Below are 144,179 nucleotides of genomic sequence, written 5' to 3'. Positions count from 1 at the left end.
ATTATGACAAATAGTGAAGTCATGCTTTTCAGCAGAGCAAAGTCAATAAAATATGTTAGGTGGTGCTCAAATTACTGTATTATTCCGATATTTAGGATCGGTTAGCTAATTAATAAAAAAATAAAAATAACTAAGACATCACTATAAAAAAAAGCTAAGATTTACTTTGCGCATGCAAACAATCTGAATGCCTAGTCTTTTTAAGTCGCTGTTACAAACATACACTGTTACAAACTGTGTATGTATAAGCCAATGCCTAACAAACAAATCATGTTTGTTCTTTTTCTGAGGCTGCAGAAACTTGTTTTTCTTGTTTGAATGTTGTAGTTACTACTGTACACATATTCCTATCAGTTAAGAAGAAGCTCTCATCTAAAGAATCTTATACTTTTACTACAAACAACTGAAAAATACAACCTGCAATTTCCACTCCCAATCTCTGCACTTCCTTGGCACAGGGGTCCAGGGGTGGACTGACTGGGAACAAAATCACAGATTATACTTTTTAGATGGGGAGAATGGCAATGTTTATTTGTTTCTTGTGGAGGCACTCTTTGTTTCAGATCAAAGTCACTCCATCCCAACATAACGTGTATGACCACTTATATAAGTGTTGCATAACAAGTCAACATCTAAGCATGATATTGTTTATTGACAAGGGGGACAGCAGTAGTCTTTGATCTGATGCAAAAACAATTCAAGGAAGTTTATATATATGTACATAAAAGGAGTGTCCTTGAAGCTACAAGGTGAAATGAAAGCATCAGCTAACACTGAAACAGATGTTCTAGATTAACATAGAAGTAGGCACAAAATCATCAGTATTAGGCTACCTGAGGCATCTCGTATACATATTCACCCATTTACCAGGAATGCTTTGACTATTCAGTCATGCCATTCCCTATTCATTATGAAATGGTCTAGATTAACATAGAAGCAGGCACAAAATGATCAACCCTAACTCTATTACCTGGAAATAATTTTGTTATAGCAATCCTGATCTATGCATTTCTGATGCATTATTAATCCGATTACAAAATATTAAAATCAGTCAAACATTGATCTTACAGTTATTTTCCAATTCAAGTAATCTTGCGTTACTGTCAAAGCTAACTAGCTGAGGTTAGTATTGGCTTTCAATAACTTTCTGGAGAGTTACCAGTAAATGGAAGATGGCGTGCATCCTTGCAGAGATACTCACGTTGGGTATAGTTTGCAGAGAAGCCAAAGTCCCGTGCAGTAAATGTTCTGTGAGAGGCTAAGAGCCGGGCATTATAGTCTCAGTAACTGGTGGGTGTGTGTGTGTGTCGACCAACCATGACAAATGCTTGTTTAACAGATTGTTTTATCTTTGAATATGCGCATTGTGTATCACAGAGAGCCATACGGTGATTTGCAGTTGTGATCTTTAGGGCTACTGTAAATCACTATGTGAAGACTCTAATTAACAATTCACAATGACTTAATTGTTTATTCTCTGCATTTTAGTGGGCCAACAACACATTCTTGAATCTAAAGACTTTTGGAATTCGTTCTAATGAGATTATTGGGACTAAGCCTGAAGGTCGAAATGTTCTCAAATTTTACAGTTGAGTAGCCTACTCCCTGCATTGCCACAGGGCAACATCTACTGGGGTATTGACCAAATTACACTTTGAACTTCCCCCTACCTGATAACCTTAATCCCTGATATAATCTATACTTCATAATTTGATTTTCTATGGTAAAATAATTACTTAAGATTCCATAATAGCTTAACAAGTAAGCCTATGCATGTACATAATGAAGGTCAACAACAGGGCGAGCAGCCGGATACCTGTTCTTTGCATGGTTCCCTGTTCAAACACATCTATAACAATGCAATGCAACTCTTCAGAAATGTCTTCCTGTCTATCTGTGAACATAATGCACATTATCTTGCGTGGGAACAATGAAAACAAGTGGCAGGGGAATGCTTATGTCCAAGCCATGCCAAACATGTAAAAATATTTGTAATGCGATCCATTTCATGGAACAGCATACTCAGACTGGTAAAATTACACCCTGTGCTTCCCGTCTTGGAAAAGCACATTTATCATAGTTTTTCTAATGCATTTACGGGTTCCCCATTGACTTCCATTGTAGCCCAATGAGAGCCTGAAGAAAAACTGCAGCTAGCTCAATAGCTGCAGTTTTGAGTATTAGTCTGTTTTAGGTTAATGGTAGACAGACCAAGATTCAAGATTATTTTATTTGTCACATGTAATGTACGGTGTACAATCACAGTGAAATGTTGCTGCCGCCTCCAAGATTATGCTACAGATAAACTATAATAGAGCCTCCTCAATTCCAAATTCCAAATTTACAATTTACAGTTTACAATTTACAAAATGTCAATTTTACAAATGAACACAAATTACACAATAGGTAAACAATCTAGAGCTCATTAGCTGGGATGGTATAGATAAGGGTCTGGATGGATTATGTACATGCTATATGGATTTGAATAAATAAATAACCCGGAGGGTGGGGTTATATAGCTATAATAAATTAAAAAAGGGATGAATGTCCAAAATAGCACACCACTCCTTAAAGGCAGACAGTTGTGTTAAATGTGTATTTTCACATTCTTCCAAAATGTGAATGTTTTACAGTGTACTGCACATCTAAGGCCTGGTGGCTGCACTTGGATATGTGGTTAATGCAGTTCATAAAAATTAAATCAGACTAATCACATGATTTTGGGTCACAGAGAAACGCAACAGCAGCTCTTTAAGCCATTGTAAACTAAACTGAATTTATAAAAATGCAATTGTAGTTGAGTTGATGAAAAGCACTTGCAGAACCAAATAACAGGCATCTCACAGTAGTACACACATTCACTGAGGGAGCCAGCCTGAATGAAGACTCCACAGGCACCACAGCAGGGCAGCATGGCCTGCCTCGTGGAGCAGAGTCCCCACCACTACCTTCAGGTAGGAGAACAAGCCGGTGAATATGATCCAGGACACCACCTATGAATTAAACCCAAGATCATTTTGCTACGATCATGTGTTATCTTCATTAATTTCTACAGTATTATTATAGAAGTAATGCACTTCATAATACAAAAGACGATAAATGCATGGGAAAGTGACTGCCTCCTCACCACCAAGGCCACACCAGAGGGGCTCCCTAGGAGAGGAGGGCAGGGGCTGAGGGCTGCGAGAGCCAAGAGGTACGCTGCAAAGACCCCACCTCCCACAGACATGAACCCCAGACCTGCAGGAGACCTGCACCAGAAAGGAGAAAAATACATTTTTATGATCTCCTGATGAAAAGAAAAACACAACAGCCATCAGTAACTTAACGTAAAAAAGAAATGTCCACTTGATTTTAATATTATGCATGTTAAATTGCACCAACAGGTAGATGTTGCATGGCGTCCAAAAGGTCTGCACAGGTGCCTGTTTCTCCACCATAACCTGGTCCTCTGACACTTGCCCACCTCCGTTCTGCAATGTGGTCAATCTCCTCTCCATCATTGGGGGTCGTCGTCAACAGTGACTCGGGTTCAGGGGTGTCCTGCTGCCCCGCGGGCTCCGCTGTGTCTCTAAGGAAGCACAGTGGTGTGTTATGGTCACCATAATCGGACCAAGATTCCCAAAAGCTATCAGCACAGATAGATATGTAGGTAAGTTCCAACCTATAGATTCGAAGCAATAGAATGAAATGTCAATGTTCAATAATAGCTACCATAACTAGCTAGCGAAATAATATAGTGTGCTCCAAATGATACCAGCTGATCGTTGTATCACTGTATAAAAACAAACAGTTTGGGAACAGAGAAAAATTTGAGCTTGAAGATGACGATAAAGAGGCCAAAGAAAAACAAGTGAATAACTTAACTGACCTTCAAGCAGAAGGCTGACAACCACGGGAAGCTCAACCCCGTGAATCAGCAAGGCACCAGGCCCAGACAACATCAACCCCAGAGTGCTTAAAGGAGTAGTAAAGGGAAAATGCATGTTTAGCCCTGTTTTAAGGTTACTTATGATCATATACAATGGTTCAGATCAAAACGTTGACAAAACGAGCACTATTGAGAAAGTCTGATAATTGCTCTTCCACCGTTTTGGTCATACAATGGATGTGGGTGGGCACCTTGAAAAATCATTCAAAAAACATGTTAAACTCTCAATTTCAAAGACATTTCTTGGACGACCCTCTGGAACTCCCTCCCCTCCGAGATAGTCAATCAGCCTTGGGCCCATAGTTAGCCAGTTAACTCCTCAGTTAGCCTACCCTGTGTTGTTAGTCCTGTCTGTTGTTTTGTCTGATTTGTCTTCTCTGTTCTTATAAAGCGTCCTTGGGTTTCTAGAAAGGCGCTATATAAATCTCATTTATTATTATTATTATTATTATTAACTGTCCTGTCACCTTTCTTGTTCATCTCTACACCACCGACTTCAGCCACAACTCTGGAGCATACCACCTCCAGAAGGTCTTGGACGACTCCTCTACCGTGGGCTGCATCAGGGCAGATGATGAGGAGAAGTACAGGGATGTGGTCAAGAGATTTGTCAAATTATCACACTACATCTACCATGTCGTGAACATTTTCTCAGTTCTCAGAACTTGGAGATTTATTGAGTGAGCATTTGCAGTAGCTGCATACAGTACTGTTTACAGTAAAATATATTTATGTGCTGTGGGCTCAATTTTTGCTATTTAAAAAATCTGTGAGGATTGTTTGTGGAGGACCGTCAGACGGTGTAGTCTAACAATTGGGGCGTCAGTTGAAAAAAATGTGGGAGGAGTAGGGTTTGATAGGTTTTACTGTTTTTGAGAAAAACTGAGTGATGGACTTCAGAATTCGTGCCAGCTCGAAGTATATGGACATTTTCTACTCACTTGGGCCTACGTTTTGTCATGTACAGTACTACATTTTTATTATGACTTCGATCCAAACAGTGCATAACATGTTTACCAGTCATCAACAATAATGACTGATTTAGATCACAAAAACAGAATTGCATACCAATTGCATCTTGTGTATTACAAAAGGAGAAGTTGAGTAAATGTCTGCTCTCACTTTTAGCAGTGTGGAATGATATAAACAAGGGGAACAATTGGCAGGCAATTTTTAAATGAAATGAATTAGGAGGGATTGGAAAAATGTTTAAGGAAGACAGTTGTGTTAAAATGTGTAATTTCACATTCTTCCAAAATGTGAATGTTTTACAGTGTACCTCTAGGGCCTGGTGGCTGCACTTGGATATGTGGTTGATGCAGTTCATGAAAAGAAAATCAGATTCATCACATGATTTTGGTCACAGAGAAACGCAACAGAAGCTCTTTAAGCCATTGTAGACTAAACTGAATTTATAAAAATGCAATTGTAGGAGTTCATGAAAAACACTTGCAGAACCAAATCACAGGCATCTCACAGTAGTACACACATTCACTTTGTGCTTCCATTTACCAGGAATGCTTTGTCTGTTCCTGGATATTCAGTCATGCCTTTACCGGGCATAGGACTGGTCAGGATGCTGGACTCATCCCTGGCTTCATCCCATAGCAGTTCATTCATCTAGGGTTTTAACTGCAGTTGTCCTCACAGTCCTGTGATCTGGAAAACACGTGGTAGACGTGGAGACATGGACATGGAGAGGGCTCCGATGAGGGAGCCAACCTGGATGAAGACTCTGCACCACAGCAGGGCAGCATGGTCTGCCTCGTGGAGCAGAGTCCTAACCATTACCTTCAGGTAGGAGAACAGGCCGGTGAATATGACCCAGGACACCACCTATGAATTAAACCTCTTTCTGAGACTGAAGAAGGTGCTGCCTACTGCATTGTGCCAGTACCCCAAAAAGAACGCCCCAGTGTTCTCAATGACTACAGGCCAGTGGCAATTACATCACTTGTTATGAAGGTCTTTGAGAGACTGGTTCTGCAGCGCCTCGGGCCCATGGTGAGTGACTTTCTGGACCCACTGCAGTTCACGTACCAGGCCCAAATCAACGTGAATGATGCCATCATCTGCCTGCTTCACAGAACTTACTCACACCTGAGAGGCCAGGAAGGAAGTACAGTGAAAGTCATGTTCTTTTGACTTTTTGACTTTTCCACTGCAGGTAGGCCACAACATGGTGCCCTGGATCATGGACTACCTCACCGGCAGGCCGCAGTATGTCCGACTGCAGGGCTGCCTGTCTGAGGGGATGATGAGCAACACCAGTGCCTCCAAAGGAACTGTCCTGTCCCCTTTCCTGTTCACCCTCTACACCATCAACTTCAGCCACAACTCTAGAGCATGCCACCTCAAGAGGTTCTTGGTCGACTCCTCTATAGTGGGCTGCAACAGGGCAGATGATGAGGAGAAGTACAGGGATGTGGTCAGGAGATTCATCAGATGGTCTGAGGAGAACCAGCTTAACATCAGCAAGGGCAAGGAGCTGGTGGTGGACTTCAGAAGGAACAAGAGACCCCCAACCCCTATTACCATCCAGGAGGAGGGAATTGAGATGGTGGACTCATACAAGTTCCTGGGAGTGCACTTGAGTAACAAACTGGACTAGACGGACAACACTGAGGCCATCTATAGGAAAGAACAGAGCAGACTGTTCTTCCTTAGGAGGCTCAGGTCCTTTTATGTATGTGGCAGGCTTCTGCGGATGTTCTGCCAATCTGTTGTAGCCAGCACACTGTTCTTTGCCATGGCCTGCTGGGGAGGCAACACTCGTTCTGAGGAGGCAAACAAGCTGAACAAGCTGGTGAGGAAGGCCAGCTCTGTTGTGGGGCAACAACTGGACAGCCTGGAGGCTGTGGTGGAGAGGGGTGAGGAACAAACTGAAGTCCATTCTCACCAACCCCTCTCATGATGAGCTGGTGCAGATGATGAGCACCCTCAGCCACAGGCTCATCCCACCTAGGTGCAATACAGAGCGGTTCAGGCTGTTCTGTGCCAGCAGCCATCAGACTCTATAGCAGTACTAGTGCCTGAGAGTTTGTATGTATGTATGTATGTATGTATGTATGTATGTATGTATGTATGTATGTATGTATGTATGTATGTATGTATGTATGTATGTATGTATGTATGTATGTATGTATGTATGTATCTCTCTCTCACCTATTATGATGCTATTTATACTTAGCCTCTCGTATTATTCTATTTCTATTATTTTGGTATATTACTGTATTTTATTATTGTTGTTGTAAATGATGTTTCCATAACATGTTTATTTTCAGCATCCAATTTCTTCCTTCCTCAGGTTGCTTTTGTATATAATAATTTGTTCTTAATTTGCTTGCCTGGGTAAATAAAGGTTAAAGTAGCACTGAAACGGACGTTTGACATCATCTAACTTCCGTAGTTTGACCGTATTTCTGACGCAAACAAGCTATGAGGGTGGGACATATGTTTAGAGGAATTTGATTGGAACATTGACAAGTGGACGGGTTTTAAGAATTTTAGACAGATTCGATAGAAGGATAGCGTTGATTGACGGTGGATGTTGTGAGATTATTGGCCTAAAATCTAAGGTACCTGTTGTCATCATTGCACGTGACCTACCGTTTTCCAGGAAGTAAGAAATTATATACTTTGATATAAAATTACGACAAAAGTAGAATTTTGAAATTTTTTGGCATACATCGTTGAAAAGGTGAACACTATGACCAATTATGTGAACCAAAATGGGACAGAATGCTTTTTTCATTTCAGTGCAACTTAAATAAAATAAAAAAAATGTATGTATGTATATATTTCCTATATCTAGGCATACATATTTTTTCTTGTAATTGTCCTTGTAATTTAATTGTATCTATTATGTATATTATCTATGTATAATCTCTATCTATTTCACTGTACTTTTTCTACTGCTACTGTACTACCACTGCTGAAACCCCAAATGTCCCCCCCACAGGGATTATTAAAGTATTTTATCAATCTTATCTAACCCATAGACAGTTCATGCAAATCCAGGACCCCATGCCAAACAGAGCCACAAGGATGTGAGATATTGCAGCACTACTCCACCAGGTACTCCCCATCTCCTCCACTAGGTTAAAATTCACTTTATGGTTTCAAAACTGTTAAAATGAGCCTGTTGCCATAGGCAACCAAGCGTGGTTTCGAAGAAGGCTTACAAGTGACTTGTATTATACTATATAGCCTATGTTATACTTTGAAGAAAGAAAAATAAATTCATCACACCTTTATTTGCAGTGCTTTACATTCCAAAATGTAATAATAATAATAATAATAATAATAATAATAATAATAATATAAATTACATTCCAAAATATAATAATAATAATCATCATCATCATCATAAGAAAAATATACATTATTTGTATAGCACCTTTCATACAAATAAATGCAGCTCAAGGTACTTTACAACAGAGAATGTGCATGCATAAAATAGACATAAAATAAACAAAAAACAGGAAAATAAGATGGAAGATAAAACACAATAAAATATAAAGATAATAAATCAAATAAAATACAGTGTAAAAATGTCAATTTAATAAAATGTTGTACGGGAGAATTTCTAATGTAATAGCTCCTTCAAATCAATTAGTTAATTTAATTAATTTTCACTCTTTCACTTTGTCCTGTCAACGACAGGTCTGAATGTTCCCAGGTCATGTAAATACTACAGCCGGTTCACTTTGTCCTGTCAATGAGAGTCTGCATTTTCCCAGGTCACGTAATACTACAGCAGGTCCTCAACCCATTACACTGTTTATTCACTGCGGTCAAGCCAGCCGTCAATTCGGAAATACAAGTCATGTGGGCCACAGCCAATTCCCCTTTGCGCAAACATTAGTGTCATTACGGTAAATCGTTTTTTCTCTTATAAGGACTTGCCACCGTCGCGTTCACCGTCAAATAACTATGGTTTGATTAAAGAAGTGAAAGGAGGTTGTGGTGTGGCATTTCAAAATAAAGGACCTCTAAATTGTCATAACTATATTTCCTTAATATTCAGATTAGAAATGAAAGGAAATCACCCATAATGCCACACCTACTCCAATCCAGAGAGCTAGCAGATCACATCTGGCTCTGGGTATATAGCAGTGATTTTCTGGACATTCTGATGTGGCATTTCAAAATAAAGGCCTTCTAAACTGTCCTATACGACCTACTGTTTCCTGCACTCTCAGATTAGGATTAAAAGGAGAACGCCCATAATGCCTTAACACTTCCACTACTAGTAGACCACCTCAGGGTGTCACCTAGTGATTTTCAGGACATTCTGATATGGTATTTCAAAATAAAAGCCTAAACTCTACAATACTCCATCACTGTAAGAGGTGTTCATCAGAAAAATAAATCATGTTATTCCTTCAAACACCTTTGTATTCTTTCAAATACCAAACATCCTAATCTTAACCCTCTTCCCTTGAAAATTTATAAATACCACCATAAGCATCACAGAACTGCTGCAGCGAAGGGACCCCTTCCATTAAATAAAATAAGTTTGCCTTTAAATGTGGAAAGGCTAATAAGAATGAAATTGTCAACAGGATTCATATTTGAATTACTTTAATTAAATTAATTTTGCAGACAGTTGTGTTTAAATTAGTAATTTCATCTCACACATTTGAATATTTCATTCTTCCAAAATGTGAATGATTTACAGTATACCTCTAAGGCCTGCTGGCTGCACTTGGATATGTAGTTGATGCAGTTCATAAAAAGTAAATCAGACTCATCACATGATTTTGGGTCACCGAGAAATGCAACAACAGCTCTTTAAGCCATTGTAAACTAAACTGAATTAATAAAAATGCAATTGTAGGAGTTCATGAAAAGCACTTGCAGAACCGAATCACAGGCATCTCACAGTAGTACACATATTCACTTTGTGCTCCCATTTACAAGGAATGCTTTGTCTGTTCCTGGATATTCAGTCATGCCTTTACCGGGCATAGGACTGGTCAGGATGCTGGCCTCATCCTTGGGTTCATCCCATAGCAGTTCATTCATCTAGGGTTTTAACTGCAGTTGTCCTCACAGTCCTGTGATCTGGAAAACACATGGTAGATGCTGACCAGGGGGAACATGGAGAGGGCTCCGATGAGGGAGCCAGCCTGGATGACGACTCCGCACCACAGCAGGGCAGCATGGCCTGCCTCGTGGAGCAGAGTCCCGACTACTACCTTCAGGTAGGAGAACAGGCCGGTGAATATGATCCAGGACACCACCTGTGAATTAAACACAAGATAATTTGTTATCTTCAGTAACTTCATTAACAAGTAATGCACTTCATAAAACAAAACACTATAAATGCATGGTATAGTGACTGTCTCCTCACCACCAAGGCCACACCAGAGGGGCTCCCTAGGAGAGGAGGGCAGGGGCTGAGGGCTGCGAGAGCCAAGAGGTACGCTGCAAAGACCCCACCTCCCACAAATATTAACCCCAGACCTGGAGGAGACCTGCACCAGAAAGGAGAAAAAATACATTTTGATGATCTCCTAATAAATAAATAAAAAAAACAACAGCCCTAATTAACATGAAGTTAAAAAAAAGTAATGTCTGCTTGATTTTAATAATATGCATGTTAAATTGTTCGATATTTAAATTGCTTGCCCTAAAAACAGTTAGTCAGACAACCTCTCACCTGAGGAGAACGAACATAGCCACAAAGCAAGCCAGGGGGTTGGCGATGTTTCCCAGGACCACTGAGAGGTGAAAGGTCATGGTGCCATAGGGCAAACATACGAAGCTCTGAATAGACGGCAGAACTCCATTGGTTAAGGCTTTGGAGATCCCCAGCAGCACCAACAGGTAGACGTTGCACGGCGTCCAAAAGGTCTGCACAGGTGCCTGTTTCTCCACCATCACCTGGTCCTCTGACACTTGCCCACATCCGTTCTGCAATGGGTCAGTCTCCTCTCCTTCATCATTGGGGGTCTCCTGCTGCCCCGCGGGCTCTGCTGTGTCTCTACGTGTCAGAGCCAGGAAGGAAAGGGCTGAGATGGAGAGCATCACAAACAGGAACCAAAAGAAATTCTGGGCAGGGAAGTTTTCATCCAGGTACTGTGGCTGCAATGTCCCATTTCTCATTGTGCACTCCACTTTCCCAACACCCTGGCCCAAAGCCACCACACAAGGGAACAACGCACTGAGACCCTGGCCAACGAAGAATGTGCGGATGTACTGAGGGGGGTATCGGAACATGAAAGGCAGGTAGGTGACACTGGACGTGCAGCAAACCAGAGACAAAACAAATGTCAGCAATAGAAATGGTAGTGATCTCAGTTCTCCTGCTACGGTGACAGTTTCATGCCAGAAGACGGCCAGGAAGACCGATCCCACCACTGCTAGAACCTGAATAAAGTGAATGACCAGGCGCTCGTTCAATCGTCCAGGTGCACAGTGGTGTGTTATGGTCACCACGATCGGACCAAGATTCCCAAATGCTATGAGCACCGAGAGATATGCAGGCAGGTTCCAACCTATAGATAAGAAGCAATATAATTAAATGTCATTGTTCAATAATAGCTAGGCTACCGTAAGCGAAAGACTGTGCACTCTGAAAGATGCCAACTGATTGTTGTATCATTGTATAACAACAAACAAGTCGGGAACAGAGGGAAATAATAGCGTGAATAGGACGATAAAGATGTCAAAGAAAAACAACTGAATACTTTAACTTAACTGACCTTCAGGCAGAACGCGGACAACCACGGGGAGCTCAACCCATAGACAGTTCATGGAAATCCAGGACCCCATGCCAAACAGAGCCACAAGGATGTGAGATGCGGCAGCACTACTCCACCAGGTACTCGCCATCTCCTCCACTATAGGTTAAAATTAACTTTATGGTTTCAAAACTGTTTGTATGAACCTGGCGCCATTGTTAACACCACGCGTCGTTTTGAAGAAGGCTTGCATGTGACTTGCGTTGTAGTCTAGTGTAATGGGGTTGTGTTTCACCGGTCAATTGATTGATGGACTGCCTGTTCTCCCATCCATGTCCGACGAGTGACGGTGCCGAGACGCAGCTGTGAGGAATCGGTCTTATTGCAAGACTCATTTTGGACTCCTTAAAAAAAAGAAAGTAAGTTCTGCATTCAAACGAGAGATATTTCCAAAGCGAGCGAGCAAGCGGGACACGGAAAAGCCTCTGTACTGTGTGGCGGTATGGTATAAGAAACCTGTGAATTCAGTGATATAAGTGTAACGTTAGTGGGCGGGCATAGCGTTAAGCGTTCGCAGTAGTTTGCCTCAGCTCTGGCCACTTGGCTGTTACATCCTACTGCCGCTCTGTAAAGATATGGAAGTCACATGGAATTTTTTTTATGGGGATGTTATTGTCAATGCAGCCTATTGTGAACTGTGTAGCTATCTTTTACTCTTAAATATATGCTTTTGCATCTGTATTTTATACCAATGCCTTTGTTAATTGCATTGTTTTTGGAGGCTCTGCTGTGGCCGCATATGACCGATTTGTAGCTGGCCTGCAGTGGAGTGGTAAACATGGTATCTGAAGTGTGGAACTATAGTGTGGGTTTCTGTAGTGTTTCTAGTCAACTCTTTGAGTGCTGCGAATTGCTGTGAATTGTATTGTGTTATTCCTACCCTAGAAGTTGTTTGTAGTGTGTACCTGCCCTAGAGTGGTGCGAATTTCAGTTGTACATACTCAGAAATGTCTGCCCTTCTCTGCACGGTAAACCAACTGTCCGGTGTGCTCAGCCGTGCTTTCATTAGCCCACGGATGATCCACAAAGTAGTCTCCCCACCTTGTTACACTGTAGTGTGTAGCCTACTAGTCTATAAATATTGTTAAACTACTACCCAGTTGTCTTGTGTACATTGGTCCCCAAATTGAAGGTCTCTCACCTGATTGAGTGGGGTTGTCTAGACATCATACTAAAGACTTAACTTTTTATAGTAGTAGTACCTAAACTCCTAAACTATTCTACATACATTATACTTTGAAGAAAGAAAAATAATTCATCACACCTTTATTTGCAATGTTTTACATTAAAAAACATGACATAAAACATTAAGTATCAAAAATAAGAAATTATTAACATAAATTATAAATGGTCAAATATGACCAGAATGTTACAAATCATTTAATTAGTGAATAGAAGTTAATCTTTCATTAGACATTGAAAATAGTTTTTCCAATTACATAGTATTAATATTTCAAGGTCAAGGCATGCAACTGCACATTTCAATGCCAGCAACAAGAACTGTATAAACTCTACTTGGAATCAAGTTCTCCTATACTCCATCACTGTAAGAGGTAGCCTAGAATCAAGTTCTCCTATACTCCATCACTGTAAGAGGTAGCCTAGAATCAAGTTCTCCTATACTCCATCACTGTAAGAGGTAGCCTAGTGTTCATCAGATAAAGAAATCCTGTTATTCCTTCAAACACCTTTGTTCTCCTTCAAACACAAAACATCCTAATCTTAACCATTTTCCCTTGAAAAATTATACCACCACAAGAAAATGTATTGAACATCACAGAACTGCTACTATACAGTACTTAGTTTTCTGTATGGCTTCCTTCCAAACAGTACATAGCATCTTTAACATTCAAATCAATGACTGATTTAGATCACAGAAACAGAATTGTATACCAATTGTATCTTGTGTAATACTAAAGGGGAGGTTGACCATTATGTCTGATCTCACTATCAGCATTATGGAATGATATAAACAAGGGGAACATTTGCCAAGCTATTTTAAATGAAATGAATTAGGAGGGATTGGTACAATGTTTAAGGCAGACAGTTGTGTTAAAATGTGTAATTTCATCTTACACATTTGAATATTTCACATTCTTCCAAAATGTGAATGATTTACAGTGTACTGTACCTCTAAGGCCTGGTGGCTGCACTTGGATATGTGGTTGATGCAGTTCATAAAAAGAAAATCAGACTCATCACATGATTTTGGGTCACAGAGAAACGCAACAACAGCTCTTAAAGCCATTGTAAACTAAACTGAATTTATAAAAATGCAATTTTAGGAGTTCATGAAAAGCACTTGCAGAACCGAATCACAGGCATCTCACAGTAGTACACACATTCACTTTGTGCTCCCATTTACCAGGAATGCTTTGTCTGTTCCTGGATATTCAGTCATGCCTTTACCGGGCATAGGCCTGGTCAGGATGCTGGCCTCATCCCCTGGCTTCATCCCATAGCAGTTCATTCATCTAGGGTTTTAACTGCAGTTGTCCTCACAGTCCTGTGATCTGGAAAACACGTGGTAGATGCTGACCAGGGGGAACATGGAGAGGGCTCCGATGAGGGAGCCAGCCTGGATGAAGCCTCCGCACCACCGCAGGGCAGCATGGCCTGCCTCGTGGAGCAGAGTCCCGACCACGACCTTCAGGTAGGAGAACAGGCCGGTGAATATGATCCAGGACACAATGTGACTTAATTTTGAATAAAACACAAGACCATTTCACTAAAATAATTTCTCTTCATTAACTTCTATTACTATAGAAGTAATGCACTTCATAAGACAAAACACTATATATGCTTGGTATAGTGACTGCCTCCTCACCACCAAGGCCACACCAAAGGGGCTCCCTAGGAGAGGATGGCAGGGACTGAGGGCTGCGAGAGCCAAGAGGTACGCTGCAAAGACCCCACCTCCCACAGACATGAACCCCAGACCTGCAGGAGACCTGCACCAGAAAGGAGAAAAACACATTTTTATGATCTCTTGTTAAAAAAACACAAGGAACACAACAGCCCATAACATAACTTTAAAAAATAATGTCCACTTGATTTGAATACTTTGCATGTTAAATTATCACTTTAAATTGATTGCCCAAAAATGGTTAGTCTGACATCCTCTCACCCGAGGAGAACAAACATAGCTATGAAGCAAGCCAGGGGGTTGGCAATGTTTCCCAGGACTACTGAGAAGTGAAAGGTCATGGTATATCATCCAGGCTTGACTACTGTAATTCATTGTTCACATGTCTCAATCTGTCATCCATTGACCGGCTTCAACTTTCAGATTCACTTGACCTTCAAAGCCATCCACGGACTAGCCTCCAGTTACATCTGTGACCTCATCCACCACCACACCTCCAGCCGGACCTTGAGATCATCTGACCAGGTTCTCCTCACAGTGCCTCGGACGCGACTAAAGACAAAGGGGGATCGGACTTTTGGGTTTGTGGCTCCTAGACTGTGGAACGCGCTCCCACAGGATCTGAGAGCTGTGGTTTCTGTGGACAGTTTTAAAGGGCAGCTAAAGACTCACGTATACAGACAAGCCTTTGAGTGCTAGGCCGTCTCTATCTGCCACACAATCTCCTTTTGGCTTGCCTGTTTTCCCCTGACACTTGACCTCTTTTATGTCACTATGTTATGTGCACTCTTTCTCTTGAATGTATTCAGTGCACTTGTATGTATCTGATTGGACTAGGTCTGCACAGGTGCCCGTTTCTCCACCATCACCTGGTCCTCTGACACTTGCCCACCTCCGTTCTGCAATGGGTCAGACTCCTCTCCATCATTGGGGGTCGTCAGTGACTCGGGTTCAGGGGTGTCCTGCTGCCCCGCGGGCTCCGCTGTGTCTCTACGTGTCAGAGCCAGGAAGGAAAGGGCTGAGATGGAGAGCATCACAAACAGGAACCAAAAGAAATTCTGGGCAGGGAAGTTTTCATCCAGGTACTGTGGCTGCAATGTCCCATTTCTCATTGTGCACTCCACTTTCCCAACACCCTGGCCCAAAGCCACCACACAAGGGAACAACGCACTGAGACCCTGGCCAACGAAGAATGTGCGGATGTACTGAGGGGGGTATCGGAACATGAAAGGCAGGTAGGTGACATTGGACGTGCAGCAAACCAGAGACAAAACAAATGTCAGCAATAGAAATGGTAGTGATCTCAGTTCTCCTGCTACGGTGACAGTTTCATGCCAGAAGACGGCCAGGAAGACCGATCCCACCACTGCTAGAACCTGAATAAAGTGAATGACCAGGTGCTCGTTCAATCGTCCAGGTGCACAGTGGTGTGTTATGGTCACCACGATCGGACCAAGATTCCCAAATGCTATGAGCATTGAAAGATATGCAGTCAGGTTCCAACCTATAGCTAAAAAGCAACAATGAAATGGCAATGTTCAATAATAGCTACCATAACTAGCTAGCGATAGAAGACTGTGTGCTTCAAATGATACCAGCTGATTGTTGTATCACTGTATAAAAAGAGGTCAGGAACAGAGGGAAATTAGAGCGTGAAGATGACGATGAAGAGGCCAAAGAAAAACAAATGAATACTTTCACTTAACTGACCTTCAGGCAGAACGCTGACAACCACGAGGAGCTTAACCCTGTGAATCAGCAAGGCACAAGGCCCAGACAACATTAGCCCCAGGGTGCTTGTATCTATCATGTACTGTGTATTATCTCTGTATATTCCCTATCTATTCTGCTGTACTTTTCCCACTTCTGCTGTACATTTTCCACTGCTGGAACCCCAAATTCTTCTCCATGGGCATTATTAAAGTATATTATCTATCTTATCTACCCCATAGACAGTTCATGGAAATTCAGGAGCCCATGCCAAACAGAGCCACAATGACGTGAGATATGGCAGCACTATTCCTCCAGGTATTCGCCATCTCCTCCACTAGGGTAAAATTCACTTCATGGTTTCAAAACTGTTTGTATGAGCCTAGTGCCATTGGTAACCACACATCGTTTGTAAAGCTTGCAAGTGACTTGCATTGTAGTAGTACAATACGCTACCTATACTATATACATTATACTTTGAAGGAAGACAAAAAAATTAATCACACCTTTATTTGCAGTGCTTTACATACCAAAATTACACCAAACATTCAGTATCAAAAATAATAAATTAACATAAATCATAAATGGTCAAATATGACCAGAATGTTACAAAACATCTAATTAGTAAATACATGAGTTCATCTTTCATTAGAAATGGAAAATATTTTTTACAATTACATAGTATTAATATGTCAAGGTCAAGGCATGCAACTGCACACTTCAATGTCAGCAGCAAGAACTATAAACTCTACTTAGAATCAAGTTTTCCAATGTGATCATCACTGTAAGAGGTAGCTTAGTGTTCGTTAGAAAAATAAATCCTGTTATTCCTTCAAACACCTTTGTGTTCCTCAAACGCCAATCATCCCAATCTTGTTTGCCTTTAAATGTGGAAAGGCTAATTAGAATGGAATTGTCAACATAGGATTCATGTTTGAATTACTTGAAGTAAATTAATTTTGATGATATAAGTAGGGACATCCACAAGATATACAGTACTACATTTTCATTATGGCTTCCCTCCAAACAGTGCATGACATCTTCAACAGTCATCAGCAGTAATGACTGATTTATATCACAAAAACAGAATTGTATACCAATTGCATCTTGTGTAATACAAAAATGAGAAGTTGACCAAATGTCTGCTTTCACTTTTAGCATTGTGGAATGATATAAACAAGGGGAACATTTGCCAAGCTATTTTACATGAAATGAATTAGGAGGGATTGGTACAATGTTTAAGGCAGACAGTTGTGTTAAAATGTATAATTTCATTTTACACATTTGAATATTTCACATTCTTCCAAAATGTGAAAGTCAATGAATGACACCTACAGTGTACCTCTAGGGCCTGGTGGCTGCACTTGGATATACAGTTCATAAAAAGTAAATCAGACTCATCACATCATTTTGGGTCACCGAGAAACGCAACAGAAGCTCTTTAAGCCACTGTAAACTAAACTGAATTTATAAAAATGCAATTTTAGGAGTTCATGAAAAGCACTTGCATAACCGAATCACAGGAATCTCACAGTAGTACACACATTCACTTTGTGCTCCCATTTACCAGGAATGCTTTGTCTGTTCCTGGATATTCACAGTCATACCATTACTGGGCATAGGCCTGGTCAGGATGCTGGCCTCATCCTTGGGTTCATCCCATAGCAGTTCATTCATAGGGTTTTAAGGGGAGACACTACAGTCATAGTAGGGGTAAGGGTTTTAACTGCAGTTGTCCACACAGTCCTGTGATCTGGAAAACACATGGTAGATGCTGACCAGGGGGAACATGGAGAGGGCTCCGATGAGGGAGCCAGCCTGGATGAAGACTCCGCACCACAGCAGGGCAGCATGGCCTGCCTCGTGGAGCAGAGTCCCGACCACGACCTTCAGGTAGGAGAACAGGCCGGTGAATATGATCCAGGACACCACCTGTGAATGAAACACAAGATAATTTGTTATCTTCATTAACTTCTATTATTATAGAAGTACTGCACTTCATAAGACAAAACACTATAAATGCATGGTCCTGTATAGTGACTGCCTCCTCACCACTAAGGCCACACCAGAGGGGCTCCCTAGGAGAGGAGGGCAGGGGCTGAGGGCTGCGAGAGCAAAGAGGTACGCTGCAAAGACCCCACCTCCCACAGACATGAACCCCAGACCTGCAGGAGACCTGCACCAGAAAGGAAAAAAACACATTTTTATGATCTCTTGTTAAAAAACACAAGGAACACAACAGCCCAAAACATAACATAAGTTTAAAAAAAAAAAAGTCCACTTCATTTTAATACTATGCATGTTAAATTGTTATCAATTTAAATTGATTGCCCCAAAAAATGGTTAGTCTGACATCCTCTCACCTGAGGAGAACAAACATAGCTATGAAGCAAGCCAGGGGGTTGGCAATGTTTCCCAGGACCACTGAGAGGTGAAAGGTCATGGTGCCATAGGGCAAACAGGCAAAGCTCTGAACAGATGGCAGGGCTCCATTGGTTAAGGCGTTGGAGACCCCCAGCAGCACCAACAGGTAGATGTTGCGTGGCGTCCAAAAGGTCTGCACAGGTGCCTGTTTCTCCACCATCACCTGGTCCTCTGACACTTGCCCACCTCCGTTCTGCAATGGGTCAGACTCCTCTCCATCATTGGGGGTCGTCGTCGTCAGTGACTTGGGTTCAGGGGTGTCCTGCTGCCCCGCGGGCTCCGCTGTGTCTCTACGTGTCAGAGCCAGGAAGGAAAGGGCTGAGATGGAGAGCATCACAAACAGGAACCAAAAGAAATTCTGGGCAGGGAAGTTTTCATCCAGGTACTGTGGCTGCAATGTCCCATTTCTCATTGTGCACTCCATTTTCCCAACACCCTGGCCCAAAGCCACCACACAAGGGAACAACGCACTGAGACCCTGGCCAACGAAGAATGTGCGGATGTACTGAGGGGGGTATCGGAACATGAAAGGCAGGTAGGTGACATTGGACGTGCAGCAAACCAGAGACAAAACAAATGTCAGCAATAGAAATGGTAGTGATCTCAGTTCTCCTGCTACGGTGACAGTTTCACGCCAGAAGACGGCCAGGAAGACCGATCCCACCACTGCTAGAACCTGAATAAAGTGAATGACCAGGCGCTCGTTCAATCGTCCAGGTGCACAGTGGTGTGTTATGGTCACCACGATCGGACCAAGATTCCCAAATGCTATGAGCACCGAGAGATATGCAGGCAGGTTCCAACCTATAGATAAGAAACAATAGAATGAAATATCAGTGTTCAATAATAGCTACCATAACTAGCTAGCGAAAGAAGAATGTGCGCTCCGAATGATACCAACTGATTGTGTTATCACTGTATAAAAACAAACCGGTCGGGAACAGAGGGAATATATAGCGTGAAGATTACGATAAAGGGACCAAAGAACAACGTAACTGACCTTCAGGCAGAACGCTGACAACCACGGGGAGCTCAACCCATAGACAGTTCACGGAAATCCAGGACCCCATGCCAAACAGAGCCACAAGGACGTGAGATACGGCAGCACTACTCCACCAGGTACTCGCCATCTCCTCCACTTGGTTAAAATTCACGTTAGCTTTTCAAAACTGTTAGTATGAGCCTGGTGCCACTGCTGACCACGCGTCGTTTCACTAAAGAATAACAGCCCAGCCGGTAACATTGTAGGAAAACAGACGAATGTTGGAGGGAGGGTCACGCAAGGATTTACTCCGCCCCTATCACGTAACCACTCAGATCTCTTCAAGAGGCGTCAAAGCGGGCAGTCGGTGGACTTAAGACAAAAGGGGTAGAATGCAGAGGCAGGCTCCATACAAAAACACGTCTACTTCCAAGAATAGCCTACTCATAGCAAGCCAATTGCCTTATTTTTGGGACACAGCCATTGGCTAGTGTAGATTTATGTTTTAGCGCAGGCCTCGTTACGTTGTCGACAGAAGTTGTACAGAAGTGACAGAATGTGGAGTCTTGGTGCACAAAACGAAATGAAGCACCTGCTCTTTCAAAAGAACGGTCACTGTCACCAGTTCCTCCCATTATTCACTGTCGTAGACCTATGGTAAACTCACCAACTCTAAATATGTGGTATCACGGACTAGTTACACATTTTTTTAACAAGATGAGAAGACAGCTGGAGTGTGCCATACACTAGTAGCCTAAATATAGAGAAATTTGTAGTTTTTCTGATCGGATGGACAAAACAAAAGATAAAGACATTGCACAATGGTTATCATTTCTGAAAGCTTCACGTTGCCTATAATCAAAGTGTAGGAGCCAATTCTTTATGTTATCCTTTTTGTGATGTTAATTGTTCATTGGTGTGACGTTAATTTCTGTTTAGTGTGTGTGCTCCCTCTGCAGGCGAGGATGCCCCTTAAAGGAAGTGCCAAGGCCTAGTAGTGTGGCTTTTGGTTGGGAAAGCACACAGTCTTTAGACCTTGCAGCTCGTTAATTCAATACTTGCTTGCCAGTGTTATATATGCTTATTATTTTCATAACGTGAACAGTATGCTTTCATTTTGAACATCAACCTGGAACAATAAATCAAGAAATAAAACATTTTTATTGCAACCCTCATCTGGACATTCCGTTTTTCAGCAAGTGTCTACTATAGCCTACCCAGCCAGACCCAGGGTGATCTACGCACGATAAGAACTAAAATGTTGTAGTCACTACACAAAGTTTGAATGGTCAATACTAGGTCAATAGGTTACAGCACTCAAAACCCTACTCCCACGAGCTAGTATTTAAAGAAATATCACAGTGTTTTCGATTTGGACATTTGATGGACATTTCTGAAATCTACACCATGAATGTAATGTGGTCCATCATCGTGTGACCTTATGTTTCACTCAGTACACGTCATACGAGGCCATATGCTTATTGGTATGAATACACTTACATCAATCAAATAAAACTTTGAAAGATATACTGTTCAATAGTTTGTGTTCTGTAAGGTACTGCATCGGTGCCACAGTAAAATGAAGGATGAAACAGAGTTAAGAAAATGTCTTTAATTTCTGATAATCATGATAAACATCCTATTTCCCATACAGGTCTATCAAAAACATACTGGCTAAATCAAGTGAAAATATACAGAATGTAGAATATAAGTAACTTGATTATACAACTATTATAGGGTGATCATGTGTGACTAACAGATTTCACTTAATTTTATCTTGGCCTGAGCCCCAAAACAAAACCTACACCATTGTACAAAGTTGGTCACTGCCTGTCAGTTATCTTACTATGATGTCTCAGGAAACTCAAACCTCTCTCTGTAATTCTGATAGCTTACAATCGACTTATTTCCCAAATCGATCGAACTATTTCCCAAATCAATCTTACTTTTACTATTGTCAAGACCTTGATCAGTGGGCTCTGTGGTTGTTGGGTCGGCGGGTTCATTCACACTTTGCTCATCATTCTCCTCTTGTCCAGTAGCTGAGTCACTGGTCCTTTTCTTCTCATCGGGCAGCACCATTTTCAGTTTTAAGATCATGTCCTTGAGGGAAGAACTAATTTGACTTAAGGCAGAGTTTTTGCAGCCAAGGATACATTTTTGATAACCTATCTGACAGCGGATTGCCTCCCGTTTCTGATAAAGTCTTGCTGTTCGCAAATCTGCCATTAGTCTGTCCACATCTTGTTTGCTTCTGCAAGGTCCTCCATGCTTCTCAACAGCTGCACTGATTGCTCTTCTACTGCCTACCGCTTCCTGCTGATGCACAATTCCCCCTGTTCCCAGATTATTCCCTGTGGCTCCCACCTTCCACGGAGTGATGCCACCATAAGACCGTTTTGCAGGAGTTTTTTTTTCTGCTGAGTGTGGAGACACTTTTGTAGCCCCATCAGCATGTCTACGGGGAGATTCATCTTCAGAAGAAATGGGGATATCCTTATCTTCTTCATAGCAGCTACTTGATGACAGATTGGTGATCTTGTCTGGTCTATTCCTTTTGTAAGGGTATGCATGACCAAAGGGGTATTCACCCATCAAGGTGAAGAACGTGCAGTTGCTCAGCTTTGCGGAGAGCTCATGTGAGGCGATTTGACAATGTTCACCTCCAGGCAAAAAATCCTTCAAATTAGCCTCTGTGACAGCTGCAATAACTTTAACCATCTTCTGCAGACAACTCCTGATCAGGTCACCGTGTACATTCTCTGAGTTTGGGCTGCAGAATTGAAACACTCCATCAAATGTCTTCTCTTGCAATGGAAACTGGAGGAACACATTCGCAATGCTTTCTGGCTCAAGGAGAGGTGAAGCATCCTTGGACCACTCAAGAAGCTTTTGGTAGAGGCAGAGTATGTACTGGCTAAACAGTGAGTACTCTCCTCTACTCTTCAGCAGCTGCCAGTAAGGGCCCAGGATTTTACAGTAGATGATGGCTAGGACACACACAAGGGCCTGTATGACACCTTCATTGGCATCATCAGTAACACTCTCCAGGATGATGTTGGGGCAGTCGTCGTCGTTCAGTAACAGCAGATCAGAGAAGAAAAGGGCTATCTCACCATGATGGTGAATGAGACCCGCTGCCGCTTCAAAGTAGTTATTGAACCGATTTGATCGATTGACAGCAAGCTGGGAGGGGTTGTTCTTCTCTTCGCAAAAGGCTATCCAATGTCTTCTATAGTTTTGCTTAGCTGGAGCGCGAGGGCTCAAGACATCACATGCCATGTGGATGTAGCGTGAAGTGGCACTCTCTGAGAAGTTCAAAAATCTCTTGAATTTGGGGTTCTTATCACGGCCCAGTTTTTCTCCAGTAGACTGTATGATCGTGTTTTCTAAGCTCATCAGCTCATGTTCAATTGTGTCATGTATGTCAACAAGAAAATGGGCATTGTAGTGTAGAAAATGCAAGGGAGATACCAGTGAATGGTTATCTTCAAGAGACATGATTTTATCTTCAAATTGTCTCATGGGTAGGTTATCTTTGCATGTTAGGTTATACTGGTTCTTGAGGAGATCCAGAGAAACTTGCTTGGAAGCGTCTGTTTTCCCACCATAAACACTTGTTAGCTTTTGGACAGAGAGCATGGCGATATCCAGCAGTGTTAAGGCCTCTCCCTTGTTTGCATCTGGGTTTTCAACCTGATCAGCAGAGTTTTGAGCCACATGTGGATCTTCATCACTTGAAAGATTGCGTTCTTCCTTCACTCGAATCACAGGCTTTATGTCAATGTCCTCACTTTCTTCTTTGATGACGACTTTTGTCTCTGGCTCCTCCCCCTTGTGTTTTGACAAAAGGCCTCTCTTCATGCGCTTCCTCATACCTAATCTCGGCCCTTCAGTACCTATATCATTTGGGACAAGTTCAAATGGACTTTGCAGGAATTTGTGCATCATTGCACTCCTCCTGTGCCTGCCTGTTTGATAGCTTCGATAATGAAGCCTGCACTTTTTCAGCTTGGCCTGAAGGACTTTGCTGGCTTTCAGAATATTACCGTTCCTACAGAACCGAGGGTTAAAATTCCGAAGCCAAGACACCAAAACAATGGGGTCCATTTTCTCCCTGTTGACAAAATTACTTAACTCAAGAATCAAACCATTTGTAACTTCCACAGAGGCTGCTCGCTCAGAAAAGTCTCTAATCTCTAACAGATCTGCTCTCTCTACACCAATACTGTCACATATTGGGCCAACAAATTCAAAGTTAACATCTGATTCAAGGAAGTTTAACCTGGCATCACTCCCTAAACTCAAAGTTGTTGCTATGCTTCTTTCAATCAGACAACGGAAATCAGCAGACTGATGCACTGTGAAAATCTTCTGAAGCCATTCTACCACAGCCCCCCAGGACAGCTGATCGTCTTCTCTCATTAGTCCAACTTGAACCAAAAGTCTGTTCTTGCAAGATTGCTTATCCAAGCCTTCCCCTGTCTGAGGTCCCAAGAAGTCTGCAACAAGCTTCATGAAGGTGTCATCCCCTGAAAGAGACATTGAAGTTAACGGTAAGATTTTAATAAAAATCTATGTGCATAGGGGGGACAGACAATTTATCAACCCATTTTCAATCTCATGACATGTAATCCAACACCTAGTTAGTTTAAATGGGCACAATCAAGCTTGTTTTTCTCTTTTTTTTTTTCTTTTCAGAATTTAATCCAAATAATACCAACTGAAACAAGTGTGACTCTGCCCTTTTAATAATCAGAAGTCAAAATTCAATATTTTTTTGTTCCATTGCTGTAGGGTATGAGGCACCACGGCACTGCAAATGTGGTCTGAGTTCTATGCGAACGCTATTGTAATAAATGTCCATCTACAGCCATTGGGACAAGGGTAAACGATAGAAAGATAAGATTTGATAAAATAGATATAATAAACATAATAGATTAAATTAACATACAGTCTGTATAGATATTTATAATAGTACTAAAATATACATACATACATACATGCACACTAGTCTCTAGCAACAAAGAAAGTATATTGTGAAGATCAGCATATAGTGATTTAGGCTGTGGTCAGAGAGTTTATGACAAATTACATATTATTCAACTTGAAAATTCATTTAAACTTTCATTGAAAATGTCATCTTAGACATTTGATTGACTTTGCATTGACTGGGTGGCAAAACACTGATTAATTACAATGGGAGCAGTATCCAACTCTGATTCTTGATATCTAACGTTAGCCATCTAATTTAGTCTCCACATCTCAAGATTTGGATGCGTCTTCCCTCCTAGCTAGTCAGCTAACATTAGCCAGCTACTGTAATAACACATTTACGTTTAGAATTAAACATCAACTAAAAGTGAAGGTTGGTCATCTTGTAGTTCCTAATTCAGCTCTGATGTTTTGTTTACACCCTCCAATAGACTAGTTATAGATGCTGAGGTATCACCCTTCACTATATCCGGCTGGATGAGGATAACCACAAAGTATGCAGAGAGAATGCCACAGGGCTGTAATAACCTATTTGATTATAAGGATTACAGACATTCTCACCTGTGGAAGCCACATGGTGAAATTATTCCTGCTGTGTACCATTTGCTATTTTATCCATAATTAAAGGCCCTACGAGGAGTTTCGGGAAGCGGAAGTGTTTTCCGCCCCAAAAGACCACATTTCCCATGAGCCTCCCCGCGCACTGTCATAAACCTTAGCTACCTGAACCGGGTGTTTTGAAGACGGAACAATGGCCACCGACGAAGTAATTACATAGGTCTTACTAGTAATGTTACTTTTGACAATGTATAACAGTATATATATGCTTGTGCCGTCTCGTCGGCGGCGTAGGCTACTGCAGTAAATCGTTTCATCATTCCAAGGAAGTTCTGGATGACCCGACCACGAAATAATAATCTAAAAATAAACTACATACAAGAAACGACATTTGTCGAAAATGGAATCATAAACAAGTGTGGGTAATGTAGATTCATCCACATTAAAATGAGACTGTTTTGTAACCAAAAATAAACTCCTTTAATGAGATTTTGAATTTAAAGAGAATTAAAAAGTACATTTTTTTGTATTACAATAGTTTCACCCTGATTGGGCAGCCAGCTTCATAACATAGTACATTGTCCTTCTAGTTCATACTACATTAATGAGAAGGGAAAACCATAAATGTATCTTTTTGTGAATTTTGTAACTCCCATTGTGAGTGTGGGGGGCGGAGCGTTCAACCTCCACAGGCCAATAAACTGAATTTACCTCAGGTCTTTCTGAGCAGTAACTTTTACTTAATCTTTCAAAAGTGTATGTTGAAGAAATACTTATATGATCTGTTTTATTACAGAAACACCACTGGAAATATCTGGTGAGTGTCATGCCATGGCCAGTTGATTTGACATGGAATGATACCTAGTGTGTGTTCCATTGTCCACCCTAGCAAAGTCCATAAACAGCAGCTAGCTACTTACTCAAGTTAGCATCAGTAACAACTGAATTGCCACTTAAAGAGTGTCCTTGTTCGTCCTCCATTTCTGTCAAAACATCTGTGTGGATACCTGCTAAAAAATATTAGAAAAATATTTAGTACCAAGTAATAAATAACTAGCTAGCGTGTTACAATTAGCTCTTTGCAAAATTCCACTACTTCCTGAAACTCTACAGGCATATTTATTTCCTGTCCTATACTATACCTCACTTTTCACTAATTTATTCTCACTTGGAATGACAGAAGACATAAAACAAGTAACGTTAGTCTTATCAAGACTTGGTGTCTGCTACTGTTTAGTTCTATCGGTGTGTTACGTTAAGTTGAAAAATACATTAGATCTGTCTCTAACGTTAAGTTGCAAAATACAATATTTTCAATAAGACTGATAATGAATACAAAGACACCGAGAGCTAGCCATACAGAACGTGGAGTAGCCCTACATGGAAATGTTCGCTAGCGAACTTGATAGCTAACCCTAGTTAGCAGCTTACACGTGGGTTCACAAACACATTTAGTGCTACACATCTCACAAAAGTGGATCAAACTGCACAGACATTATCAATTCGTACCGTAATTTATACACACAATCACACTATATACGGCTAAATTTAAGCACGTCCGTCCACCGAAACGGAGTAGCCAAGCAGCTAGCCAACACTTAGCTAGCTAGCGGATCAGCCAGGTACACTGTTTTAACCAACATATATATTCTGGATAAAACGGTTGAAGGTGAACACGGTGGTGTAAACTGGTGTAAATATAAATCAAGTGGTATAACGTTACTTCCATAGAGTTGCACAGCTCTGCTCGTCTTGAAGGGCGAGTAGCTACGCTAGCTAACAGTTGTCAAGATGCTATGCTAGCCATTGGTCTATTATAAATCTGAATATGAACAGATATCGCTGCTTACCGCTTTATTCGTAGTATTCTAACGATTGCTGTGATATTCAGCTCCTTCTCCAAAGACTTAGCTAGGCCGAATTCCTCCAGCTAACTAGCTTTGTCTCTTGTTTTCTCCTTCCAAACAAGTGGGTTTGGTTTTCCATCCAGGCACCACACACAGGCTATAGGGGGAGGCTGCAGCCGTGGAGCACTAGCCTCGCGTCACCAGTCTCTCCACGGGAGAAGAGCCTGGTATCTATTTACTTCACTGCCTTAAGCCCGCCCCTTCTTCCTGTTCGAGCCTGCAGAGCCCATAGACATTACTGTAGCCTACACACCAGCACAGTGTTTCTGATGATGTTTCTATTGCACATACCAGCCTACGGGATGCTAGGGATACAACCCTTTGGAATCCGCCTGTGGAGGGCAGCAATACGCCGTTGACGCGTCTACGGTGCCGGAAAAGCACAAGAAGAAGAAGAAGACGAGCATCCTTTGTTGTCAGCTAGTTCACGAACGTTTCACACGAAGGATGTCTGATAACATTGCTAGAGATAATATCTAATTAGGAATATATCGGGTATGTGTATGGAATCTCAATCTTCCTTTGCATGCCTGGGTACGCTGCAAGCTAGATAACTGCGAGGCCGGCTAGGCTATGACTATCCTTACGGTGGCCGGAAGTGGAACTTAGCTACCGTTTTCAAGCATTTTAGCTACAAATGTCTTATATTTGGGGTTTGCTTTTTCTGTTTTGTCCGAGTGAATTTATTTTTCCGAGGTAGTCTTCTTCTGTGGTGGTGGCGGGCTCTTTGAAGCTTCAACCACCACAGAAGAAGAAAAATAAATTCACTCGGACAAAACGCGTCTAAATAAGTTATTTCATTGTAGCGCCGAGGCTTCAAAACCCAGCATTTGTTTAAATAGACCCTTTTGCTTAGGTAAGGGAAGTTTCATGTTTATCTGACACTTGTAATATGAGCGCCTCTCCTAAATAGGCCAACACCGATTTATTTTGACGGCGAAGTGAACGGAGGGTGAAAGGACTGTAGTCTGGCATGAGCGAGCACGCGACTACAGGACTGAAAAGGGCTAGGGTTTGCTTGTGGTTGTGGTTAGGGTTGGTTAAGTTTTGAAAGCAGAAATTCCTAAAACAAGATCCTCACAATCTTACGGCTGCCGTGATTGTGAGGCAGTAGACAGGGCGCCGTAGAATGTGCCCAACCTTAATCCCACACTATTAGACTGGCTTGCTAGTTAGCTAACTAGCTATAAACCTACTTTCATAAATGGAAAGATTTACATTGATTGAATCCGTCATTTTCCATTTACAGACTGCTCTGTAATCGCCCTTTCTCATCAGCACCAGCAGGACCGGTTACCTTTCAGGATGGAGCCAGAGCCCCCTTCGTCTTTGGGAAATGCAGACGATGCTCCTTCTAGCACATCAGGAGCATCAACCGGAAAGAAAAGTGAAGCCACCTCAATGAAGGCCCCTTTGAAGAGACAGTCCCAAGAAAGCCTAAGAAGAGAAAAAAAAACAAAGAGAAAAAAGCCCAAACTCAGCCGACCTCCCAGGCTTAACTACACGGTCCAGGAGGGGGAGGACATGCTTTTGATTATATCCAACACTGATACGTTTACTGGCTTTTCGAGTACAAAGAGAAAAGGGAGGGGGAAAAAGTTGGCAAAAGGGAGAGCTAAAGTCAGTAAAGCGAAGATTAAACCTTTACGCTCCAAACGTAATCCCAAAAAGACACCAGTCAAGGAAGTTGAACGGGAGGAGAGCTTTGGCAGATGGGGTCAGAGTATACCTGTAGAGGTACTGGCCAACATTTTCCAAATGGTGGTTAGCCAAGAAGGTGCCATACCATTTCTATGCAGGTAATACTTTGGGTAATCTTCACTAATCCGATTCATATAAGGATATTTGAAATATATATGTTCCAATTGTATATTTAGAAAAGTGTTAGTATTGAACCTTTCCTTTTTGCTGATGTGTAGAGTGGGCAGGGTTTGCCACCTATGGAATGCTGCTGCAGCTAGTCCTGCTCTCTGGCGCAGTGTGTCTGTGGGCTATTGCTGGATTGCACCAGGCCAGACCCAGCTACCCGAAAAGGAATTGAGGATCAGGAGCACCATGAGCTGGCTTGCACATAACAGGTCGGTATTTTCTATGATGCTGAGACATCCTATTCTCTAACAACAATCAATATTACAGTATAACCTTGAAACACCAATCTGAGTTTCAAATGTTTAATACCAGATGCATCAGCTGAATGCATTACAGTATATGCAACACACAGTGTTGTGCTATCCAAACCTCACCCAGATGGCTTCTGTCTAGGTGCCTCCTGTTGTTGTCGAACCTTTTGCAGATATCACTGACCTCTCTGGGTTGTGGTTTTATGGTTACATTTACATTACAGTACTGTCATTTAGCTGACACTTTTATCCAAAGTGACTTACAATAGTAGCATTTAACGTAGGAAAAGCCAATGTCCTACTACTTGCCAGAACTCGCAAGTACATCCTCTTTCTAAAACAAGTGACTAAAAGCATAATCTAGTGTTGAAGACAAAGTGTAAGAAAAGCAATTTCAAAAATACAATAGGTGCTTAAGAGGGAGGATTGTGGTAGTACTTCTCGAAGAGATGAGTTTTGAGCCTGCGGCAAAAGATGGGCAGCGACTCTGCTGTCCTGACATCAGTGGGCAGTTCATTCCACCACTGCAGGGCCAGGACAGAGAAGAGCCGTGACTGTGTCGATCGACCGCAGGGGCCTTGGGTGATGGGGCAACCTGTTGCCCCGAGGTAGCAGAGAGAGTGTAGTGGTCGGGAGGGGGTGTAGGGTTTGACCGTGGCCTGGAGGTAGGAGAGAGCTGTTCCTTTCATTGCCCTGTAGGCTAGTACCAGAGTTTCAAACTGGAAGCAAGCTACTACAGGGAGCTAGTATAGGGAACGGAGAAGGGAAGTTGTGTGGTAGAACTTGGGGTGGTTGAACACCAGGCAGGCAGCAGCTTTCTTGACAAGATCCAGGGGTTTAATGGGTGACGCCAGGGCCCCAGCAAGGAGGGAGTTGCAGTAGTCCAGGCAGGAGATGACAAGGGCCTGGATGAGCACCTGTGCCATTTTGTCATTGAGGAAAGGGCGAATCCTCCGGATGTTGTAGAGCAGGAATCTGCAAGAGCATGTGACGGTTGTGATGTGTGGGGAGAACGACAGTTGGTTGTCCAGGGTCACCCAGATTCCTCACAGTCCGAGTTGGTGTCACCACTGTGTCTTCAGTGGTGATAACCAGGTCCCGGTGTGGGCAGCCCTTCCCCGGGAGGAACAGCAGCTCAGTCTTGTCCAGGTTGAGCTTGAAGTGGTGTGTCACCATCCACTCCGAGACGTCAGCCAAACACACAGCTATGCTCTAGAGCTGTGTACCCTGTATGCGTTTTATTGTCGATTTGCGCTTCAACGAATGCCTGACCTTTTCACCTCAAGCACTCTGTACTTTTGCAAAAACATGAGCATGACCTTTCATCTCTAAACACAAGCTTACTTAATCTTAAATGCTGGCATAATTAATAAACCTATTGAAATGTTCAAAAATGCCTTCATAATGCCTCTGTTCTTTGTGTTCAAGGTTCTCTCTACTGAAACACTTTTCACTTTCTCACTGGAAAAAGCAAGTTGACTATGTTGTAGAGGTAAGTCTTGTCATACTGGACACAAATGTACATTATTCCATATTTAATTTATTTTTATTTAACCGTTATTTAAACCACATAATAAGTTGAGAAGGAAATGTGATTAAGCTCCTCTGTGAAAACGGTATCTTTGTAGACTGCTGTTTAGCTCTGTTAATATAATTCGGTGTTGGGGCGATACCAGAGCATTTAAAAAAAACAAACAAACTTGAAGGTGAGGGTACCTTTTCCCTAGGAGGCATGGCCAAACGGGCTCAATGTGTGCATGTGTGCTGAGATTCAATCAGCAACACGATTTCTCTACCTCATTTAGGTAATGACAGAATTGTCAGAGCATACAGGCCAGCTTTTGATTTATTTGATGTCAAGCTGTTACCGTTGTGTCCCGTAGGTTGTGTCCCAATCCTGTCCTCATCTACAATCACTCAAGCTGTCCTACTGCACTGGCGTGACGACAAAGTCCTTTCAGAGCCTTGGGGACAACTGTCGGTCACTGAAGAGCATTAATGTTCAGCACTCAGAGGTAAGACTGTGATTGTACAAGTGGAACAGGGTAACACATTGTTTCACAGACCTTTTAAAACATTTCTTGCTGCAGTTACAGGTAGAAGGATTTGTTTCCTTCTTGGAATCCCATGGCAGTCAGATCCAACAGATACTTTTCACCCACGGGCCCAAAAACGACAGACTGCTAGCGGCTATGTCTGTATGTTTTTTTCACTACCAATGTTTTATTTATTTAATTGACTCACGTTTGCCATACAGATGCAGTTAATTATGATTACTATAATTCATCTTTGAAACACACACCCCATAATGGGTTTTTATTGTCTAGAGAGGATGCTGTCCTGAATTGGAACTGCTGGAAATCAACACGAAGCTGGACAGTGGATACAGCCAGCTCCCCATCTGCATCCAAGCTCTGCAAAATGGTTGTCCTAAATTGCAGGTAGGTCCACATACTGAATATGTACACAATTGACCTTTCAAAGACTGTACATTCCCCGTTATAACAATAGATTACATTATATAACAGTCATTTAGCTGACGCTTTTATCCAGATAATAATTGCATTTTATGTAAAAAAAAAAAAAAAAAGTCAGTGTACTACTACTTGCCAGAAGTCACAAGTGCATCTCGTTTCTAAAACAAGTGACTAAGAGCATAAACTAGTGCTGAAGGCAAAGTGAAGAATAACAACACAGATCATGTACACTTGATGACAGAGCAAACAAACAACCCATTTAATTATTTATTCTTGTTTTATTCAGACTTTCCGCATGCTGAACGTCACACCTCTGAATAAAGTAGTACGCAATGGACCTGAGTGCACAGCTGGCTTTCCTCTACTGGAGGAACTGTGCATAGCCACGGCCTCTTGGTCCATCATGAGGGACCAAGATCTGAAAAACATTCTCTATGGCTCCCCCAAGCTGCGGGTGCTGGACCTGCGAGGCTGCTATGGAATTACAACAGCCGGCCTCGCTGCTCTACCTTGTGAGGGTATGTTTTTGTACCAGACCATTTTGGTTGCAGTGTGTGGCCTTTGAAAATCTAGACGTTCTACTTTCTAAGCCCGTGGTGTTCCTTTTCTCCCCAGAGCTTGAGTGTCTGTTTTGGGGACTGTACGTTGGCAACTCGTCATCATCCAAAAAGGGCCTTCACCTACTGACTCAGAAATGGAGTGGCACCCTGCGGGAGTTGGACCTTACCAATCAGCTCTTCTCTGAGGAAGATATGGAGATCGCAGTAGGCCACCTAGCTATGGGAACAGGAGCAGACTCCTTGCGTTCACTCAACCTCAGTGGGACCAAGATCACAATACCAGTCCTGAGGTAAGCCATACAATTCTCCTCTTATAAACAGAAAGGTCACAGTGAAAGCATTTCTTTAATCTTGCATGTTGCATTCTGGTTTGTACTGATTGCAGGGCAGTTAGCAAAAGGTGAAAAGCAACTTGATAGCCTGGTAGAGGCTCAGATCATGTTTTATTTTCTGTTTGCAGGTTGATTATAGGCCAGGCTACTGCTCTCAACTACTTGAACCTGTCTTCCTGCCGTGACATTCCAAGGGGTCTCAAGAGAGTGTACCGTGGCCAAAGAGACATCCGCCAGCTGCTTGACAAATTACCGTAGTGTTCAAATGGTATTGTTTAGGAAATGACTGACTACATTGTCTTCAGACTGTGCTGAGGTACTACAATCGGCTTATACCACACAAATGAACACTGCTTTTTGCGATAAACCTTTATCGTTATTGTCAATTACATTGTTTACATTTGACTTGTTTGGTACTTTTTTATCTGTATTGGTTTGATATGTCTGACAGATGTTTCTCTGTAATGTTTTGCTAAAAAATAAATTTCCATGAACCTGGCTGTATATAGTCAGCAAATTATTTTATATGACTGAGAAAAGTAGGAAGTTAAAAACCATGTCTACTTAGTTGGAAAATTACATTTACGAACTTGACAGTGACTAATGAGGTATAAAACATTGAATCAACGTGTGCAATACAAGTCTAGTCTTTAGAATTTATATTTATCCACAAGAGGGAGACCTATCCTCACTGCATGAGGGTCTATATGCACGGAGCAGCAGTTTGACTATACTGTTAGAGTAAAGGTTGATGTTGAGATGTTATGAGATTGTCTTCTTCTGAGACTGTCTGACTGTCTTCTTTTTAGGTAGTGACAAAGGAAGACCAGGAATCAAATCAGGTTGGATTAAGACGACATCCATTCCATACATGGGCTTACTCATGATTTTTGTTTATGAGGAGTATACTCTGATATGGTGGAACCTGTTCTGAAACAAATTGTTTCAGATCAGAAAGTGTCATGCTTTGGTCAGTACTTACGAGGTCAACATAATGATCATATTTTAAAATCCCAATAACAGACAGATAACCCATATTTATTGTGATCTTTTATTGAGTGAGTAATTAATAGGACAACATGTAATGGAATGCTTTGTAACAAACTGAGGGGCATTACACACTATTTTAATGGATACTTTTAAAATTAATGATTTCAATGATGAGAAAGGAAACACTTTCTCCTTATTGGTTTAATGAGAGCAAGCTGAGGCCAGTACTGGGATCTCTCACACATCTTTCCACCAGCTGTAGGTAGGTGAGGTTCTCCTGGGTGTTGGGGTCAAAGAAACCCTTAGTGTCATCATCTGGGTCAGACAGGATCTGGTTCATTTCCTCGTCAAAATATCCTCTCTGGTAGGCCACCTCTACAGGCACCCGGTGGCTGTGGACTGGGTCGATGATGCCCCCAGTGGCAATCTGAGCCTCAAGGAGACGAATTCCATGGTCCTTAACTATCAGATCCTTTTTCAGGGCCTGGAATAAGGAGATGGTGTCTCCTGTGTAGGGATGTTTATATCCAGTGACAGCCCGTTCTGCAGAGAGCAGTTTTTTCTTCCATTCATTCCCCACCACGCCCTGTGCAGCGGCCTCCTCCACTGAGAGCTTCTTATTGTTCACTGGGTCAATGACAAATCCAGTGGCTGCCTGGGCCTCCAGCAGAACCAGAGAAGTGCCAGGGGTCAGGAGTCCTTTGGACTTGGCCTCATAGATGGTCATGATCTGTCTGGTGGACTGAACAAACACCCCTGCAATGCTGTTGGTCCCCTCCAAGTACTTGCGCACTGAGTCCATTTCACTCACTTCATTTACTGTGACCTTTCCAGCATTGAGATCTTTGTAGATTTTCTCATCAATGATTTTGGAAATAAGCAGCTCGTGCGCTGTCACGTCCTTCCTGATCCCATGGAAGCTTTTATTCTGGCTTTCTGTAGTTGTTGTAATGGTAGTTGAGGTGGTGGTGGTGGTGGTCTTCTGCTGAATGATTGTTGTTATCATGTCCATGAAGTGTTCAATGGTAATGCTTCCAGACTTATACTGCTGCACGAGCTCTCTCCTCCTCTCCTCAGTGATGTATTCAGAGTACAGGAGATCCCATAGAGACACAGTCTGTCCATTGAACTTCCCGCCTGCTTTTTTTGTTGTGGTAGATTTTAGGATGAGCTTTGTTTGTTCATCAATGAAGAAGTAAAACTCTCCTTTCTTGACAATTACCAGCAAGCTAAGGCCAGTACTGGGATCTCTCACACATCTTTCCACCAGCTGTAGGTAGGTGAGGTTCTCCTGGGTGTTGGGGTCAAAGAAACCCTTAGTGTCATCATCTGGGTCAGACAGGATCTGGTTCATTTCCTCGTCAAAATATCCTCTCTGGTAGGCCACCTCTACAGGCACCCGGTGGCTGTGGACTGGGTCGATGATGCCCCCAGTGGCAATCTGAGCCTCAAGGAGACGAATTCCATGGTCCTTAACTATCAGATCCTTTTTCAGGGCCTGGAATAAGGAGATGGTGTCTCCTGTGTAGGGATGTTTATATCCAGTGACAGCCCGTTCTGCAGAGAGCAGTTTTTTCTTCCATTCATTCCCCACCACGCCCTGTGCAGCGGCCTCCTCCACTGAGAGCTTCTTATTGTTCACTGGGTCAATGACAAATCCAGTGGCTGCCTGGGCCTCCAGCAGAACCAGAGAAGTGCCAGGGGTCAGGAGTCCTTTGGACTTGGCCTCATAGATGGTCATGATCTGTCTGGTGGACTGAACAAACACCCCTGCAATGCTGTTGGTCCCCTCCAAGTACTTGCGCACTGAGTCCATTTCACTCACTTCATTTACTGTGACCTTTCCAGCATTGAGATCTTTGTAGATTTTCTCATCAATGATTTTGGAAATAAGCAGCTCGTGCGCTGTCACGTCCTTCCTGATCCCATGGAAGCTTTTATTCTGGCTTTCTGTAGTTGTTGTAATGGTAGTTGAGGTGGTCTTCTGCTGAATGATTGTTGTTATCATGTCCATGAAGTGTTCAATGGTAATGCTTCCAGACTTATACTGCTGCACGAGCTCTCTCCTCCTCTCCTCAGTGATATATTCAGAGTACAGGAGATCCCATAGAGACACAGTCTGTCCATTGAACTTTCCGCCTGCTTTTTTTGTTGTGGTAGATTTTAGGATGAGCTTTGTTTGTTCATCAATGAAGAAGTAAAACTCTCCTTTCTTGACAATTACCAGCAAGCTGAGGCCAGTACTGGGATCTCTCACACATCTTTCCACCAGCTGTAGGTAGGTGAGGTTCTCCTGGGTGTTGGGGTCAAAGAAACCCTTAGTGTCATCATCTGGGTCAGACAGGATCTGGTTCATTTCCTCGTCAAAATATCCTCTCTGGTAGGCCACCTCTACAGGCACCCGGTGGCTGTGGACTGGGTCGATGATGCCCCCAGTGGCAATCTGAGCCTCAAGGAGACGAATTCCATGGTCCTTAACTATCAGATCCTTTTTCAGGGCCTGGAATAAGGAGATGGTGTCTCCTGTGTAGGGATCTTTATATCCAGTGACAGCCCGTTCTGCAGAGAGCAGTTTTTTCTTCCATTCACTCCCCACCACGCCCTGTGCAGCAGCCTCCTCCACTGAGAGCTTCTTATTGTTCACTGGGTCAATGACAAATCCAGTGGCTGCCTGCGCCTCCAGCAGAACCAGAGAAGTGCCAGGGGTCAGGAGTCGTTTGGACTTTGCCTCATAGATGGTCATGATCTGTCTGGTGGACTGAACAAACACCCCTGCAATGCTGTTGGTCCCCTCCAAGTACTTGCGCACTGAGTCCATTTCACTCACTTCATTTACTGTGACCTTTCCAGCATTGAGATCTTTGTAGATTTTCTCATCAATGATTTTGGAAATAAGCAGCTCGTGCGCTGTCACGTCCTTCCTGATCCCATGGAAGCTTTTATTTTGGCTTTCTGTAGTTGTTGTAATGGTAGTTGAGGTGGTGGTGGTCTTCTGCTGAATGATTGTTGTTATCATGTCCATGAAGTGTTCAATGGTAATGCTTCCAGACTTATACTGCTGCACGAGCTCTCTCCTCCTCTCCTCAGTGATATATTCAGAGTACAGGAGATCCCATAGAGACACAGTCTGTCCATTGAACTTCCCGCCTGCTTTTTTTATTGTGGTAGATTTTAGGATGAGCTTTGTTTGTTCATCAATGAAGAAGTAAAACTCTCCTTTCTTGACAATTACCAGCAAGCTGAGGCCAGTACTGGGATCTCTCACACATCTTTCCACCAGCTGTAGGTAGGTGAGGTTCTCCTGGGTGTTGGGGTCAAAGAAACCCTTAGTGTCATCATCTGGGTCAGACAGGATCTGGTTCATTTCCTCGTCAAAATATCCTCTCTGGTAGGCCACCTCTACAGGCACCCGGTGGCTGTGGACTGGGTCGATGATGCCCCCAGTGGCAATCTGAGCCTCAAGGAGACGAATTCCATGGTCCTTAACTATCAGATCCTTTTTCAGGGCCTGGAATAAGGAGATGGTGTCTCCTGTGTAGGGATCTTTATATCCAGTGACAGCCCGTTCTGCAGAGAGCAGTTTTTTCTTCCATTCATTCCCCACCACGCCCTGTGCAGCGGCCTCCTCCACTGAGAGCTTCTTATTGTTCACTGGGTCAATGACAAATCCAGTGGCTGCCTGGGCCTCCAGCAGAACCAGAGAAGTGCCAGGGGTCAGGAGTCCTTTGGACTTGGCCTCATAGATGGTCATGATCTGTCTGGTGGACTGAACAAACACCCCTGCAATGCTGTTGGTCCCCTCCAAGTACTTGCGCACTGAGTCCATTTCACTCACTTCATTTACTGTGACCTTTCCAGCATTGAGATCTTTGTAGATTTTCTCATCAATGATTTTGGAAATAAGCAGCTCATGCGCTGTCACGTCCTTCCTGATCCCATGGAAGCTTTTATTCTGGCTTTCTGTAGTTGTTGTAATGGTAGTTGAGGTGGTGGTGGTCTTCTGCTGAATGATTGTTGTTATCATGTCCATGAAGTGTTCAATGGTAATGCTTCCAGACTTATACTGCTGCACGAGCTCTCTCCTCCTCTCCTCAGTGATATATTCAGAGTACAGGAGATCCCATAGAGACACAGTCTGTCCATTGAACTTCCCGCCTGCTTTTTTTATTGTGGTAGATTTTAGGATGAGCTTTGTTTGTTCATCAATGAAGAAGTAAAACTCTCCTTTCTTGACAATTACCAGCAAGCTGAGGCCAGTACTGGGATCTCTCACACATCTTTCCACCAGCTGTAGGTAGGTGAGGTTCTCCTGGGTGTTGGGGTCAAAGAAACCCTTAGTGTCATCATCTGGATCAGACAGGATCTGGTTCATTTCCTCGTCAAAATATCCTCTCTGGTAGGCCACCTCTACAGGCACCCGGTGGCTGTGGACTGGGTCGATGATGCCCCCAGTGGCAATCTGAGCCTCAAGGAGACGAATTCCATGGTCCTTAACTATCAGATCCTTTTTCAGGGCCTGGAATAAGGAGATGGTGTCTCCTGTGTAGGGATCTTTATATCCAGTGACAGCCCGTTCTGCAGAGAGCAGTTTTTTCTTCCATTCATTCCCCACCACGCCCTGTGCAGCGGCCTCCTCCACTGAGAGCTTCTTATTGTTCACTGGGTCAATGACAAATCCAGTGGCTGCCTGGGCCTCCAGCAGAACCAGAGAAGTGCCAGGGGTCAGGAGTCCTTTGGACTTGGCCTCATAGATGGTCATGATCTGTCTGGTGGACTGAACAAACACCCCTGCAATGCTGTTGGTCCCCTCCAAGTACTTGCGCACTGAGTCCATTTCACTCACTTCATTTACTGTGACCTTTCCAGCATTGAGATCTTTGTAGATTTTCTCATCAATGATTTTGGAAATAAGCAGCTCATGCGCTGTCACGTCCTTCCTGATCCCATGGAAGCTTTTATTCTGGCTTTCTGTAGTTGTTGTAATGGTAGTTGAGGTGGTGGTGGTGGTGGTCTTCTGCTGAATGATTGTTGTTATCATGTCCATGAAGTGTTCAATGGTAATGCTTCTAGACTTATACTGCTGCACGAGCTCTCTCCTCCTCTCCTCAGTGATATATTCAGAGTACAGGAGATCCCATAGAGACACAGTCTGTCCATTGAACTTCCCGCCTGCTTTTTTTATTGTGGTAGATTTTAGGATGAGCTTTGTTTGTTCATCAATGAAGAAGTAAAACTCTCCTTTCTTGACAATTACCAGCAAGCTGAGGCCAGTACTGGGATCTCTCACACATCTTTCCACCAGCTGTAGGTAGGTGAGGTTCTCCTGGGTGTTGGGGTCAAAGAAACCCTTAGTGTCATCATCTGGATCAGACAGGATCTGGTTCATTTCCTCGTCAAAATATCCTCTCTGGTAGGCCACCTCTACAGGCACCCGGTGGCTGTGGACTGGGTCGATGATGCCCCCAGTGGCAATCTGAGCCTCAAGGAGACGAATTCCATGGTCCTTAACTATCAGATCCTTTTTCAGGGCCTGGAATAAGGAGATGGTGTCTCCTGTGTAGGGATCTTTATATCCAGTGACAGCCCGTTCTGCAGAGAGCAGTTTTTTCTTCCATTCATTCCCCACCACGCCCTGTGCAGCGGCCTCCTCCACTGAGAGCTTCTTATTGTTCACTGGGTCAATGACAAATCCAGTGGCTGCCTGGGCCTCCAGCAGAACCAGAGAAGTGCCAGGGGTCAGGAGTCCTTTGGACTTGGCCTCATAGATGGTCATGATCTGTCTGGTGGACTGAACAAACACCCCTGCAATGCTGTTGGTCCCCTCCAAGTACTTGCGCACTGAGTCCATTTCACTCACTTCATTTACTGTGACCTTTCCAGCATTGAGATCTTTGTAGATTTTCTCATCAATGATTTTGGAAATAAGCAGCTCATGCGCTGTCACGTCCTTCCTGATCCCATGGAAGCTTTTATTCTGGCTTTCTGAAGTTGTTGTAATGGTAGTTGAGGTGGTGGTGGTGGTGGTCTTCTGCTGAATGATTGTTGTTATCATGTCCATGAAGTGTTCAATGGTAATGCTTCTAGACTTATACTGCTGCACGAGCTCTCTCCTCCTCTCCTCAGTGATATATTCAGAGTACAGGAGATCCCATAGAGACACAGTCTGTCCATTGAACTTCCCGCCTGCTTTTTTTATTGTGGTAGATTTTAGGATGAGCTTTGTTTGTTCATCAATGAAGAAGTAAAATTCTCCTTTCTTGACAATTACCAGCAAGCTGAGGCCAGTACTGGGATCTCTCACACATCTTTCCACCAGCTGTAGGTAGGTGAGGTTCTCCTGGGTGTTGGGGTCAAAGAAACCCTTAGTGTCATCATCTGGGTCAGACAGGATCTGGTTCATTTCCTCGTCAAAATATCCTCTCTGGTAGGCCACCTCTACAGGCACCCGGTGGCTGTGGACTGGGTCGATGATGCCCCCAGTGGCAATCTGAGCCTCAAGGAGACGAATTCCATGGTCCTTAACTATCAGATCCTTTTTCAGGGCCTGGAATAAGGAGATGGTGTCTCCTGTGTAGGGATCTTTATATCCAGTGACAGCCCGTTCTGCAGAGAGCAGTTTTTTCTTCCATTCATTCCCCACCACGCCCTGTGCAGCGGCCTCCTCCACTGAGAGCTTCTTATTGTTCACTGGGTCAATGACAAATCCAGTGGCTGCCTGGGCCTCCAGCAGAACCAGAGAAGTGCCAGGGGTCAGGAGTCCTTTGGACTTGGCCTCATAGATGGTCATGATCTGTCTGGTGGACTGAACAAACACCCCTGCAATGCTGTTGGTCCCCTCCAAGTACTTGCGCACTGAGTCCATTTCACTCACTTCATTTACTGTGACCTTTCCAGCATTGAGATCTTTGTAGATTTTCTCATCAATGATTTTGGAAATAAGCAGCTCGTGCGCTGTCACGTCCTTCCTGATCCCATGGAAGCTTTTATTCTGGCTTTCTGTAGTTGTTGTAATGGTAGTTGAGGTGGTGGTGGTGGTGGTCTTCTGCTGAATGATTGTTGTTATCATGTCCATGAAGTGTTCAATGGTAATGCTTCCAGACTTATACTGCTGCACGATTTCTCTCCTCCTATCCTCAGTGATGTATTCAGAGTACAGGAGATCCCATAGAGACACAGTCTGTCCATTGAACTTCCCGCCTGCTTTTTTTGTTGTGGTAGATTTTAGGATGAGCTTTGTTTGTTCATCAATGAAGAAGTAAAACTCTCCTTTCTTGACAATTACCAGCAAGCTAAGGCCAGTACTGGGATCTCTCACACATCTTTCCACCAGCTGTAGGTAGGTGAGGTTCTCCTGGGTGTTGGGGTCAAAGAAACCCTTAGTGTCATCATCTGGGTCAGACAGGATCTGGTTAATTTCCTTGTCAAAATATCCTCTCTGGTAGGCCACCTCTACAGGCACCCGGTGGCTGTGGACTGGGTCGATGATGCCCCCAGTGGCAATCTGAGCCTCAAGGAGACGAATTCCATGGTCCTTAACTATCAGATCCTTTTTCAGGGCCTGGAATAAGGAGATGGTGTCTCCTGTGTAGGGATGTTTATATCCAGTGACAGCCCGTTCTGCAGAGAGCAGTTTTTTCTTCCATTCATTCCCCACCACGCCCTGTGCAGCGGCCTCCTCCACTGAGAGCTTCTTATTGTTCACTGGGTCAATGACAAATCCAGTGGCTGCCTGGGCCTCCAGCAGAACCAGAGAAGTGCCAGGGGTCAGGAGTCCTTTGGACTTGGCCTCATAGATGGTCATGATCTGTCTGGTGGACTGAACAAACACCCCTGCAATGCTGTTGGTCCCCTCCAAGTACTTGCGCACTGAGTCCATTTCACTCACTTCATTTACTGTGACCTTTCCAGCATTGAGATCTTTGTAGATTTTCTCATCAATGATTTTGGAAATAAGCAGCTCGTGCGCTGTCACGTCCTTCCTGATCCCATGGAAGCTTTTATTCTGGCTTTCTGTAGTTGTTGTAATGGTAGTTGAGGTGGTGGTGGTGGTGGTCTTCTGCTGAATGATTGTTGTTATCATGTCCATGAAGTGTTCAATGGTAATGCTTCCAGACTTATACTGCTGCACGAGCTCTCTCCTCCTCTCCTCAGTGATGTATTCAGAGTACAGGAGATCCCATAGAGACACAGTCTGTCCATTGAACTTCCCGCCTGCTTTTTTTGTTGTGGTAGATTTTAGGATGAGCTTTGTTTGTTCATCAATGAAGAAGTAAAACTCTCCTTTCTTGACAATTACCAGCAAGCTGAGGCCAGTACTGGGATCTCTCACACATCTTTCCACCAGCTGTAGGTAGGTGAGGTTCTCCTGGGTGTTGGGGTCAAAGAAACCCTTAGTGTCATCATCTGGGTCAGACAGGATCTGGTTCATTTTCTCGTCAAAATATCCTCTCTGGTAGGCCACCTCTACAGGCACCCGGTGGCTGTGGACTGGGTCGATGATGCCCCCAGTGGCAATCTGAGCCTCAAGGAGACGAATTCCATGGTCCTTAACTATCAGATCCTTTTTCAGGGCCTGGAATAAGGAGATGGTGTCTCCTGTGTAGGGATGTTTATATCCAGTGACAGCCCGTTCTGCAGAGAGCAGTTTTTTCTTCCATTCATTCCCCACCACGCCCTGTGCAGCGGCCTCCTCCACTGAGAGCTTCTTATTGTTCACTGGGTCAATGACAAATCCAGTGGCTGCCTGGGCCTCCAGCAGAACCAGAGAAGTGCCAGGGGTCAGGAGTCCTTTGGACTTGGCCTCATAGATGGTCATGATCTGTCTGGTGGACTGAACAAACACCCCTGCAATGCTGTTGGTCCCCTCCAAGTACTTGCGCACTGAGTCCATTTCACTCACTTCATTTACTGTGACCTTTCCAGCATTGAGATCTTTGTAGATTTTCTCATCAATGATTTTGGAAATAAGCAGCTCGTGCGCTGTCACGTCCTTCCTGATCCCATGGAAGCTTTTATTCTGGCTTTCTGTAGTTGTTGTAATGGTAGTTGAGGTGGTGGTGGTGGTGGTCCTCTGCTGAATGATTGTTGTTATCATGTCCATGAAGTGTTCAATGGTAATGCTTCCAGACTTATACTGCTGCACGAGCTCACTCCTCCTCTCCTCAGTGATGTATTCAGAGTACAGGAGATCCCATAGAGACACAGTCTGTCCATTGAACTTCCCGCCTGCTTTTTTTGTTGTGGTAGATTTTAGGATGAGCTTTGTTTGTTCATCAATGAAGAAGTAAAACTCTCCTTTCTTGACAATTACCAGCAAGCTGAGTCCAGTACTGGGATCTCTCACACATCTTTCCACCAGCTGTAGGTAGGTGAGGTTCTCCTGGGTGTTGGGGTCAAAGAAACCCTTAGTGTCATCATCTGGGTCAGACAGGATCTGGTTCATTTCCTCGTCAAAATATCCTCTCTGGTAGGCCACCTCTACAGGCACCCGGTGGCTGTGGACTGGGTCGATGATGCCCCCAGTGGCAATCTGAGCCTCAAGGAGACGAATTCCATGGTCCTTAACTATCAGATCCTTTTTCAGGACCTGGAATAAGGAGATGGTGTCTCCTGTGTAGGGATCTTTATATCCAGTGACAGCCCGTTCTGCAGAGAGCAGTATGTTCTTCCATTCATTCCCCACCACGCCCTGTGCAGCGGCCTCCTCCACTGAGAGCTTCTTATTGTTCACTGGGTCAATGACAAATCCAGTGGCTGCCTGGGCCTCCAGCAGAACCAGAGAAGTGCCAGGGGTCAGCAGTCCTTTGGACTTGGCCTCATAGATGGTCATGATCTGTCTGGTGGACTGAACAAATACCCCTGCAATGCTGTTGGTCCCCTCCAAGTACTTGCGCACTGAGTCCATTTCACTCACTTCATTTACTGTGACCTTTCCAGAATTGAGATCTTTGTAGATTTTCTCATCAATGATTTTGGAAATAAGCAGCTCGTGCGCTGTCACATCCTTCCTGATCCCATGGAAACTTTTATTCTTGCTTTCTGTAGTTGTTGTAATGGTAGTTGAGGTGGTGGTGGTGGTGGTGGTCTTCTGCTGAATGATTGTTGTTATCATGTCCATGAAGTGTTCAATGGTAATGCTTCCAGACTTATACTGCTGCACGAGCTCTCTCCTCCTGTCCTCAGTGATGTATTCAGAGTACAGGAGATCCCATAGAGACACAGTCTGTCCATTGAACTTCCCGCCTGCTTTTTTTGTTGTGGTAGATTTTAGGATGAGCTTTGTTTGTTCATCAATGAAGAAGTAAAACTCTCCTTTCTTGACAATTACCAGCAAGCTGAGGCCAGTACTGGGATCTCTCACACATCTTTCCACCAGCTGTAGGTAGGTGAGGTTCTCCTGGGTGTTGGGGTCAAAGAAACCCTTAGTGTCATCATCTGGGTCAGACAGGATCTGGTTCATTTCCTCGTCAAAATATCCTCTCTGGTAGGCCACCTCTACAGGCACCCGGTGGCTGTGGACTGGGTCGATGATGCCCCCAGTGGCAATCTGAGCCTCAAGGAGACGAATTCCATGGTCCTTAACTATCAGATCCTTTTTCAGGGCCTGGAATAAGGAGATGGTGTCTCCTGTGTAGGGATCTTTATATCCAGTGACAGCCCGTTCTGCAGAGAGCAGTTTGTTCTTCCATTCATTCCCCACCACGCCCTGTGCAGCGGCCTCCTCCACTGAGAGCTTCTTATTGTTCACTGGGTCAATGACAAATCCAGTGGCTGCCTGGGCCTCCAGCAGAACCAGAGAAGTGCCAGGGGTCAGGAGTCCTTTGGACTTGGCCTCATAGATGGTCATGATCTGTCTGGTGGACTGAACAAACACCCCTGCAATGCTGTTGGTCCCCTCCAAGTACTTGCGCACTGAGTCCATTTCACTCACTTCATTTACTGTGACCTTTCCAGCATTGAGATCTTTGTAGATTTTCTCATCAATGATTTTGGAAATAAGCAGCTCGTGCGCTGTCACGTCCTTCCTGATCCCATGGAATCTTTTATTCTTGCTTTCTGTAGTTGTTGTAATGGTAGTTGAGGTGGTGGTGGTGGTGGTGGTCTTCTGCTGAATGATTGTTGTTATCATGTCCATGAAGTGTTCAATGGTAATGCTCCCAGACTTATACTGCTGCACGAGCTCTCTCCTCCTCTCCTCAGTGATGTATTCAGAGTACAGGAGATCCCATAGAGACACAGTCTGTCCATTGAACTTCCCACCTGCTTTTTTTGTTGTGGTAGATTTTAGGATGAGCTTTGTTTGTTCATCAATGAAGAAGTAAAACTCTCCTTTCTTGACAATTACCAGCAAGCTGAGGCCAGTACTGGGATCTCTCACACATCTTTCCACCAGCTGTAGGTAGGTGAGGTTCTCCTGGGTGTTGGGGTCAAAGAAACCCTTAGTGTCATCATCTGGGTCAGACAGGATCTGGTTCATTTCCTCGTCAAAATATCCTCTCTGGTAGGCCACCTCTAAAGGCACCCGGTGGCTGTGGACTGGGTCGATGATGCCCCCAGTGGCAATCTGAGCCTCAAGGAGACGAATTCCATGGTCCTTAACTATCAGATCCTTATTCAGGGCCTGGAATAAGGAGATGGTGTCTCCTGTGTAGGGATCTTTATATCCAGTGACAGCCTGTTCTGCAGAGAGCAGTTTTTTCTTCCATTCATTCCCCACCACGCCCTGTGCAGCGGCCTCCTCCACTGAGAGCTTCTTGTTGTTCACTGGATCAATGACAAATCCAGTGGCTGCCTGGGCCTCCAGCAGAACCAGAGAAGTGCCAGGGGTCAGGAGTCCTTTGGACTTGGCCTCATAGATGCTCATGATCTGTTTGGTAGATTCCAACCAGATCCCTGCAATGCAATTTGTTGCCCCTAGGTACTTCTGTATTGATTCCATTTTGTCTACAGTTTCTTCAGCAATTTCTCCATGGATAATCTTTGTGAAAAGCTCTTTTGAGATTATTTTTGACTCATAAAGCTCACTTGCTGAGACTTGCTTCCTTAGTCCTTTGAATTTTCCTTCTTTGGATGTCACCTCTGCTATAATTGCAGTTACTATTTCTATTATTTGTTCTGTTGTCAGTGCTCCCTTCTTGTATTGGTTCATAAGCTGCTCCTTCTTTTGTTTGGAAATGTATTCAGATTGTAATACCTCCCACAGTGTAACTTGTTTGCCCTCAAATTTTCCTGCATTCATGGTTACATTTATATCTTTGAAGAACAGCTCTGTTTGCTCATCATTGGGAAATGCATGCTGATCATCTCCATAGAGTGGTAGAAGCAGAAGACCTGTCTGACGATCCCTCTCACACCTCTTCTTCAGTTGACAGTATGTGAGATTCTCCTTGGTGTTGGGGTCAAAGAATCCTTTAGTGTCATCATTGGAGTCTGACAGTAGTTGACATGTTTCTTCATCAAGATAGCCTCTCTTCATGGCAACATGGACTGGAATCCTGTGGCTATGAATCGGGTCGATGACTCCCCCTGTTGCTATTTGGGCTTCGAGCAGACGAATCCCATGACCTTTCACTATCAGATCTTTTTTAATGGCTTCAAATAAGGATATTGTTGCATCTGTGTATGGATCTACATAGCCAGTAACGGCTTGCTCAGCTGAGAGCAGTTGTTCATGCATCTCAGGTCCAACTAGTCTTTCTCTTGCAGCCTCTTCAACAGAATAGTGTTTGTTTTTTACTGGATCAATGATAAACCCTGTTGCAGCCTGAGCTTCAAGCAGAACCAGTGCTGTGCCTGGAGTCAACAAGTCTTGTGTCTTTGCCTCGTAGATGCTCATTACTTTTTTGGATGGATGAATCAGGACCCCTGCAACACTTCCAGTACCCTTTAAGTACTCACTTACCGCTTCCGGCTGGATGACTTCCTCAAGTGTTACTTTCCCCTCCTCCAAACACCTGAAGGTATCAGGTTCAATTATATTAGCATTCAATAGTTGTTGTGCGGAGACAGGCTTTCTGAGACCCATTGTTTTGAGAGTCTCATTCTTCTCCAGTTTTGCGATGGTCGTTATGACCAGAGTGATCATCTCCTGTGTTGTTGTCTTCCCTGTTCTGTATTGTTCAATGAACAGAAGTCTCTGATCGTCTGTGAAGTATACAGAGTGAATCAAGTCCCATAGTGTGACAAATTGCCCTGAGTAATGCCCCACTGAAATGGCAACAGTTGTCTTTTGAAATTCCTTTTTTATCTCTGCGTCCGAGTATACCGTCAGAGTTGTATCTTTGTCTGTCAGCTTCAGAAGAAACAGACCAGTCTCTGAATCCTGAATGCACCGGCCCAACATCTCCATGTACGTAAGACTTTCTTGTGTCATTGGGTCGAAAAATCCCTTGGTCTCATTACTGGGGTCTGTCAGATTCTGATTAAGTTCTATGTCAAAATACCCTTTTCTGTATGCTACTTCAAGGGGTAAATGAATGCACATCAGTGGGTCGATGATACCACCTGTGGCAATCTGGGCCTTGAGTAATTGGATGCTATGCTGCTGTGAAATCAGATCTTTTTTCATTGCTTGGAAAAGTGAGATCTTTTGGTCAGTGTATGGGTCTGTGTAGCCGGTTACTGCCTTTTCTGCTGATAAAAGCTTCTCATACAATTCTGGGCCAATCACATGTTCTTTCAGAGCCTGCTCCACCGTCAGTTTGAGGTTTTGTAGAGGATCAATGATGAAGCCTGTGGCAGCTTGTGCCTCCAAAAGAGAGATGGCAGTACCAGGAGTCAGAATGCCTCTTTTCATGGCCTGATAGATGCTCAGCTTTTGATTGGAGGGCTGGAGGATCGCTCCAGCAACACAACTCTTTCCCTTTAAGAATGTTCTCACAGTGTCCATCTTCATCACATCTGTGTTGGTCAGTTTTCCTTCTATCAGGCCATTGTAAATTTCTTCATCCACAACTTCTAACTTTAAAAGATCGGCAATTGAGACATTTCCTCTGAGTCCCTCAAAATTTAGTGCAGCTTGCCGCATGATCTCCTTGCTTTCAATGATTTCCATGATGATGACAACGATTTGCTCAATTGTGATCTTCCTTGACTTGTAGAGCTTGAACAATTCCTGCCTTTTGTCCTCATTCAGATACTCAGAGCTGATGAGATCCCACAATGTTGCATGCTTGCCACTGAACCTGCCGTACTTAATAGTGACAGTTCTTGCTTGGAATGTCTCCTTTATGTGATTTTGTATGTTGAGTCTGTTACTTTTGCCTTTGAGGGGCAGGAGACAGAGGCCTGTGCTGGGATCAGTGACACACCTGGCCAGAAGTTGCAAGTATGTAAGGTTCTCGTGAGTGTTGGGGTCAAAAAATCCCTTATTGTCATCGCTGGGATCACTAAGAATCTGATTCATTTCCTCATCAAAATATCCCCTCTTGTAGGCTACATGGACTGGAATACGATGGCTGTTAACAGGATCAATGATGCCTCCAGTAGCAATCTGTGCCTCAAGCAGACGAATTCCATGGTCTTGTAATATGAGGTCCTTTTGCATAGCTTGGAACAATGAGATGGTTTTCTCAGTATATGGATCTCTGTAACCAGTCACTGCTTTTTCTGCTGAGCACAGCTTTCCATGAAGGTCAGGCCCCACAATCTTGGCCCTCACAGCCTCGTCCACTGAAAACTTTCTGTTGCTTATGGGGTCTATGATGAATCCTGTTGCTGCCTGAGCCTCTAGTAGAATCAGTGCTGTACCTGGCATCAGCATTCCCTTCTGCCTGGCCTGGTATATGGTCATGATCTGAGAGTCAGCAAGCAGAATGCCAGCGATGCTGTCTGTCCCTTGCAGGTACATGGTTATGTTTTCATCCTCTGTGACCTCTTTCACAGTCTTCTTCCCCTTTTTAAGGTCCTCCATGACATCTTCACTGATGATGTCTGCCTCCACTAACTGCTTTGCTGTGACAGTCTCCCTGATCCCTTCAAAGATTACCATGGTTGTCTTCACCGATTGCTCTATGATCTCCAAAATGTTTGTGATGATCCTCTTGATTGTAAGACTTCCCTGTTTGTACTGGTAGATGATGTCTTGCCTCTGTCGCTCATCAAAGTATTCAGACATCAGCAGCTCCCAAAGAGATACAGTCATGCCTGTGTACTTTCCACATGTCACTTTCACCATCACTTCTTTGAGAGCTAGTTTGCTTTGATAGTCAATGAATTTATGATTCAGCCCATCTGTTTTCTCTAGAAGAGGGAGTAGGCAGAGTCCCGTGGCAGGGTCAATGACACAGCGTCCCATCAGCTGCAGATAGGTTAGATTTTCCTTTGTGTTGGGATCAAAGAATCCTTTGGTATCATCTCCTGAGTCTTCAAGTATTGTATTCATAGTTTCATCAAAGAAACCTCGCTTGTAGGCCATTTCCACAGGAAGCCTATGACTGTTGATAGGGTCAATTATTCCCCCTGTGGCAATTTGGGCCTCAAGTAAGCGAATTCCATGGTCCCTCACAATGAGGTCCTTCGACATGGCTTGAAACAAAGATATTGTGTCTCCTGTGTAGGGGTCCTTGTATCCTGTTACTGCTCTTTCCGCAGAAAGCAACTTTGCATGATACTCTGGGCCTACTAGTTTATTTTTGATAGCTTCGTCTACACTGAACCTCTTGTTCTCAACAGGATCAATCATGAATCCAGTGGCAGCCTGTGCTTCAAGAAGAATCAGGGCTGTTCCAGGCATGAGTATGCCCTGCTTCATGGCTTGATAGATGCTCATTCTCTGATTAGATGAAAGCATGGCTACACCTGAGATACTGCCTTTTCCTTCCAGGTATTCTTTCACAGTCTCCATGAGCATCACATCCTGAGTTGTGGTCTTGCCTTTCTGCAAATCATCATATGTATTTTTGTCAATGATATTAGATGCAAGTAGCTCAGTAGAGGATACACCTCTGCGCAGGCCCTTGAATGTAATGCAAACTGGGAGCAGCAGCAAGCCAGTGTCAGAATCTACCATACATTTCTCCATGAGATGTAGGTAATTGAGATTTTCTCGAGAGCTGGGGTCATAGAACACTCTAAGCTCTTCCATCTTGTCAGACAATAAGCCTTTTTCATAGTAGCCCATCTGAACTGCTGACTCCTCCGAAATGTATTTCTTTTCAACTGGGTCAAATAGGCCTTTTGCACATGCCTGTGCCTCCAGCAGCCTATATCCATAGTCTTTTGGGACAACATCTTTTTGTATGGCTTGGAATACGGATATTGTTTTTTTGGTATAGGGATCTGTGTAACCACTAACAGCTCTCTCTGCCATTAGAAGTTTCTCTCTCATCTCCTGGCCAACAACTCCTTCTTTGACGGCATCTTCAACTGATAGCTTTCGGTTGTTGATTGGGTCAATGATTCCCTCCGTGGCTGCTTGGGCCTCCAACATGGCTAGGGCTGTTCCTGGTTTCAGAAGACGTTTTTTCATTGCTTGATATATAGTTACCTTCTCTTTTGTCTTCTCCAGGAAGACTCCAGCCACTGCCCCAGGGCCTTCAGCATGACCAGTCATCGTTAGACCAGTCATAGACTTCCCTTTATTTGAAATCTGTAAAGACATAGAAAATATTCAATGTGTAAGAATATGTTTCTGCAGCCACTCTCAATTCAGTCCTGTAAAAAAAGCCATCTCATTGATCAGGGTGGAGAACACCTCCCTTATTAAAATAACATTATGACCATTTAACTTGAAATGATTGGAGATATAAAACATTTAATTGAGTTTCCATTGAGTTCCTGGAATGACATGCCAGTCTGAGGTTTCTGCTAAGACTTACCAATTCAAAGAGACTTATGTAACTGCCAGACAGCCTTTCAGAAACTCAGTACATGTAAACTGGATGAACACTATAATGTCAAACGTTAATGATAAACTAGGGCTGCAAGCAGCAGTGAGCGGGCCCTTGCACCCCACGCGTGTCGGGGTGCGGCGCCGTTAAAGGGTGTGCTATTTCGGTGTCCAGTACTGAGATAAACTTCCTGTCACCAGTAGGTGGCGCTCTAAGCGTGACTCAATACCGACGCATAGATGTGTTCAGGACGGTACCTTGATGAAGCGTGAGAAATGTTGTGTAAATCGGACAATGTATGTAGGAGTTATGAGGACTTCCTGTAAGCAGTAGGTGGCGCTATAATTATGACTCAATGCTGACACACAGATGTGTTCAGGATGCGACCTTCATCAAGCATGAGCAATTTGGAGTAAATCGGATAACGTATGTAGGAGTTATGAGTACTTCCTCTTTCACCAGTAGGTGGCGCTGTAAGTGTGACTCAATACCGATGCATAGATGTGTTCAGAAGGTGACCTTCATGAAGCGTCAGCAATTTGGTGCAAATCGGATGATGTATGCAGGAGTTATGAGGACTTCCTGTTTCACCAATAGGTGGCGCTATAAGTATGACGCAATACTGACACATAGATGTGTTCAGGACAGAACCGTCATGAAGCATGAGATATATCGGACAAATTGGATAATGTATGGAGGAGTTATGAGGACTTCGTGTTTTATGGCGAAATGTCAAACTTTGGCGGGGCGCCACGGCAAGGGTGTAACTCAATTTTTTTGATAACTTTTGATCACAAAGGTCTTAAGATGAAGCTGACTGAATAGGAAGTTGATCGGATGAAATCTGTAGGAGGAGTTCGTTAAAGTACGAGGCATGGAAATGGTAAAAACAAGGGGAAAATGGCACATTAAGAGCAAAATGGCGGACTTCCTGTTGCATGTTGGGTATAGCTCCAAGAGACATTTTAGTGTGTCTCGATGAAATACATATGCCCTCCGAATTTCGTTCGCCTACATCAAACTGAAAGGTGGGGCTCGCCATTTAAAATTTTCCAGGGGGCGCTCTTGAGCCGTTTTGCCACACCCATTTCCGTCACCCATGAATTATCAAATTTTTCACCGGGACTGACGTACCTGCAAAGTTTCATCCGTTTTCATCGATGTTTAGGCGGCCAAAAAGGCATTTGTTTTGGAAGAAGAAGGTAGAAGGAGAAGGGAGAATAATAATCCTTCAAAATTCAATAGGGCCCCGCACCGCCAGTGCTCGGGCCCTGATAATAATCCTTCGAAATTCAATAGGGCCTCGCACCGCCAGTGCTCGGGCCCTAATAACACAAAATTACACATTGAGCTGGTGTAAAACTCAAATTAATTAAAAATTAACTAAATCAGATTGCACGGCACACTGTGTAATACCACAAAGCACAGTTAAGGCTGCTTTAATCGACTGTGTAAGATATCTAACAGTGACAGCAATTCCTCCAAAAAAGATGAGGTGTTTAGGATCCTGAAGACTGAACAAACAATGCTACAAGGAACAGAGAACACAGGAGTGTAAAGGCAGTGGCCCCTTTATTGTCTTTACCACCTCCCGAATAGTCCAGCTGAGGAATTTGTGTGTCAGATGACATCACAGTTCGTGGGAGTAGAGAGAGAGTGTGAATACACCAAATGCCTTGCAGGGTGTGGAGTGCAGACATTACAGACATTCAAAACCTTTGTATGAATGCTTAGTGTGACACTACGGTATCAAGATTTAATGGGATGCTGAACCAAGGCATATTTAAACCTGTGTCTTATATTATCATACTATTGGACATGTTATCTATACATCAGCTGAAATTTGCTACAGTATTTATACAATTCTACTTTTTCTACACTTTTGCAAGTCTTTCTTGTGGAAAAAAAAATCCTATGAGAACCTGATTGCAACACACCCTTGACTACAACATACCCGAATGTGTTAGATAACACAAGTTATAAAATGTTCTAGCAGCAATTGTGAGCCTACTTTGGTTATCATCTTCTAAATATGTTTGAATATCCAGTTAAATATTCAATTTTAACTACAGTACTTATTCAAATGTTATTATACACTCAAGTCAAATGCATGATGCTGGCCAGCCATGGTTTTTATTATCTCCATTCTCAATTTACGATTATTTGCCTGGTACAAAGAGCAGAGCTGGATAAGTTGCCTGTGTGCAGAGAGATAAATAGCAGGCCAGCTTCCTCCTCCAAACTACTGTTCCTTCTTCATGGATGCACACCTACAGTACTAAACTCACTCACTCACCCACAACTACTGTATTGTGTAGCACCCACTTGCGTGATGCTCAGGTGCCAGTAGGCACACTAGCAATTATTACACATCAGCTACAGAGAGATGACAGTGTAAGGGAGATAGCCCACTTTATCCACTACCAATGGATAACACCTACCCAGTTTATTTGTTTATTTCGAAGGATCCCCATTAGCGCTACCCTGAAGTAGAGCTACTTGGAGTCCAGTAGGCACCAAAAGAAATCATCACATCAGTTAATGAAACAAATGTGATCTACAAATAATAAACAATCAAAAAATCAATACTTGTAATAATAAAAATAGAAATGAGAAAATCAGCTCATGACAAAAAAAACAAACAAACATGACCACAAATTATGAAAAGGCCTACACCACTGCATGGTTGTGTTCAACAGTTGATCAATACATATTGTACAGAATGTATAATTTGTAGATTATACCTTTGTGAAACTATCAATGTAATTACGGATTACTGTGTTATATGGTCATTTTATATTTGCATAGTTAACTTTTTAAGTCTTTTATCTTTTTGTATCTCTTTTGCTCTCTTTAAGATTTTTAATTGTAAATCTTTTACCTTTATTGTATTTTTGTTACTCTGTAAAGCACGTTGAATAGCCCCAGTGTATGAAAAGTGCTATACAAATAAAGTGGCCTTGCCTTACCTTTTCAACTACAATGTGCCTCCCTGGCAAATCTAGGGCCTTAAAAATAGGTTGTAAAGTACAACGTACAACAGACATCTGCCGTCCTCTCCAGGTCTGTGGCTGTCACTTTAGTTACAAGTGTATTTCCATTGTACCACAGTACAGTCAATAGAACGCATGATTATTCTGTGTAAATTTGATACATGAGCTCTAAATCAGTACAGGGACTCCATGGTTAAAAAGATACAATCAACAACAGGGGAACAGCCTTACAGCCATTACATAATGTGCATGCTTTTGTTATACACTAATTGTAGTACCTGCATACTATACAGTCTACATGACTTTTCACATACTCTGTATGTGTAGGCCTACTGTACTGTAAATCCTTCTGAACACAAATATAGGCGGTCTAAAAACCTGTTGAATGTCTCCCCAGGTCTTGGGCTGAGACACCTACATTTACTTTGGCTGCGGCACAGAAGAGTTGTCAACAGTAATCTCAAATGTTTACTTTCCCTCTGTCATTGGGAGTTGTCTCACTGCACTAACATACTGTTTTCATCATTGCCTCATCAAACTCAGTCAAATGGAAAATCAGCTACTATTCATTTGAAGACACTGTAAAAACTGCCACAGGTTCATTTTAAGTACCTTTTGTAGAGTAATAACATAGTAAGAAACAAGAAACACAAGCAGTAGATGTATACTGATTCACCAGTTTAAAGAGCTGTACATGTACTTACCTAGTCCTGCTGGATGTGCAGGGTCTACTGTCTGCCAGCCAGAGGTGTAGCCGATTCTGTGAGGCGCACCTTGTTGATTTCTGATTGCTTGTCACATCTCAGGAAAAATGCACCCTCCTCTGGTTCATATACAGTACGGGTCCAGCTAGCTAACCCCACCCACTTCCTGACTTCAGCCCAGCAGCTTTAGTCCTGCAACTGAGCCCGGAATTCCAGGAAATTCCCCTGCATTTCCTCACGGCAGGTCCATCATATTACTAGTTGAAGTTGAAGTATTACTAAATGTGAAATAATATGCCTAATTTAATGTGATTACATATTAAAACTGTAATTTTAACAGCCTAGTGTTGCTGTAGCCTGGTATGTTGCACAGTAGTGGCATTTAAGGGCATACTTGAACTCACAAGTCTCTCTGAACTCACTGTAATGATTCTGTTTAAACAAAGGTCTATTTTTTAGCCTTTTCTGTTAGTTATTTTCGAGAATCTTGCCAATGTACAAACTCTGTGTTTGATTCTTATCTTTAGTGATAAAAGGTGGCCCCACCCTTGACACCGGACAGCGTTGTCTTTGTGAGAGCTTCCCAGATCTGGGGCGGCTCCTGCATAACAAGCTGTTCCAGGCTGAGGGTTAAGGACTTTCACAGTAAAATTGAATTCCATCACAAAAGAGACACTACAAGTGTAGAGAGATCTGTTTGCTCTTGATGCTGAAACCAGCAGGTGATAACAGGCCTAAACGGAGTGGCTAGCTGAGGTGTAGCTGGCCAAGATTCAGAATTCCAGTCCCCTTATTATCTTTCAATGGAATGTTTGCAGTGTCTAAAATGCATGACTGTGGAAGGGGTTGTTGTATAGGAAAACAAAATGTGAGTTTCACTGGAACATTTTGATTCATTTAACAAGTATTAAAACAAGTAGTAACACGTAGTTTACACAGTTTGCCTCACACTGTCTCACACTAAAAGTCTGCAAATCATAAATTTAGCTGTAGTCTGATATATTGTGAGTTGTATTATTTTCTTATGAGTTTCAATTTAAATGTCAACATTTACAACAAATTTGAACATAAAAGTGGGGGGAGACACCATTGCTAGAATTATGGTTGTGGGTGAAGAGAAGCTCTCAAAAATGAAAATATAGTGCCTAATCAGCACATTCTCTCCTTAGATCTACTGTAAGTAGACAGAAGATCATGGCACATTGCCATACTCAACATCTAAAGAGTCTCCAGTAAAGTGGCAAAGAGAGCAGTTACCACTGTTCATGACACCTTATCTTATTGACTGTGCATAATATGCCATTGCAGGCTGAGAGGTTTTGTTAAAAGGACGTTCACAATAAAAAAAAAATGATTTCATCACAAAAGAGACTCCACTCCACTTCAAAACCATCTGTTGCAAGTTGGAAAAATTAGATTTCTCACATTTGATTACGCTGTATGCTGAAACTTTGCTGCTAAGTGACTCAGTATATTTAAGCCAAGTGGTTTAATAAACTTGTGAAAACAAGTTCTTTTGTGTGTTGGGGGGGAGGGGGGGGGGCTGACTTCACAGGTGTAAAGAGATCTGTTTGTTCATCATCCTGAAACCAGCCTAAAGGGAAGGAGTGGCTAGCTGAGCTGAGCTGTAGCTAGCCATTATTCAGCTCATACCTTGGGGTTGACAGGTGATAATATCTTCACCCTGCCAAACTTCAATCGCTTTACTTCTCAGGATAACATCACATAATGGAAATCTGCCAAAACAGTTACCTAATTCCAGCTCCCTTATTATATTTCAGTGGAATGCCTAATGTTAATGAGAACATAAGGTGAGTTTCACTGGAAGAGTGATTCATTTGACAAGTAGTCAAACTGACATGTTCTGGTTTGTCTCACACTGTCTTCAGCTCCACATTAGTGGAGTCTGATAAAAGTACTGCAGATCATAGATTTAGCTGTAGTCTGACATATTGTGAGTTGTATTATTTTCTTATTATTTTAGATTCAAATGTCAACATGTACAGCAAATTTATAGTATAAATAAGTATAAGTGGTGGGAGACATCATGGCTAGAAGTATGGTTGTGGGTGAAGGAAAGCTCTCAAAAATTAAAATATAATGGTGCGTAATCAACAAATTATCTCCTTAGATCTACTGTAAGTAGACAGAAGATCATGGCACATGCCAAACTCAACATCTAAGGAGTCTTCAGAGTAAAGTGGTAAAGAGAATAGTTATCACTGTTCATGAGACAAGTCTATGTGTACAGTACATAGAACTTCACTATCTACCAGTAACTCGAATTGAAAAGCAATACACACTGGGAACACACCTAAATGTATTTTAGTTTTTGCTTTTGGCTAAAAGCAAGTTATGTTTTGTTTGTTTTGTAGGAAAATATTAATGAAGCTGTTTTTCTGTCAGTTTTGGATTACGGTGATGTGTTACTGTACTGTACATAGGCATGCCTCTGCTATGACTCAAGCCCTTGGATTCTCTGCGCTACGATCGTTGTTGGTGACGAATGACAACGACAATATTCTCGGCACCAACAACGATCGTAGCGCAGAGAATGTGAGCCGGAGAATAGCCAGTCTGCGCGCTGGCCTGTGCGCATGCGTGCTGGAGCAAGTGGGGAAAGGCGTGTAAAGATCATATTACAGAGGCTAAAGACCCCGTATTTGAAAACCACAACAATGCCTCGCGTTGAGGAATCTCAACTGTCGATTCATCCAATCTGATTGATGAAAACAACCGTTTAGCGGCCGAAAATAGATTTTGAGAAACTGCATTCTCGGTGCCCCGATCACCGTCATTACATGGATATACTGGCTCGCGCTGGATTTTAAATTTCTTCTACAGGCCTCCGAACTACACAAAAGTGATCTCGGTGAGTCAAACTTCTTATAATATGTCGTAAATAAGGTCCAGGTTGTCAAAAACGAGCATTGCCATCATCATCATCATCATCTTCATCCGCTTATCCAGGGTCGGGTCGCGGAGGCAGCAGCTCCAGCAGGGGGCCCCAGACATCCCTTTCCCTAGCAGCATCAACCAGCTCTGCCTGGGGAATCTTTAGCCGCTCACAGGCCAGTGCGGAGATGTAGTCCCGCCACCTAGTCCTGGGTCTACCCCGCGGCCTCCTCCCAGCCGGACACGCCTGGAACACCTCCCTAGGGAGGCGCCCAGGAGGCATCCTCACTAGATGCCCGAACCACCTCAACTGGCTCCTTTCGACGCAAAGGAGCAGCGGCTCTACTCCGAGTCTCTCCCGGATGACTGAACTTCTCACCCGATCTCTCAGGGAGACCCCAGCCACCCTCCGGAGAAAACTCATTTCGGCCGCTTGTATCCGTGATCTCGTTCTTTCGGTCATGACCCATCCTTCATGACCATAGGTGAGGGTGGGGACGAAGATAGACCGGTAGATCGAGAGCTTTGCCTTTTGGCTCAGCTCTCTTTTCGTCACAACAGTGCGGTAAAGCGACTGCAGAACCGCACCAGCTGCTCCGATTCTCCGGCCAAACTCCCTCTCCATGGTTCCCTCACTCGTGAACAAGACCCCCAGATACTTGAACTCGTTCACTTGGGGTAAGGACTCATTTCCTACTCGGAGCGGACAGGCCACCGGTTTCCTGCTGAGAACCATGGCCTCAGATTTAGAAGTGCTTATTCTCATCCCAGCCGCTTCACACTCAGTTGCGAACCTATCCAGAGAGTGCTGGAGGTCGCAGGCAGCTGATGCCATCAGGACCACATCATCTGCAAAAAGCAGTGACGTGATCCCCAGCTCACCGAACTGCAAACCCACCTCCCCCCGGCTACGCCTCGATATCCTGTCCATGAAAATCACAAACAGGATTGGTGACAAAGCGCAGCCCTGGCGGAGGCCAACAGCCACCGGAAAGGAAGACGACTTACTGCCGAGGACCCGGACACAGCTCTCGCTCTGGGTGTACAGGGATTGGATGGCCCTAAGTAGGGACCCCCTCACCCCATACTCCCGCATAACCCTCCACAAGACCTCTCGAGGGACCCGGTCGTAAGCCTTCTCCAAGTCCACAAAACACATGTAGACAGGTTGGGCAAACTCCCAAGCCCCCTCCAAGATCCTTGCGAGAGTGACGAGCATTGCCCTTTAAGATAATTACTAGTGATACTGTAGCTACCATACTCATCACTGTATCCGCTATGACAAGGTCAGCTGATCTTCTAGAGAGACACAATAATCATTGGTGTCTGTATATCTATAAAGCCCTGATCGGAAAATTACCTTCATATATTTCAATTACCCTGCAATGGAACCCTGGCCCTGGCTCAACTTGCTCTACAAGCTGTTTTTTCAGGTAACTCGTGCTGCATCTGCCCCTCATCCCTTCCCTTCCACTCCCCTGTCCAGTGCATATACGGACAATCCCTCCTCTGGCATTACCACTGGCAACTTCACCACCCAGACACACAACAACAAACAGATCACTCTCACCATCACCCCTGGGCTGACCATCAGTGCTGAACAGGTGAAGAGGGAGCCGAGGAAACTCCGCACAGGCAAGGTGGTAAGACATGATGGCATCAGCTCAATGGTGCTTAAGAACTCTTTGTGCTCAAGAACTGTTCAACCTGAGTTTGTAACTGGGAAGGGTCCCTGAGTTGTGGAAAACATCATGCCTCATCCCAGTGCCCAAGAAGAGACACCCTAGTGTCTTAAATGACTACAGACAAATTGTATTAACATCTCATGTCATGAAGACCCTGGAGAGGCACGTCCTTGTGTAACCCACATTCAGGGCTTGCCCAGGGCAGGATTCGAACCCACGTATGACAAGCTCTCCCACTTGTAAGGCAGACACGCTGACAGTTGCACCAACTGGGACATCCCTCTTGGATGGACTGTCAGTGCTCCTTTCGTCAGCTACTCCACATTTCACTCGGTTACATTTGCTCACCGCAGATTCCTGGTGAAGAAAGACCTGGACACCCTACAGTTTGCCTACCAGGCTAACATAGGAGTGGACAACACTATCATCTACCTGCTGCACACTGCCCATCCCCACAGCGGGTAGCATTGTGAGGATCATGTTCTTTGACTTCCCAAGTCAATGGCAATGTCCTTTTATTTATATACAGCACCATTCATCCAAATCAATGTAGTACATAGTGTTTCCATAAAAAAGATGGATGAAAACATAAATCATATAAACACAGTAAGAATAGATTTAAAAGAAACAATCAAAGTAAGCAAAAATAGTGTAAAATAGAATAAAAACTATAAAACCAGAGAATACAAATGAAGAACACTAGGATATTAAGACAAGTGACGCTACATGGTAAAAGCAATGATAAAGGTATGTTTTAAGATCTTGCTTAAAAATTACCAGGGTCTCATTCTCAGGTCCTCTGGCAGAGTGGCTGGGGGCATAAGAACTGAAGGCTGCTTCCCCATGCCTCTTAGTCCTGGCTCTAGGAACCATTAAAATCTCAGTGCCAGATGACCTGAAACGACCAACTGGGTGTATATTTTAAAAGCATATCTGATATGTAATTAGGTGCTTGATTAGATAAGGATTTATAGACTAATAAAATAACCTTAAAATCTATTCTAAAACTAACAGGTAACCAGTGCAGTGATTTTAAAACTGGTGTGATGTGAGCCGTCCTTCTGGACTAAGAACACGTGCTGCAACATTTTGAATCAGTTGAAGTTGACCAATCACCTTTTTGGTAGGCCAGACAGGAGAGCGTTACAATAGTCCAACCTGCTAGTAATAGAAGCATGCATTAGTCTTTCAGTATCAGTCTGGGAGAGGAAAGGTTTCACCTCGCAAAGTTTCTTAGGTGATAAAATGAGGTCCTTATTACATTATTACAGTATATGAGCCTCAAAGCTAAGGTCAGAGTCTAGCACAACGCCTACATTTCTTATCTGGTATTTGGTATTTAGTGACAGTGTTTTTAAGTACACCGATAGTCTCTCTCTTCATCCTTTTCACCAACAATCAATATTTCAGTTTTGTCCTGGTTCAACTGGAGGAGGTTCTGTGACATCCACACATTTATGTGACCAATACATTCTGTCAAGCGGTCAATTGAGCTGTAGTCGAGGGGTGTCACAGAAATTGAGAGCTGGGTGTCATCAGCACAGCTATGGTAATTAATGTTATTCCTTCTCATGACAGGGGTAATTGATCCTTGAATTGATCCTTGTGGAACCCCACGTCATCTAGGTGCTTTTTGATCTGTGGTCACCAACGGCGACGAAAAACTCTTGGACAGTTAAATACGACCTGAACCAGTCAAAGACAGGCCCAGAGAGACCTACCCAGTTCTCCAGTCTTCTAATAAGGATAATATGGTCTACCATGTCAAACGCTGCACTCAGGTCCAGGAGGACAAGGACAGAGAGCTTTTTCGAGTCTGCATTTATTCTGAGGTCGTTAACAACCCTGACCAGTGCTGTCTCTGAGCTATGATGTTGCATTGCACCTTCAATGATTTCTTCAGATAATCTTAAATAGCAGAGTATACCACCAGGACCCAAGTCGAGTGGGAAATTCCCCTTTTTTGTGTTCTTCAAATACACACTTTGGGTTATTTAAAAATGCTCATATCACATTTGATATTTTCATGATACTTCACACCCTTGCACATGTTGTGCGCAAGGGTGTGAATCCTTGACAGGATTTGTCATTGACAGGATGCCTATACAGCTCATGCTGTCAAAATAATGGATGGGGAGGCGGGAGCCTCTACCTTTGCCAGATCAGCATTTTCCACATGTTTGTGAAGCATCCCTTTTAATTAAATATTCGTTCATGTTTTTTTCTTCTTCGGGAGTTCTGTACATATTTTAAATATTTCAGTGTCTGTCCCATTCAAGCAAGCGAGATGAGGATCAATCTGTCTGATCACTTATGGAATGTGTCATTTGGCAGTAGTTGTTAATCAGTCACAATGAGGCCTACCATTCTTGGTTTGTTTGACAACTTGTAGAGATAATGGAGCCTATGTTTACTTTCAGTTGTGACAGTCAGACCCATCTCTGACAATTGCAATGCCTGTTCTCCCCATTCCAGAAACATTTTAACTAAGGCTCAATCTGTGAACTCACTTATGGACTGTCAATAATGTGTCTGTTATCACAGCCCAAGCTAGCCTAGTCTAACTACATTACTGCATGCTGCAGATCTCTCTATGGGTCTGGGACACTTCATGCAAAAATCTGGTGCTCAAATCCTGGCAATTCAGTCATTTTGCAGGAATCCGCGATCACTTTCGCGATCAGGCGCTCCCACCCATAGATATGCCCCATCTAACCTGGGTTAGCGTCTCTCATTTTCTGCAATGACCTGTCACTCTTTCAAATTTGAACCGTCGATACGACCTCAGAGTACCAGCTTGGGCGGCGAAGTGGCACAGACTCTATTATGTAGTATGCGGGGCACAGCGATTCAGCGTAATATTTCAGTCTGGAGAGAGACTAATGCTGGACTCACACATAAGCATTCAGGCTTCAACACTGACACTTCTCATTCACTTTGAATGGAGCGGCATCATGCAACGGAATTGTGGTTGCGTTGTGGTTCAGTTGCGTCGCATTGCTCGCCTAGCTTGCGTTGAAAGTTGAGAAAAGTTCAACTTTTTGAAGCATTACTGCAGCCCAGCCAATGGGTTTCATTCATGAGCCGCTGATGTCACAGGCTGTTCATGCTTCTCATGCGCCACCATTACTCAACTGTTTGTCGGCAATTTTGTCTGTATGATGGGTACTATGTCACTTATTAAAATTTTAACCATTTTTCAGGCGAGAAAGTAACTATCTAGATTCTCGAAATGTAGTCAGTTTATCAAAATACCCCCCTCTTGACTTGTTTTGAGAGATCGCTGGCTGGTGCTAGCTACATGACAGGCTATACTGTTTGCTTGCTAGCTAGCTAACGTTCGTCAATGTTTCTTTATATTGCACATAAGGGGTAACGTTATATTTAGATTGCAAATAATAGCAAATAGTTAAAGCTAGCTAGCTCACATTAGCCGAATGGCTGTCAGATGTGTCCAAACCTAGCTTTTTTCTGGAAACAACAATGATGCACCTTGAGCAGTTGTTGCAGTTTTATTAACTTTCTAAATAGTTCGGGGTCAGTGACATTAGGCTACCGATTGATTGATTGATTTAATTTATTTCGAATAGCCTCTGTGCAAAATTAACAAGATAAATAACAGAACATTTCAGAACAAATAGTGCAGAACACCTGAGAATACTAAATAATGCTAAACATATATAGACATATTCGAGAAGGAGTGAGAAGAAGTAAAAACGTATTAAATCCTACCCCCTTTACATGAAGTGCCCTATGAAAAAAAGAAAAAAAGAAAGTCCAGTGCCAGCTATGCAACAATTAGGCTTAATGTTCAAGCAATCATTTATAAGAAGTAGAAAAAAACACACAAAAACAACAATGACCACAACAATTATAATAATAGTGAATATTGAATAACCATAATGATAATAATCATAATCATAATGATAATAACAATAATCATAATAATACTCATAATCATAATCATAACAAAACAATAAGAAAAGCAATAATGATAATAATAATCATAATAATCATAATAATACTTGCGGAGACCATGTATTTATACACATTCAATACTAGATGGCACTATCACTTTCCTGCTTGCATATGACATAGAACAGCGTGAAATACACTGGGATTTAAATTCAGGAAAAGATCGTTCTTTGGCTAGATTTAAAATTAAGTTTTGTTTCATTAGATTAGATTTCCAAAAATAATATGGCCCATCTGGCCCAAAACAATGCCATGTCTGTAAAGATATAGGCTATATAGAAGAACAAATCTGTCACAGATGTTTTTCCACTTGTTGGCAAACTCATTCACATCAGCATTCATTACCTCAGCAATTTCCCTCCATGAATTCAAAGACACGTTTCTTTTTTTTATAGTTTTTTGAGCTTGCATCGTACAGGTGCCGGTACTTGCGAACCTGCTTCGCTAGCCTCTCCTCGAACTGATCCATTTTGCCGGGCTTGCTTGTTTACAAGAAAACGGACGTGACATGTATGACCGGAAATCCCGCCCTCGTGCACTGAAGTCCAATCAAACCTCTGCGGGCTCTGCGTAGCTTGACGCGTTGTGACATTTTTCTGGATGTGCGCGACCTCAATCAAATCAGTCAATCAAAGCTTTATTTGTATAGCGCATTTCATACACAGAGGCAACACAATGCACTTTACAGAGAACAAGGGAGGTGGGCATACGTCCCACCCCTACATATTCCAGAGGGAAGCAAAAAAACAGTATCAGCCGGGGGCCAGAAAAGTGAGCTGTAAAAATTCTTCCCTGACCCCTCTCAACGAGGCGATCGAGCAGGCTCCTGGAGTATGTTTGTCTAACGGCTAAGAACATTTATAAAGCAATAAATTACATTAAATTACATTTTCAGAGTAAGAAAGGCTAAAAACATCATAGGAGAGACATGACAAACACTGTGTGTGCGTGAATGTGCCTGGGCCCGGATATAGGCTGGGGTTGGGGTAGGGTGGTGGTAGGAAAACCTGTGGCCTCTCTGCGGCCTCTGCAAATGACGCAGACAGCCTCTGCGTCTGTGCCCTGTCCGTTTACGCAGAAGTATAAAACAGGCTTAAATCTCACCCAACTGCCTCCAAATGACTCTGTTTGACACCATGCAATATCAGGTGCCAGACGACAGTGGTTGTTACACAATCACAATGAGGCCCAACATTCTTGGTTTGTTTGACAAATTTGTAGAAATAATAATAATATAGACAATGACAACTCTTTTGAGTTTCTCATCTTGAAGGGAATCAGTGCCAGACTGATGTCTCTGAATCACGAATTTCCTTTGTCTCACTGTGTGAATGTCTGTGGAGGTGGAATGGGCTGGCCTGTCGCAAAGGGTGATGGGGAAGCACAGAGTGTGTCTCTGAGCATCTCTTATCAAGATCTCACATTCCAACCTGAGGGCGGTGAGTCCCACCATATCACAACTGTTTTGTGGTCAGTAGCCAATGGTCAGTAGAACTGTGTCATATCCTACTACACTCCTACAATAGACTGTGTTGTTCAGTTTCAGCAATTCAATGAGTATTTGAGTTAGGCTATTTAGTTATTTGTGTAAGTATTTCTGTTAGTTATATATTATATTTCTTTAGTATTTCAGAGACCACACACTCATTGTCTGTTTATGTAAGTGAAGAGAATTGAAAGGTCAAGTAATGCTTATTAAGGGTTTAAAAAGTAGTACTATTGTCACAATACTGAGGAAAGCTTACGTGCAATGAGTGCAAGTATGCTCTGCTCTCACTTAAGAAACTGGGCTCAGCATCAAGATCATGATCACAAGTTTATACAGTTGACATTTTAAGCAATGGTAGTGTCTACTGTTCATGTCAGTGAGTCTAACAATTGATAATGCATGGGTCGTGTCTTTTGTCTTTTCCCACATGTGACCCTCATTGCTGTCTGGGCTGATCATCAACCACTATGTTCCTGTGATCTGGAACAAAACAAGTGCAGAGGTAGTGTCAGTGGATCAGGATCTGCTGATCTCAGGATTAAATCCTCTGAATTTTAACAGGATTAGATCCTCTGAATTTTAACAATCACAAGTGGGCCTTACAAAAGGTTGAGAATCCCTGGTGTAATGTTATAGTCTGTTGTAAATAAATCATGTTTAGAATTTAAAGCATGCCCCGAATTAATGGGTACCTCAGAGCATGAAGGTGTCAGTCCCCTCCTCTCCCAACTTTCCTGTCCTTTTCTACTGTCGCTGTGCCAATAAAGCAGAAATGTGTTTCTGAGCTAATATCTTCTTTATCCCTCTTAGGGGCTACATGGAAAAACCCAGTCACGAGGGTAACCACTGAAGAGGCACTGCAGCAAGAGGCTACCAAGTACCTGAAGGGGGCGTCAGACAGGGAGGGTGGCTGGAGGCAGCGCAAGAGGCTAGCAGAATCACTTCTAGCCCCACAGCAACTCTAAATACTGAACTGCTTAGGAGCACCTGGTTCCATGGCCCCAGACACTGGGCTGACTGTGATGTAAAACAAGTCTGCAAGTTTTTTTTATTTTTAAGGAAATGTATCGTCTGTTTTGCAGAATTAACTGTGTCAAACTGATTGCAGAAACTGGGTGACCAATTAAGTGACCAATTACAAGTCCCATTGATATACTACACTTGTGCTTACTGTTATGGATCTCTGTGTATGCAACTCTGTTTTGTTTTCTGCTCCTCCTGTTCTCGGTCCCACTCCCAGATTCCTGAGTGGATCCAGTTATAATTAATAATTTATTATTAATAATAAATATGAGCATTGTGATTTGTCATTTGTGTTTGTCACTGGATGTTATAGAAGTTATGTAAAAATGTGGTTACCTGGTGGTGCTATGTCAGTTAGTGAATTAATGTGCAGTAATTGAACATTTGAAATACTCCTGTTTTGAAATTATACCTACAGTATAGGTGTCTCAGTAATTACCCACTATATATTAGGCTATACTTTGCATGTATTTACCAGGTAAATGTTTAGTAATTGGGGGACTATGAAAGGAAGGGTTACCCAAAAAAAATTCTGAGTAAGTTAATTTAGCAATAGAATCCAATAGGCCTAGGATATAGATAATAAACTAACGGTGGAATGGTGGTGGAGCAATAGCGGGAGCATTTCGGATTACTAGTGGACCGCTGTACCTGACGCTAATAATCTGCCAGAGCCCACCCCGGCCCACTTGAGGATCAGCCAATCAGGATTCGTCCTGAAGGTCCCGATGGCCAGTCCGCCATTGCTTGTTTTATCTGTGTTTATCACTTTCCTTTGTTCAGAAACAGAAGTTGAAACAATTGCAGCAAAATATCTAACGTTACAGGAATCATCAGTGTAACTGCTTTAGCCACTGACCGCTACCATTAATGTAATGTTATGGAAGCTGTTGCTAGTTGTTGTGAGCTCATGAGCTAACTGTCTATCCCACTCTTATTGTGCTGGATTAGCATTGGTAGCATTGGAACTTATGTGTCCAGGCGACAAGACCTATCTTAATTTATCAAATATTATTTCATGTCATTTCAATTCACAGCTATTTCAGTGGTATGACTAGGTTCCGTCCTACCAGTCCTGAACAGGAACAAGCAAGCCACGCACATAAGCCAGGCTGGACCTGGCCTGGTTTTCACTAAACATGACGACTGGCATTGCAGCCAAACAACTCTGCCTTTGACTTGTCCGTCCAGTGCACATTGTTCTTCACCCAGGTGTTGTCAGTCATTCATAGAAAGATTGAGACAATGGGCCCCTGGGCACAGTCATGTAAAAACATTCTTACAAGGATTTGGAACATGCTCTCCCCTTACATTAGACAAGCAACCTCTGTCGACAGTTTTAAAAGGCAGCTCAAAACATACTTTTATTAACTTGCTTTTAATTTTTTTTTTTTTATCTATATCTTTTCTCATTTTATTGTATTTTATTGTACCATTGTATTTGATCTGACTTATTATATGGTTTTCTATTATTATTATGTATTAATTGATGTCTATTTTATAATGCACTTTACTCTTACTATTTTTCAATTGTTATTTATGTTTTTAATGTCTCTCTTGTAAAGCACTTTGAACTGCATTTTATGTCACGAAAGGTGCTCTATAAATAAAGTTTATTATTATTATTGATTGTGGTGAGAGAAGTCTGGAGATCCTCTGATGTTACCCTGGTGTTCTTAAGACTTCTTTGATCATCTTTCAGTAAACTCTTGGGCTTACTGTACTGGTATGGCTTGTTTTAAATAGATTGCCAGTGGCCTGGAATTCTATTAGTAGATGATGGCTTGTAACCCCTCCCAGACTCATTGCCATCAATTATCTTTCTGGAAAGCTCTTCTGATCTTGGTGTGACATTACCACACACCTGGATGGTTATGATTAAGAGCAAAGCTTCTTATCTTTTTGTAAGGCTGCACCCTTCAAGTTACTCTCTAATGATATTCTCATTATTTGCAACTCTCTTGGAGCACCTGTTTCTAATTTTAGCCATTTGATAGGATGATAAAGGTAAGGGTGTAGTAACATTTTACACTCAAGGAAATTACATTTCTGTTGATTGTTGTGGAATATATAAGTGCAAAGTATTGTTTCAGTGTTATTTGTTGAATTGGTTTACCTTTATCAATCAATATTGTTAAAATGAAGAACTATCCTATTATGTTCAAACATGTCAAAAAAGACCTAGCTTTTCAGGGGGTGCTTACTTTTTTTTTTTACACAGCACTGTATTAATGTATATATATATACATGCCATCTAGTATTCTTATTCTAGTTCGGAAAACAGCCTGACACCTTCTACCAAGTCAGGGTCTCTTGGCTAACAGTTACTGTACCGTACTGTAGATGTCCCTCTCAGACAGCAGTGGATGCCTGAAAGAGTTGAAGCGTTGATTCTGAGATGTTTGGCTGGGGAATGCAACATTTGCAGGAACAATGTCTAGCAACAGATTCCTCTTTAATGGTAGCATGTGTGGTCTTTGGGTTAAAAAAGGACATACTGTACAGTATATACTGATCATACCAAGCTAATCATTCAAAATTGAGCATATGTTCAATAACAATACACAGTTAAGTCTTGATATTTCATGGGTTTATTTACATAATGTAAGGTATTACATTAAAATTCCATATCACCCTATAAATACACCTCTTTTTTATTATTATTTTTAATAAGGCCTAATTACCCAACATTTTAAAATACATCCTTCAAACAATTTCAAAAGGCTTTACAACCAAAATAAACACCATATGAGCTAGGTCTTATTTATATTGCATCTTTTCAACCAAGTTAGTAAAACATGCAAAGCAAAAATATAATATAATATGAAAATATAATGTAAAATTGAGATATAACATGATGATTTACAAAGAAAAATGGACACCGAAGCAATTGGTTGTGGTGGGATACTGGTTCTGGAGGCAAGAACTGACAAAGCTTTAAGATCCTTTCTCAAAGTAATGATGATTTGATTTGCTTTCATTAATAGTGTTCTATCTCTGTATTAATACATGTACACAAGACACAACTTAAATTAACTCAGTGAAGATGTCCTTGTTATAAACAATTAAATTCATCTCAAATATAACAATTAGTCCTCTGTAAATTATTTTGCAATTATCTTATTGAAATAAACGGATGCTGATACAGTACATGAATACAGTGTGACATTTAATCCTAACATCAGTTTTGGACAATGTGATAATATAGTTGTCATTAGAGGTATGGGGCAGAATGGAGCATTTTTTCCAGACATGCATCAATCAATTTACAGTACTATTGCATTACCTTATTCTTTTTCGCATCTTTTTGATGCACTGACTATACAGGCACTTGTAAAAGCAATGCTTAGAGTAGAGTGGCTCACGTCCTATAACTGTAGAAGATCAGATATATGTCATTGAGCAGGTGTAGAGTGCAATGTGAACCATGTTTAGTGTGCAATGTCTTCTGATTGTGTGTGACAAAATGGAAAAGTTCTAGTTTAAATGGTTAAAAAGAATGATGTGTCTTTGTATAGTCTTCATATTGAGGATTGACGGCAATCTCAAGGGTTTGGAACAGGAACACCATCAGAGCACAGAGGAGGTTGAGAGTAAGATGAGACCTAAAAGTCAGAGAACACACAAATTCATATAATTGAGATTATTAGATTTAAGGTTGGAGAAGTTTTCAAGTGTGTAGGCTACACTGACAGAATTTGTAGTAGTGGTCAAGATAAACATTTACAAAGAGAGTGTGTAGGGAACTAAAATATATATTCAAAAATGCAGTAAAAGGTCAGATGCCACTTAACTTACATTTTTAAGTTGTCAGACCAGCGTCGGCTCTGATGCTATGAGCTTCCATTTTGAGGTTAGATGAGGAACAGACAAGGGAAGTCTGATGGAGTTGATGGTCATTTGGGGGATTGCTATCCTTGATCTTCAATATTTTGAATCCTGCTTCTTAATAGAATGGTCACTTTGTCTGACTTGCCAGTCTCAGAATACAATCCATGTGTAAGGCTGCTTGACACAGAAAACACTCTGATACACGAAGGCTGGATAGTTTGGTAGTCTTAGTCCATTCATTTGATGATCAGTTGAATTCAGACATTGGCTATTGAGTATTAGTGGCAGTGTAGCCTGGATGAGAGAAGATCTTGAAACTTCTCATTCTTGAAGCTCACTCCTCCAGAGTTAATAATTGTGACTCCTTATTCTGCTCTGCAGATAGGGAGCGTGTTCTTTTTCTCCTACTTTTGAAATGAATTTCTACTACTAAATATACACAGGTATCTGTTTAACAGCTTTTACATCCAATTTGCGTATGTAATCATAGAAATAGGTAATTTCACATGATTCGTTAAAGAGATTGGAATATAACAAAAAATGAACAGATTATATTGGTAATAGACTTGATAAATAGAAAATATAGCATGTAATTGTTCATCATGTAAAATGTTAACAATATATAATTAGAAATTACAAAAAGATATATATAGAAAGAAAGAGTATATAGACGATAGTGAATTAAAATCTAAGACTACACAAAATAAATCAGAGCAACAACAAAATTATCTAAAATGAAAGATTATGATTGATGATCTATCCAAAATATTTAACCGCAAAGCTCCATATCAACTCCATGCAGAGCAGAATAAAGTCTTTTTCTATTGATAACTAGGCAACTAGTGAGCTCTGTGGTTATACAGTATTGAGTTGAATATTCCATCTTCAGAACAGCAGTTACTGCATATAACTAATGCTGTCATAGCCTGTTAGCTCATCCATGCTCAGTCCACTGGGTGATTCTATTTAGTATCGGCGGCTGTAACTTGGGGAACTGTAGGTAGTGGAGGAAAAAGTTGTGGAAAATCCAGAACTTGTGGCATCAAAGCTCCCTCGCCTAGAGCCTGATCTTGAACCAGTTCTTGAGCCAGACCGGGAACCAGTGCCTGACCCTGAGCCACTAACACTATAGGGACTGTAAAGGCCTTTACTTGACTGAGAAGAGGCTTCTAGTAAGCGTAGACCAGAACCCTCCTCTGTCATGCTTCTTTCCATGGCATCCTTGTAGGAGATTTTGAGCTTGGTTTTGGGGCAGGTGAGGTATTTAGAGTATGCACTGACATCTCTTAGCTTTTGTGCAGTGCGTGCATCTAAGGTGCCTCTCTTTACAGCATCATCTAATGGTACTCTACTGGTGATCTCTGGCTCAATTAATCCGCCAGTAAGATATTGGACCTCCAGGAATCGTTGACCAGCTTCATAGTACAACCACCCCTTCTTTAATGCTTGGGCTGCTGACATTTTGGTTTTGGTTCTGGGATCCTCAAATCCATTGAAGGCCTTCTGTGCGAGGTTGATACGGTCAACCATGATCTTGTCCACAAGTCCCTTGTTCACTGCATCTGCAACTGTGAACTTTTCTCCAGTGTTGGGGTCAATGATGCCTCCTGTGCATGCTTGGGCCTCTAGTAATCTCTGACCTGTGATATTGTCCACAAGATTTCGGTGCATGGCCTCTGTGACAGACACCTTCTCCAGTGTGTCTGTATCCAGTATTCCAGCCACAGGGCCAGTCTCTTCTGTTGGGTCATTCCATGTTGTTGCTGGTGGTTTAATGGAAGGGACTGGACTCATAGGGTAAGATGAGGTCGACCCAAAGGAGGATGATCGTGACCTGACACCACTCATATTTCCAGAGAGCATATCTGCAAACTCGGTGATGGACAGAGTACCAGCACGGTACTGATCCAGAGCTGACTGGTCAATCAGGCCCTTTGAGATGGCGTCATCAATGTCATACTGCCGGCCAGATCTTCTGTCAGTGATCATGGACTTTACAACGCCATCGGATGAGGAGATGGTAACCTCCTCCCACTCACACTCCTGTTCTGCAAGCTCCAGGTAAGTCTGGTGGTCAATGAGCCCTTTACTATATGCCTCGTAAACAGACATCTCCTTGCCCGTCTCTGGATCTACAATGACTACCCTGCGTTTACGAACCGAAGACTTTGAGGATGTTTTCCTCTCACGCTTCTTGTCTTTCAATAGCAAAAGTGCCATTCCAGTTTCTGGGTCAATCATGCATCGCTCCATTAGCTGCAGGTAGGTGAGGTTCTCCTCAGTGTTGGGGTCAAAGAAACCTTTAGTGTCATCAGATGGGTCAGTAAGGATCTCATTCATCTCCTCATCAAATAGGCCACGTTTGTAGGCCATCTCAACTGGCAAGCGGTGGCTCTCCTCTGGATCAATGATGCCCCCCGTAGCAATTTGGGCTTCTAACAGACGAATGCCATGATCTTTTAAAATCAGACCCTTTTTCATGGCCTGGAACAGAGAGATGATCTTGCCAGAGTAGGGGTCCTTGTAGCCTGTTACAGCTCGCTCGGCAGAAAGGAGCTTGTCTTTGAACTCTGGTCCCACAACACCCATCTTAACAGCTTCAGCGACATTCAGCTTTAGGTTCTTTATTGGATCAATGACATATCCTGTTGCTGCCTGGGCCTCAAGAAGTTCAAAGGCAGTCCCTGGTCTTATCATGTTCTTTTTCATTGCTTGGTAGATAGATAAACGGTCTTTGCTCGATTCTACATACACACCAGCAATGCAGCTTGCACCCTCAAGGTACTTCTTCAGCTCTCTGCTGACCTCCTCCACCGTGATGAGACCCTCAGTGAGTTCATTGTATGTCTTCTGGTCAATAATCTGAGAACGAAGCAGCTCATCCAAGGTAATTTGCTTTCTGAGACCCTTGAAGAGCAATGTTTTGTCTGCCAGTGAGAGTAACAGCAAACCACTGTCTTTGTCAGCTCTGCATCTCTTCAGTAGCTGGGCATAGGTGGTTTTCTCATCTGTAGTTGGATCAGTATAGCCTTGCACATCACCATTTGGATCAGTTATTCTGTCATGTGTTTCCTTGTTGATGTATCCACGCTGTGTGGCAACTTCTGTGGGAAGGTGGAAGTAGTATTCTGGATCCATTAGGCCCCCAGTGGAAACTTGGGCCTCCAAAAGCCTCAGGGCATAGTCCTCAGGAATTAGATCTTTTTTCATTGCTTGGAAGAGAGAAATCACTTTTCCACTGTAAGGATCCTTGTAGCCTGTGACTGCCCTCTCAGCAGAGAGAAGTTTGTCATGGATCTCAGGGCCAACCAACCCTTTGCGCACAGCCTCATCAACTGTCAACAATTGATCTTTCACTGGGTCAATGATAAATCCAGTCGCTGCTTGGGCCTCGAGGAGACTGATAGCTATATCAGGCTTGATGAGCCCTCTCTTCATGGCCTGGTAAATGCTGATCTTGGGTGGGGAGTCTGACATAATTCCGGCAACACAGCCAGTGCCAAAGAGGTACTGCTTCACTGATGGCATTTCCATCACCTCACGGATGGTCATCTTCTCTTGCTTCAACAGGTTGTATGTTTGAAGGTCAATGATTCTAGAACTGTAAAGGTCTTCAATGGTAACTCTCCGTCTGATCACATCGCAACACATGCTCTGCTCTGTCTTGATGATTTCCCGTTGTTCGATTATTTCTATGACAATTATGATCATTCTGTCCACTGTGATTTGCCCTGAGCGATATTGTTCCATGAGTCTTTGTTTTTCCTCCTCTGGCAGCAAGTCTGATCTCATGATGTCCCATAACGTCATACTCCTGCCTGCAAAGCTCTCATGGGGAATATCGACTTGAGTGTTAGCTAAAGCTGTCTCTGCTTGTTCTTCTGTGTACACATAGGACTTGTCCTCTGAAGGAGCTTCAGCCTTTGACAGAGGCAGGAAGCATAGACCAGTGTCAGGGTCTCTTGTGCACTTCATCTGCAGTTGTTTGTATGTGGCACTTTCATTAGTGTTGGGATCAGAGAAGCCTTTGATGTCACCTGAGGGATCACCAAAGGTCTTAGCCATCTTCTTAGTAAAATAGTCTCGTTGGTAGGCCACATCATTGGGAACACGGTGGCTACTGACTGGATCAATAATACCTCCTGTGGCAATCTGGGCCTCTAAAAGGGGGATAGCATGTTCTCGTAGTACAAGCTCCTTCTTCATAGCTTGAAATAAGGAAATCTTGTTGCCTGTGTATGGATCTTTATAACCAGTCACTGCCTTCTCTGCTGACAGAAGCTTTTCATGAAGTTCAGGACCAACAACTCCAACCTTTACAGCATCATCAACTGTGTGCTTCTGGTTTTTGATGGGATCAATTATGAAGCCTGTAGCAGCTTGTGCCTCAAGTAATGCCAGCCCTGTTTTTTGTCCCAGTAGATTGTTTTTCATTGCTTGATAAATGCTTAATCTGTCTTTTGAACCTTCCAAATAAATTCCTGCAATGCCATCTGTGCCTTGTAAGTACCTCTTGACTGAATCCATGTCACTGATGTCTTTGGGTTTCTTTTTTCCCTGCTGGAGTTCATCAAAGGTCAATTTATCAATAATGTTGGACTCAAGCAAGGAGCCTGCAGTGACAGGTGCTCTGAGACCTTCAAAGTCACCTTCCTGCTTTTTGGTGTCCTTTTCTTCAATCATTGTTATGACGATTTTCATCAGTTTCTCAATAGTCACATATCCAGTTCTGTACTGTCGAATCAGCTCAAATCTTTGCTCTTCAGTGATATAATGAGAGTGGATAATCTCCCAAATGGTGACTCTCCTTCCTTTGAAAGGGCCATACTGTAACTCCAGAGTTGCATGATTCAAGGCCTCTTTGGTTTGGGCCTCAGAGAACTTATGGTCCTCCTTTGACTTGAGAGCTTTCTTAGAGAGAGGAAGTAATGGAAGGCCAGTTTCTTTGTCAATGACACACGATTTCATCAATTGTGCATAAGATACGTTCTCCTGCAAGTTGGGATCATAGAAGACTTTTGAGTCATCACTGTCCTTGTTCAAGGTATTGTTCATCTCATCATTGAAATAGCCTCGTTTGCAGGCAACGTCATGTGGAATGTGATAACTTTTGAAAGGGTCAATTATTCCTCCAGTTGCAAGCTGAGCCTCAAGCAAACGGATACCATGGTCTCTCTTTATGAGGTCTTTGTTCATTGCCTCAAATAGAGATGCAGTCTTCCCAGTATAGGGATCGTGGTATCCCTGGACAGCCCTCTCAGCAGACAGAAGTTTTTCATGCATCTCTGGACCAACAAGGGCTAATTTAACAGCCTCGTCCACAGTGATTTTCTGATTTTGAACAGGGTCAATGATAAATCCAGTCCCAGCTTGAGCCTCAAGAAGAGGCAATGTCACCTCTGGTGAGAGAATCTGTTTCTTCATAGCTTGATAGAATGTCATTTTCTCTTTAGTAGACAAATTGATCACTCCAGCAATGCTATGTGTCCCTCTTAATGCCTTCTTAACAGGTTCCATCTCTGAGATTTCTTTTGCAGTTATTTTGCCAGTATGCAGCTTGTTTAACAGGTCTTTGTTGATGAGTTTAGAGTCCAAAAGTTCAGAGGCAGGCACTGGAGTCCTCAGACCATCAAGGGCATTTTCATTCTTCTTCTCTTTGTCTTCCACAACAGTAATGACAATTTTGATGATTTTCTCCACTGTAATTTTCCCTGTTTTGTATTGACGAATCAGGTCCTTTCTCTGCTCCTCTGTGAAATATTCAGAGTTGATGATTTCCCAAATGGTAACAGTCTTCCCTTTGAATCTTCCAAAAGGCACAGTGACATGTGATTTACTGAACACGTCTTTAGTCTCTTCATCTGTGTATGTTCTTTCACTTTGAGCGGCTTTATCTGTTATTGGCAACAACAGCAAGCCTGTCTCTGGGTCTGTTGTGCATCTTTCCAATAGCTGCTTGTAGGTGAGAGTCTCCTTAGTGCTGGGGTCAAGGAAAAGTTTTGTTTCATCAGTAGGCTCTGATAATTTCTTATTTGTGTCAGCATCATATTGGCCTTGCTTGTAAGCTGTCTGGAGTGGCACACGATGGCTATTGACAGGGTCAATTATTCCCCCTGTTGCCATCTGAACGTCAAGAAGTCTGGTGGCCTGCTCTTTCTCGATTAGACCCTTTTTCATTGCTTCAAAGAGAGAGATTTTGTCTCCAGTGTAAGGATCTTTGTAGCCAGTGGCTGCTCTCTCTGCTGAGAGCATTTTGCTATGGACTTCTGGACCAATCAGTTCTTCCTTTACAGCTTCATCGACAGAGACTGCCTTGTTTTTCACCGGATCAATAATGTACCCAGTGGCTGCTTGAGCTTCGAGGAGCATTCTGGCAGTGCTAGGGGTAATTTTCTTATCTTTCATTGCCTGATAAACAGTCATCTTTTGCTTGGATGGTGTCAAGACTCCTCCGATACACTTGTCTCCCTTAAGACAGATTTTTACTTTCTCAATTTTGCTCAGGTCTTGCACTGTAGTTTTACCCTTCTTAAGCTTGTCAAATTCCTTTTTGTTGAGTATACCAATTTCATGGAGTCTGCTTGCAGGTACCTTCTCCCTAATCCCGTCGAAAGTCAATGGCGATTCTCCATTCTTCTTTGTGCCATCCACTTCCACAGAACCATTGAAAACTTTCTTTGTGGTTTCCACCATTGTCATTGCAACTAGCTGATCTTCTGGGAGCACATCAGTTTGGATCTCAATTTCTTTTGTGTGGGACGGGCTTGGTTTTTGAGCGACTTGAAGTTCCTGCAACTTCTCTCTGAGCTTTTTATTTTCCTCTCCCAGGACTTTTTCTTGTTCAAGCTTTTTCATCTCAAGTTCCTGCATCTCTTTCTGTTTGTTACGCATCTCCTGCTCTGCATCCTTTTGCTTCTTCACAGCGGCATCCATGGTTTCCTGAAGTTTCTTCTTGTCGTTTTCCATCTGTTTTTGTTGCCGCTCTTGCTCATCTTTGAGGGCTTTGGCCTTCTTGACTTCATCTTCAAACTGCTTCTCAAGCTTCTTTTTCTCTTCCTCAATGAGCTTTTCTTTTTTCAGCAAGGTTTCTTTCTCTATGAGGAAAGACTGTTGAATAATGGTCTTCTCCTGTTTAATTTGCTCCTGTTGGGCATTTTCCATCTAATTTAAAAGACAGAAAGACAACATTAGTACAAAGCATGCCTATTTTTCATTTATATCACATTCCAATACAATGATTATACTTGACTAAAACCAATTCAGTAATGTCCTCTAAATTATCATGTATATACTTTTTAAGCAAATAGTTTGATATGGCAGAGAAAATAATAGCACATTCATGAGAAATTGCTGGACATGTTACTCAAAGTCTCTGCAATTCACATGAATAGTAAAATGTGGGCCTCCTAATTGTTAGTGTTTTGGAGGTTAATGTTATTTCAACAATTGACATACTATTTCACAATAATAATTCACATTCTACATATTTCACAATATTAATTCACATTCTACAATACCTCTTTAGACTTATTTTGTAGGTCAGCAGCCTCTTTTTTCAATTTCTCCTTTTCTTTCTCAAGGTCTGCGATGGCTTTGCGGAGCTCATCGGCCTCCTTGGTGCTCTGTAATCTCTGACCTTCCAACTTTTCTACAACTTTATCTGCATTTTGTTGTTCTGTCTCTTTAAGACGAGCTCTGATCTCATCAGCTTGTTTCTTGAATTTCTTCGCCTCCTCCTCTGCTCTTGACTGCGCCTCACTAAGCTGAGTCACTCTCAGCCTCAGTCTCTCAGATTCTTCAGTGACCTCGCGCTGCCTCTTGCGCTCGGCTTCTAAGGATTTCTGGAAGCCCTCAGTCTCCTCCTCAAGACGCTGCTGCATTTGCTGCTTGTCTTCGAGCAGTTTGTGGGCCTTTTCCTGAGCCTGGTTCTTCTGTTTCTGGAGCTCCTCAGCCTCAGCTTTCAGTTTGGTTGCCTCTTGGATGGCCAGCATTTTCTCCTTGAGCATTTTATCTGCAAGAGCCCTCTGCTGGGCGAGGTCAGACTCTGCAAACTGTCTCTGTCTGGCTGCCTCCTGAGCCTCAATGCTGAACCTAGCAGTCTCTTCGGCCAGCTTCCTCATGTTTTCAGCTTCCTCCTGCAGCAACATCTGTGTACTGTCTTTGTCTTTTTGTAAGAGACGCTTGTTCTCCTCCTCAATGTTCAGTTTTAGTTTGATCAGCTCCTCCATCTGAATCTTGATTTTGGATAATTCTTCCTCCACCTGACCTTTCTGTTTCACTGCATCACTGACTTCACTTTTAAGCCGCTGCAGCTCCTCATCCAAAACAGATTTCTGCTTATCGGTCTCACCCAGTTGCAGTTTCACCTTAGCCAGCTCCTTTTCAACTTGAGACTTTTGTTTGACGGTTTGTTCAGCTAATTTCTTGTGCTTGGCCATCTCGGTATCAGCCTGCTTCTTCTGCTGAAGAGCTGCTTCCTCGGCTTTTGCTCTTCTGGAGGCCTCCATCTCCGCCTCCTTCTTCAGTCTCTCAGCGTCCTCCTGTGCCTTAGCTTGTTTGGCAGCCTCGGCCTCAGCAGCCTGCTTTTGCTTTTCAGCGTCCTCTGCTTTTTGGCGGAGTAACGCAGCCTCTTTCTCTGCTTTCTCTTTGGCTTTCTCAGCAGCCTGCGCAAGTTTCTTAGCCTTTTCAAACTCCCCTTTGAGCTTTTCTTGGGCAAGAGTATCCTCTTTTTGCTTGGTTACCACATCCTGTGCTTTCTTTTCCGCAGCCATGCATTTTTGTGCCGTCTCTTTGGCTAGAATACTCTGTTTCTCTGCCGCTTTGTCGGCCTCCTCCTTCTGCTTGTTGGCCTTGACGGCCTTCGCTTTGAGGCGCTCAACCTCTTTCTGAGCCGCCTTGTGTTGTCTAGCTGCTTCCTCCTCTGCTGCAGAGATCCTCTTCACTTTCTCCTCAGCTTCCTTCCTTTTGGCCTCCTCCCCTAATGCCAACTTTCTGAGTTTCTCTGCTTCCTCCTCAGCCTTAACTTTGCTCTTCTGTGTATCCTCTGCAATGGTTTTCAGTTTGTTCAATTCAAGCTCCAGATCTAGCTTGCCGGTTGAAGCTTTCTCAAAGTTGAGTTTTATGATGCGGATCTCCTCTTCAACCACTCTCCTTTGTTTGAGAGTTTCTTCCACAATTTTCTTTTGTCTCTCTAATTCAGAATCAGAGGATTTTTTAAGTAGGGTGATCTTCTCCTCGATATCTTGCTTGTGCTGTGATGCTTGGTCTTGAAGGACCTTTCTCTGATAGGCTTCATCCTCAGCTTTCCTCTTGAGTCTCTCATTCTCTGCTTCCTTGTCTTTTAGAGCAATCTCAGCCTCAGTTTTCAGGCGAGTAGCTTCATTAATTGCTGCCAGTTTTTCCTTGAGTATCTTTTCAGCTTCACCTCGCTGTCTAGCAGCCTCTTCCTCTGCAACCTCCCTTTGTTTCTTGGCTTCCTCAGCAATTGATCTCAGCTTAGTGGCTTCCTCAGCAAGTTGTCTCATTTTTGTAACTTCAGACTCAAGGAGTTGTTTGCTTTTTTCTGTATTAGACATCGTCTCTTTCTCAGTTTTGGCCTTCATCTCAAGAAGAACATCCATTTCACCCCTCACTTTGGCCAGCTCATCTTCCAATTGTTTTCTTTGTTTTACTGCTGCATTCACTTCATTTTTCAGGCGCTGGAGTTCTTCATCCAATAGAGACCTCTGCTGCTCAGCGTGCTCAAAGTCAGCTCTGAGGCGTATTAGCTCTTGCTCTGCAGACAGTTTTTGCTGGGCTGTTCCCTCTGCCAATTTCCTTTGTTTCTCCAGTTCCTTCTCTGCCATTTCCTTTTGCTTGAGAGCACTCTCCTCCGCTTTTGTCCTTTTCTTTGCCTCTCGCTCAGCCTCCTCTTTCTGCTTCTCTGCTTCCTCCTGAGCCTCGCTCTTCTTGTGGGCTTCTTCCTCTGCTTGAAGTCTCAAGCGTAGAGCCTCGTTGGCTTTTTGCCTCCACTTCTCCAGCTCTTTCTCAGCTTCTTCCCTGGCTTTGTTGGCTTCCTCTTGTTGCTTCTTCAGGCGCTCTGCCTCCTCCTGCAGCTGGATGACAGTGCCCTGTTGTTGCTTCAGCGATGCCTCAAGCTGTGTCGTCTTCTCATTGAATGACATGCGCTTGCTTTGTAATTCAGTGGCAGCACTTTTCTGCGCCACCTCCTCAGCAACCTTGACCTGCCTTAATTTCTCCTCCTCCGCCTGTTTCATGCGCCTCTCGGTCTCCTCGGCTTGCGTTTTGAACTTCTGCAGGTCATCCAGGGCCTTTTGCTTAAGCTTGGCAGCCTCATTTTCAGCCTCAGACTTGCGTTTCAGCTCCTCCTCTGCATTGCGCTTTTTCTGAGTCTCTTCATTCACTTGTTTCCGAAGCCTCTCTGCCTCCTCCTGAGCGACTTTCCTGAGCCTCTCAGCCTCTGCGGCCTTGTCCCGGAGCTGCTGGAGCTCAGCCTCAGCTGTGGCCTTCTGCTTCATGGTGGTCTCTAATTGGACTCTGATAATGTAGATCTCCTCCTCAATCTTGGTGCGACTATATACTGCTTCTTCCACCTGCTGGCTCTTGGATTTTATCTCCTGCTCCGACAGGTTCTTGAGTTTATGCAGCTCCTGTTGTACATTGTGCTTCTGTTTCTCAGCATCGATGGCGACGTCCTCCCTCCTGCTGACCTCTTCTTTCATTTTTAACTTAAGCTCCTCTGCTTCTTGCTCTGCTTTTGCAACGGCTTTCGCATGCGCCTCAGCTAATTGCTTTTGCTTCTCTAACTCAGCCTGCATCGCTGCCATTTTTATTCTCTCCTCTTCTTTTAGTTTTTCAGTAGCTTTCTGTATTAGTGGAAGCAAACAGTAAAGGAATAGAAAATGTTAAGTATTACAGTGTTAGACTATAACATAAATGTTTGAGTAGTTTTTAATCAGTACATGTAGATACGTAGATGTAAATACATGAACACATGTTAAAAAAGTTATTTTAAATGAACTAGGGATAGAAATATTTGTTATTTGGTGTAGGTACTGTACATACGGTCTGTCACGTTTACTTAATGTATGGCACATCGAATGAGACTACTTCACAACACTACAATTGGGTCTTGAATGGCATCATGCAATTGAGGTATCTCCTTGTGATTTTGAAACCCTTTAACTTTTCCTTGAAAAGGTTTATCTCTGAACAAATTATTCTGCCACAATTCTGATCTTGGAGTAGAATTTATAACCTTTTCACATTAACGTCCTCAAAATAAATCGATTCAATCTCAAAACATGGAGGTGAAAGGACAGGGACAAATAAAGAATAATAGGCAAAAATCATGCAAAGTGATGCAGAGTAGGTGAATTTATTTTAATTACAGCCTACAATCTGTAGCACAAAAAGCACTCATACATTGAGGTGAGTAGGAAATCAAAGTGTTAAAGTTATATTGCAATAGAAGTAAGCCAATATGAATTACTCTACCAGTAAGAAAGGGCTTAGTGATCTAGCAATTAAATCATGATGTCCACAAACAGTATGGGATCACAAAAAGATTTACAAGACAAAAAGCCAAACTTCTTCCACTCAATATTAGGGTGAGACAGGTACACCAAGAGCAAATGGATGTGTATCTCCAGGTAGAATAATGTAATGTAATGTTAGTTATTTATTAGGTGTGAATGAAACAGATACTTGAAGACTGTTATTAGGGATAGAGGTCTGATGATAAAGAGGACATATGGAGAGGGGATTTATTCAAATACCTGGTGCTTTGACGATTATTCACCTCTTAAGCGCCAAAACATGATTAATATTCATCATGATAAAGCACTGGCAAGCAGTTTAAAGAAGCAAACAAAATACAAGGTTAGAAAAGAAAGGGGAAAACAAAACTTCATTTGAAAGACTAATTCCAAGGAGGTGAAAGCATCCCAATCACCAGATCAGATAAAGAAAAGAGGTGTGCCAAGAAGTATTTTGTTTTGAGAGAAACAATACTGCAGGAAACGGAGCAATTAGAAAACAAGCATGATTGAATGGGAGGACTGATGCTTGTTTCAGACTGAGGGGATATGCACTTACAGTACTATACGCTACCTGCAAGTGTAATTCAGTGACAGATTTTACACACCTATGAATCACAGTGTGAGGAGTATGAGAGACAGATATTGTTGGGGGCATGGGATGTGCTGCAGCACTAGCTTTATTGATTACTCAACTCTTGCACACTACACTATAAGCCCTACTACAGTATATTGTCAAATCCATTTCATGTCTTCATAGACCCAATTGACTTAAAGTAGACTAATTTAACCTTCACAAGGTCATCAGATATATGTGTCAATCCATACATTAATAGATTGTAGTGGCTGTTGCTAATGCTAATATTAGTGGGTTTGAAGCTGTGGAGAACAGGCAGCTAAATGCTGCATTCCGTGCAAGTTTGTAAGTTACCTCCTCATCCTCCAGGCGGCGCTGTGTGTCTGTGATGAACTTGATGTACTGGCTGGTGAGAATCATCAGCTCGCTGTAGCGAGTTCTTAGTGTCACATACTGAAACACATGTTCAGATTAGAAGTCAACAGCTGTAATCGCATCTAGATGGAAAATCAACTTCAAGACACTAGTGCAAGTGTGAGAGTGTTTTTAAGTCCTGCAATTAGCCAATTCTAATTAAGATCTACCTCTTGGATAATGTTGTCAGATGCAGACTCCATCTTGGTTTTCTTTAAAGGAGAGGCCAAGGGCTCCACCAGTGCTTTGTAGGTCACAACCTGAAGCTCATAGTCCTGGGGGAATCACAGGGTAATACTTTGATCATACAAAATAACTGTCTCGATTCTCATTTCATTCATTCATGATCTTCATACATACCTTGACTGAATCAATATATGCCTTTGCATATTTTTGACAGTCTTCAACCTTATCTTTGTTCCTCTCAATCTCCTCAAGGAGTTTCTATGAAGACAAAAGACAGTTAAACAGTTAAACTGACGTGATAACACTGACAATCATGAGCGTAATAAACTTCATCTTCTCCATTTCCATCAATATGCCTACAGTATCTAGTCATACTTTCTCCTGTGCCAGTTGTTCCTTGAGAGCCTTGCTGTCACCAATGGGCACAGCTTGGATCTTCTCCTGTCTCTGCTTGGCATCGGCGATCCAGCGGATGAGCCAGTCGTAGCTCTCACGGTACGAGCGCATCTGGCGTCCCAGCAGGTCCAGCTCACGATGGCGCAGGTCAATCTGGGCGAACACCGCCTGCCAACGCTCCTGAAGCCCCGACACCGCTTGGCGGTAGTGTTCTAGTTCAGCGTCACGCTCGCTGTGTACCCATGTCATGCGGTCATTCACAGCCTTCGCCTTCTCCAGCTCCTGCTGTAGTTGGTCGAACGCCGCCTGGTCACCCTCGGCCTCGTCACGCATTTTCTAGACGGAGAGGGGGAAGCACAACATCATTACAATTTCAGGGCAACAAGGTTTCTGCGGACCAATAGGAAACTGACTACACAGGACAAACCAGAAGAATTTGTTTCCGAAGCAGATACCTTCAGCTGTGTGAGGTAATTCTCCACCTCCTGTTCATCTGTGGGCACCTTGTTGACATCACGTAAAAGGGCCTCGTACTTTTTAAGTGTGTCCTCTGCTCCATTGGTGCTGCGGATCACTATATCAATGGTCTTCAGTCTGAAAGCAGGGGTAATATATATTTTTATAACCATAAAAAAATCCAAACATTCAACCAGACAAACACTAGCACCCTTTGGTCATGTTTAGTTGGTACAGTAGGTCAGAGTCAGAAAGAAGCTCACTTGTCCAGGTAGACAGAGGACAGACTGTACACCTGCTCCATCTTCTTCAGAGTGACGTCGAGTTCTGAGCGCAGCACTGGTGCAAAGCTGGACTGCTGAGGGGAGGCTAGGGCCTCCTCTGTCTTCACAGCTACGCTGTTCAGGTCTTTCTTCAACTCCTCAAGCTCGGACTGGACTTTCTATCACAGAGAAAGGAGGGATAGGCAAGAACTGACAGCGTGTAAACACCCTTTGGTGGCACAAAAATTCCAAATTGCCTGCTGCATCTCTCTTCCTATAGCTTGAGTGAAACAGCACCAGCATGTGTGAGGTCCTAATCTCATCATTTTGTTTTTCCCTTCTACTGTTTAACAGAATGTAACAGACACATGGGAGCTTAATATAGCTGCATTCAATGCAGTACCTTCTGCTCGGTAGTCTTCTGGGCGCAGGCTCTGAGTGGCTCCCTCTCCACAGGCTGTCTCAGGCGCGTGATGGTGCGGCTCTCACAGCCCTCCAGCCTCAGACGCAGGTCCTTGATCTTGCTCAGGTAGCTCCTACACTCAGACTCGTCTTGCTCACCTGGACAGTAGAGCAAAATGTTACTATGGTGTTACAACAAAGTGGATCTGCACACAAAAAAGGTTGTTAGAGACGTCTTGGAGGCTTCAGTATCACTCATTTCATATTAATCAACAAGGTGCAATAACATGCATGTATATGGACAAGGAATGCAATGACAAGTAAACCTATAGAGAATATGATGATGACGGTAATGATGATGAAGTGATGATGGATTAGTGAGTGAGGTCAATGGAGCAGACAGCCCGATATTTATCCTTTGATAGTATCAGTGCAAAAACAACAAAGCTCAACCAGTCAGCCACTGCTCAATCTGACATTGCAACCATGAGGCCTTACCTCTTGTGTGCAGCAAATAGCCTGTAATGTGAATTTAACAGTCAACCACTGTTTCTAGATATACTGTAATTAATGCAAATGAAACATGATCCTGTAGTGTGTAATGTTTACATGATTCTTCTCAGATAACAGATCATCTCATAAAAAATGCAGTATCAATATTCTGCACAATTTATTTCTGATCATCGAGTGGTGACACCTGGTGAAAATAACTAACCATGATGAAATGTAAAATAAAACATGGTGGATCACCAACATGCTGATCCTGACCATCCCACACCAACCTTGTTCTATAGAGTGCACCAGCCCGTTGTAGTGCTGGTTGGCCTTGTTATAACCAGACTCCACCTGTGCACGGTCGTCGGCTCCGAACAGCTCCGACTCCTGGCTGTCTCTGAGGTAGTCCTGGTAGTGCAGCTCCAGGTTCCTGAGGGCCAGTCTGTACTCCTCCACCTTCAGACTCCTGAACTGCAGAGGGCAGAGGTGTGGATGGTAAGGAGGGCTATTGTTTATTGTGTTAGACTGAGTTGAATTTAACTGAATTCCTTGGGAAAATCCCTGCTATTTTATGACCCTTTAGATCTATAACAAGGGATTGAACACTGTTCTCTCCTTATTAATGTAGCTATGTCAAACACATTCCCAAGGTGTAATTTAATTCTAGAACCAAGAGACAATATATAATGAGTCCAAATGTGTCTGCATTCTTTCTTCTATCTTTCTTCCTACGTATCCTCTTTTCTCAAAAAGGTGCTAGCTAGAAGTGCAGCTATCTACTGGTAAGCTGATCTCTATTTTTTGGCTCTTTTTTTTAATCAATTTAGAACCTGCCAATAGCACCTTGTATACGAAGAGTATAGATCGACACACATCGAGCACGCCAGTTTTTTTGTATCAAAATGTTCACTCTGCTCTTTGTTCGAGAATGTGCCGCATACCATAGTGATGTTCCAGGAGTTGATGAGCTGGATGTCTCTCATCAGATACTGCCAGGACAGGAGACACTTCATATCCACATGCAGCCTCTGCCACAACAGCAGCACCTTCTGCAGACTGGAGTCCAGCCTGTGGAGGGCAAAGCAGATTTTGGTTAAGTAAGAAAGAAAGGAAGATGGAGAGTAGGAGCGAGGGGGGGGGGGGGTAGAGAGAGAGAGAGAGAGGGAGAGAGAAAGACAGAGAGAGATTAGCTTACTCTGAGATGCTGCTAACAGCCTCCTTATTGGTAGGTGGAACCAGGAAGCAGATAGACGGGACAGTGGCTTCACTGCCTTTGGAGTTCAGCACCTTCCACTGGTAGGGCTGGGAGTTGCTCAGCAGTGCACACTCATCCCCTCTGTGGACTGTGATCTGGAAAAAAAGGAACAAAACAAAATGTATTCCAGTGTCACGTTTTAGTGAGTTGTACAGGAAGGATGTTTTTCCACATCCGCTGGGCAAACTGGTCTCTCCTAACCTCCATCTGTTTAAAGTCGCAGACGGCCTGAACAGGCGTCTTGCTCTTGATCGGGGTGGAGGGGTTGCGTGGCTTCAGCTGGATGATAGTCTTTGCCCTCCGGTTCAGACCGTCCAAGTGGGTCTTGAACTCTTTCAGCTGCTCCTTCTCGTCCTACAAAGGAGACAAAGAAGAGCATGTCGATTTGTGACGGCACAGCAGAGCCAGTTATTTTACATGAGCTACTAGTGTGAAGAGCTTGACGTACAGCTGCGTCCTGCAGAAGGTCCTCGAGCCTCGTGACTGTGATTGAGCGGTCACAGCAGTATTTCCTCTTCATCGTCTCCTGCATCTTCTTCATCTTCTCCTCTGCCTCCTTCGCGTCCGAGAAGAACTGGAAGTAGGCGGTGTTCTCTTTCAGGTGGGACTCAATGCAGCAGCACAACTGGAGGATCCAGCTCCACTGGGTCTGCAGGGCTGCTGTGAAGGCCTATAGGGTGGAGAGACAGTGAAGAGGAGGAGGGTTAAGGGAAAGAGGGATGGAAGACAGACATACCCATTTGGCTGATGGGATTCAGCTCTGACATATTCTTCACAGTGTAAAACATTCTGCTCTTGGGCACAAGAGGCAAAATAATATATTACAGTAAAATGTTGAAGGACAGCGATTCCCCCACTCCATACAGTCAAAAACCTCTGTCTGTACTCCGTCCGTCCTCACCTCCACCGTCTTCCTGGCTGGGTGGCCCTCTTTCAGCAGCTTGTCTCCCGTGGCCTGAACGGCGTTCACCTTCTTCTCCCTCAGCTCCAGCTCTCGCATCAAGCCCTGTTCCACAGCGAGGAGTAGAGAGACGTCATCAAAACGGCAGTTCTGCGCGTTGCATTTGCCTTTACTCTCAGTCAAGCCCTGGGACCAGGTCCTACCGAGTAGTTGTCTTTCTTGGCGGTCATGTTGGTGTTGCGTTCGCTCCAGTCGTAGTTGACCTCCTCCTCCTCCTTCTCGTTCAGCCACATCAGCTCCTTGGTGGCTGCGGTGACAAAGGCCTGCAGCTGGGCCAGGCTGCGCAGACGAGACTTGGAGGAGTTCTGCAGGGAAATCAGATAAGTACATTTAGATACATGAAAAATATGTTCAAGCGGTTCAAATTCCAATAAATATTGTACAATAAGTGCTTACAAGAAGCTTGTTATACTGCAACTCCAGCTTGGCTAGGTAGTCTCTGTAGGCACCTTTACTGACAGGGGAGATCTGACTCTGAAGGGAACAGGAAATGACACCAGTCATTAGAAAACCTGAGCGAGACCGCCAGCTTTCCATCACACACAGACAGGACATGCCCCTAGAGACCGTTTGGCCCGCCGTACCTCGTCCGCCTGTGCCCTGTCGATCTTGGATCTGAACTCCTCCACAGACTGGTGGAGGCCGCGATGGCTTCCCAGCTGAGACTCCACAGTGGGTAGGTCGGAGCCCCACTCCCCCTGGTCCACCCTCCGCTGGTTCTCCTCCACCCAGGCCAGCAGGTCCAGGATGTAGCGCAGGGTGACCTCATCCAGCTCAGGCTTCACCCTCATGGGGGCCTGCTGCAGGGTCTGACCTGCTGTGTGCGTCTGGACCATGGGCACCTGGGCAGTGGTCACCCCCGACTTCAGACGCAGGTTGTACTCACTGCGCACGTTCACCAGACGCTCATGGAGACGGTACACCCTGAGGGTGAATTAGTAGAAAACAGAGTCATTCAATGTCAACAAGACAAGCATTTTGATGAGCATGATTTGCTTTGAATAAAGTGTTTCAGTGCTGAGTAACGGAGGACAAAGCAAAGGGAGTGGTCCTCTCTGACCTGCGGTACATCTGTTCTGCTTGAAGGTGGCGACCATCCTTCAGCAGTTGTACATCGTTGAAGAGGTATCTGATCATGCCCTCAGCCTTGTCCAGGTCTGTCTCCACCTCTGCTGTGTGCTGGGCAGGCTTCCCCGAACTCAGCAGACGCACGTCCTGGAACATACACCGTGATTCAGTTGGTCTGATGGCGGTTTGATGACATGATGGTGACAATATCAATCCAAGCAAAGCAAATCTGATCTACATTTGTTTTGACTGTCTGATTGGGATCACAGCATGCCAACACATTCTAGCTCAGCTAACTGATGGACGTCACTGGCCGTCGATACGCTGGTACTTTAACTCACGCTATAGGAAAGACGTGTGCAGTTTGAAGTTTTTGTGGCACCTACTGTAAAAGTGCAGTTGCATAGATTGCCATTCTATTAAAGTGGTGTATTGGCGCAATGGCATTTCAGTGTACATATCATGTTCGGACATTAGCAATTCCTCACACAATTTACATAAAAGTAACTTAACGTAAAAGTAACCTATACTTTTGTTGGTATCGTCTATTACACTCTTAAGATTTCATAATTTCATTCATATAAAATATGATGAGAAAATACACCATGCAATCATTGATATCTTGATAAACAATTTCTAAATAAATATTAATATGCCCAATATATACCCAACAATTAATATTCCCTCATTTCAATCATCCGCCAATTAAATGACATTAAACAGCCTAGATGTTATGAGAAGTTGAACCAGCCTATCATCCTCCAATGTTGGCCTGAGAATGACACACCCATACTACATCATTCAATTGTTCCACCCATATGACGGACACACCTACTGTACTGACTCCCAGACCCTTTGTGTGAGAGAAATTCCCTAATTTGACCATTGTGCCTTTAGTGTTGGCCTATTAGCCAATAGTGTTTGCCTATAGTCTTTGTTAAAGAGCACCAGTGTGTTCCAGGCCCCTGTGTGTTCTTGTTGCACGTGTGTGTGAGACTCACCGTCTGCAGCAGGGTCTCCACCTGGTTCAGCTGCTCCTCACATACCCCAGACTCCATCTGGACCTTACTGACGATCCTCTGCATACGCTCCAGCCTGCAAGGAGGGGGCAGAGGTCAGGCTTTGCAAGATGAGAAGGCAAGCTGAAGCAAGTTCACTGTCTCACAGATCATAGCAGAGAGTATGGAGCTCCGTCTAATGGGAGTAACAAGATAACCGAATGATGGTGAATCACCACATGACAAACCTACTGTACAGTATACATTTGTGGATTTCAATTCAAATTCAAAACACTTTATAACTGCACGCTATGAAACATTATTTACTTAATTAATAATTTATAAAGCATTTTTCCTACTGTACACACACATAAGTAATCTATTAATAAACAGTTGCAAATGTTCTTGATTAATAAACTAATCTATAATGTGTTTAATGATTCTATTTTCATGCTTCATGAATAATGGATCCACCATTTGTAAATTAAGCATTGTATCAATTACAAACCAGTTATTTAAAAGTTGTTAATGGATAATCATAACATTTAGAAAGTGTAAGTTAATGACTGGCAAACTAATTAGATGTAAATGTATGCATGCATTTATCCATATAATAATTTAAACATGCATTAATGGTTAGTGAGCGTGTTCACAGATGTTTTATATACAACTTAATACTGCAAGTCATGATACAATCATTAAACACATTATAGCATTATTAACATATTAGCTTTTTATTTAAGTTAATGCTTCATAGCGTGCAGTTATAAAGTGTTACCCTAACTCTCATAGCAGGTGCATATTTAAATGTAATAAATGATGCCAACCAATTTCAAAAGCATCCATAAAAAATGTCTCCCTACAGAAGTATTCTAAAGTTAAAATGACAGTAGAAGTAAAAACACTCACTTCCACTTGTGGCGTAGTAAGTACTGTAAACCATAGGTTTGGTTGACAAATTTCATGATGCAGGATGCTCTGACCGCTAGATCTCCTAGGAGCTAAAACAGGTATACCTGTGCTAACGGAGTCTGTTCCTGTGGTACTGTGATTAGATGTGATGAGATGTGGTGTGGTGTTGCGTTGGTGAACTGCCTTATTCTCAGAGAACTGAGTATCCTTCCTGGCCACTTCTAGAGACTGGCAGTCTTGTGACCAGAGTCCTTCCTAACAGCTACCCACTGCACCCTTGTGATTTAAAGGGTATAAAGTACGACAGAAATAAAAGTATTATTGAAAGGTTTGGAGCTCTTTGCCATGGCAACGCGCCAGTGTCTCGCTGAGTCATCTTGTGGTTTCCCAGCTCTGTTTACTTCCGACAATGGTGACTCTCAGTCTCCACAGCACCAGACTGGGACTTCTCTCTCATGATCCCATACCGCTGGGTGTGGGATGAGTCACAGTACATTGTCTTTTATATCCTGCAGCTATTCCTCATGAACAGTTGGATTTAGCGACAATATATGATGTCCTAACAGTACAGTAGGTGATTCACCTCAAGTAAAACATGCAGTGCCACTGAAACCGTCTGGTGTCTTTAGGGACCCTGGTGCACTGTAAGGTACATTCTATGCGACATGGCAAACCTCTCAAATTCAGTCCTCAGCAGACGCTCTCTCTCCAGTATGGCCACATGCAGACGGCCCCACTCCTTCTCCACATCGATGGGGTGGTAGCCTGGTGGCACCTTAACATGGCCTGCCTGCACTGCCCCCTGCAAGAGGAAACACAGGCACAGAGAGTCAGTGGTCTGCTTTGTAGTTCAGTGGAATTCATGGTTTTGTTCAACATTGTTGGGAGACACCAACCTCAAAAGACTTGTAGATGTGTTTGGAGCGATTCTTGTCGGCTTCCTTTGCAGGTAGCTCTGTCTCCTTGAACTTCAGAAACTGGCGCCAAAGAACCTGAGGGTTTTCAAATGGTGCTTGATGAATACGCCATAGCAATTGAAATGTAACGGCAGTTCAAAACATGATTTAACTGGAATTGAATCACGTAGTGTTCCAGAAACTACTATGTGCCAGTGATCTACTACTGCACAATTGCAGTGTCCCCAGCAAGAGAGGAGAAACGGACCTCTATCTCCTCATAGCTGGTAGGGAACTTCCTTTCCTCGAACACGATGATGTGGTGTCTGATCCACTGCAGCAGCATGGTGACCAGCTCATAGTACTCCTGCCAGCGTAGCTCCAGCTCCTGTATGGACGGACAGACAGACAGACAGACAGACAGACAGACAGACAGACAGACAGACAGACAGACAGACAGACAGACAGACGGAGAGACAGACAGACGGACAGACGGACAGACAACCAGACAGACGGACAGACGGACAGACGGACAGACAGACAGACAGGCAGACGGACAGACAGGGGGTTACATTTCAAATCTAAACATGTTGATAAGTTATCAGCTTCCATCTCGTTGTATTAATGACAATGAGATACAACACACTTCACTTGTAAGACACATTTGGTGAGTTCTGGGCTGGTTGATTTTACAAGTATCCCCTGCAGCAACCACTCTAGGGGGAACAGCTTTTAGTGTTTGGGCACCGTATACTGTACCTAGAATGGACTTCAGGACAAGCTGAAACTAGATTCCTTGGTTGCTGTGAGCTATTTCAGGAAGACAGTCTCCAAAAACCTCGAAGAGGAATGTAATTGCTTTTAGCTCACTGTCATATACAGGTGCATCTCAGAATATTGCGGAAAGTTAATTATTTTCCGTAATTTAATTCAAAAAGTGAAACTTTCATATACTGTATTATAGATTCATTAGACATGAAGTGAAATATTTCAAGACTGATTGCCCCCATGCCACACTCCACGTTGATGCAGTAATTTGTGCAAAAGGAGCCCCCACCAAGTATTGAGTGTATAAATGAACATACTCAACAATAATAAAGATTAAAACAAAAAGGCTTAAAATATTTCACTTTGTGTAATGGATTTAGAATACATGGAAGTTTCACTGTATGAATTAAACTACGGAAAATAATGAACTTTTTCACAATATTCTAATTTTCTGAGATGCACCTGTATGAACAGTACATTATACTCTTGTTTTTTGTTTCCTTTCATTTTAATTTTAATGTTATGGAAGTCTTTATTTTGTCTCTATTGTTGTATTCAGTTTTTTTCTGTTGTTGTTCAAAGGGAGTCTTTGTGAAAGAGACAGATGCCCAATAGCCACTGTATTGTGAAACTTCCTAACAGTGATGTAGAAAATGAGTGTGACGGGACTCACGTTGGCCTGCACCCCATCCTGGACATCAGGTACCCTGGGCATGACATCATAGAGGGAGGAGACGTATGTGATGATGGACTTCTCATCTGGGTGTGGCACATCCACATCTACACAGCACAGGGGAGACAGCAATGGTCAAAGGTTGTATAACAGCTACATTAACAGTAAGTATACAGTATCAGACCTTTATGAATCTTGTCTATCTGCTACAAGGGTCACTGGATAAGTGTCTTCTGCTCTGATACTGGCATTGATAGAAGAGTCGGGCCTATACATGCTATCTGCTATATAGACTATTACATAGAAAGGGTATTCCCTGAGTGGTCTCACCCTCTGGGTCAAGCAGGCGGGTGACCCCCAGGTCTCTCTCGGCCACGCTGAAGGCCTGCTCCAGGTTCTCCTGGTTGGTCTGGCGGTACACCTTGCTCATGTCTACCAGAGTCGGCCTGGGAAGGGGAAAAAAGACACAGTTGAAGTGTCTGTAAACTTGGTTTGAAATAGTAAACATGCACATATGATATCAAGTTTAGAGTCTCATTAAGCATCCACAAGAATCTGAATGAAAATAAACATTCAGAACTATTGGAAAACCTAGTTCAAAAACAGCTCATTTTGCTGTTTAGACCATTTCTCAAGACTGTCCAAATCAAGTTTAAACGCACCACTGTATGCATCACAATGTGCCACCATGCACCATGAAAAGTAGGGCCTCATGACTTCATCAGGGAAATAAAAATGTAGCAAAACATTACCTGTAACTCCACAATTCAGTACTACATAGTTCACAGACTTTCCACATAATTTCAGCAATTACTTAAATATAATGTGTTTAGAAACAAATCACGGAATTCACTTAACAGCCACTTTAAGTACCCAGATCATAATTACCCTGTATGCTTTCAACAGACAGAATGCTACTTGGGAAGACTAGGGGTGATTGTCTGGGCCAGCCGATATGGTTGAAATCAATTGAATCCATTTGATATTTGTGTCTCTGATTGAACATTACATTCCTTCCAACTGCACTGAGAAAAAAAGGCCTATATAATTCTGCAGCTGCCTGATGTCTGTAAATTCCCCCTCCCGATCCAGCTGCTCCTTGCTGGAGGCCATTTGATCTGGATTGACATGTCACCAGGGAATGTGAATTCAAAAATGCAGGCAAAAACAAGAGTGCTCATCACCAATCTTCAACCAGAAATTGCCCTACCATTTCATAGAAGTACACAAACAAAACAGCTTTTCCGTGCATACTGCCAAGAAGGTAATTGCAGTGCAGTCACATGGCATGCAGATACAAGCTTTGCAAGAGCAAAGGAAATCTCATATATCCGAGGAGGTAAAGCTAAGCTAGGCACTCTCAGAGGTAAAACTATCCAACAGTATTAGACACAAAGTAGAAAATGCATCACATAGAAAACATCTCCTACTGACACAAAGCCAGAAAGGAGACAGAATCCTAAACTTTGAAAGTAGAGTTCTAGCAAAGAAGAAGAGTGCCATTCAAGTTTCCTCAAACAACATTATCAGCGCAGAATTCAGAGTTCCCATCCCGACCACCACTTTTCAAAGCGACATGAACTCCTTCGTACACTTGCACAACTCTCTGCACATAGAATTCTCCATGGCCCCTGGGGGGTTCCTTCTCCACGTAGCAGGCCTGTCTGTAGGAGAGTCTGTCCCTGCTCAGGTGCACTACGCGTGGGTCTGAGCCCTGGTCCTGCTCCCCGCTCTGGGATCCTCGAGCTCGGCTATAGCGGGTCCCAGGGCCCTGGGACCCCCGGTCCAAGTCGAAGGAGCTCTCGGTGGGGATGTCCTCACACAGCATGACCACCCGGTCCTCCAGGTCGCTGACTGAGCCCGCGGTGCTGCTGGAGGCGCTGTTCAGACGTCTCTTGGACCGGAACTTTCTCTTCAGGCTTTGCATGGTGACGGTAGATGGTGGGTCTCCAAATGCAATTGTTTCAGTTTTCCCGTCTTAACTTTAAAGACAGATGTTTGAAATGTAAAATGACAGAATTACTCCACAGAAGTCCCTCCTCAGTTCAGTAGCTTGTGTACTGAAATGGTTTTCCAAATCCTCTTCTTGGGTGAGATAATACACCAGCATTTTGCGTCAAATCTCTTTCCACCATCACAGAATGACTTTTCCATGCATATTATTTCAGTGACTTTCAGAAGTCTTAAACGGCGAGTCTTCGTTGCTAGGCGTCTGCTCCTTGCTCTTTCATCCCCAGCAGACTCTCTATGGTAGAGTTGGGCGCACCTGTGTTGTGCTACAACATGCCGAGACCTCAGAGCTCAGCCCCTCTGGGTATCTTATTCTCAGAATCTGTGGGACACACCCACTCTGTCTAAATCCCCTGTTTCGCGCCACTAATCAAGTTGTCTCAGCTAGCTTGTTCAGCATTTAGTGTGGTGTAATGTGTCGAGTGAGCCTGCATGGTGTGTGTTTGTCTGAACAAACACGAAGAGACAGTTATCAAAACTATCCTGATATCTTATGACAGTAATTATGCCCGTTCATCTAGTGATGCAAGCATGAAGTCAACATTTTCGCTAGTGTTGACAATCTTCCCACTATGTCCTTTAATACATATCTAGAGATGAATGAATTAATCTTTTATTTAATATGGACATCACAGTTACATGCATGTTTGCTTTTGCACAACAAACATATTGATGATTGATCTATGTTGCGTTCTATCATCCTATCATCTCCTGATGCAAATCCCTGATGAGAGTTATACCTCAGTTTGACAATGTCACTGCTGATTGATTGTGTTGCTGTCCAAACAGGTCAGCATGAGTTACTGTGAAAATTCTACATTCCTGTTTTTGTAGGTTCAGTAATAAATTGAACATGTAACCTGAATGTGGAGCCTCACAAAGACAAGCCAAAGCGCTACAGTAAAGTAGGTAAAATGTATGTCCCAAGGAGGTGTCATCAAGTCCAGACAGGCTTAGGGAAATAACTTAGCTAGAGTATATTGTAGCACAACTACAGTACTGTACCTACTGTACCATCTACACTACCCAGGTCCAAGCCCCCTGAACCAACCTTTATGGTCGATTCTGTTTTACAGTATGCTGTACCCAGACTGCACTCAGACCGACCTGTGTTTGTGGATGATGGCGTTGAAGAGCTTGCCGTCCCTCCAGGAGGTGGTGAAGTTGTCACAGCGCATGCCGTGGTAGCCTTCCGTCATCCGCTGGGACCACAGCAGCAGCTTCTCCTTCGCCGTCATGTCGTCCGACTGGCCGTTCACCTGAATGTCCGAGATCTGGTGGGTAGGAGAGGGGTTGGCAGAGGTTGAGGCTACAGATTGAGTAGATAATAGGGCACAGCCCCATTAGACCAGGCTACATTTCATTTCCTAGTAAACGTTAATGTACTTAGACAATAAAAGTGATTCTGAGATTTGAGAAGTGGTGAATTGACCAAAATATTTCTATTGTGCTATCCACACCAGGAAAAACTGACATACAGTATTCACAGGCATACTGACATTTCACTAGCCTGTTCACTTGTTATCTATGGCACATCCAGTAAATGTATTAAATGTTGTATGCTTTTCACTTTTCACTAAGTTGTATCATACCATATACCATGGGGTCATGTTTGTGATGACAAAACCACTAACATTGTTGCTAAGTCATGCTTATGGGCTAACTTATCGTGAATATTGATTAGCACACTCTGATATTCAACCAATCAACACCAGGAGCTTTGTGATAAAAGCAGCTATCTCTAAATATGCATTAATCAATTTGTATAGAGGAAAGAAAATAAGACAATTCCGACTATATCGACTGGTCATACCACTTACACCACGTCTGTAAATATTCTTCTTTTAAAGAAAAATAAGTTAATACAGCCCCTTGCCCCTCACATCAGAGCAGGCGTGGCCTCCTACTGTACAGTACATTGTGGAAAATGTGTTGCCTGGGACAATTTTTCTGATTTTCACAAACTGGAAGCTAAAGGGGAACAATTAGGATATATGTCCACCCTAGCCTGGGAACTGTGCATGTTGTGGTAAAGTCATTAGAACAGGAGGTTGAATCATTTTCCCAATAATGTACATAGTTTACTTCTTCCAGCCTTGCAATGACTCACAGTCAAAATCTCACCAACCACCAGTCTGATTAAATCCCTTTAAGATTGTGCTTTGAACAACAACAGCTTTAGTATTCACACTTAGATGTGAGTAAAAAAAATGTTGACAGAGCACTGAATTTGATAAAGTGTGGCCCTGAGCTAAATCCCACATTAGGATCTTTTCAGAGTGCAAATGAGCACTGGAGTCTGTTCGAAAAATATCTTTAGGCAAATTCCTCTGTGAGCAGGATATCAAAGCTATAGTCAGAGGAAGAGAGGTGGTACTAGAGAACACGTATCTCAGGTGAATACCACAGACAGCTGTGTTGTTGACTTTACTGCACCTACTGTATATTTTAATAGAAAGCCTTTAAAGAAGAACCATGTTTACTGCTGTGCTTTGTTGACGTATGTGCTATGTGCCAGTACCAGTACTTTAAAAATAGAAAGAAATGATGCCAACATACAAGCATTAAAAATAGAAGAAATATAACCATAACGACTATGGTCCATAGAGACATCGGTGTTCTCAGTCATAAGACACTTTATAGGGCCTAGCTGGGACAAGCAGTGATTTATGACAAAAGTCACAATCCTTTATTTTATTAGGCTTGTGGCAGAGCCTCTTATATCACCCTAGAGCCTTGGAGGAAAGGGTGGAGGGGGGGAAATCAGAAGATCTCTCCCCCCTCTTACAGTATCTGCAGTGTGGGAACCTCACTGTTACTGTATGTAGGCAGTGTGTGACTCATGACCCTAAGGGAAACTGGCCTTCCGACCTCTCACTCCACTTTTAATAGGACCTAGAGAGAAGAGATTCCCGCTTCCTTCATCCAGCTTCCCATCGTGGAAGATTATCTAACTACTCCTTACCTGCACACACATACTGTAAATTGCCAATGGAGTTTTTTGTTTTTGTTTTGCCTTTGTTTAAAATGACTATCATGTGCCACAGGAATAGATGAGAAAATTCTGAATAATGAATCATGATTGCTGTTTTGAAGTAATTGTGGCCACCAGATGACAACCAGATCACTCTCACTCCAGCTTCATCCACAGACCATAGACCTACAGTACCATACTCCCAGCTCTCCACCCTGCTTCCTTAAGGGAAACAGTGAGTCACACTGGAGTGGACAGGATCCCAGATCCTGATCCCAGTATAACCATTATACCCATTATACCCATTATAGCATCAAAGAATTCTTTGTGTTCTTTTTTTTCCCATATTCTGCTAGATGAATCACCACCTCCTTCCTTCAATTTTGGAAATGAGCTTCCATCACTCACTGAGTTAGCTATAGCCACAATGAAAACCCCACATGGTCATCTACTGAGCATACCAGTACTTTTCCGATGTTTATTCTGGAAGTCCTTCACATATGCAAAACGTGAGAGGAGTTGTATTGGAGATTAAGTGGTAGCAAATGCTACAAGAGGCCCATTTACAATGTTCCATGTGGACTGATAGTGTACTCTATCTGCTCTGTGAACAATAGCTGGCAGGTTGAATTGCTTGAAGTTGATAAACTAGCCTAATTAAGGCACATGACTACGTTTCATTATAATTGACAGAGATATAATGAATCCATTCTTTCCAGTAAAAAAAGAAGCAGTGTTAAACATGTCATACTTTACCTGGAAGTGGAGGATAATGGTCCATATCAGGCCCAGAGTCAGCTTGGGGTTGCCATCGGCGATATCATCATTCCTGATGTTGACCAGTTTGACCTGTCCCAGAGGGGAGCCAATCATTTCATAAACATATCTTTCCACAGGGCTTCGACTGTCTCAAAAACGGATGAATTCAATGAAACATGTCAAAACATGTTGCTGACACTTTACCTGTCTGTGTTTCAGGAAGTCCAGGGCGATCTGTACATTCTGCAGCTTGTGGAAGCGCATGCGCCCCTTCTCCCTGGGCTGTGGAGAAGGAGAAGAAGTGGGACTTTAGCGGGAGAGGAGAGAACTCGCAGTACAGATGACACAGCAGAACAAGGCCCAGGACTGAGACAGGTATCACAAGCAGAATCTGTAAACCTTGGCAGCCATGGCCTTATCGACACTGAACAAAACACTTCATCTGAAATTTGAGGGGAACAGAATCTCATCCAGTTCTTCACTCTAGCTTACAGTAGGTCTAGCAGTTTTACTGTAGATGCCTCATTGGAAGGCACTGCGACAAGTTAAACCACATCATGGGCAATGGGAAAATATTAAACATGTAACCTGACTTTCTTCCAAGAATCAATCACATCTCACTTTCCCCCAAGAGTCTGTCCACATCCATGTGTATCACAAAGCAACTTCAGGTCCCATAAAATCTACGCTCAGACAGCTATGTTACCGTAAGTGAAAATATTCCTTGTTTGTGCAGGTTAAAAAACAACAACATGCTAATTGAATGAAATGATCTGGAACACAACACATTCTCTTCCAGCAGATACCTCAAGCAAAGCAGCAGTGTCTTAAAGCTTGACCATGGTTGAGAACACCAGACACCTTCATCTTATAATCTCCATCATCATCATCGTCATCATCATCATCATCATCATCATCATCATCATCATCATCATCCTCATCATCATCATCCTCATCATCCAACGGGAAGGACATCTGCATTTGGCCCACCATTGCATGCATTGGTGCCTCAAGCCACATGGTCTCAAGCTCAAAGCCAGTTGCAAGCTTGATGATCTCTTATTGGCTTGCAGGGATGTCACTATACACTAGTTTTGAACACGGTACAAGTCAAATGATCTGATGTATCCATTTTTATTTTTACCAGCATATAAAGACAACTTGTAGCAGAGCATAGATGGAACTATCTGACTGAGCTACTGTATGATGCTATGATACTGATGCTATGAAAGTACAGCAGGCTGAGTGATTCTATAATGTCACATCTGCGTTCAGTATTTCCATGTGTAGTTAGGTTAACATGTCTAATCTCCTTCCAACTCCAATGCACATAGCTACCCCCACATACAGGTCTAAACATAGCAACACAAATGAACAAAGACTACCACACATGTTTTACAGGCCAACAAAGGGCATACAATTAGTATGAAGGGATATCCCTAGCCAATGAGCCTGGCCTCGTCACTAATCTATCTGAACGCAGATTTACATTTTCCACCAGCTCCTTGAGAGAAGGAAGGGCGACGCTGACATAGAGAGAACAAGACAAGGAAGTGACATCATGCACCACCCAGCAGCCACCTGGGAGTGACACATGCCACGCCCGCGGTTGGCGCCCGCAGTCCAGCCCCACTCACCAACCGCACGTTCCTGACAACGTCACGCTCCCTCGGCTACCACAGCAAGAAGCATCGCAAGAGAAGGAGGCAGAGGCAAAGGGGCACAGGTCAGGGCAAAGGTCAAAGGTCAGCAAACAGGAATTAGAGAAAGGAAAACCAGGGGTTTAAACAAGTAAAGTGCAGAAAGGTTACGACGAGAGAAGCAAATCATGTGAACTTTGTGTTAAGGCTATGAAATAATCGCTGAATGGTGTGTTACTGACAAATAAATAGTTAACACTGTCAACCAGTGTTATGATTGTTGGTTTAGTCAGATTGTGCACATTCTTTAGAGCATGTACTGAAATGTTTGTGGTCAATAAATTAAAAGTTTCAGTTCAACACATGCAAGAAGGTGAAGACATCAAAAATCTTCCAGGCTGTGTATAAGATGATCCTCGCGTAGAACGGCTGCAACATTATCATAACTGAGGACTAAATCACAGTGGAATGGACTCAGAAGCAACAAAAGCGAGAAGGACAATGAAATAACAGAATGGACAAGAGGAGGAGTTGGGGGAAGGAGGGTGGGTGGGGAGGGTTTGTAGCAGAAGCAGAGGTCTCTTCAGGTGGCAAAGGTCACCCAGACTCACCAGTGTCTCTCCAGAGAGCACCTCCAGCAGGGAGATGAGGTTGTGTCCATCTCGCAGGTCTTCATACAGGTCTGTGACATGACGCTGAGCCTGAGCAGAAGAGAGGTGAGGGACAGTTAGATACAGACTTGTTCAGAAATTACTTCAGATCGACTGCTGTTTCTGTGTTTGTGAGGATAAATCAATTGGTAATGGAGTCTAGGGACAGATGTCAAACTCTTTTCTTATCTGACCTGAAGATAAACAACCATCTGTAGGCTGAATTCCTTCTATTAATAACAACCATTTTAGTCATTTCTGGTGACTATCACAGCTGAAAAAGCTGCTTTTAGAAAGAACTGACTCCCTCATTGTATTTGACACAGAAGAAACCTCTGTGTAACATGATGTTGTACTGTCATCTCTTCTTTCACAATCTTTAGTATTGTTACATTGTTAAACACACGGTGCAACATCACTACTGTACACATCATACTCAGTTAAAGGTAACCTACCTTTTTAAAATTGTATTATTTGTTGTTTTTTCAAAATCTAGCTTACTCTTTTTGGTAGTAGAATAGAGCGAGCGTACGAGGCTCGTCTGAATTCTGAAGAGAAGCGTGGGAGAAAATGTTTTGATTCAGACTTAATGCACTTAAAGTCGCACTGAAATGAAAAAAGCATTCTGTCCCATTTTGGTTCACATAATTGGCCATAGTGTTCACCTATTCAACGATGTATGCCAAAAAAATTACAAAATGTTTACAAATTTTGTTGTAATCCTATATCAAAGTATATAATTTCTTACTTCCTGGAAAATTGTAGGTCACGTGCAATGACGACAACAGGTACCTTAGATTTTAGGCCAATAATCTCACGACGTCCACCCGTCAATCAACGCTATCCTTCTATCGAATCTGTCTAAAGTTCTTAAAACCCGTCCACTTGTCAATGTTCCAATCAAATTCCTCTAAACATGTCCCACCCTCATAGCTTGTTTGCGTCGGAAATACGTCAAACTACGGAAGTTAAGATGATCTCAAACGTCCGTTTCAGTGCGACTTTAATGCTGGTAGTTCGGAGCGCAGCTGCTTGCATGGCTCACCCATTCGATTTGATCAAGGTAAGGAACTCTTACCTTACACATAGCTTACACTTCCTGGTTTTTCCAAAATCATCTATACTACCTTTAATCTGAGAGTTTTGCTTGACTCAGGGCTAATAATACTGTGGGAAGCTCTGTTAGAAACCAAGAGCAAGGTAACTGAAAGGGAGGATGGGACCTAACCACACACAGAATGATTTGAGTTACTATTCCTCCTGCAGAAACAATTTGTTTAGTCATTAAGCCTTTGATTCGGAAACGTGTAACTTAAAAGTAATGCTTTTACAATCAATTAAACTCTTAAAATGAAAAATCGTTAAAGTAGCATGTTTTTAATGTTAATGCTTATAGAGCGGTCAAACTGGTTTAATGGGCCACACTCTGGGCCACTTGCCCTGCCGAAAGGCTGTAGCAGTGATTAGGAACATGAGGGTTACCAGGGGCCCAGAGACACAGGAGAGGCAGGTTAGAGGTTTAGGTGACCAGGTAGAATGCCTGAGGGGGAAAAGCAACCAAACGCATGCAGGAAAAAGAATGTGTGTCCACTCAGCACTTTGCACAGGCCTGTTCACAGACAGCACCTACCTCTGCTCTCCAGTGCTGGTGGGAAAGGATGGAAAGATAGGATGAGAAATGGAGAGAAGAAAGAAAGAAAGATCTTGATGAAACAAGCCATGAGCCTCGTCTTGACAGATGGAGAAGACAACAGAACCACAAAAACATTGGACATATACATTTATTGACAGTTTGAGAAGGATAGACTTTAGTTGACATTATGGGCCCAGACACGGTTGCATTCTTGTACAAACAGCATAGGCAAATGGTATTGGCTATACCAACGTTATATAGGTAGAACAGTCAAAGTATGGTATTTTGTGTCCAGGAGTCAGTTGGTGTGTCCGGCATACTTGTGGAATCATTTAATGATTTGGCTAAGATGTATCATTCCGAGGCCAATCGAGATTTCATTTGGCAGCCAAGACCATAAATAAATAGACAATTGATCGTCTCCTATGCCATTGTTTAAATTTGTTGGTGTGGTGATTGCATTAATAAACAATGTCCATAGATAATAAATTCACTGCACACTAATAAATCTTCAGACTGACTTCTTTTAATATTTTAATTTTTTGCCAGTAAAAATCAAGGAGCAAACACCACGTTTCGCATCTGCTTCTTCAGGTTTGCTCTCATGTCATTGTGTCATTGTGTGCGGGGCTAAGTATCTGGAGCAGGTCCTATAGTATAGTCTTGGATGTTTTGGGTTTGATACATATTTATCGTGGGCTTAGATCTGCAAATGATGGCTAATACTGCAGTTTGTGTGAAGTCGCTATTTTGTAGTCAAAAGAAGGGATGTGGTAGAACTATAAAATGTACTCGACTCTGCTAGAATGCTAGCCCTGTAGCAATGAGAGGGTATCTGCCCAGGGCTGGGATATGGACCTCAATTCAATTCAATTCATTTATTTGCTCAAGTAGGGACAGTGAACATTGATGAACATTTTAAAACAAAAATGGAAATGTGCTACAATTGTAGCCAAAAGGTAGTCCCCCTGCCAGATGGTACAGGCTGTTCCCTAGTGTAAAAGTTAGGCTACAGTGCATTTCAGTCCATTACCATAATAAGTTACGAATATAATAATAATTCAAAAAAAGAAAATACAAAAAAAACATTATATTGCATACAATGTATTGCACAACAGCGAGTTACCTCAGTGCCTGTCAGTTAATCCTACGTACCTGCTCTGAACAAGGACCAAAACAACCCAGGGCATCCCACATGGACCCACTGAGCCAGATGAGAGGGATTTCATTACAAAGGAGTAACAACTCCAAACAAAACCTCTGACTCACCCATCTCTGTGCCAGGGGAGATCAATGCACAGACATTCCTCACAGGGTTTGACACACTTCATTTCCCCGGTGAAAAACAACGACACGGGGGAAGATTGAAGATTTGACTGTGCTGCTGGTTCACCAATGAGGCGAAGGCCCTGGACCCTTGTTGTGGTCTGTTTGTTGACTGGCTGCTCACATTACTCACATTTAAATCCGAAAAGTCCCTAACATATACGGTCCAAGGGAGACTGTATAAGTCTTGTGAGAGAGGGTGGGATTTAAGGTGTGGTAGCTTTCTATCAAGACCCCCTTGTTAGAGACCTCAACAGTATGTGAATGGCATACCCATCTCTACAGAAGAAACTAATGGAAAACTAAGTACTGTAGCAACTCCGCTCAGCCAGAGAGGTTGTGAATTAGGTGGGCCACCCTGGTCTTCCTTCTGCTGTCTGCTTCGCAGCCCCAGATCCCCAGAAGCCAGACAGTCTGTGGGCCAGATGTGCAACCTGACCCCCATGCCCAGAACTCTGGCCCCCATTCAGAGAGCCAGCTAAAACTAGACCAGATGTGTATGACTCACTCTCTCACACATGCAACAGGATTAGCGTGTTTGTACTGCATTTTTGCTGAGATCGGAAAAAAAAAACGTAAAAGTGTATGCTTTTGGCACAAGTAGTATTTACTTTGGAAACCGTGGTTGACACAATGACTTTGTAATGTGCAGTAGAGTTGCCTGTCACGATGCTGCATAAAATTACTCTTCAATAAAACCATTGAGGGGGTTTCTAGACAATCATAAAGCATAGGAATGTGTTTGTCATTAATATGACCACTCTGGTATACTGTAGATACACTAGTTGACAACAGATACTGTAACCAAAGAGAAAGTAATGTCTGCCTGCAAGGTTTCCATAGATACTGTACAGGCTCTCTGGGTTATCTCAGGACAGAGTTCTTTCTTTGTAATACCGCTAAGTAGTCTACTCCTAATAACCTTCAATTACAAACTGCCCCATCTGTGAAAACTGCAGTCGTCGTTAGGTTTCATGATCTGTTGTCAGAATAGACTACTGTACCACAGAGAGAGGGTTACTCTCTTGGAAAGTATTAGTACTGTAATCACTACCATCGCAGTTAAGTGCAGTACATTCTAAGTACACCCAGTGAAAGATGGACTAAATATTTTGCCACATGTATGCCCAAACCAGTTTTTAATATGGTGAATGTAGAGTTGTGTAGGGTTGAGGGCTGGGCTCTACAAGTAAACTGTTGTGTGTGTTGTTCTGGTTCTTACCTTCATCAAGTGCTTATTGACCCATTTTGTGAAGGTCTTCTTCTGCACCCGGTCACGTTCATCTGTGTGAGGGAGAAAATGAAATGTTTATGAAAACCACCAAAGGTAGTGCTGGGTCACATCTCAGTAGTTTGGATGAGCATGGGATGCCCAGATGACCATTTGAAGTGCAACAGGTCAGGGTTTGAACCCAAATAAGAGACTATTTGAGCCTATAATATTACACCAGACTTGGCCACAAGGACAGAAGCTGTTGTTGTGGCCAAGTCTGATGTAACAGTAGTAGGAGAACATGTTCCACCTTGCAGTCGTATCCAAGGTTTGTTTTGATCCCGAACTGTGATTATCACTCTAACCAGAGGTTTGTCAATGCCTGTTTGATCATGGGGAAGACCAAAATATGTCCCATATCACATTCACCATCTACCAGCAGGCGTCACGTAGTTGTGCAAAGTTTACCTCACAACTTAACAACAAGGTACAGTAGCGGCTCCCTGATCCAGCCTTATTAGTCAAATACCAAACGGCACTCTCACTTCTCCTCCCAGCACCACTCTGAGGGAACAGGGCTGAGTGCGTACAGTATTTGTCAAGCGAAACATACAGTACAGTGAATATTACAGTATTTCAACACTGGGTGGAAGGGCGGGTGATATGGCTAATTTTGTTACTACTGTACATATAGAAACCTGGAGTGAAGACGTGATGAGAATCCACAGAATAAGCTCTGAGATCAAAGAGGATCTCATGTATAACAAGAAGAAATTACCTGAACAATGAGAGTCATGAGGCATGAGGCATGAGGAGAGAAAATGGCCCGGGACACCGCTGACTGTTAGCTCTTACAAGAAAACTGACATACTAACAAAATTGCAAACAATACTACTTTATGTTGTTTTTTTCTGCAGCTGGAGACCATCTGCTTCTCTGACACTGACATAGCTGTACCTGTATGTGCAGAAGTCAGAGGTCAGAGGGTATCGACTGAGGCCAGCACTTAGCATTCCAATCCCATCCCAGTTTAAAGCATCATGAAACTTAAACCAAATGATCCTGCTCAGCTGTTTTTGGTTGTAATGTTCACATAGCATGGGGCACTTATTCAGCACCAAGCATATAAGCTTCCCTAGGCTGACACACAAAGTGGCAAAGGTTAAAGGTGAGATGGAGAGGTCTCCTGACAAAACCTTTTGTATTCTTAGAAGTACTACTACCACAACATGATATTCAAAGGAATAGAAGGCAATCTTGTACATTATTATGAACAAGAAGCAAACCGACAGTATCGCTTCAGTAAAACGAAATTACTAAAACGGAGTGGATGAAACTCAAGATCAGGAGTGTCTCATAGCCAAGTAGGGAAGGACAGTCCCAGTGACACAGCTGAGGGGTGTGACCCATGACTCGGAAACACTGGTCATGGAAGTGAACACAACACGACCATAAGGGATGAGTAGATTTACATCAACTACAGTATAAAACTGATTATTCAATTGTCATAAAAATAGACTGACAGATCTGTAAACAATAAGGGATCAATTTGAACAAGACACAATGTGGAAGCTGACCAAAGACAAAAGATAGACATGCAAAACTCGCATTATATTCTAACTGAAATCTCTGGAATCAATACCAGACTGTAATTATAGCTGCCTACTGTACCTTTCCTTCCATCCGTGGCCTTGAGAATCCCCTGGTAGTAGTTATCCTCTGTGAAGACCCTGTCACTTCCCACACTATCAGAGGAGTTTCTGAAGCTTGACATCCTACTATCAATCTAGTAGCATTAACTCAGAGAAACATAACAGTATCAGAGGCTACACCACTACTGTACTTCCTCTTCTTCTTGCCCAAACGTCTGCCTCAGACCAAAGAAGATGCAGTCTAATGGGTGTGTTCAAGTCTGTGACTCAGTTTGGTGCAGAAGCCCTCACTCCCTTTTTTCTCGCCCCTCTCCCGTTTTGCTCCCTCGCTCTGTAGGCCTACTAACCCTCCTGATCTGTTTTTCTTTTCTCCAGCTCTTGCAAAATGTGTGCCTGCAGGCTATAATGTCAGGACCTGTTGTTCACTGCTCTGTGGTCTGTGTAAGGAGAGGGAACCTCCCCATCGCATCCGAGCCCAGCCTAGCCCAGCCCACCCATGCCCACCCTAACCCCACCCAGCTTCCAGAGAGACAGGATGGGAAGATAAGGAGGGAGATGACAGCTATAAAATACGTAAAAAGCGACAGGACCATACAGTTGTAGCCTACATATTACAAACCAGTTCCACAGAAGAAGTAATGTAGTCTAATTTATTCCATTTTTAATTTTTCAAACAGAAATAAATGACTGACTAGTGGAAAATTCTCTTCCCACTGTGGCTCCACGTGTGCAAGACAGCGGCTCCAAGTGCGTGATTAGGGACAGGAAAGCTAGACATGCCATAGCTGACTACCACAGCCCACACTGAATGAAAGGTCTACATTATACTGTACCAGTCAGGCCAGGGGCTACGGTGACACCCAATGGAAATGAATCATCACCCATTCCACCACACGGCACCACCATGGGGAATCCCCTGTGATGTACTATTCCCATCGGGGCATAATTATGGGGAACCCTTGGTTTACAACGCTGTTTCCGTTAGGAAGGCACAGGGCAGGGCCCCAAGGCCAGAAAGTCTTAAAACCACCTCAAGGTATAAACAGAACTTTGATTAAGTTTCCATATTTGAGTTGAGAGTTTGTATTCAAGCATTTGGTGTGGATTTATTTTTCTAAATAGATTTCATGTCTTGTAAGAGCTGTGCTTGTTACAGTAGGAAAGAGGCTGCCTAATAAGTGGAGAAAAGGCAGACAGGAAGGCAGAAAAGAGTTCTGGCTCGCAACCAGGCCTACCAGACTGACCACACTGGTGTAAAAACACCAGACTGATGACAAGGAAGCCATTGTGCATGTCTGGAATGAGCGTGAGGAGTATCAAATGGGAGACAGAGGTAGAGGGGAGTACGTTCCACACGCAATGGTGGACCCCCAGAGCAATGGAATCTGGATGATCCTCTAGAGACAGCACTTTCTCGTAAAGAACATCATGCTTTTTGAACTCCTAAATACATTCCTCACAAAACTGGAGAGAAAAAAATAGTTATTTGAACAGGCCAGTCATGTTCGAAGGCCAGACCTATTAACGACCAGCGCCTTCTTCTCAGCTCCATAGACGTGACACATCAACAATAGCACCGAAACACTTCTGACACTCTTCGCCCTAAGGAGCATCCATCATCCTCTCTCAAAGGAGATGAGCATGACAAGGAGCAGGATTCTCTGGATGTCTGCTGAGGGCGCTGGCCTGTTGGGGCTTGAGAGGGGATCTGCTGCTGATATGAGTCGAGTCCTCTGCCAGGCCCTGTCTCCTATAGGCACTATACTGCATGCCTGAAATAAAACCACAGACCTGCAGTCTGAAGAGGTGCAGTCTTTGATGGGTTACATTCTAGTTGAATGGAAGTGAGACAAAGGAAAGCATGTATAATGCATTAAAGTGTAACATTGCATGGCAGGCCCACAGACACCAAAAACAGGACATAAGGGGAGGCTGTCACCACTCACGAATACCTACAGTATGGCAAGGCTGCTACACAATAATAATAATTGTGAATGGCTATCAGATATTCACAAAATATTATTAAAAACAATGGCACATTTGCATCAATATCTTACTGGTACCCACTGGCCTATTTACCTATACTGAAACTTCAAATAGTTATAAAACTGCCATTGAGACTCAAAATCAGTTTGACTTCCATAGCATTCCTCTCAGTTGAACGATACCCAGTTTTAAAGAACATAATCGAACTCTGCCTGTCATCATGTTTTTTTTCTAGAGCAGCCTAGTTGTAACACATTGGGTTCATCATCCTTGGATACCCCCGCCCCCCCAGATAGATACCATGCAGAGATATGCGAGAGGTGATAGTTTTATGAGTTGGTCTGATGCAAGGAGAGGCCTGTCACTCTTCACATTCCTGCTTGGGGCGTAGGCCACTCCCCACAGACACACCACCCCAATGGGCACGCCTCAACTCCACCGACCCACCAAACTATCTCTGTGCATGCAAGAGCATGAAGAAAAATGCCATAGAAGGCTGGAATGCTCACAAACACTGAAGATAATATATGTCCCACAAGTACAGTACGTACACACAGATGCTGATTTACGAGGCAGGAATAATGGCATGCATTTTTTGAGGTTCCTCAAAGCAGGGCTAAGGTATGGAGCCCTGTGGGCCTAGGGCTACAGATCCTCAACAGGCCCTGATGAAAATATTGATTTGTAAATACCATAATATTCTAGTATGTCTGTTCCAAACCCATAACTACCACACAATCCTGCGACCTCAAAACTGCCACAAGTGACATGAGACATTGATAATCATTGCATATCATAATGAAAGAGAAGAACACCAGATGTCATCAGTTTATCATGTTTACTATGCTCTCAATAAGCAAAGCCAGTAATGACTTCCAAAATTCCAATTCTGCTTTAGATTTCCCCGAAGAGCTGTGTTCCTGAAGAGCTGTGTACTTCATCGGTGAGAGACGTGATCCTCATTGTCAATGGGACTCAGTGAAAACCCTCAGGGATGAATTAGTGAAACCGGTTGTCTCCCTCTTCTGTTGAAAACATGACACTACAAATATAGCACCACAAGCCACTATTAGAAAAACCTGGGCTATTTAAACTTTCAAGTTTAATCTCTGAATCTCTTTCATCTCTGAAATCGCTTTGATCAAAGACCTTTGCACAAGTCTCTATGGAGATAGAGAGCTAAGGACTTGATTTTCCGGGAAAGCTGAGCAGTTCTGTCAGCTCTGGCTGGCCTCAGCATGAGTTACAGCACATCCATCTCTTCTTCCCTGGCAACAATTATCGTCATGCATTGGTCTAGTTGTAGAGAAATCAAATCAATATCATTGCATCAATATGTTATTGCAGATACTGAGGTTTGAGGTGGTTTACACAATTAGACAAATACACATACAGTATATCTCACGTTGTAGGTTACAAGTAAGCATTCAATATCATACCATACTATGCAGTTATAGTAAACTATGTGATGACTAAGGCAAAGGTCTAGTTGCACGTATGTCACTCTAACAAATCAATTTGTTAGTATTTAACATTATTATTATTATTAAATAGCCTATTACTATAGGCTATGGAATGAATCTTATCTCACAGTTAGTCACACAGGACAAACTGAAGGCTAAATTGACAGTGTTGTTTACATGATGCTACGGTATGCAAAAGGTTAATATATATTCTTCCCTCCACCGATTCTATCTACCCCCCCCCCCCCCCCCCCCCCTTCAGAACTCCTCCTCCCCCTAGCAACGAGACGGTCGTGGAAACCGAGATTTTGGACATGCACTAGGTTACCGCTTACCTGCGCAGCACATTCTGCTGTACAAATGGGACCTGACCTCTCCACAGCTCATTTCGTGGATGTAATTTGCGCGTCCATAAATGAGTTCCTGGTCGAAGGAGCCATACCAAGAAGCTGCGACTGCCACGGGAGCGTCTTTAATCTCAGCCATAGAGAAGAGCTCTAAATGTGCCCAGACGTAGGCTAACTCTCGACTCTCGAATCAGCCCGCGACGCGAAACCAAAGTTTCCTTTCTTTTCTGTCCCTTTTACAAACTAAAAAGGAGGGGAACAGGGGGTAGTAGGCTATCACATCGCCAAGAGTTAAATTTCTTTCCAAAGCCCTGCCCACATTTATTTTGTTTAGTAGAATGGGTGCGCGAGCGCTGTCGTCGCGTCCGACTCGCGCTCTGTGCCTCTGGACATACCGACTCGGTAGCCTGCTGAAGGACGTCCCCGGTAGAACCGCCTTGACTCGGTAGCCTGCTGAAGGACGTCCCCGGTAGAACCGCCTTGACTCGGTAGCCTGCTGAAGGACGTCCCCGGTAGAACCGCCTCGACTCGGTAGCCTGCTGAAGGACGTCCCCGGTAGAACCGCCTCGACTCTTGCGAGTTTCATACACTGTCTTCAGTCTGACACACGGTGTTAGTTTTTCAACACGGGGGTGTAATGTGTGCTTCTTTCCAAGCATTACATAATGAACTCTAGAATTAGCCTATGTAAGTAATGTCAGGTAGAAGTAAAGTCATAGACTGGTGTGATAAAAACAAAAGTAACACAGGTGAGACCTGTTAAATTCGACTCAAAATTCCACACAATTTTATTACTGTTGCACATTTTGCCTCGTACATTAATTCAAAACCCAACATTGAACAATTTCACGTGGCTACCTGACTAGGTGCCATATCTGCATGCGTTGAATGGCTGGAAAGATCCATGTTCATTACAGCCGTTGGTCTGTTTTTCCCTCACAGCCACGGCTGCCCCATTTTCTTTATTGACAATAAAACCTGTCTTCCTCCTCAGTGGAACATTCATACAATGTTATTCATGTAGCCTAAACATCAGCAGTCAAGAAGCAGCCACGGGAGGTCATCTCTGCAAAGAGGCAGTAGGCTACTGTCAGTTAGGTTTTAAAACCAATAGATAGCATTATAATAAACCCATTTGAGTTTTGCTCACACAGGAAAAAGCCAGACATGACATTTACTCTCCAAAGTGTCTTTTAATGTTGTTATAAAAAAGACAAACATTTGGTCAATTTACGGTGAGCCATTCCCAAAAACCTTGTCAATCATTCAGACCGTTAATAAGATTAGAATTAAAATGAATAGAGGGGGACAGGTGGTAGCCTAGGTTCATATTACACTCGACACTAATATTTGCTCTACAGATTGACGCAATATGTGTACACACAGCTGCATTTTGATCTAGCCTATTGTAGCATTTGGTGTTTAAACTCAGCAGCTATATCAACCAGGATTACATCTTGGTTGCTAGACTGAGCAATAGTTTGATAACTTCCCTTTGATATCTCCATCACTCAAAACTAAAGCATAATGAAACTAACTATTAGCCTACATTTTAACCTATTCTGAGCTAACAAGGGGGAAACAAAAAGTAAGTTATAATTCACAGTTTAAAAGTAGATTTTAAAGCCATTAAGCTTACAGCTAATAACTTGACTACATGTATGTTTATGCTATCTATTTATTCAATTAGCTTAGAATTATAAGACTGAACCTTTTTTTCTTTTTTTTTTACATCCTGTGGGTCATAAACCAGGATGTAAATGAGAACACCTGTAGAGTCCTATCTGATTGGCTCATATAGACCATGGAAGGTTTAAGAGATATCAAACTTTAATAGAAAACTACAAACTACATTTAAGGCTACGAGTTAATTAAGTTTTTCATTCAAAACATTACTAATCCCTAATCACGCAAAGAAGAACATACTCATACTGTATTGTTCCAACCAATCAATCTATCCAGAAAACACCCTTTAGTTCATCCTAAACGTAAAAATTGTTGGGTTGATGGGAGATGAATGTCCAGCGTTAAGCAGAGGTAGTTGATGGTATTTTCCCTGCAAAGATCGAGCCAGTTTTGTTCGGAAAGGGCGTGGTCACTCTGCTGGATCTTCATCCTATGAGACATAATCATAAGGACAGTGCTGAGAGAGGCAGCGCCACCTGGAAGCTTCAGGGCCACTGGGAAGGATGACGTGCCACTCAGGACAGAGGACATGCCAAAATGCTGGAGACGGCATTGTGTTAGACACTTCACCTGTGTGTGTGTGTGTGTGTGTGTGCACGCATGTGTGTGTGAGAGAGAGACACTCAAGATGTCATGAGGCTTCAGAGAGCAATAATTTAAACACAGTTTGACATCTCAATGTAAAAATGCAATAAAAGCGCTAGTACAATGGAGAATAATCCTAACAGCATATGTTGCAACAATGAAGCTCAAACCCTTTTTTATGACGTTTTTATTTAGTTTTTATTTATTTAACCTTTATTTAACCAGGTAAGTCAATTGAGAACAAATTCTCATTTACAATGACGACCTGGCAATGTATGCAGAATGTATCTGGAAAACATCCATTCGAGGCCAAAATATACTCAAATATACTTATATACTATCATTAAATATAGTATATTATACTATAATTAACACTTTAAACTCATTCACTCACTCAGCTGTGGCTGCAGGATCTCACCTGGGGCTAATGGATTTATAATTATTAAGGCACTCAGACGACAGGACAGAAATGCCTTTAGGGTACAGAGCCTGTCTGGGACTCTGAGAAGGAATTACTGGTTTGTTGTGGCCGTATCCAAGGTACACACACTACTCAGTGTTGAGTAAATCGTCATCACCCAGCCTATATAGAGAATGTGGTGTCCAGAGAGCTTTATTTAAACAAACCCCCTATACTCGCTCTCAGCTCTCCTACCTAAACTATATCAAAGGCACTCTTCCAATAAAAGCGAGGCATGTGCTCTTTGCCAGGCTATCGTTCTCTCTGTCATCCAGCATGTGACCCATACTGGAAGTCTGTTCCTTTTTGTTTTGTTAGTGGACATATGTTCATCAAGCTTCACAACCATCCAGCCAGGGACTAGTCTGCTAAGACTGCATCGTGGCAACATTCATCTGTTTTGCGTTGGACTTGGAACTTGAAACAGGCCTGATACATGTTACTACAAATGTTGGTACTTTATGGACTTTCTGTACACCTGACTGTGTATTGTATACTGTGCATTTTTGTGCTTTATTTGTACTGCCCTCTTTTCTACATTTCTGTGTCCACTGTGCCTTTGTGTTGAGTTTTTGTATTGTATTGTCATTGTGTGTCTTTGGCTACAACAAAATAATTTCCCTTCGAGGATTAATAAAGTTGATATCTATCTATCTACAGTATATCTATGAGTGTTTATATATTTGTTGATGTCTATCTATCAATGGCCACAGAATGTACTGCAATATGCCTTGTGGTACTAGATAGACTATTGCCCTTTGTATTGTGTGCACTGCACCTCCAATGCAAAACACTTGACAAGAGTTAGAGATGGCTAACCAGTTACCTGGCCTAGTTTTAGCAATGCAATATTTGCCTGCCATTTCCCAGTCAAATTGACTCCCTTATATACAGTAGTCTATGCACAATGACCACAAATGCATCTTGGAAAAAAAATGCAAAGGGGTGGTCTGTTTAGAGAACTTTGTAAGTGCTCCACAGTTTATGTTATGAAAGTTTGTCTTCACACAAAAATTAATCCAAGAGAGTCACTGTGCTGCACAAATTCCCTCATCCACAATAGGAGGGCCTCTCTTAGCTTCCTGCAGTTACAGTAGGAAGACCAGGTAAAATACCCCTATATTCTTTATCTTCTCCATTATCTCTCCACACCTGGACACTTTCACTCAGGCATGCAGGCCAGGCCTGCGGGCGTAGGTGTGGTTGTCTGCAGGGACATGACCTCATTGTGACAAGCTGTGTCAACAGTAAACTACACATGACAGAGCTGTGTCCCTCCAAGACACAGAGAGGCTTAATAAACATATTATTCAGTGTGATTCTCAGAGACCAGATGGTCTGTGCTTAACACTTAACATTGTGAGCATTCCATATTGTGAGTAGAGTGAGAGCCTGTTGAACAGCCTTATAAACAAAACCACAACGACTGCAACGGAGTGAACTTTGAGTGGAGTAATTTTGTAATGCAATATCTACAGTATACATAAAAAGTATGCAAAAGGCATATATCCCTATTTAGATCAAGAATGGATAAGCTACCATCATACTACAAGCACCACAATACCAACACAACTGAAATCTGAAATCAAAATGATCCACATTGCTGCTCAATAGAAGACCCTCCTCCATATAAAAACAACAAAATGAGCTCCCTGGGTAGACATAGCAAAGATAAGTCTTGAGCCTAACTGAGGCAAAACATCCCAGTTGCCAAGAACGCCCTCGCACTCCTCTGTACGTCACCATATTACCATCCAGCATTTACAGGGTTAACAACACCCCTTCCACACTGCAGGAAACGGGGGGGGGGGGCAGGGAGTGTGCTCCACAAACGCACAGAGAGAGAAGAGCAGAGGACTAAGAACACTAGTGAGGAGGACAAGCGAAAAGTCTCTTCATATCATTTCTACCTCTATGCTCCAAGGACATAGACTGACAGTAACGTTACCTTACCAGAAGTAAGCCTTGCGCAAATTCGTTTTCATCGGTCTTACCTTGCCTCTTACGCGTCCTCCACTGCCAAACAGCGATCAAAGTAACTATGTGCCCGACAACCACCAGGGTTGGGAACACGTTTCCAGGGGGGCTTGCCGGCATCGGGCCTGGGACAAGAGTGGGGACGCGAAGGCTCCGGAGACAGGTGGGAGGGTTAGGGTGAAAGGTGAGGGGGAGTGGAGGAGGGGTGGAAGGAGGCCCGGGGCGAGGTACTGTCCTGGGTGGACTTTAACGGCAGCCAACTTGCTTGCGACTTCACGAGAGAGCAGAGTGAACGAGCACCCTCCCTCTTTTTTTCCCTCTCTCTGTGTGACTCACTCAGACTACTGGCAAGACGCAGAGCTCCCTCCCTTCTACCTCGCTCTCTCACTCCCCCTTTTACAATCCTTGTCTAGTCTTCTCGACCTTGAATTCTTTATTTTCAGCCAGGTACTGTACCCTTCATTATATTCAAAGTACCCCTAAGATACTCATGCTACCAATCCAAAAATAGTTTGATAGGACAGCTGTAGTTACTCCATTAGCTTGCTCCTGTACTCGCCACAGCCTATCTGTTAATAATATATGAGACCACACACACAAACACACACACACGCACACACACACACACAAACACACACAAACACACACGCACACACACACACACACACACAAACACACGCACACACACACACACACACACACACGCGCACACACACACACACACACACACACACACACACACACACACACACACACACACACAAGCCAGCTGATAAGAAGCCTAGGTACATGAGTACGGAGCAATGAGATGCCTTGGCACTCTCCGGTCAGTTCAGTCAACACATTTACTGTAATCATAAAGTCGTATATTATGCCAAGCACAACCCTCTTTCTCTGCAAATGTTTATACTATTCTTTGCCGTATGCTTCCAATTTAACTTACGGCGTACTTTATAGCATTGGTTGTCATTGACATAACTACGCTATGATTGTTAATTGTTTTCTCATGTCTGGACACGTTAGACCTACTCATGCCTAGTCCCTCCAAAAGCATGTGTTATTTGACTACCAACTATTAAAAAACCTTGAAAACATTAACCACCTTTGTCACTAAATCAGTACAGACACTCCATTCACCTCTGGACAGTCCCTGTCATTAAAATCCTGCTTACAAGCCTGGAGGTGAGATATGATCTTCAGAGGAGCCCAGCCCAGCAAGGGAGGGATATCTAATTATCAGTTGTAATTAAAATTGTCATTCTGTGAAATCCTCATGGCCACCAATGAATTCCTCTAGCCTATAGCCTAGGGCACATCCCACAAAATGTCTTTGTTTTTGTTCTACAGAGGGGTTTATTTCACAGGTCCATCAAAGCGATGCCCAAAGACCAGCACCAAGGAAAAAGTCCTTGACATTGGAGAGTATCTACTTTCATCAAACAAACCATGGTTCATGCCCCCCCCTCCCCCCCCACACACACACACCAAATCAACCTGAATGCACACATCAAATTCAGATCAAAAGCCTCCCTTTGCCGGCAAAATAGTATAGCTTCTAGATACTTCAATTGGCAAAACAGTGTGGAGAGCTTTAGGTGAAGAGGCACAGAAAGAGTGTCAATTACCCCTTTAAATGTCACTCTGTAACCCAACACCCAAACCCGTGTCAAGCCCGTAGAGGTGGCAGAGCAATGCCATTCGCCGCGTCCCGGAAGGGGGCCAAAATAGACCTCAAGGAACCGGCCCCTGAGCACCGACGGCACAGTCACCGTCAATGACAGTTATATATGGGGCAGAGAATCTGGAGCGGCTGCTAATCATATACTGTTACTCTACGTCTAAGTACGGCGTGACTGAAATGTGCGTCCACTGACAGTAACTACCGCCTCCTCCATGGTTCCCCAGTAACTGGTAGGGACGCAGATACAGATACACGTATCAACCTACTGCACCACCTGTGACCACTTTAGATCTGTGGAGGATCGAGGCAGGCTGAATTTTGGATTAAGTAGTCAAATCAAGTCAAAGTGGATTAAGTAGTCAGGCTGCAAAGAGCCTTGTCGACAGCCCCTCATCTCATATCACCCTCCTTTTTAACTCTCTTTGGTTTTCTGACGGCCTGTAAAATGTCACCCAACTCGCTTGGGCCCAGAACACTGCAAAGATCAGAGAGGTGATTATAGTAAACAGCAGCCACAGAGATTAAAACTGGCACGACATCTGTGAGGTCATTTCACCACTCCCATAAAGGTGGAGTCTCGGCTCTACAGGCTGTGGCTGAGGTCTAAGATAGCAAGCATAATATTATTTAACTTTAACCCTCCAATGCATTGTCCAGACTTTTGCTACAAACCCCAAATGAATGTACCCAACAAAGCGTGCCTACCGTCGGGTCGAGCCACACACAGACAGCAGCACAGGTCCATCTTTACCCAGCGTTTCCAGCCTTTTAGTCACAATACTCATAGCAGCTGCAAAGTCACACATCTGACCTCAAGATATTGCATGCTGATCAAAACCAGAGGGGCGTGTTGAGAGCAATCAAAAAAAATGTGTGGAGAGAAGGCTGTGGGTGGAAAAACGAAAAGCTAGAAACCCACAAGTTTGATTCTTGGCTTTCCACAATGGAAACGGCCTCCCTCGTGTGGCAGATGCTTCTGGATGGGGTCCATGTGTTGGACTATATAAACACCAAAGGATACATTAACCTTCTCACAGGATGGAGACAAAGAACGGAAAGCATGGTTTTGCCCACCAGCTACCCAAACAAAGGACTCTCTGTTGGAGCCAGGAGAAACAGAACAATATACAGTGCAATGTACCTACTAATGTTTACCTGCTGCAGGTCACAGCTCATCATCATCATAATAAACATGAATCAGATACTGTATATAATTTATGTTCTAGTCACTGTTCTGTTAACTTTGTTTGCACTTCATTGATTAACCAAATAAAAGAAAGAAACACAATTACTACAAGTATAAGTAACTACTAGCCCCCCCATGAGTTAGCAGTAGGATTAACAGCTCTACTTCCATTTGTGTGTCTATTTAGGGCAACATGTGTTGGGGTACAAGCTATTTATACAGCCTTACATTGTAGGTCTGAGTCCGTTCAAGACTGGTACCCGTTACACAACAGTGTGGCAGCTACAGTAGCCATTACCACATCAATCCTGTGTAGGGGAGCTGAGTCCCATTGGAAGAGACAGGCAAGGGAGCAGCCAGTCAGAGGGCTTTCCCTGCCCCACACCCCCTGGATTTACAACTGGGGAACATGATCCCAGTAAGAGCCAGACTCGGTGTGTGCCTGCAAGTCTCCTGCACTTTCAAAATGGTCTCTGTGTCAAGTTACCACAAATGGCGATGAATGGTGAGCATGTATTGTTGATGAAAAATACAATTATGAGTACTTCCAGTTATTAAAACTTGAAGTTTGTAAAATGTTTAAAATCGATTAAATCTAGTTTAATGTGAACCATATTGGTTCAACTCTATCGCCCAGTTGGAAATACTCCTACTGTTGTGATGTGCAGCAATGACCAACCCATCTCAGCATCTACACAGCCACATACTCACAGCAAAGTATTTCTATACTGACACCTCTTGGTAAGAATACAGAACTGTACCAATAGTAAACATCTCCTACCTTGGCCCTTTTGAATCAAATGTTCCATGACGTTTCTACCATCATTAATCTCCATGATAGCATCTAAATAACTTAGCATATAATAGTACAATAAAACAGCTGACTGCTGCTGTTCCTCAGTTAGAGTTTCTTCTCAACTGTTGGGCTTTTAATATAACAGCCAGGGTAGAGGCAGGGAGAACCCTGCCATGCGTTCTCATCTGGCCTCCATGCAGGAGCTGAGCCTGCCCTCGCCCCACTCTGGGAGGAAAAAGCTGGAGTGTAATTTAATTGGACTCACATTTCCCAATCTCTGCTTAGTCATACTGTACCCAGCTGTACATCCGCCAGAGATGAGAAGAGTTCTCAGGCAGTGCGGGGAAGAAGGGTCTAGAACCGTGTGGTTGAATAGTAGTAACACACACACGCACGCACACACACACACACACACACACACACACACACACACACACACACACACACACACACACACACACACACACACACACACACACTAGTAGCCATGGTGATTGGTGAGAATAAAACAGAGTAGTTATAGTTGACTGTTCTAAATCTAAAACTCAGTCCATTATACTGTATTATTTTTCTTATATAGAATATCCAATAACCAGTAAGTAAGTTGTACAGTAAGTAAACTGTAACAATAAGTAAATTAGTCAGTTTGAATTGAATTTGTTCCTTAAGACCCATATACACTAGCGTTACAGATAATAAAGTTGAGTTTGTTCCTTACGACCGATAACCACTACAGATAGTAGAGTTGTTGCTCCAGCAGATGGCAGCAGCAGAGGTCCCATTCAAAGTTCTGCAGGACTTGGAACCTGGGGGAGTGTCTGCATCTGGGAACTGTATGTACTGGAACCATATGGATGCAGTTGCTTAGAAAGAGTTTTCTTAGAAGGCCGTTTTAATTGCTTAATTGATTTAATAACTCCTAAATATCAAATACTTTAAAAGTCAAATAGATTAGGGGTCTTTGTTACATATATTACCATATGAAGTTCATACAGTATACTCAAGCAGCTCTGTGTTAAATTGAGGATTTTTAGTCTGTCATTATTGCATTATATCAACATAACCTGGAGTAAAGTAGGTCCAAAATGCAATGGGGGGGGGTTAAGAGTAGTCCTTCTCTCCCCAGATATCCTCACCCTTTGGGGGAGTGGAGAGAAAAGTTTCTATTGGCTTCTCATTCCAGGAAGTAGGGAAAATGTTCCCATTTGTGCCATGCTGTAATATCACAGGACAATACATAACATTTACTCAAAGTCTCTGATGGGCTCTATTGGTGAAAACGCTAATGTACAACATACTGTGCTGACAAGACATTTCTTGTATTCAAAAGAGTTAAGCACTGCATAGAGAATGCAAATATGCATACACCACATTTAGTACAGTAGGCCTGAGCTCTCTGTAATCTAAACTGATAGTACTGTATCTCCAGTGCATGAGCTAAGCATGCAACTTCTATGAACCAGGTATAACATGTTATGGTAAGTATTGCCCAGTTTCTGACTAAAAGGAATCCACAACGTGCTCCCATGTAACCCTATACAAACATGAGGTCCAAGAACGGTGGCTCGATTCAAGTGAACATGAGTGTCGCATTACGAATCCCAACACAGTACAGAGCACATAGGCATCTACGCTAATTTTTGCTCTGACCACAAAATGAAAAAACACTGCCATAGCAGCTCTGCTGCAAGGTGTGATCTAGGATCCATAGTTACATAAGAAGTGCTTCATAGTTTTCCCTTTCATTCCTTCACTACTCCTCACAGGGGGGTGGAGGGGGATAGCAGCACTGAGAAAGTATGCCTTTGTAAACATTTGCAGCATACAGTATACTGTATAAATCAAGGAGCAGGCTTAAAACATTGCTGGCCAGGCCAAAGAGCAGGGGAGCGAGGGGCCCCCGGCACACACGGTATAGCACAGCCAGGCTCAACTCAACTCACACTGCTGCTCCATTCCTTATTTGAACATGACTAGCAACAAAACATCACAAAAAGCTGCATTGTTGGCTAAATCAATTGCAGGATCCCTAAGTACAGAACAGTCGTTTTTATAAGATGTGATTTTACTTTTTGAAGTAATGATGTAAAATCTCTTTCATGTTTAGTGAGTCATGTATGGTTTAACAAAGAATGTGTATTGGATGTAAATATTTCCAGCATTTTGGCAGTCCTCTGTAAAATGGCACATAATTTCACACAATAAATAACACTGAGTGTTAACTATGGGAAACAAAGTACATAAAAGACAATTCAATCACATGCAAAATGTCAGACACATTAAATAAGATACAGTATACAGTACAAATTAATACTGAATATCTAGATATCTATACATCTAGTGATGTGCCATGCAAGCAAGCCACAAGCAAGCAATGTCAGAATAGGGTATCATGCATTCTACAAATTACATATAATTGACAGTCTGGTTATTGTTTTCCCACATGGAGAATGACAAGACCATTACTTGTAACGTTACAGGAACACATTTACTGCTTATTACCCTCCCATGGTCCACAAACACTAACAGTACCCATAGCAACACCCGTGATGTCACCAGTGCATGAAAATAAGACAGAGGAAGAATGAGGGAGGAGAGACTAGAATGAGCTCAAACCTTCTATGGAGTCAGGCCAGACCTTCTTCACCTCCTGCTCCTCCTCTGGGTCCTCTGTGAGGAACCCCCAGTCTCCCTGAGGCAAGGAGCTCTTCAGGGCAGCGATTGGGCACTCAGAGGGGACAGCGGGCACAGCAAAGTCAGACTCGAGGCCGGCGGTCTGCCTATGCTCAAGTGCAAACTCTGAGACCACGTCGGACACGGCCACGGAGGTGGTCATGATGCTGTGAGACTGGGAGACGAACTGGGTCTCGTCTGCTTCCTCCATCACCGTGACTACTTCTTGGGTCACTTGGTATGACGCCTCTGGTGTAAGGTCGAGCGTGGTGGGCATCTGGTGGGTGATGTACTGCACTTCTGTCTCCATGTGGTTCTCTGAGAGGCCTGTGATGTCTTCTGTGACTGGAGGTGGAGGAGTAGGTAAGTCAATGTCAGAATCGGGCTCAGGGGTTTCAGCTTTGGTCATGGGGATTGAGGTTTCAACCTCTATGGCTTCTGAGATTGTGACCGGTGTACTCTCAGCTCCTATGGCAACGGCAGGCGTGATTGGTTCAGGTTCCTCAGCAGCAGGTTCCTCCACGAGTTCCTCCAAAGGTTCTCCGGGTTCTTTGAGAATCTCGATCTCAGCCTCCTGTGGGAGGTCTTCAACGGAGGCCTCCTTGACGTGGGCATCTTCAATAACCATCATATCTTCCTCCTGTTCAACAGGCTCCTCAGGTGCAGCAGCAGCTGGTTGGGGCTCTTCCTCTATCTCTTCAATATGGGCAGCCTCAATGACCTCTTCTTCTTCAATCACTTCAGCAGGCTCCGGGGCCTGCTCAATAACAGGCTCTGACTCCTCTTCTTCCAGCACAACTGGGGTCTCCTCCACAGGTTCCTCAGCGATGGCCTCCTCTACCTCCTCCACCAACGGCTCAGCCTCCACAACAGGCATCGGTGGCTCCGCTGCGACCTCCTCAAACTCCTCAGCTGCCTCAACCTCCTCCTTCGCCTCCTCCACCAACTCCTCTACCTCCTCTACAACATCTTCCACCACAGGGGCTGGGGCCTCTGCCACAGGCTCAGGCTCCTCTGCTGGGACGAATGCTGGCTCAACAACCTCCACAGCAACAGGCACAGCAACAGACACCTCCTGGGGGATCTCTGGCTCAACAGGAGCAGCAACAGGGACCTCAGGGGTGGGTTTGACCTCTCTGGCTGGGGCCGGGGCCCTGACCGCCCTGCTCTCAGGTGGGAGGTAGGAGGTCCTGAAGCCTCCTCTCCTCTGGCCCTGCTCCTCCACCGCCCCACGCTCCTCTCCTCTGCGGAAGCCCTGCCCTCTCCTGAAGAAGGTCTGCGTCTGGACCCCGGGCTCCCCGGCCGGGCCTCTGGGCTCGTAGGAGCCTCTGAATCTCATGGGGGGCTTATCAGATGGGGCCTCCTCCTCGTTGCCGGGCCCTCTCTTGTGGCGGTAGCCCTGGCGGTCCATCATGCCTTCCTGACTCTCTCCACCGGCCCAGGGCTTGGGAACGTAGGAGGTGGGGCCCTCCACGGTCTGGACCTGAGCGGCCCGGCGCATCACGTCCAGGGTGGATGCAGGGCGGCGGATGCGCTGCAGGGAGGAAGGCACGATCTCGGGGGGCAGACGCAGGTAGTCACGCAGGTAAACAATGCCATCGTTCGTGAGGTAATAGTAGGCATGTTTCCACGCAAAGGTCTCCCGAACGAAGCCCCTGGATTTAAGGGACCCCATGGCCCGGATCACTTTCAGATTGGAGACCCCCTGGATCTCGGGGTGCATGCACTGGGGACGCTTGTCCTTCTTGGTCACCATTACGCCATCCCGGAAGAGGAGCTCGTAGATGGCCCTCAGGTCCACTAAGGGCATTACCATCCCAGCCACCATTTTGAATTCTTGGCTTTTCTTCTATTGCCTAATCAACTTGGGAAAAAATGGGCAGATCAACCTGAATGCTGTACCTTCAGAAATACAAGGCAGGACCAGCTGCCAAAATCTCTCAATTATAAACACTTAAAAATGTACAAAATGTAACAATGTTTCCTCCTGACAGTAATCTTTTTTCTATAATTGTATTGGGAAATCAATGCATTTCCAGAGCATACAAAACAGCCCCCCTACAAAACAGGAAATGTTTCCCTCTCAATGAGTTTCCCTTAGAAGTAAGAAGGTACTGAACTAGCAAAGTGTCTTAGTCAGCGTGGAGCAAAGCAAGCCCACAACCCCTCCTACCTTCTCTCTGATCGGGGGAGAAACAGCCTGGACGAGAGGGAAGAATGGGGGAGAAGCGAAGGGGATGTGCAAGCACACGGGACGCAGGGAAAGCAAAAGGAAGGAAGCCAGGCAGGCGAGCTAGCAAGAGAGGCAGAAGGGACACACCTCCTCGGCGTTAGAGCACATGTGTTCGTACACTGTGTGCCTGAAGGGGGACACCCCCCTCAAGGCCCTGACACACCCCCTCCAGCAGCTCTGAGCGCAGAGAGGCTGAGTGGGCAGGGCTCCAACCCATGAACAAAGCACATATAGGAGACACCCTGGCTTGCGGCAACAGCAGCAGCACACATTCACACACTCTGCAAGACCCACAGCTTAACGTTTCTCTCACTAACTGATACTGATCTCACACCTAGTAACACGTCGTCAGCTGTAGTGAGTTTGATCTTTTCGACTTCTCACCCATATTTTGGGGGACTTTGCCTCGTCTTTGATTATGCAGTTCAAATATAGGGAGAGAACGCCCCATGTCCGAAACTCCAGTCACTTATTCACAGACCTGAGCAACCATGTTGCACATACAGTCCAACATGCACATGTATGTGTGCATGTGCACATGTGAGTAGAGCAGAGGAACAGCGTGTCCCACACAGCACTTGAAGGAGGGGGATTCTTATTGGTTCTTGCACCACGGTACTGAATTCCACACAGAACTTCTAACTCACAAACAATTATTTTACTAACTTAATAGTCACCTCCACAAAGCTTTCTTTAGATTTTTTAACTTTCTTACATGACTAAACGGTGTTCTAAGTATGTTTCAGTGCACTTTTGGTAGCCCTATAAGAAGACGTTGAACGAAACCTACTGTACAAATGATGAGACAATTGGAAACTGAAAAAAAGGATGCTTTCACTTCACCATATTATATATATATATTTATTTATTTATTACCATGCCGAACAACAAGACCCTCTCTTTCCCTTAGTCAGCAGCCACTGGCATGGGCTTATCTTAATCATAGTGTTATGTGTGTGTGTGTGTGTGTGTGTGTGTGTGTGTGTGTGTGTGTGTGTGTGTGTGTGTGTGTGTGTGTGCTTGCATGTCTGTCTGTCTGTGTGTCTGTGCATGCCGGGTCTGAAGATGCCTATTGAACCGGTCTGAACAGAGCCACAAAATTTGTCAGATTCTGATAAGATCAGAGAAACGGGCTGGTTTGAACGGAACTACAGTACATATCATCGCTGGGACATGATTTTACTGTATATAGTAGGGCACCGCCCCTCTAATGTATCTGTACACTTTATCACTATTCCCCAGGGAACTTGGCAGACTGGGAGGAGCACTCGCCTGTACAGTAAGCCGGTAAGCTATCCCTCGACCCCTATGATATCCTTCTTGCTCACATACTGTACATGTATGTATGTATTTATTCATATTTATATATAGCATACATAATCTATCCATACCAGTATCTATCTTATATTACTCCTACAGTATCTTTTGGTACTCACAGTATTGTGTAATTTGTAAGTATGAGTTTTTTTTTTGTATTGAGCATAATCTTGGAGCCAGCAGCAACATTTCACTGTAACTGTACACGTACTGTACATTACATGTGACAAATATATAAATCTTCAATCTTGTACAGTAGCCACAGACATAGCCGGATATTGAATTACAGTAGCACCACACAACTAGCCCTACTTCACCATTCAAGACTATTGTATGACGTAACTGTAACATGTCACCTAAGAATAACGTGCCTCACCATTCACCACTTCATTCTCACTATACAAACTACACTACCCAGATTTCACAGGCCAGTGCCGAAGCCTTCCATCACACCATTCCTCTGGCCACTTTCCTGTCTCTCCAAACAGGCCACTGATAATTGGCAGGGATCTGCATCACTATGCCAACCGCAGGGGCACACCGGCCAGGGGAAGGATTACATGCGATGCTTGTAAACAAAGAACGTTAAGCAACCTGTTTTCATGATTCTCTCCTTGACTACGTCGGTAGTCAAGTTGGACCATCCTGTCGCCACTGCCTGCCTATAGAAGCTAGGCAGATCTGACATGGCTAGTAACCATTACACATAACTATAAATATACTTGGAACAGGTCTGGAGTAATTCCTCCCACAGCAACTACATGCTTCCCTAACAGCCCAACAACATGCAATATCTACTGAAAAAGCACATGTTAAAATAGATCATGATAAGATTATTTCCTAGTGCTCTCTTCTCATGATCTCACTAATGCAAGCTAGCTTATACTGGTCAAGGGCCCAAAACCTCTTAAGCCTAAAGGTTGAATCGCCAAAATAAAGGTGGGATAGGTAGTTTGCTTTTGGCTTTATTTGGTAAAATTGGCATAATATCCTTTCAGCTATCAGTAACAGAAGTGCTCTGAAAATAAACTTGGATCTCTGTGTTTACCGCTGCCTCTGTATTTTGGATTCAAAGAATGCACTGCGCCCAAATGTATTGACCAATCATCTCTATCTCGCCACACCTACCAGTCATGTTTGGAGGGAGGGACTACATCATGATTGACAGGAGGGAGGGGCGGGTTCTTTTGAAAAAGATGACCAATCAGAGGCCTTGTTGACGTAAAACTACCTACCCCACCTTTAAGAGCGAGTCCTAAGAAAAGTGAGTGTTTCACTCCTAATTTTAAAAGTTAGTTCTCAAAGTAGGCGTAATTTACAAAATGTTTCAGCGATAGCTCCTAAAGTCAGGAACATTATTAGCACTTTTCGTTCAGTACAAGCGCAATTGGCTTAATAGCCAATTCTAAAATTGCCCACAACTTTTATGATCATATTTAGGGTCCGAGCACTGGCAGTGCAAGGCCCTATTGAAATTGTAAGGATCATTATTCTCCTACAGTACCTTCTTCTACCTTCTTCTTCTCCCGAAACAAATGCCTTTTTGGCGGCCTAAACATAGATGAAAACGCATGAAACTTCAGTCAGTCCCGGTGAAAAATTGTGATATTTCATGGGTGACGGAAATGGGCGTGGCAAATTGGCTCAAGAGCACCCCCTGGAAAATTTTAAATGGCGAGCCCCACCTTTCAGTTTGATGTAGGCGAACGGAATTCGGTGGGCATATGTAGTTCATCGAGGCACACTAAATTGTCTATTGGAGCTATACCCAACATGCAACAGGAAGTCAGCCATTTTGCTCTTAATGTGCCATTTTTTCCTTGTTTTTACCTTTTCCATGCCTCGTACCTTAACAAACTCCTCTTACAGATTTCATCCGATCAACTTCATATTTGGTCAGCTTCATCTTAAGATCTTTGTGATCAAAAGTTATAAAAAATTGAGTTTTCACCAAACACCCTTGCCGTGGCGCCCCGCCAAATTCTGACATTTCGCCATAAAACAGGAAGTCCTCATAACTCCTACATACATTATCCAATTTGCACCAAATTGCTGACACTTCATGAAGGTCGCATACTGAACACATCTATGCGTCGGTATTGAGTCGCACTTACAGCGCCACCTACTGGTGAAGCAGGAAGTACTCATAACTCCTACATACGTTATCCGGTTTACTCCAAATTGCTCATGCTTGATGAAGGTCGCATCTTGAACACATCTGTAAGTCAGTATTGCGTCATACCTACAGCGCCACCTACTGGTGAAACAGGAAGTCCTCATAACTCCTACATACGTTATCCCATTTACTCCAAATTGCTCAGGGTTGATGAAGGTCGCATCCTGAACACATCTGTGAGTCAGCATTGAATCATACTTATAGCGCCACCTACTGCTTACAGGAAGTCCTCATAACTCCTACATACATTATCCGATTCACACCAAATTGCTCACGCTTGATGAAGGTCGCATCCTGAACACATCTGTGCATCAGCATTGAGTCATACTTATAGCGCCACCTACTGCTTACAGGAAGTCCTCATAACTCCTACATACATTATCCAATTTACCCCAAATTGCTCACACTTGATGAAGGTTGCGTCCTGAACACATCTATGCGTCGGTATTGAGTCCGCTTAGAGCGCCACCTACTGGTGACAGGAAGTTTCTCTCAATACTGGACACCGAAAAACTACATACAAAACGTCTTCACACTTTCACATATAGCCTCTTTTCATGTCGTAAAAACATGCTGAGATCAACTCAGAAAACTAACCCCTACTCATAGCTGAGAGTAGGCGAGAGACTCTTGATAACTACCTTTTAGGTCATATACTCCGAGTGGTGAGTCAATCTGGTTACAGTCTTTAGCGTTATTCCTATGAGTAATTTTGACATGCTTGATACCCCTCAAAATAGCCCTGTCAGTGGGGAGGAGGAGCACTTGGCACAGGCTCAAAGAGTAGCAGAGAAGAAGCCCCCATTCATGATGAGCCTGTGCTGAGAAAACTGACCATGTCTCGAGCAGGGTTTTAAAAAGCAACGTAAGCAAAGCATGCTGACCTGAACCAGAAATAAGAGTGAGGGGGTTGATGAAAGGTCACTCGGAATACCTCAGTATGAAAACTCTTCACTTCCTGGAGTGCAAAGGTCACTGAAAATACCTTTGCACTTCATGACATGATATAGTATACTAATCAGGCCACAGGTCACTACTACTACTACTACTACTACTACTACTGCTATTGGACAACATAGTACAACCTGCACTATCGTTTAGTGCACATGCACAATGCTACTGTACCAGCTACAGGGCTGTGGCCATGTTGCACAGATCTCTGCATGTCTCTGCAAACAGCATTCTGTGAGATTCTGTGAGCATGCTTTACTTACAGTATATGCACTCTGGGGGGAAGGCAAATGCAGAACACCCTGCTGGACCAGCCGGCTGAGGGGAAACATCAACAATGCAGTGGAAACTGGCCTGGGGTTGCGTGGTCTGCAGTCCAGACACAGTCTAATAATACTTGGTATGAACCAAAATGGGATTGAAATGAACCAGACATTAACAATGCTTCTTGGGTACATTTTGAAAACAAGTAGCTGTAGACTGACGATGAGAGCTTGATAATGATAGCTCTGTAGAGTTTTCTTTCAACTGCAGCTGGGGGCAGATACATGTGCAAGCACAGGATCCTCTCAAGTAAAGTATTGAAAGCAAAGAGGGGGTATCAGCATCGGTTTGCCCAATACACAGCTATAAGTTGACTGCAATTCCAGTGAGTGCAGCTTAAGGTTTCATATGGAAATTGTAAAAAAGGACATTATGTGACTCCTTACAAATTGTAACCTGATCTTTTTCGCCCTCAGCAATGGGCATGTCTGGAATTCTTTACTGACAGTCAACAACTCCCCAGTAGAATTGCAAGGTGTGGCTGGGACCCTTGGCTCCAGTTGTTGCCCTAGAGTGAAAACACCGACAGAGCAGTAGTGTATCTCCCTCTCTGGCATAAGAGCAAAGAGAGAGAGGGAGAGAGAGGGGGGATAAGTGAGATAGAAAAAGAATGAGAGATAGAGAAAGTACACTGGAACATTTCACCCAGGTGTAGCTCACTGCTCACGTGCAACCGTACAGCTTGATTTAGTATGTGAGGAGAGAACAGACTCATTTACAGACGTCTGGCCTCCTTTGCATGGCCTTCTGCCGGCCCACTCTGTGATCCATATCTACAGGATTGATGCCAGGTACATCCAAGTGTTAGCTGCTAGTGTTACATGTGTGTAGGTAATAACCTAACCATATGGAATGCATACGATTTCATAAGAGCCTCCCTCAACTCTCTCATGTACACATGCACACTACCATGACAAAGCCTCAACTAAGAGACCATCACTCAGTACATCAGCATTACTCTTGAATGCATGGGTGGTGATAAGCTCTAACATTACTTGGGTGGTGCAGACACTGCAGTCCAAGGCAAGGCAAGGCACGTTTCTTTATATATCACTTTTCAGCAACAAGGCAATTCAAAGTGCTTTACATGAGACATTAAAAGCATCAAGACAAAGTGCAAGAAACAAAATGCAAAAAAAAATCCAGCTCGAAGAGAGTCAGAATGGCAGGAATATGTACAGCACAGTCTTCACTTTTCACAATTCATAACATGTCGTGCAAGTGTTTTAATAATACGCTCAAATAGAAAGTTGGCAAATCCTGCATTGATGTTGTTGGCAAAGTCGAGAGCTACCGGCAGTTTGAGAGTGTTCACTGAAGGGGAAGATGGTATCTGACAGACTAATGAGCGGTCCAGCAGGTTTGTGCCAAGATGGCATGCCATGCAGTCTGAAGTCAGAACAACCCTGGCCTGAGGGGAAAACTACAGTCCCGCTGAAACGCAACAAAAATATTAAGTTCTGAGACACTGACAAACCCACCAAAGAAGATAGGGGCTGCCATGTACAGTATCTGTAACAATTGTGTTTTTGCTGTAAGGAATTGATAGAGGCCAGTGTGCCTGAGAAACTGTTAAAAGTGCAAAAATGAAGGTGCATAGATAAGCCGAAATAATGAGCAGAGAGGCGGTGTGCCAAGAAATGTGTGATAAGACTAGTTTCTAAGGGATGCTGTTGTAAATGTTCTTTGTATTGTGATCCTCCAAATCTCTGGGGATTGAACTCCTGCAAGCTTGCATATCACTCAAAAGAGCATTGGTCTCCGAAACATTTTAAACTAGACTCTCACCCATCAAACCTAGAGGGACATCTTGAGGTCAAGAATTTATCTTCAACACACACACGCACGCACGCGCACTCTCTCTCTCTCACACAAACACACACACACACACACACACACATGCACACACTTAACTTTTAGGATATTAAGAGCTAGACGCCAGTGCCAACTCCAAAATGTCACTCCTCTTATTAACTTCTCTGGACAAAAAAAACTGTTTTTTACATTGTGTGAGCCAGAAAAGGGCAGTGCTTAGTGGGCGTGATGCTTTTCAAAATGAACCTCTCAGTTTACAATGGCAAATGCGTATTATTGACTAGCACTCCATAACAAATCAACAAGTTGACAAACCAAAGGTCAAATGCATAACTGAGTAATGACAAGTCTGAGAAAGTCCATATTCCAAAGCCTCAATTCTGTTCCCTCAGTGGTCACAAAAAGCTTCCTAACTCTGCCAATGGAAAAGCCATAACACCATCACTTTCCCTGCAAAACTAGGACAACTGTGCCTGTGTTCTACGCCACATGAGTCAACCATCGCACAAGCCTTGTCTGGGGACGAGTGGAAAGAAATATAGAGCTGAGGAACGCCATGGCGGCCAGCGGCAGAGCTAAGAATAGGCTGCAGGGCTGGAAAACGCTGAGAGAAGCAACGGAGAACGGTTTGTTTTACCATTTCTTCCCAAATCCTGGCGAGCAGGGGGGGAGCATGCGGCGACTCACACCTGCCCTCTGCAGCTCACTAGTGGGGACAGAACGGCAACGCTGAGGCCTAGCACAGCAGAGGAACTGAACACGGAGATACTTCCTAATCAGTGAGAAACAGGTTGTCCACATGAGAACATCTGGCTTCAACCGCTGTTTATGTAACCGTCACCATTCAACTGATTTATACATAGAAGCCCTTCCAGCATCTCTGCTTAATGAAAATCATGTTTAGACTTTCTTGCCAGCGTAAACAACATGGAGGCAGAGCCCATCGGAGGCGCTGGTGAATAAGGACCAGGCGTTTGTGTCCGTGGGGAGCAGTATGTCAGAGTTAAGCGCCACAAGCTGTGTTCAGCTGGCATTAGTTCCGCTCTGGCAACTCCAGTTACTAACTGCTACATTGAAGGACTCTTAATAAAGCTGATAACGATAAAGGCTGCAGTGTCAGTCCTTTCAGAACCTGTCAGGAATCCTGGAATCTTTTAATCCAATGTAGAGAATGCTAAGTGAAGTTACAGTGTAGGGATTCTGATTTAGAGGCCGAAAGTGTGAAGATGTAACAATCAATGCTATTTTTCATTCAAACAGGCCATTGGTTGATTTATCAACAGTTAGTGAATCAACACCTATCTAAAACTGTAGAGCTGAAGCCTGAGAATACATTTCACTTTTCCTGGATCCAATTTAAACATAACTAGAGCAAAATGGGCCTTTTGTCTTCATAATATCTCATGTAAAGTCAATACCTGAACCAGTCTACCAGTTTCCTGTCAACCCTCTAGACCCAACATGGTACTGTATACTTTATTTTATTTAACCATGTTAGTCTCATTTAGATTAAAAAATATATTTCAAGAGAGACCTGGCCAAGATGAAAGCAGCACAGTGTACTTTTTTTTTTTTTATATACATTTGAAAAGACATTGTGGCAAGTGCATTTTACAGGTCAAAGCATTAGTCTCAGTATGGTGTACAGCGATGCCAGAGCATTGCCATGGAGCAGTTGACCGCGGCCTAGAGAATGAACAGGACACATGTGTAGATAGATCCATTCAGCTCTGCTGGTGACTCAAATGCCCCTGAACTTCACCCAGAGTCAATTCCGCCCTTTGTTTACAGCATTCCATCGCCCCTTTATAGAGAGTCAGTAAACCCCAACTCGGAATTTTGACATTAAGAACTGAACAGTGGAAAAAATGTTACACACGCGACGCCCCCCAAACCGTCGGCCAACAACCCTAAAACCACACATCTCAGTAAGTAATTACTCAGTAAGTAAAACCATGCTATCTCTTCCATTCCATCTACAAGCTGTGATTAAAAGAGAGAGAGAGAATGCATGAGAATAGGATTATGATATTCTAACTTAACTTCTGTCTCTCTCTCTCTCTCTCTCTCTCTTCTCTCTCTCTCCTGCTGGTTCAAAGTACTGTAGACATCCCCTCAAGGCCATTAGAAGAAAAGTTGTCCGAAAACGTTGTCAAAATGGAGGACCGGGCAGGCAGCAAATGGAGGCTTGTCCCAGCAAATGGAGGCTTGTCCCAGGCCCCGAGTTCTGAAACCCAATGAGCTTCTCACAGGGGGGGCCCACAGGGCATACTGGCACAGCACAACACAGCTGCCAAACAGTAGGCCGTGAGAGGTTTTAAATCAGATAATATCGGCATAGTGAGACTAATTACAAGAAAACCAAAACAGAGCAACGGGAAACACTCTATGGCTAGGAGAGAAGAAGAATCCGGTGTGTGTGTGTGTGTGTGTGTGTGTGTGTGTGTGTGTGTGTGTGTGTGTGTGTGTGTGTGCGTGGATGTGTGTGTGGCGCAGTTCTCCCCTAACGCAGTGAGTCATCATTCAAAGCCACAGCTGGGCGCGGTCGAGAAAACCTGAGAATGCCCCGTTGCCCTGGTAACACGACACACCAGCAATAGAATTATGACTAATTATTATGAGGCCTGACCAAAGCGGCGACCAGGAACGGTGCTGTTGTCACTGGAAACAGAGATAAACACTGGACACTTCTTCCTGGCAGTTGAGCCTGGCACAACAGCTCATCACGCAAACCCCAAATACCGTCTCTGTATTTCATGCTCTTTAATTAAAGTAGAATCATATGATATGCCAGAGGGGTTGGCCAGCTGGCAGTGTTCATGTCAGGGACTGGCTCCATGATGACTATGAGAAGAAAGTCTTTCTTTGGCCCCGAGATCATATCCTCAGTGAAAACCTTCTGTCGCCTCTTCATGATTGGACGGCACCAATAAAGCCATGCTACCCTTCTCCACCACTAGGAGGCAGCGCTGCATGCAGGGCTGTCATAAGACCACCGCCTGCCCAGGACCAGCCGTCTATAGCGTGTGGTCTTTCCGACCACCGACTGAGCCACATGGAATAAGCAGCGCTCTGCTCTCTATCACTCCTGGACACAGTCATAGTCCACATGCAAAGCCAAAGTCAGAGACAAAGGCAACTCAAACAAGTGGCTGACCGGGAATACACATTTTTCAAAAAAAGCTGAAGGTTACCCAGAGCCCAAAACCGCCGTGAAACAGTACTAGCAGTGTTTGTTCTACGGACCTAACAACTACACAGAGGAGCCAATGGAAGTGTCTCCTCAGAAGAATGTCTACTGTACAGTCCCAGTAGGGTTGCTACTTGGCTAGAGTCCAACCAAGGCGAATGGTTAGCATCTCTAATCTCTGCTCATGTTAGAACGTAGTTCACACATAAACGTGGCGATGCCTATTGCTCCATGAATGCCCCGGGGCCTCAGACATCCACCGGCCTGCTCTCCCGGGTCTCTGGGAATGTAGGGTCTGGTCACGGCTCATTAAAGACGGACATAATCGGCCTTTGTGCCGGACGCCATCACTCCTCGCGGGTCCGAAACTAAAGGCAAAGGAAAGGACTTGTTTCGTCAACAAGAGCTCCTCTGCGAGTTCGCAGCTACCGTAAGACTTGATGTGCTACGACCCTCCACGATGGGACTGTGGTGTTAAGCCTTGATGAATATGCAAACAGTTTAGCTATCCCAGGCCGACACCCTCCGAGAGACCGCCCATCTCAGCATGGTAATGGATATGTGGCCTCTTTCTTGCTGGAAGTGGACAGCGAGCCATTAGTGAGGGTCATTTATTACAGCGTGCCCTCCTGATAAACCCGGCCCTGACAGTGTGTGAGAGCCGTCGGCTTTACGTTAAAAAAGCCCTTTCACAGCGAGGCCTCCGCTGCCCCCCCCCCACACCCCGAGTTCCCGCGTTGCATTAGCGGAGCGCTCCCGGACTTCACACTCCTATGGGAGAACTGCTGCATATCTGTAATGATCCAGACCTCAAGTCTAGAACATACGAGGGGGATAATTGCCCAATTTATCCTCGTCTGGGCGCCTCCCTGACCGCCATGGGTTCAGGTCCGTGCGCTGGTGGAGGCTGGCAAACCGGCAGACTCCACAGGGCTTTATATTATCAGCCTTGTCTCCTGCTAGGGGACTCGCAGACCGAGTTGGGAACTGCCCACGGCTGAGGTTTGTATAACTCTTAACTGACAGAGATACATGGCGAAAATGGAAAGCAAATGTGGAGTGTGGGGGGGGGGGGGTCGTCTCATGTGGAAGCAGTAGCAAAAAAACAACACTGTATGAACTGTACACTTCTGAACATTGTATGAACTGTACAGATAGTTTACAGCACTACTTGCCAACAAACCCTTTCTAAGACAGACATGTTGGTTCCCTGTTAGCAATGGGCTTGTTGTTGCTCTTTCTATATGAAAGAGTCAAAGTAAAGAGGTTTCCATTTGGAAACAACTCAATGGACAAACCATATGCCACAGTGGTTTGACCCCATTACCCACTGAATGGCAGATACAGGCTAGAAACAGGTTAACCCGCCCTCCCACTAACAGTGTGGTGATGACGGCTTACATTTTAGGCTGAGAAAAAGATCGAGAAGTGAGTGAGAAAGAGTGAGTGAGTGTGTGAGAGAGAGAAAGAGAGAGAGAGAGAGAGAGAGAGAGAGAGAGCTGTGGGGTGCTGCAGAGTGAGTCCAATGTATTGTTTGATGTGTCAGAGTTTTCTCTGACACTGTGACAGCCCGCTTATCAGAAATCATAATGCAGAGAAGCACAGCCTGACAAATCATTATTATCATTAGTGGCCAGGTTCAAACAAGATTCTGTATACCATTGTACAGTAGTTGGGTCACAGTCTAATACCCTACCTTATGTAAAATATTCCATTATGCTGACTAGATACAAATCATGGCAAAAGATAGAGAGAGGCCAAATAATTTGCATGATACACTGCACTAATGAGCACTGGGAACTAGAACACGAGGAAGTATGAGTACATGTCAACGAACAAAATAATGCATCCATTTTGCAAACACAAATGCTGAGTCATTCCCAACCTCTGAGATAAATCATTAGCAGTGCCCATCATCTCCAGCATCAGATGGACAGGTTCATGGTGTGCGATTTTCTGCCAAAGGCAAACTGGTTCCACAACCACCCAGCAGGACTGGAACAACCACTTACCTAGAGAGAAAGCAGAAACAAGAACACACTCAGCTTTAGGAGCAAACATCCTGGTATTGACACACAACTGCATATGGTTCTACTCTGTTTTAACAGCCATTGAGCTGCAGCCCAAACCAGAGAGAAAAAAATAATATAGAACCCCTCCTTCTAATGTGTTATTGGGAAATTTTGAACGCTAAGCCTTAAAGTGTGCCAAGTTTATAAAAAAAAGGGGTTTTATGAGTAGAAATGGGAGGACGCACCCATGAAATGTGCAAACCATTTAAAAAAGTTGAGTAGGTATGAACAAATAATAAACCTGGGGAAATTGGAGCCAAGGGTCATAATTTGAAGAACGTGGCTGGAGAATGACAGACTACTTCCTAACGCTTGGACCCCAGCTCTGTTTATACCAGCTAATTAAGAGGCCTTGGTTAGTTGAGACAAGTTATGTTAGGTAGAACACATTGAGCCAGCTATCAGAAGGCAACAGCCAGCATTAGCTTTAGCACCAGCACCACCTACTGGTAGTTCAAGGTAACATTCTCAGAAGAGCACAGCTGGTCAATATCGTGCCAGGCTGTCTTATGATGTGTTTGAGAGAGAGTCGCCTGGTTTCCATTCCCTTCTCAACCCCGCTGGCTGAAAACACAGAGTGAAGAATGAGCAATTACATCCCAATTGGCTGCAGGATTAGACTTTAAGGGAGGATGATTGCAGAGGATGCGTTGTATTACGGATACAGTTACTCTCCTCAATTACATCAGACATGGGGTTGATAGGATTATGTTATCAAATTAAATAGGTTATGGAGCTATAATTAACTCCCAGGACATAAGCCAGATCTATTATTAACCAATAGTAATGGCAGGCTCACTGACAGCTCTGACAAACACACGTCAGAACTACTGGTCCTACACTTTCTGGAGACACTCATACTGTACACCTCCGTTAACTCATACTGACAATGAGTCTTTAATTCCGCTCATCCTCTTTTGGGAAAAACCTAAAGCTAAAATCAACAAGACGTACCAATCATGTTTTAGAAGAGCCGTAGTTGACCGCTTAAGCCTAAATGTCATACCAGTTCTTGAAATGGCACCCGCGCCACATCAATCTTCCGCAAGCCTCATTCCCACCTGCCCATGGTCCATGATGCAGTTCTGCTATTTCCCACCATGCTGCTGTCATGCGAGATGCAAGCTCATCGGTCTGAAAATAGATTCCTGTCGGTCACACTGTACTCAGCCCCCGTGTGGAGGTGAGGGGATATCTAGAGCAGGGATTCCTCTCTGCCGCTATGTGCCGGGGAGCTGACCCATCGCACGGCGGAACAACGGGCTCGCTCAGTCTTGGAAAAGTGGAAGTGCATAAGACTACATAAATCTGATGATGTCTGATGTAAACAGAACCCCCCCCCCGGGATTGAGCCCACTGGTCCTTAGTCATGCACACTCATGAAGCTTCCTCCCATGCAGGTATTAATAGGTATAACGTCATTAATAAGGTATAACGTCTAAGAAAACCACGCACTTGCAGGAATCTGAAAAAGTGAGATTGGGGCAGTCCAGATTTAGTGCGTAATGCTTCAAAGGCAGTGGAGAGTCCGTCTGGTTTCTCAGGGGAGAGTGCATCTATACACAGGTTTCTCTTCACTTTTGAACCTTTACGGTTCCATAGGAGAAAAGATGTACTGACCAGGGAGGGAGCAAAGAAGTGATTGGACGACAGGGGAGCAAGGACAGAGCCACGCTGCCATACAAAGTGCTGTCTAACATGGGTCCAGTGACTGGGACACAATTGGGTTATCTTTTGCAAATGCTTGTGACAACAGTAATGTTGAAAAAGACACAGGAGGTTTTCTATTAGTAATCTGGAGGGTTAAAATAACACAGTGCACGACTGGTCTAATACGTCACCCTTGACCTTTGACCAAGTTATGAACATGAGAGGTCGACCAACAGCGTTCGTTCCAGGTGTTTGTTAACGCGGCGAGGTATGGCAGGACTCGGCAGGACATAGGAACAAATGCCGGCCCGTACAGTAGTACTGTATATGATTCAGTCCCTCCATATAGGGCCAGTCGAGTGTGCTGTACCCTATCTCTCCAGAAAAGGGGAGCGTCTGAAGAGATCTCATCTGGTGGGATCAGATCGCTGGAACAGGAGAGGAATCCTAACCATGCCTTGGTCTCACGTAGCCTGGGAAACCACTGTAAGCCTGTGAAGACTGCAGCTCCTGAAGTTACGCACATGCCATGGCATCTCTTCAAACACAAACCAGGGAGGAATGCACCAGTATACCATCCCACTGATCAAACACAGGCATACCGGGAACTGGAATGACTTTATATGTCTCAGAAATGTACAGTAGCAAACCTGTCTGTCCATGCAGTAAATGTCACATTCAATGATACAGCCCCTCTTTGAGACAGGGTTAGGGTTAGGGTTTGAGACTAAACAGTGATGAAATCATGAACATACATGAACACGCACGCACACACGCACACAAACACACACACACACACACACACACACACACACACACACACACACACACACTGGGTTGGTGTTCTTCCCCTCCCTCCTGTAGGCCTGGGCCTCTGACAGCAGAAATCTATTGATCTTTCGTGTCCTCGTGTCTCGTTTTCCACTGGGAAAGCTGCCAGTCCTGACATCCAAAAAGTACAGCAATGGAGAAAAGCTGCTGATCCAATCCTGTAGCCTACTGAGCAGTTATTTGCTGGCTAAAGCAGAGCGTGTGTGACAATGACTGGCTGGAACAAACAGGGCTGTGGCTCACAACATGACCTGCAGGAGCTATTTGATTCCTAAAATGTACTCAGTCATTTAAGGTATGACTTGATCAAATCAAATCATATATAAAGTAGACTTCTAACAACCTGTTGGAAGGTGATGTCACTGAAATCTAATTTTAAAGCAACTACGAGGAGTTTTCAGTTTGTGTTGATTTTAGCGGCACCTGTGGACAAAAGCGGTAGTGCTTTACCGGAAAGAAGATGGCAAAAGAAAGACGCTACTTGTCAGGATTAGCAACAAGGTAAATTAATTGTTTCGTCCTTTCTGGACGACCCGACCAGCCGACAAGATATCTATAGAATAACTACATTGATACATAGAAACAGCCAATCTTTTTGCTGATGGCTTCATTTGCTAATGTAGATAATATAGAGGCATCAATATTTAAATGAGGTTTTATAATCAGTCAAAAACGCCTCGTAGTTGCTTTAAAACAATTAGGCCTATGTAATGTTACCTCATTATGTAATGTTACCTCCTCAACATCGACAGCACTTCCTCCCTCTACTATCTGAGGCAATGTGACGAGGAGGTTGACCGAAGCTCAGAGACAGCTGTGACCCCATGTCCCTACAGGCTTATGATAGCATTCTGTCAGCTGCATGGGCCTCTCTGCATTTAACCTCCTGTACACTGTAGCATCCCTGAACAGAGGATCACCAGCATAGACACCTGCTATTTGTAATGCTGCTCATCTAGCTGTACATAAGGGAGGTAAATACAGTAGAGAAGGTGATTGTTGAGAGAGTGGTCACAACTCCCTCTTTGCCATGTCCTCTTGTAACTCCATAGCTGTTCCCTGTTATGTGCTCTCTCTTTCTTTCTTTCTTTCTTTCTTTCTTTCTTTCTTTCTTTCTTTCTTTCTTTCTTTCTTTCTTTCTCTTTCTTTCTTTCTTTCTTTCTTTCTTTCTTTGAGCTGAGCTGTAGTCTGGTACTCCTGATGACTGTTGAATAACACATTCATTCCACCAACAAACGTTCCTCAGAAGGTGTCAGTCAAAACACTGCAGTGTTCGGGGAAACACTGCGATAAGGGCTAGACAGAGATCCTGGTGTGGAGGACTGGTGTGTTTATACAGGCAGAACGGCCAGTAAAGTTGAGCATGGAGAGGCCCCGCTAAGGTCAAAGGTCAGGCAGGTCAGGAGTGTCAGCAGGATAACAGATTGGCTCTGTTTCAATAGAGACGGGCAGCGTCTCATCACATGGATAGAAATGGCATGCTGAGGCACTGAGGCATAGGCCCAATTCAATCTTCGAAACCTCAAATACCTTTCCTACTCCCCCAAGCCAAGAAATACTTAATGTAGAGATCTTGTACGGCTCCTGTGCTAAGCTAAGAGAATCTAGGTCAAGACCAAGGGCTGGCAGAGGGGCAAAGCTCAGGGCAATCTGACTCTGTTCTGCTTGGCACTCCCAAACTTGCACTGCACAGTCTGCCATGCCCATCATCAAAGATGCTCTCCTCTACTGCAAAACAGAGACAGGTCAGCTGGGTACAATAAGACTTAGAAAGAGCCTACACTGCATCCAGAATGCCATAGAATAGCTGACAATCAGGCTTTGAGCTCTCCATGGTGAGGACATGCTTACAAATGAACTAAATTGGCGAGCAGTGTCAAACATATTAAGTAACTCAAACGGGAGCTGAGCTGGGAACTCAATGGGATGAGTGAGCCTTTTGTCCCCTCTTCTCTTGGGAAAACATTCTTAGCAGTTCCAAGTTCCAGGCAGGCCACATCTTTAGATCCCTCGCCAGTCTCATTCAAATGACTTTGCCTCCAAAGTGATTTAAAAGCTGTGCCACATTTTGTCCACCCAATAGCCTTAAATTATCCAGTTTTTGGCACCAGGGCTGTTTTTAAACGGAGCCTCATTTTGTAGCTGTGCCAGATTCACTAGTCTGGCTGGCTGGGTAGTATCCCCTTATAATGAATGCTACTGTTGAATGCTGGACTGACAGGCAGACATAATGGCGTCCCTTGAGATAGATAAGAACAAGGGAACAAGCATCACGCTGGAAATGACACTAATACTATCACTGTATCACTACTATACTGTATATCTACTACAACAATTGTATTTTATAGCATAAAACATATTTGTAACATATGTATTTTATATGTGTATTTGTATTTTATATCTGTGATTTGTATTTTTTATATCCACTTGTGAAGCACTCTATGCACTCGTGCAGTGAAGGGCGTTATAGAAATAAAGCTTTACTTACAACAAGAAATTGTAGGAGAGACATGTATTGTTAAAAGTGGTGATTTTGTTGAATGCTGCCTGTTCTGTGGGATAGGAGAGAACCCCTTTCTGAGCGGATGGGCAGCAATAAAATAGATAAGAAAATGTCTGGGAGAGACTGGTGATGTCACTCCGGGGTTTGGTGTCTGTTTGTGTCTCTGGACCACACCCTGTGTTTATTTGTTTCCAGTTCTCTGGAGGTTATACATACATGTCAGCTTACAATTAAAATTACCTAAATGTGCATTGGTGCACTGGAATATTTATTCAAAGATTGACAAGAATCCATCAACCTAGAACTACTCTTGAGGTCAAGAAAATATCTTCAACAAAATGCCAGCCAAAACACTGTTCCTAGTCTGTCAGGAGAGTAATAGCAGGAGAGGCAAGAGACATCTTTGAATATTAATTTAACAGTCTGGGGCAGTCTGCCTTCCCTTATGGCTGTGGTGAATGCCAGATCACAAACTGCAATCAGTACTCTTAACTGAAACTATACAGGCTGAATGCATTCCAAAATCCAGATTGATTTCTTGTGTGCTACAGTTCCAGGTGGCCAGCCCATTAGCTAGCATATATCTCTGGACATGTCCACTTTTAGCACTCAATGTACTTGATGTTCAACACGATAATTTTCTGCTCTTACACAGCCAATCGATTGCTAGACTTGCAACAAATCACACAAGGTTACAACTGAACTGGTTTGATTCAGTGAGCATATTGAGAACTGAGAATGAGAGAGCTTATGGTAACATCGTCCTTTCAAAATGTGTCATTTATACTGTGTATGTAACTGCTATGCTATAACAAGAACAGGTTTCACCGTTCCAGGGTAAAGGAAGCAGAAAATGATTCTGTTTATCATTTTTACTCGACACAGTGAGTCGATCATGTAGCTGCTGGGGGCAGGTGGGCGGTGTCTGTATCTACGATATAAACAAACGCTACAGTAGGAGGTGAGGAGCTTTATATGCTGACAAAAACTGTAGCCTGAAGTCCAAATGAACTGGGCTGAGCTCTGGAGCCAAGCAGAGGGCTGTCACACACCTGGACAGGTCCAGCCTGTGTGTTTTGTGGTGCTGGTGCCGGTCCCTGTCCTGTCCTGCTGCACCGCTATAACGGGGGATGTCCCGCGCTAGCGTGGGGGGCGGGGCTGCAGTTGTACCGGATTGCGCCGTTGCCGCGGTGACGCAGCAGCGCTCTGCAGACCCCAGCGCAGACGCATTCAGGGTGCCGCATGCAGCAGCAGGACACACACACACACACACACACACACGTCAATACGCACACGCACGGAACAGCACAAACACCAGTATCCATACTATCCCCAGCCCCCGACCAAGCCCCTATAGATACGCTTTCACACAAAAGCCTCATTCTTCCTTCATGCTCCACTATCTCCACAAACAGAGACGCCAACGCCACATAATCTCCGGACAAAACTTTTTTTCTTTTCTGTCCCGATCATGGATGTATTGGTCCCGATGCACAAGATGAGGAACTCCTCTGCAGGGGATTGTGGGAAAACGAGGCGGTCCTCAAAGCAGACCGATAAGAGAGAGAGTGAGGAGAGGAGGAGAGGAGGAGAGGAGGAGTACCTTTGAGAGATGTGATCTCATGCTGGATGGACCGTGGCGTATCCATTCTCTGCCTCCTATAGTCCTGCTCCCGTTCTCTCTCCTGTGCTCCCCGAGGCTTCGTCTGTGCTCTGCAAGGTCAGACCAACGCTACCGTACACTGCGCACCGCAGTCAGGGGCGAGTGTGTGTGTGTGTGTGTGTCTGTGGAACCGGAATCTCTGTGTTTTTCCCTGCAGGGCTGCTGCTGCTGCTGCTACGGTTGATGACTGCTTAGCCACTGTGTTTTCACTCTCTCTCTCCCCCCCAGTTCTCCTCCTCCCTCTCTCTCTCTTTCTCTTTCCCCCCAGCTCTCCTCCTCCCCCTCTCTCTCTCAATCCCTGTCAGCAGAGAAACTGAAAGAAAAGAGTATACCTCCCTCTTCCCCTCCTCCCTCTCTCTCTCTCCCCCTTTCTCTCTCTCTCCTCTGACACTACCCCATCTCCTCAGCTTTTCACAGGGAGGTAACTTAGCCAATCACAGCCCAGGACAGTCATCCCATCTCAAAGATGCGAACGTTGGCTCCAGTTGGCCAATGCAGATACTGTACTATAATGTCAAAAGTGTCTCTCGACTGACAAGCTGGAGGAGATGAACACTGTGCCATGCCCCCAACATGGACAACACCGTCAGTTTAAACTCAGTGACTCGACAAGTACCATAGTGTTGTAGTCAGTCAGGCTACTCCATATTTCATGAAAGTGCTGCAGAGAGGTAAGGACTTGGGAAGGATGATGCAGCAGTTTTTTTTTTAATGCAGGCGCATTTCTCTAACGTACAATCAAAACCAGACCCCCCCCCCACCGTCAAATGTGTATCACCATGACAATATGGAAACGTCTTTTCATTCTAACCCTATTGTGAATACAATTTGAAGAGAAGCATTGACTATTTTACTTTGTGCACTTTAATAACTGTAATAACTAACAACATCACAGAGACATTGATTATAAATTATCAGCAGACACATTTTCCTCACTCAGCATAAGAGTCATGGCTATGTTGTTTGAGTCAGCAGCCTCTCCAAAGTTGTGTGTGTGTGTGTGTGTGTGTGTGTGTGTGTGTGTGTGTGTGTGTGTGTGTGTGTGTGTGTGTGTGTGTGTGTGTAGGCCTACACCACTACTGTATTGTAGTCCTTGATGTCAGCACTGCCAATGACTTCACACTTCTGTCCCTGACTAAGAACCTGTCAGAAACTGACAAACAAGTACTTAAAAGGTCCTCTGCCACGGTATCCCATCCTGCAAAGATACAAAATAACCACCAATGTTTTTATGACATCACAATTCTATGTGTATAAATGACTAGGCTGAGTATTACTCAAACTTGTAGAGTGAAAGCCAGAGAGCTTCCCCGGACGCAGTCTAGTGTGATAAGGCTCTTTTAAAGGCATCCATAGACAATGCAGAAGAAAAGTGCATTTTTTAATCTCAGTATAAGTAAAAAGCAGCATACTGAAAAATAAAGGTTAAGCTGCACTGCCAAACAATAAGTAGCAGACAGAAACAAAAGCAGTAGTACAGTAAGCCTTCAATCTGAAACAATCCCCTATTCATCTGGAAGATATAATACTACCATCTAATCTTCATTGTACCAATTGACACGTTTGTTATAATGACACTGTAAACTTTGGTCAAATTGCTGACAGATACTTGGCCTTGACATGTACACCACTGCTGGCATGCCACCATGAGGGCCGGAACATGAATACATCCTCATTATTGCTCAAGGAGGGGGGGGGGGGGGGGGTCGCACGCCAAGAGTGAAACAAGTGCACCCTGACTGAGAATCCAGACAAAACAACACAGCTGTTTGGAGACCATTGGAATTTTGTTCCAATGTCGCTCGAGGTCTCGACGTGGTCCTGGGGCCTTGTGGTTCTGAGTTTGCATCTCTGAACCTCAGCGTAAGAAATATTACAATATGGAGATTGTTCTTTGGAGATAGATTTTGGAAACAAGATGTTGTGTGGCAATGGTACTCCTGCCTAAACGTGGGTTCAGATGGTTCACGTGTCCGGGGAGAGAGTGAATTGTGTGTCTGTGGCCAATGCAACCTAGGCCAGCTTTCAAGGGCCTGTTGTCAAGTGTAATCAAGTGTTTGATAGAGAGACCACTTGATGAGTATGCTTTTAAAAGGCTTAGTGTTATGAATGGAGTTTTATTTTGTAACCAATGGGACTTTATTCATTGGTAAAACATTCCAGGAAGTGGTAAATATTCTCAGGTCGAGCTCCCTATCCCCTATTGCACCACACTGAGGCTCAAGATCCACTTAACAATTTTCTTTTCAACATTCTGAAAACTTGCCATTTTGGAGATACAAGGTTTTGACCCGACAGCAGCGATAACGAAAACATGAAAGCTGAAAGACAGAGGACAAAAATAACCAAAGTTACAATCCGCCAAATCATCTTGATCCAGAGGGTGTTTTGGGGTTTTGACGTGGGGCAGCTGGGGTGGAAACCTATTTCCCTCCTCTCACACAACTCTGTTGAATTCAGCAGCCGTTCTGTGCCAGTGCCCTCCTTCACACGATCATCCCTCATCCTGTCGTCCTGTCCAAACGGAGCGCTGTGCGGTGGCGGTACAAACCGAAGATGTGGCATTCCTCAAGTGTACATTTGGTAAACAAATGGTGCAATGACATTGCTGCATTTTTAGCTTTGCATGTCCAGCATCCTGCAGTACTGGACATGCAGCCGAGAAGTCGCTCAAACAGACATGAGGGGGGCTCTTCTGTAATCGATACCCAATCAATGAACGCCTGTCCGGTAAAAATGATGGCACAGATTGGGTTGCGACTGTCTGCAGAGGCGGGGGGGGGGGCAAAGGGTGGTGCCGATTTACTATCCAAGAGGGAGAACAAGAGGATGGGAGGAGCGGAGTGAAGCAGGGGAGGATGGATGGAGGAGTGAGGGGGGGCAAAACTATGATGGTGACAGTGGCCCATGAGAGGGACAGTGGTCGCATAGTCCTGCCAGCCGGCCAGCGCCCTGAAACTCCGGCCAACATTCCATCCCAGTGAGCTCACAGTGGGCTGTAAACCGCACGTCCAGAGTGCCAGTTCTGACTCTGTCCAATGTACTGCACTGCTGAGCTGAGCGCATATACATACAGCAAGCACACACACACAGAAACACACATACACACACACACACACACACACACACACACACAGAAACACATACCAGCAGCATCAGTAATGGAAGGGAGCACCAGTTCACACCTGCCGTGGACGAGCCGTAAGCTGCTTTTTTTTTGTACCTTAAATATTTTACAACAGACTCTAAAGCTTGAGGTACTTCCTTTAGTTGCAGCGTTTAAATCCATGGTTCTTGACATTTGTACTTCGACCTGTAATTGTTTATTATTATTATTATTATTATTATTATTATTACTATTGTATATTGTATTTGTTCTGTTGTTATTCGTGTATTTGTGTGAACTCGTCAACACTGTAAATGAGGGAAACCTCAGTGCTTTATGAGTATAAATACAGTAAAGGTTTGAAATT

General features: G+C 43.6%; 6 protein-coding genes across 6 annotated transcripts; 1 reads left to right on the top strand and 5 right to left on the bottom strand.

Moving 5' to 3' along the window:
* Positions 1-9,969: 9,969 nt before the first annotated feature.
* On the bottom strand, positions 9,970-11,773 carry LOC311323469 (solute carrier family 52, riboflavin transporter, member 2-like; the record flags this gene model as incomplete). Its single annotated transcript, XM_084455701.1, has 4 exons — positions 9,970-10,179; positions 10,290-10,413; positions 10,599-11,436; positions 11,644-11,773. 4 exons carry the CDS (start codon positions 11,771-11,773, stop codon positions 9,970-9,972), a joined length of 1,302 nt encoding a protein of 433 aa, XP_084311827.1.
* A 2,391-nt stretch (positions 11,774-14,164) lies between these two features.
* LOC311322867 (solute carrier family 52, riboflavin transporter, member 2-like) lies at positions 14,165-17,935 on the bottom strand (the record flags this gene model as incomplete). Its single annotated transcript, XM_084454985.1, has 6 exons — positions 14,165-14,374; positions 14,510-14,633; positions 14,810-14,895; positions 15,043-15,100; positions 15,383-16,052; positions 17,866-17,935. 6 exons carry the CDS (start codon positions 17,933-17,935, stop codon positions 14,165-14,167), a joined length of 1,218 nt encoding a protein of 405 aa, XP_084311111.1.
* A 45-nt stretch (positions 17,936-17,980) lies between these two features.
* On the bottom strand, positions 17,981-19,895 carry slc52a2 (solute carrier family 52 member 2; the record flags this gene model as incomplete). The annotated part of the gene is made up of 4 exons (XM_084454804.1): positions 19,683-19,895; positions 18,622-19,486; positions 18,311-18,434; positions 17,981-18,190 (listed from the first exon to the last, which is right to left on the bottom strand). The coding sequence occupies exons 1-4, from the start codon at positions 19,810-19,812 to the stop codon at positions 17,981-17,983; spliced, it is 1,329 nt and encodes a 442-aa protein (XP_084310930.1). The 5' UTR covers positions 19,813-19,895.
* An 8,630-nt stretch (positions 19,896-28,525) lies between these two features.
* Positions 28,526-32,984, top strand: fbxl6 (F-box and leucine-rich repeat protein 6; the record flags this gene model as incomplete). The annotated part of the gene is made up of 9 exons (XM_084454984.1): positions 28,526-28,923; positions 29,044-29,202; positions 30,673-30,736; positions 31,128-31,259; positions 31,335-31,442; positions 31,572-31,685; positions 32,008-32,239; positions 32,337-32,571; positions 32,742-32,984. The coding sequence occupies 9 exons, from the start codon at positions 28,526-28,528 to the stop codon at positions 32,869-32,871; spliced, it is 1,572 nt and encodes a 523-aa protein (XP_084311110.1). The 3' UTR covers positions 32,872-32,984.
* Positions 32,985-33,796: 812 nt separating this feature from the next.
* On the bottom strand, positions 33,797-50,155 carry eppk1 (epiplakin 1; the record flags this gene model as incomplete). Its single annotated transcript, XM_084454983.1, has 1 exon — positions 33,797-50,155. One exon carries the CDS (start codon positions 50,153-50,155, stop codon positions 33,797-33,799), a length of 16,359 nt encoding a protein of 5,452 aa, XP_084311109.1.
* A 17,684-nt stretch (positions 50,156-67,839) lies between these two features.
* pleca (plectin a) lies at positions 67,840-140,692 on the bottom strand (the record flags this gene model as incomplete). The annotated part of the gene is made up of 32 exons (XM_084455399.1): positions 67,840-68,801; positions 68,995-76,188; positions 76,545-79,892; positions 81,496-81,594; positions 81,726-81,830; positions 81,916-81,999; positions 82,117-82,473; positions 82,593-82,731; positions 82,857-83,035; positions 83,260-83,417; positions 84,041-84,224; positions 84,695-84,821; positions 84,949-85,103; positions 85,210-85,362; positions 85,457-85,678; positions 85,910-86,014; positions 86,113-86,274; positions 86,366-86,443; positions 86,554-86,893; positions 87,030-87,184; positions 88,039-88,132; positions 89,622-89,749; positions 89,844-89,939; positions 90,112-90,231; positions 91,285-91,391; positions 91,615-91,730; positions 94,402-94,568; positions 97,025-97,117; positions 97,232-97,309; positions 99,279-99,368; positions 103,499-103,560; positions 140,647-140,692. 31 exons carry the CDS (start codon positions 140,690-140,692, stop codon positions 69,994-69,996), a joined length of 13,542 nt encoding a protein of 4,513 aa, XP_084311525.1. The 3' UTR covers positions 67,840-68,801; positions 68,995-69,993.
* Positions 140,693-144,179: the final 3,487 nt, after the last annotated feature.

The sequence above is a fragment of the Borostomias antarcticus genome (assembly GCF_949987555.1).
Source record: "Borostomias antarcticus genome assembly, chromosome: 21".
Taxonomy (NCBI): Eukaryota; Metazoa; Chordata; class Actinopteri; order Stomiiformes; family Stomiidae; genus Borostomias; species Borostomias antarcticus.
The sequence above is the reverse complement of the archived record's forward strand: the minus strand, read 5'-3'. Positions and strand labels throughout refer to the sequence as shown.